General features: G+C 40.6%; 1 protein-coding gene and 1 pseudogene across 1 annotated transcript; both read right to left on the reverse strand.

Annotated features, from left to right (window-relative positions):
• Window positions 1-38,591: 38,591 nt before the first annotated feature.
• Window positions 38,592-113,644, reverse strand: CTF18 (P-loop containing nucleoside triphosphate hydrolases superfamily protein). The gene is made up of 25 exons (XM_087676171.1): window positions 113,387-113,644; window positions 113,155-113,250; window positions 112,720-113,037; window positions 72,953-73,014; window positions 72,726-72,860; window positions 72,382-72,606; window positions 72,212-72,298; window positions 67,514-67,615; window positions 67,328-67,399; window positions 67,117-67,227; window positions 66,394-66,455; window positions 66,263-66,307; window positions 66,074-66,147; window positions 65,779-65,846; window positions 65,599-65,667; window positions 65,418-65,524; window positions 64,989-65,070; window positions 64,798-64,876; window positions 64,608-64,695; window positions 64,374-64,527; window positions 64,089-64,277; window positions 63,911-63,970; window positions 39,825-40,081; window positions 39,631-39,736; window positions 38,592-39,541 (listed from the first exon to the last, which is right to left on the reverse strand). The coding sequence occupies exons 1-25, from the start codon at window positions 113,511-113,513 to the stop codon at window positions 39,491-39,493; spliced, it is 2,826 nt and encodes a 941-aa protein (XP_087532297.1). The 5' UTR covers window positions 113,514-113,644; the 3' UTR covers window positions 38,592-39,490.
• LOC148037239 (peroxisomal 2,4-dienoyl-CoA reductase [(3E)-enoyl-CoA-producing] pseudogene) lies at window positions 52,127-52,945 on the reverse strand (annotated as a pseudogene).
• Window positions 113,645-144,179: the final 30,535 nt, after the last annotated feature.

Raw genomic sequence — 144,179 nt, forward strand, 5'->3', positions numbered from 1 at the left:
TATGATCAAGAATAGCAACAACTCGGCCCGCCCCTAAACAGACAAGCCACGCTCAAGGAGCAACGGAAAAAATTGGTGGAAGAAGCTAGAAGGCAGCTGTAGGCCAAGCCAGTCGTGCGGCCATCCGCATCCCTCCCACCATGCCCCGATGACCTCCCAACGCAATTCCATGCGGAGCTGGTGATCTGGGAACGGCAAGAAATCGAAAAGGACCCTTATTCCTTCAGTTTCCTTATGCCTAATAACCTGAGAAGGGTCCTACCGATCAAAGTAATGGAGGAGGTGATCACGGCTAGCAGTCAACTAGGTCAAAAATGGTTGGACGACAGGGCAAAGACCCCCACTTTGTGGGGCACGGAGGAAGCAGATTTTTGGCAAGACAAAGTGTTCGAGGTGCCACACACTGTAAGGGGCTACAACTGCCAACCCCTCTGGAGAAGGCGAATATGCGATATCAACATGCTCGCCTGGATGGCATTTTGCAACACCCTACCCTATGAGAGGAACGACCCCACATTCATGGTGTATCCTCGTAGGGTAGGCGTGGATTTTGTCGCCACACTCCATGGGCGGCATGACTTCCCCATCATCTACAATTCCAATGCCACCTCCTTCGAGAATGCCCTCCTTTTTTATTTAGGAAGCCTAACCGAATCCATGACGCACTTTCTCGCAGAATTCTCCTCTTGTTCCGATCCCGCTTTTATAACTACATGTAATTACCTTAGGCTTCTTAAGCTATTACTCAAGCAAGATCCGGCACCACAGGAGAATGGCTTGCCCCCCCTCTCTTTTGATCCCAATGCTATTGATAGATGCGCTCTGGCACACTTAATGATGAGAACTAGCCTACTCCCCTCCTTTTGCCTAGCTCTCCTAGAGGACATGAGTGACAGCCAATTTACTAGGTGTAATCACCCCTTCCTCTCCACCACCTCTCTCCACGTCCGCATGAACCTAAAAGGGTACATGCAAAGCCACCAATTTTTGCGCAAATCCATCTGCCCTCCTTCCCCCCCTCATTTAGATGAAGAGGATTAGGCCTGGCTATCATTCATTCCACTACCAAAAAAAAAAAAAAAAAACTGACTGGTCAACATCACCCACTGGTAGCACTTACCACCACATAAAGCACGATCATTGCACCTAGGGATTCTTAAGTTATGCATGTCCGGTGGCTTTGGTCGGCCGGCTCCACTCCCAATACCCTAGCCATTTTTGCTCCCCCACTTCACGCTTAGGGCACATCAAGGGCAAGACACACCTAGGGAGGTAACACTCACCTATGGTTAGACTTGTCACCCTAAGCCACTGGCACCGCACCCCCCTTGGCACAAATGGGGTCCTCAAGTGTGGGACATCACCCAGGCTCGCCTACGGTTAGACCCACCTCCCCATTCCACTAGCACGAGCACAATGCACTAACACGCTAAGATAAACACTCCCCTTAGGAACAGCACCGCACCTTCTCCTTCCAAACATCAGAGAGTATCAAACCACCAACTTCAGAGGCCCCATCAACCACGCAATACCCGTTTGGCTCCTCCAACAAACAATGTCACAGCTCCTACAAGCACCTAAGTCTCCAAGTGGCCCTCACCATTGCACCACTTGGCCAATTGCCTGCCAACCTACAACAATATAGAATTGCCATGGGACTGGCACCCGTCTAGGAGGGGGGTAATGTTAACCCCAAATCGAGATGGCCCGAGGTTGATATGGCAGAAAAATGAATAAAAAAAGTAAATAAACATGAAAAAAGAGCAAAGGCATGCAGGCGACCTCCAAAACCAAGCCAAGGCAAAAAAGCACAATTTTAAATGAAGGGTGCCTCAAAAAACTCGAAAAACTCTTGTAAAAGAGCACCAGGCTCCCTCCTATGCCAATTGTAAAATACTAAACGGGTGTAGGCTAGAGGCATAAGGTTAGAAGAGAGACATGGAAAAAAAGACCTTGCCACAAGGGCCGGTCATGTAAAATAGGAATGGGTGCCCACGGGATTTTAGGGTTTGTATACATAAAGTTCAAAAAGTGAATGAGAGCTCATTCTTTTGGTGTGTGGCAACAAGAGTCTTCTTCTTCTTCTCTCCTTCTCATCTTCTTGCTTGTGTGTGCTCTTGAGAGAGGGAGTGTGAGAGTGTGAGGAAGTGAGTGTGCGAGAGTGAGAGATCAAGAGGGTGAAGCTCTTCACCATCTCCTCTTCTCTTCTTCTCTTCTCTTCTCTCTTCTTGCACGCATGGCTATGGAGGATGGAGCTTGGAGGTGGAGGAGGCTTGAGGATGCTTGAGCTTGCATCTAGGATCGTGGAGCTATCGGTGTGTGTGAGAGAGAAGGCAACTCATATCGGCATCAAGGTAAGCTCACTACACTCATAGGATCGACGGCGCGTCGGCTAGGTGAGAGATAGCCATTAGAGCTCGCTTGGAATGCTTGAAGCAATAAGAGGTCCGTGGGTCTTGGCGGTAGAGCGAGAGCTCCCACACCATCTGAGACCCTAAGTTTAGTCATCCACAGCTGAGTGGATTGATCCATCCGACTCAAATGTTCGAGTGGTCACTCAAATGACTCAGATATTCAAGCCAGGTCAGATCGTCCAAGGCCTGCAGTCCCTATATTTGACTAGTGCCCAAAAACTTGCCAAATGATAAAAATAATCTATTTAATTACTTAATTCCACTATTTAAACCACCCAAGATTGCATATTAATGTAACAATCAACAATGAGAATTCAGAGTATACGTGGAAGAGCTGGAAGTGTGACAAACAAGAATTGTTGGTGCAACAACCTGTGGACTTGTCGCTCCCTATCTCTCTCTCACTAGCTCTCTCTCAATCTCATTGAATGCAAATGAGCTCTCTCTCCCCCCTTTTTCACCTTTTGTTTTCTCTCTTTCTCCCTTTACACTTTGTTTTCTTCCTGGACATGAAAAAACTATTTAATAATGGTAAATCATATGTAAAGCAAAGTAATCATGAATTGATGATAATCAATAGTCCTATGCATGATGATGAACTCAATGATCTCTTACTTGGGAATTATGGCATTTCTTAGAGCTATTGACTTAGCTAGAATTGATAAGTTACATTTTCAAAACATTAAACTCTTATATGTGCCAAGATGGCAAACAAAGTGTCTCTAGCTAGCATTGATATAAGTTGCATATTGACCACATGAAGGTTCTATATCAACAAATTGACCACATGAAGGTTCTATATCAACAAATTGTTAGATAGTCTCTGAGTCTCTCTTTCACATTGTTCCCACTATAATAACGTTGGTATGTCTCCCCATGTTTCCATGTTTCTTGGTTATCTAGAGATTTATCTTTCCTTCTTTTTTTCTTATTTCCCAAACCTTAATGTCTCAATTCTGATCAAAATGTACAACTTCTACTCTAACCAATGCATAGAAAGCTTCCTAAACCTAAATCATCCACAAAAGAAATTGAATAGAGGCAAAAAAGATCATAGCAAGCGGTGATTTGGTGTTCAAGAAGTAGTTCACTATGAGCCTATCCCAAGAGCCATTGATACCCTCAAGGAGGAGGAAGCATCATATTTGGATGATGAGGAAAAAGTTTACCAATCTACAATCATGCTACCAAAAAAATGTAATCCTATCCCCACCGTAGTTGAGGAAAATGTAGATGGACCAAGGAGATCTCTGAGAATAGCAGAGCAAAGAAAGGCTTTTGCTCACATAGTCAATATGGCCTTGATGGGACTAAGATTATGAGAGAAGTAAAGGAGAAACAAACTTAAAAGAAGCACTTTCCAATCCAACATAGAGTAGTTATGCAAGTTGAGTATGACAACATAATGAAGAATAATACTTGGGAGTGGATCAACCAGAAAAAGAGGAAGATTATTGGCACCAAGTGGGTCTAGAAAGTAAAGTACAAGGCTGCTAATAGCTTAGAAAAGTACAATGCTAGATTAGTTGACTAGGGACTTTCACAAATTGAAGGATTTGATTTTCAAGACTCGTTCTTTCCAATTGCTAGAATGATTTGTATTCGCATAGTGCTTGTAGTAGCCACTCATAAGAAATGGCCAGTTTACAAAATGGATGTTAAATCAATGTTCTTGAATGGAGACCTCAAGGAGGAGATATATGTTGCTCAATCACCAAGGTTTGAGGTCCCCCATTCTGAGAAAAAAGTTTGTAAGTTGAAGAAGGCATTATATGGGTTGAAACAAGTCCCCCAAAGCATCGTACCAGTGGATAGATAAATTTCTTTCAGGCTTGAACTTCAAAAGATTGCCTCAAATGCTAACTTTTATGTTTACAGGGATAGTGAAAAGTCTATAGTGATTATCCTATCTATGGACAACCTTCTTATTAGATTTTTGACTATGAAGATATGATTCATCATACTCAAAAGGCTTTGAGCTTTGAGTTTGAAATGACAGACTTGGGCTTATTGCACTATTGTTTGGGGATTGAAGTCTAGCCTGACAATATCATCATTTCTCAAAAAAAGTATGCATGGGAGATCTTAAAAGCATTCGGCATGACCGAGTCTAAGGAGATAGCTACATCTATGGAGGTCAATATGAAGTTATCCATTAAGGATACATCAATACTAGCAAACATTGGAAAGGTACAAGAGATTGGTTGACAGCCTCATCTACTTGTGTAACAGTAGGCCTGATATCAATTTTGCTATTGGTCTTTTGAGAAAGTTCTCAAACAGAAAGTCGTTGGAAAGTTGGGATGTGGGTGCTCAAATACTTGAAGGAAACTCTATTAAATCAATAAGAAGCAACCAAGTGTGGCATTGTCTTCTACCAAAGCAAGTTAAGGAGGATCCTATAGCATTTGGGAGTACAAGATGAAGATCTAACAATGCAAAGATGTGACAATCAAAGTTGCATCGCCATTGCCAAAAATCCAATTTTTCATGCATGCACCAAACACATTGAGATCTAGTATTACTATGTGTGGTGGTGGCTTGATTGAGGATGGGATAGTAGAGTTGGTGGTCTACTATCCAACAAAGGAGAATGGATTAGATATCTTTGCCACAGCTCTTACAAAGGATCTCCTTTGAGTTCTTCTTTAGAGACTTGGTTGGGCTGATGATGTACTCCCCACCCGTGGGTGGATGGACATTGGACATTAAGGGGGGTGTTAGATATGCTCAATGCCCCACCCTCATAAGGTGCCACCAATGATCTATGGTTCTCTAAGTTGTAAGGCCTCCATTATAAGGAGAAGCTATGTGTAAACACAAATATTTGTTTCTTTTATGTCAAATGAGGTCTATCTAATGGGGTGGCAAAAGAGTAACATTTGTGGATCTAGTCTTTGGCTTGGATAGGGTAGTTACGCTGGTAGCAACTCAATAAAGGAAATATTTCCTAGAATATTCCCTAGCCGACTAAGGAAGGTTCATAATATGGTCAAACAAGCCAACCAAACTACTTCCCAAGCTATAAAAGGAAGACCCCTCCAAAGCCATTGTTAATTCACCTAGTTAGAGTTCTTCCAGCTACCCTTCAATTGTTCACATATCATTTGTCTAGATCGCCATCTAAGCCTGACAGTGGTAATGCGAGGGCGGATAGATCCACCTTTGTATTAGTTCATTTGAAATTAAAGTAGGTCTCGATTCTTCTCATATTTGTGTTCTCTACTCCTTGCTCAGATTCTATCTGTTGTGCTGCATAATTTCTATCGTAGGTTCTAGCTCTCACACTCTAAAACATCTGATGAGGAGGAGACAATTAGGAAATGATCTATGAGTAGGTTAGATAGTCTAGGAAAGATATGAAGAAGATGGAGGAGAAAGCAATACAATCTGTCAAAGAGCTCCTAATAAAAAAATAATAGGAAGAAATAAGGAAAGAAAAGCACAAATAGAAGATTGGTAAATGCTCACAAAGTGTCAAAGCAACAACACTACAAAATCTCATAACAACCATAGAAGGACTACAAATTGAGTTCATAGACTTGGCCAAGGCAAAGACCATGGAAGGGACTGTTGAGAAGACCAAACAAGAGCAAGCTCACAAAGAGAAGCTTGCTAAAACTCAGGATCAAATTGCAGAAGTAAGCATAAAAGGAAGTCTTGAAGCCTTGCAGATGGAGGAAACACCAGAACAAAAAGAGGCTTATGAAGCTATGATTGAGGAGTTGAGAGCACAATTGCATAAGGTCATGGATTTTTATCTCCCATTTGAGTAATTTTTTACTTTAAAGTGGATGAAGGGAATAGGGCCACTACCTCCACACAATGCGAGTAATCATCTAGGTAGCTAAAAACATAATAGAAAAATGGGAAAGACAACTTGATGAAGGACCCTTTAAGGAATCTTATCAAGCCACGTGAATCAAAAGTAGACACCTTGCCATGAAACCATGGGAAGCCTAGCTAGGACAACCGGAATGGAGATATCCCATCTTAGAAAATGACAAGATGGCTTGGCAGGCCTTTGTTTATTCAAGCAACATCGTGAAGGTAAACCCACTCCATTGCCCCTTCCCTCATTGACATGGCAAAGAATACAATGAAGAGAACATGGTAACTTTTCCAAAATTCCCAATGTAAGATCCAATGACAAGAAAAAGACCTACCTATTCCAACCCCTTGACCTCATCTTATCTTTTCTGTTTTTGTGAGAAGATTAACTAAGTGCACCGATCCTTCTTTTATTACCACTTGCAACTATCTCTACTTTTGCATTACATTACCCTAGTAGCCCATCATGCCATGTGAGGAGTGACTTCCACCACTATTTTTTTATGTGAATAAAGGAATTGATTGAGTTGGGATTATATGGCTTCATTTTAGAGATGCACTATTATCCCCTTATTTGTATTGAGCTACTAGATGATATGGTGTTCAATCAGTTTGTATTTTGTACACATCCCTTCTACCTTGAGTCACACTTGCACTTGCACAATTCACTAAAAGAATATATGGTTAGAATGGGATGCCTCCAACATATACTCAAGCTAGTTCTTGTGACTAGCATGACAACTTGTCAAAATTATTCAACCCAAAAAAAAAGAGAGAAAAAGAAAAGAAGCATAATGACACACTCACAGCACCTAGGGGTCCATCCCCTAGCCCATGCCACCACACCACAACCCCAAGGCACATGGCACATCAAGGATAGAACAACTCAAGCTATGCTCAATAGACCTATCAACTTGAGTGTAGCACTACACCCAATCCTACACCAACTACGTCCTCCAGAGTGGGACAATGCTTCAAGTATACTTGAAACTCAATGCATCTCCTAGTTGCATAGCACATACACTCCACATGACACTGGATAGGTAAACACACACCTCAAGGAGCACAAAACAACATGACAATTACACAGAGCACTTAAAGACCCATCAACAATCGATGGCCCATACTTTCTTCTTCCTACAAACTCCTCCACCTACAATAACCAGTGCCCTACTTATCTCTGCTCTAACCAAGACTTACTATCACCATCTAAGCATCCCCTCCATCAAGACCATTGTATCAATTGCCCTAGCACAATCCACCAATCGCACTCAGCTCTGGTTGGAGTGAGTACCATGGGATGACTGAAGAGGGACAAATGTTAACCACCGCTTGAAGAAATAATGACATGAAGGGAAAGAAGAACATGAAAGCCATAAAGATTTTGTGAAATTTTTAGGCCTTAGAAAAAAAAATCATTTGTTGTAAATGATGGCCAAGCTCTCTCTCGAGTAAATTGTAATTAATTCTAGTAGCACTTAGCATAGCAACATGGAATCAAGTGCATGCATAGAGCAAAGACTTGTCTTTGCCCCAAAAAGTGGGTTAGATACCCAACGGGGATGGGAAAATCCTAACCCTAATAATTTGTATAAAAAGGTTGAAAGAGAACGGGAAAGGCTATTCATGTATGTGCTCATTTCAATGGGTTAGAAACAAAAAATTCCATGGAAAGTGGCTACCCAAAGAGTTTGTAGAAGTTTACCATGCTTGAGATAGTTGATTTAGGGAAGGTGATGTACAAGGTTGCACCATGAATAGGATGTTTGGTGGTTGGATCTACATGGAGCTAACTTCAACACGGCTCAAGGGAAAGGGATAGATGGAGGTTTATATCATTTTGGGATCCAAATGGATGCATTATCCTTATAGTATCCCTCGGCCTCTAAGAGAGGATGTGCCACCCAACAACAAGCCATTTGCCTTGTTTCTTCTAGAAGCACAAAGGATGTAGAGGAGCTAATAGCTCATTTTTGGGACTTTCTACAAGTACCTTGGCCAATCTTGAGATCACATTATTGGCCTCAAACCCAATTAGATCCCAAATGATTAATCACTTGCATGAGATGGACCACGGTGATTAGGAGCTAAGAGATGAAGAAATGGTGCACCCAAAATTATTTAAGCTAAGTTACATGTAGCATGAGTCACTTGTTGAAGATCTATTACAACAGAGCCTCTTGAAGTCATGGCACCTCCATGTGATTATATGGTTCCTTGGGATTTTGATGAACTTGAGGAGGGAGTTGAGGTTGAATCTCAAGAGATACTACCAATCAGTGTCTTCACACCTAATTCCCAAGAATGCTTTAAGATTCAAAAAGTGCTAAAGTATCTAGTTGACTTAAAACGAGTAGAAGCACAAAGAGAAGTCCTAGATGAGCCCAGTAGAAAGTATCATGAGGAGTAGAAGAGGGAAGAGACTATGATTTTTTATGTCAATGTCTATCAAGAAGCCAAACTTAGAAATCCCTTAGCACTCAATACAATGTAAGAGCTCATCAAATTGGGAGACAATCTAGCGAGGAAATGGTTTTAAGAAAACAAAGAGAGTATCTTGCTGAGAAACCACAAAAGTCATGGAAGTTGCAATCAGAATGAGACATTCTATCCTCAAAGAAAATGAACTGGCCTACTCTACCTTTTGCTACTCCAATTAGAGGGAAAATGTGCTTCATTTTCCCTATCCAATAAGGCATGGGAGAGAGACTATGATGTTAAGTAGCATGGTATATATGATTTTTCCAAAATTCTTAATGTAAATGTTTCACAAGAGAGTAAGTTTATATCTTCCAAATATAACATTTGCGATTGTCTTTCAATAGGTTTCTTAAAACATTCACAAACTAGCCAATTCCTACATTTATTGTTACTTGTAAATTATCTCAACCTTATCAGCAACCTCTACAATAGCCACTACCAACTCCCTATGAGAATGGCCTATCGCCTCTGTTCTTTGATATCAACATAGGGATTCATTGTATTGCTATGGAAGAAGGTTTTATAGATACATGGGGATTGTGACAATCATCCCTTTAGGGACTTGGGATGGATAGAGTTAATTTGGACTCAACATCAAAGAGAAGAAATAGATTTTTTAGTCTCTTTCAAATGCTCAATGAGATTTGCTCCACAATACAAGTTGTGAGGGACCTACACTATGCCAAGGTTATATTTGCATTTGAAGGAAAAGGCTATGATTTTGCCAAAAATTCCAAGACTTTAAGGGGCCCTTTGTCTAAAGTGTTTTTATTGATGGTCTACCTAGAAGAAGCACTTTTCGTGTCCTAAGGTGGCTACATGGAAGAAGGGGATTGGAGGACGTGGAAAGACACACCTTCAAACAAGTGTGTGGCATTTTTTGGAGGCCCTAAATGGCTTTACACGGCTAAACATCTCCCTATGAAAGCTAATGGCATGTAAATTGGCCCTTAGAAGCTAATTGTCCAAGATTCTCCCTATCTCTCTCCTTTGTTTGATGTGCAACAGAGAGGAAGATACATCAATTCCTTTGTTTTGGGAGTGCTCCTAAGTCAAACAAGTGTAGAGGAGAGTCAAAAGATGGTTGAAAAGATTCCAAACTTCAAGATGCATTTGATGTGAAGACAACATGATTTGGAAATAAGGAAGGGATTGATGAATAAAACATGAAGCTTATCAATCAAGGGCCTCAACACTTGGGTTCATTTGCAAGTCTTACAAACAATGTTTGTAAGGAGTTCACTAAAGCTAGTTATTAGGTAGTTGCCTTGATGCATTGTTTTGATAGAATCTCTTAGATCTCTTTTACATTAATGATAATATATTACTTATATCATTACAAAGAAAAAAGTGTAGTGAAATGCCTTTGTATAAGTATACAACTCCATTTAGCATGGAAAGAACAACTAGAACTAGAAGTTAGTGGACATCTCAAGCAAGTTAGTTGTCGTTAATACAAATTTATTTTACATGAGATAAAGAACTCTCCACATGAACACATATATCACCTTCTCTCATGCAACTTACGATAGGTAAGCTTGCCAAACTAATCATCGTCAAGTTTATGCGAGCAAGATGAAGCTATGGTGATGAGAGCATAGATGAGAATGAAACTAGGGAAAACTATGAGAGCTAATGGTTTGTTATAGGAGGAGGTGATGTGAGGAAGGTTTTGATGGTGACAACACGAGTTCAATAAAGCCTTTAATGGTCATGAAGAAGTTGAAAGATGAGTCAATCGGCACCAAAGAATAAAATACGTTGTGGCTTGAAGCAAACTTGAAACTAATCTCTAACTTTCTTATTGAATTTCTCAAGAAGAACATGGAAGATAAACATGTGGAACACAAAAAAAGGTAGTGCTAGACATTGAGAATGTAGGTTCTAATGTTCTTCACTTCAATACTCAAGCAGTGCTAGTTTTCTTCATCAAAAATTTCTTAACAGTGATGGACGTAGCAGCATGCTTCAACACAATTCTCAAAGGTGAAGGTGGAATGGATCACAATATACTACAAAAGATTCTCAATAGTGATTTATTTTTGGAGCCTTGATCCAATTTATATTATGCCATGGCAACTAGTTGACATGGGAAGAGACACACATTGAGGAGAATGTCTAGGGTGGGGTTAAGATCCCAAATCTCCTTGCAAAGTCATGGAACTTATTAATAGAAATTGCAAAGAGTTTGGGAAACCATTTGTATACCCCTCCTTTGGCTATCCCCTTCAAAAGTAGATTTTGCCTTTATGGGATAATAGGGAAGAAGAACCTAATCACTTAGATGTGGATGTGCCATGCGTGGGAGAACTTAGACCCAAATAGAGCAAGTTTGCAAGGCCTTGTTACACTATGGAATGTGGAGCCATTACTATAGAGGATCTCAATTAGCAAACAACAAGTAAACAAAGCTATAGATGTAGAACTTCAAAAGATTATCAATGTTCATGGGTGGCAAATGGTTAGAAGTCTCAAGGGTAAAGGCCATTCCTCAAAGTAAGAAATCTAATGCCTAGAAGAACTATGCATAGACCTCCATACATGAGCAAATTTGGAGTAAATTTGCAATTTCTAAGCACAATAGAGGGAAGGAAATGCCTTCATGCAACTCAACATGATACCATTGGAACAATTGGATCTTGAAAACCTTGAAGTGGACACCAAAATATAAATGGCATCTAATTTTGAGGGTAGTAGGATACTTGGAGCTAGGAACCAAGGTTGGTTTGTAGCCAAAATCAATCCAAAAGGGCTAGATAATCAAAGTAATATATTGGTTAGCAATGATTCTCTACCCATGGACTTCTGGTGATAAGGTTATGAAAAGCTACAAAATATTGCTAATAATAATACTAATGCAATGCTAGTCTGAGATGAAAACTAATAATGTAAAATGAATGCATGGTTATATAAAAAACCTTATTTTGGCAATGGTTGTTTAAAGTAGATTTAGATGATGCCTTAATGTAGAAACACAAATTGAATAGCCAAACTGAATTTATACATAAGTATTATATATGAATTTTTACGAGAACGGTGAGAAGATAATCATGATGCATGACCAGGGTTATGACCAGGGTTAAAGCTTGAAGAAATCCTAAACTAAATATACATATCTAATCATAGAAGATTATTGGTTATGACCAGGGTTAAAGCTTGTAGAAAACTTGAACTAAATATACAGATCTAATCATATAAGATTATTGGTTGTATTAGTCAGTTGGGGTATTGAATCCTTAGACTTGATTAATTTTTATGGTTTAAATGCCTCTATGGAAAGGAAGAATCTATGGGCTTAATTCATGAAGCATCCATTGAAAGAAAGGACTCATGGATAGATACTTCAACATCATCTAGGATTAATGCATCATCATTTTTCTCATGTTTCTCAAGAGAATAACAAGTATTAGGAGTATGCCTCATCTTTCTCATGGCTCTCAAGAGAAGAACAATAGGCTTGGGAGCATGCTATTGAGGAACTACGCTTAATAGATATGAAAGACTACCTATGAATTGAAAATCCTTCACTGACCTTAATTTCTTGAGCCACACTAGCTATCAAGCCAAATTGGATAGGTAGTATAGCATTTGCCATCATAGCTAGCTTCCCATAGTGTTTTCTTTGGAAGTTTCCTTCATTAAGTTGTTGAATCATGTTTCAACCCTCTTAGATTTGATTTCATTCTAGGAAAGGAGATATGTGAGAAACAACAAATATCTCATTTGCAAACTAGAGGCATATGAAGATAGCCTTTAATTATATGGTAAGGGGAACCACTACAAACTTGAGGCATATCAAGTAGATGGCCTTTAACTATATGATAAGGGGAGCCACTGGGAAACGTGCAGTATATATTTAAGGTTACAAAAACAATTCTTAGGAAATGTTTATCAAAACAATGCATTATGCACTTGTTTACATGGAGAATGGCTCTAATGCATCAAAAAGAGACTAAATCATGTGGGCTAAAAGAATATTGCAACATTTGTTGACCACGTTAGAGGCAAAAGATTAAATGTAGAGGGAAGTTTGTTGGTAAATATAACTTAGATAATCATGAATGTTTCTATTATATAACAAAAGAGGCTAGTCCTTGATTTACAACACATGTCACAACAACATTAAATGCAAAAGGCTTAAGGAAAGCCTATTTATACTCTTCAAACAAATAGGATAGTTGGACCATCAAACATGAGGAAATACCAAATATCAATAGAAACACTTCAAATATGTATATAGCAATATAGAACCTCTTGATTCCAAAGCCATTCAGCTTCTATTACCTTTATTCAATAGCATAGCTAGTGAATTTGATAATGAACACTTTCCAAAAGGACTTTTAGAAGAAGAATTGCATCTAACTTTAGAAAACTAGGGAAGAATATATATCTTGGATATGATGGACTGGTTGTGGAATGGATGTTGCATTTCTAAGAAATAAAAATCATATTTTATCAATGGTTAATAAGTTTTGTGATGAAGATAACCTACTAGATTCATGGAAGAGACGTATTATTGGTTTGACCTTCAAGCAACAATAGTGCATGGCATTGAATCATTGAACACCAACTTTCTTAATTGGAACCCTATATAAAATGTCAACAAAAGTGCTAGCCTTGACTCCATTTATGTATATTTACATAAACAAACACCACTTTGTCTTTCTAAAAGGAAGGTTTCTTTTAGATGATGTGCTCAATGTTATTATGGCCTCAAAATAAGCAAGAAAATCTAGATAGAAATATATCTTCATTCAACTCGACATAGAGAAAGCTTTTGATAAAATCAAGCAACCACATCTATGGAGAAAGTCATATTAAACATGGGAATTGATGAAAGGATTGCAAACATTCTTGTTTTTTTGGTCGAACAATCCCAAGCTTACATTTATTTGAATGGCTCACTATTCAAACCAACTAGAATTGATAGAGGGGCGAGGCAAGGATCTCTTAAGCCCTTTTCTTTTCACACGAGCAACTCATTTCCTCTTTTATATGATGGAAAGTATAATATCTAGTGGCAAACAGGAAGGAGTGAAGGCAAACATATTCCCTGCCAATAATTTGTAGATGACCTTATGATGATGCTAATACTAGAAAGAGAAAACTTAGAGAATGTTTTGGAGGCATGTGAAAGAGCTCCTAGATTCAACATAAACTATGAAAAATAAAATTTGATCAATGTGACAAAAGGAGGATCTAATAAGTTTAAGTTGGAAAGGAAATATCACTAGAATAGGTTAAGCATTCAAGTACCTCAAATCCCCGATGAGCATAGAACTCAAGGAGTCATGTAAGACAAGATGGGTATTGAATGGGTCCAAGAAGAAGACTAATCATTGCAATCAAACTACACTGTCCCTTCATATAAATTTGAAAAGTCAAGCTCACCAACTTAAAAAGGAGTTAGACATTCATTGTGTTTTGATTACCAATATCAACCCCAAAAATCATAACCTATCCCCTTGATCTATTGGAATTCCAACTTGTAGGAGAATTTTAGGGTTAAGTTCAATAGAGCTAGATATTTTGCCCTAGAGTTATGAAAAGTAGTCCATGGTAGTTTACAACTTTTCAATTTGCATGAAAGAAAGTGATGAACTTAGAGCACAACTCTCACATAAATGTTGGAGAAGTCCCCCAAATATACTAGCTAGATGACTATATGTGAAGTCATTGTGTCAACTAAGGATTGGAAGTGGAGTTATATGCTCTCTTTATCCCAAAATTATTAGTAAAAAATACATTCTTTCTTTCCCTTATGTAGTCCAACCATCAACTCACCCAACATTCCCCTTTAAGTTACTCGAAGTCTTTCAAATACTACTTCTTAACCCTTACTTTGAACTATAACTCCTAAGTTTATATCAAACCCATTATACTCAGCATTTAAATCTATGAAAAAATTTATCCAAAAACTCTTAGTTCACCATTAACCTCTATTAATACTACAACAAAACCACTGATATACACTAATCATTACTTCGATCTTGAATAGGATTTTACAAGAGAAATACTTTTAGATAGATTCCATTAGTCACAAATTTTTAAAAACAAACTCTAAACATAAAATAAACTATAGTGTATTTTCATTTACTTCACTAATTCTTTCATTATCAAGACTTATTATTTTTTCTTTATTACTGCTAAAAAATATATTCATAATAATTATTTTTTAGTAAAAAATTTAAACTCTCTTAACCAAATATTTTTAATAACGAATTCAGCCCATCCCATTTGGAATCAACAAATTTCCTCATTTACTCTTAATATTGACTAATTACTTGCTAAATATACTCAAAAACTACCATTTTCAACCCTAAAAATTAGATATCTCTAATTTTAAACATCCATTAAAGCTAAGAATTGACAAGGAGATCCATCATACTACTATAATTCAACTATTTTTTGGGTTTCATCTTTAATAATTTATTAATATTTTTAATTTTTCCTAATTATAGCCAAAACTGTCATTTTTATCACTAAAATGCTTATATCTCTTAACAAGTTCATCTTCAAAAAGTAAAACTTCATCCCTAGGTTTATCTTACTATTTTTTCACTATGTTTTAAATCATTTTCCATTAATACTACCCATAATTCTTAATATCCCTTACTTATGACCTAAAAATATAAATTTAGCATTTTTGCATCATTTCTTACTATTTTAATCCATTCAATGCAAGCATTCAACTTTCTTTCATCCATTTGAAACTCAAAAATCATAAATTCAATGAATTTAACACCAAATCATTCAAACTATGCATTTTGCATTTAATCTTAATAGAACTTGGCATACTCGATTAATGAGAGAAAGAAAGAACTTGAGCCGTATTTGATGATGTTGATACTTGCTCCTCCTTTCCCTTCATGCTCAAAAATTTTCAAATCTCTTAATCTCTTATGTCTTTCTCTAATATCTCCTAATTTTCTCTTAATCTTGCTAAAAATTATCTCTCCATACACCCAAGAATGCTCTTCAAGAACAAAATGATGAGGAAGGAGATGAGAATAGGGATTGTCTGAAACATATAATGTTGAAATTGAAGCCTAATGTTGAAATTGAAGCCAGATGCTGTAGCAAATTCATTAACATCCTCGTGCAACATGGAACCCTTTTTTTTGCTCTCTTTCCTTGCTTCTTTCTCAAACCCCCCCCCCCCCCCAACTTCCCACGGCATCCTCCTCCAACTTCTTGAATATCCTATTTTCAAATTTAAGGTTTTGCCACTTGAATCGGATCTTTTTGGCATCCTTCTACATCTCTTGACTTATTTTTGACCCCGCTCAATTCGAATGCTATGTATGCATACTAAATTATACTTGCACTTTTCCCGTCTGTAAAATGTCTACGCTTTTTACTAAAAATATTTCTCTGCATCCGCTTTCTATCACTTACTATTTTTCCCACTCCCCAAAATTTTTGTCTAAAATATCTCAACTCTCTACTTCTAACTCCACCTCAACATGATCATATACGGCTTTACGATCTTACTTGTATTAAATATTTTTTTAAAAGATCACATAATACAGAGCCAAAGACCTTCGGTTTGTATGAAAAATAGTGTAAAAATAGCTTAAAATAAGTACTTATCATTCCTCCCTCACTAGCTTTAGTTAGCTCCCGCAAACTAACACAACAAGAACTGTTGCTTTCTAAATGTAGTATTGCTTTAACGGTGGCATCATCCATGAAAGCTTCAAAGCCAATGAGCCAATAATTGTGATGTGAGAGAAATAAACACTCGCCCCATCCAATCCACGAGTGTCCCTACAAGCACAGCTACAAAAGCTGCAAAAGCACATAGAAAATGCTAGTAGACACTAAAAAAATAGAAAAGTCGTCTAATGCTCGGGATATAAAGTAAACAATCAAAGTAAAGAGAGCATTAAAAGAGTTTGAAACATGTGCAAACTAGCAATCCCCTTACTCACTCTCCCCACTGAAGTGCATAATGTAATTTCATCAACGGCATGTAGTATACCAACTAAGAAGTGTTTTACTGCCACTAAGCAACAATAATCCACTACTTTCCTACTAGAAATATTGCTTCTAAAATAGCATCACTTAGAAGTTCCATACCTAACAAAGAACCCCAAACAATGCAAATTAATATTACAATACCAAATAGGACCCTATGGTTTAGCTACTAACCCTCCATGTTCTACTAGACTAGAACAACCAGTCAATGGTCCCTAACTCCTAACTGTCCTTTGTTTGGGTTTTTTTTCTGTTCTTTCTATCTTTTAGTTTTTTTCTCTCTTTTTTTTCGAAGTCAAAAGAGTATATATATTTATTCTCCGTCAAAAAGGTCTTATCCTAAAGAGATGCAAGGCATCAGACAACACAAGGCACTCATCCAAGGAAATCCCTACAGCCTACTAGGACCTCAGAAGCAATGGTTATCTTTTTTTTGGGTTTTTTGGTGTCTTTTTTTCTTGCTTTGGAAGAATAAATGGAAAGACTCTTTCAAACTTGATTTATTTTAATTTAGTTTAAGTCTGTGTTTATAAACGAAACAACTAGAAGGCTAAAAATTCATCACTTAATTGAACTTTCAAACACTTCAGCTCAATAGCTTCGCTTGAGGAATCTAAGCTAGCACATAATATTAGTCACTTTGCCTGGGCAAATGATAGACAAAGATAACCACCAGTGCAGCATATTTCATCCACAGTACTACTAGTCAAAATTTTGTGGAGAGAATATTATTGCCTAGCTATCCAACATCACTAAAAGGAGTGATAAAGAAAAGGAAATAAAATCTATTAGATTCCTGATCAATCACCACATACAATAAAATTCACTAAGTCATGCACACACACCACCCCCCTAGATCACTTCTTAGTGCTAATATCCCATCCCATACAGGTGTAACTCACTTATATACTTAATCTTGTAGGTGTTTATGTATATTTAGTTTGGTTTCTTTCCATGAATTATCTATTTTGAAATCTTAAACTAGTCTAGACAATTGAGACATAGTTTTTTTTTTCAAAAGAACATAGATAGGATTAGGTGAAGTAAGGAAACAACTTGTTCATAAAGATGACATTGCAACTCTAAAGTATAGTTGAAATAAGCATGTAGCGGCTGTAAAATTATAATAATTATCAAATCTACACAAAACTCAACCACTAACCACAAAACCATTAGCAAGTTAAAGCAATAAAGAGTGAAACTCCCTTAGAAAATCAATCACGTAGCCAAGGCATATCCCAACTGTGCATGCAACTAACTACCTAACTACATGGATACTAACTAAACTACAACCTAACTACATGGATACTAACTAAACTAAAGTACGCTAAAACCTAAAATGAAAAAACAAAAACAAATATTGCTATTTTTTCAAAAGGGTTTGTAACTTTGTTTTACTTTTTTTTTGTACGTTTTTTTTAATAAGATAAAATAAACACAAAGAAACTAAAAAAACAAAAAGTCTAAACCTAAATTCGTGCACTCTCTAAGATCCTTTAAAACAAATAATAAACCTAACCCAAAATCATCGATACTATCAAAATCAAACCTATTAACTAAACTATTATCTATAGGATGCTCTTGAATGGCCTCCAATACAGGCACATCAAATGTCATAGATTTGCTATCGGGTGCATCACTAGAATTCTCCATTATCTCATGGAGCGGATCATCAACATAAGGCATAGGTGCTATAGGTAAACATCCCAAAGAGCAGCCTGACGTCGTATCCATGTATTGACAAATGTGGTCCCAATGGAGACAACTATCATCTAATGCAAGAAATAAATATAATAGAGGCGGATGGTAGACAACAACTTGATATTTGGCAAACTCTTGCTACTCTCTATCCATCCAATAGCGTTGACAAATACCACACTTAGGGGTAAAAACACTAGCATAATCATGACGTTGATAAGTGTAACTGATAGCTTCCTACATGACTGTGATACCATAGCATCAAAAATACATCCAACTTTGCCAACTCAGTAACTAAGCATGTACATAAAGATACCTCTGACATGGTCGATAACTCAATTGGGAGTGATACTATAAACAAAATATAGTCACAAAATATACATCACAACACATCTCACCCCGTGGAGTATATAAAAACATGTCATGTGTTTGAAATCAAGGAATACTATAAGGTCCCACATGTATAGGATCAGAACTGTTAGCATCAAAGCAAAGGTCTGAGTGCATCCATCCACAGAATCTAAATACTTGCATCCCATGAAAAAAAAAATCCACCTGTACAAAACAAAACAAAATACCAAAATGAGCGAGAAAATACAATTGAATGATTTTATCTACACCATCTGACCCAAACTTCCCAATAAAGTCACAAAAGGTTTCGAGTGAAAACCATTAACGCAATAGGGTTCATGTATTGCCTCCAACTCTTGAATATCCACCACTGAAGCATTATCATGAACCTCTCTAGCTTGAAATGAACCTAACCATCATATGCGAAGTTTCCTTATAAATCTATAGTAACAACTATCATACAATAAAACTAAATCATTCTTTTGAAAGTCTTTAAGCTTCAAGCCTCTATCATGCCAGGTTTTTCGTCGTTTATAATGTGCTTATATATGTTGTAAAGCAAACATATGATCCTTTTCAAGCTTAACTAACTTACACAAGTCATTAGTAAGAGATCCTCCCTCTCTAAGATGATTAGATAATGCAACACACAAAGTAGGAACTTCCAATTGTTGAGATATTTGCAATCACGCCTACTTTAGTCCCTTTGTATAGGACAGCTAGGCTAGGAAGATGCAGTCCATTCTATGAAGAGAGACAGAATCCCATATGCACAGTGGATGTTAAGTGCTACCAAAGAACTCTATATAATGATGTACTTGAACTATCACTTTCACATGATGATAATGCAATAGTACTTGTCTCTTATGTCAAGTGTCTGTGTCATTGTTGTCCATACACAAGATTGTGTTTATGAGTTCAAGTCTTAATCTTGAAACCTAATTCACTTGTGTAACAGTTGTCTACATTGTCATGTCAACATGAGTTGTGTCTTTATCTTCCATCCTCCATAGCTACCGCCTTTGTCATGCTCTAGATCCCACATCTTTAACATGGTATCAGAGCGCAGCTGAGCATGGCTTATCTCTCCTCTACTCTCTCTCAGCTTATCTTAACCTCAAGTCAACTCAAGTCCAACTCATGGTTCCATTTCTCACCTCCATCTCTACTTGATCTTCCTTGGCAACCATAGCCATCCTGCACCGTGCCTGCTTCAAGTTCTTGGATCTCTCTCCAAAGGTCTATCTCAACTTACTCTCTTCTGGACATTTTTTCTTTGACTCCCAAGGCTTCTCTGTATCACTTAAGAGCTCGACATTGGCCACTCCATAACTCAGCATTGACAATTTTCTCAATCTCTGCCCTGTGTCTGCCATAGCCAAACTGGACCTGCAGTACTTGGAGCCTCCATATCTTTCTCTACAGTCCTTATCTCTTCATGTTTTCTTCTGAGAATATCTTATGCACTCCTAGCCGCAACTGCCTAGCACGAAAAGCACCAACATTGTGCATTGTACGTCTCGTCATTGTTGGTCTCCCCAAATTGGCGCAGATTTTCGCAGATACCTAAACGACCTGTTGTAGCTCGGCATAGGGGCAGCCATTTAAGGGGCTTTTATGGGGCTTTAGTAGATCATATAGTGGGCCAACTCCAGCTAAGAGGGCTCTTAAAAATTTTACTTCTACAAGCTACTACAATGAAAAAAATACAGTCGGGTCCAGGAACCCTAAACTCAGGCAGCCATAGCTTTGAGCTTCAAGCTCAAAAATCCATCAGCTTCTCTCTCCTCAGGACTCAACAAAGCTTTTTCCGCTCTGATCTGATCAACTTTCCCATCAAATCATCAAGGAGGAGAGATCTTGAACATTTGGAAGAATTGAAGACCAAGCCACCATAGCCACTTTAATTCAAGCTTCTTCTTTCACTTCAAACTCTTGCTTCTTCTCAATCAACTGAAGCATTTGTTACTCAAATCTATTGTCCCAGCATCAAATCGAGGAGGGGAAGAATCTGGAAAGATTGAAGAAGGATCGACAACCCTGAACAAAGAAGATTCAAGCTCAACATCAACATAGACATAGTCTCCGTATAGTGTGTTTTCACACTGTCATTACCTGTGTCTCTTGACACATTGTAATCTATTCTTCCACTGATAAATCTCAAAATTTTGAAGTTGATTTGCTACTGTTCCCGTAAGTCTAACATGGGCAAAGACTCTCCAACTACTCGGTTCAAAGGAGTCGAGTTTCACACCTGGTAGACCCGCATCAAACTCATCCTGATGAAGAAAGGCCTCTGGGCCATTACCACTGGAAAAGAAAATAAGCCTCGTGATGTGGATCTTAATGTAACTTGGCAAAAGAATGATGATAAGGCCCAGGCCATTATCAAAATGGAGCGAGACGACAGCTATATCCACCATGTGGATAACTGTGAGACCTCACAGGATACATGGAAGAGACTTGACACCTTGTTCGGTGCACAAACTAAATCATCAAAGTATGGTCTCCAGATTGAGTTTATCAGGCTTGAAATGAAGTCCAGCACATCACTTGCTTACACACCTAAATTACATGGAAGGACTTCTAACCCAACTTGCAAGAATCAACATTAAAATGGAAGAAGATGTTTGCATCGGTGTTCTACTTAAGAGTTTGCCTCCTAAATATAATAATGTATCAACAACTTTAATCAGCATGCCAAATCGTGAATTTGTTGATATCCAGGCATCACTGTTAGAAGAGGAAAAGAAGATAAAAACTAAGGAAGAACCAAGTACCTCTAGAGATGAGCATGCATTATATGTTGGCAACAGGTACAAAGGCAAGAAGGATCAGCTCTTCTGTAACTTCTGGAAAAGGACCGGACACACCGAGAAGTTCTGCCATGCAAGAAAGAGGTCCCAAAAGGCCTATCTAGTTGTAGTCAAAGAAGAAGAAGAAAATGGAGCAAAGGAAGAAGAAGAAGAAGACCACTAGGAGAAGGACAAACCTCATCAGTCCTTCTATTCAGATAGACTTTTTTAGTTTTGTGTTTCCTAGCCCTAATGTCTCAAACATAAACTTGTAAAACTCCTCATGTAGCCTAGTACTACAGCCTCTGTACACTTTTGTGAGGCCCCTGTTATAGCCTCTAGATGTCCACCATGTTTGTGATACCCACACTTAGCCTTTTCTACGATAGCCTTTGGTGTTTTGCCATGTTTATGGTGTGCCCACACTTCGCAGGTGTTGCTTTTACTAAAGCCTCTACACACTTTGTACTTTTGGTTGTGATTGAGGAGGGGTGTTGAGATATTTGCAATCACACCTACTTTAGTCCCTTTGTATAGGATAGCTAGGCTAGGAAGATGCAGTCCATTCTATGAAGAGAGACAGAATCCCATATGCACAGTGGATATTAAGTGCTACCAAAGAACTCTATATAATGATGTACTTGAACTATCACTTTCACATGATGATAATGCAATAGTACTTGTCTCTTATCTCAAGTGTCTGTGTCATTGTTGTCCATACACAAGATTGTGTTTATGAGTTCAAGTCTCAATCTTGAAACCTAATTCACTTGTGTAACAATTGTCTACATTGTCATGTCAACATGAGTTGTGTCTTTATCTTCCATCCTCCATAGCTACCGCCTTTGTCATGCTCTAGATCCCGCATCTTTAACACCAATTCATTAGGAAATACAGTTTCAGTCCCATAAATCAAACTAAAAGATGTGTTATTAGTTGTTATCTTATAAGTGGTTCGATACATCCAGAGTGCCTCTGGCAAGCACTCATCCCAATCACATCTAATCTCAGCTATATTGTTTTGGTTAAGATTTTCATCACAATACGATTAGTAACCTCTACAACACCGTCGGCTCGAGGATAATAGGGGGTAGACTTTCGATGTTTAATTTTATAGAGATCCATCAAATCCAAAATTAAATTATTCAAAAATTGAGATCCACGATTACTAACTAACTTTAATGGACAGCCAAAGCGAGTAATAATATTCTCATAAAGAAATAGAGCAACATCATTGCCTCGATTAGTCTTAAGTGCTTTAGCTTCCACCCATTTAGTTACATAATTAGTACATACCAAAATATATCTATTAGAATGATATCATGTAAGTGGATCAATTGGGCCAAAAAAATATATACCCCACTTCTCAAAAGGTACAAGGACTAATATGAGGTTAATGGCATCACAGAACATTCAGGCAGTCTCCCAGTACGTTGACATTTATCACATTTCCTACAATGTTCATATGCATCCTTGTGTAATGTAGACCACCGAAAACCAGCAAAACCACTTTCCTTGCTATTAAATCTCCCACAAAATGGCCACCACAAGGCCCATCATGTAATGCAATTAAGATCGCAGTACCTCATCTTCAGGAACACGTCTTCGATAAATTCTCTCATGAGGAAAATACTTATATAGATAGCCTAGCATCAAAACGTAAGATCATGATTGCAATAAAATACAATGTCATTCATGCTTAGTTGCAGTAAGCGGGTATTTAGCTATACTAAGAAAATCTACAATATTTGCATACCACAGTATTGTTATAGAAACTTCAAACAATCGAGCATCAGATAGATCATCATCTATATCCTTCTTTGTATCATTAGTAATTAACTGAGACATATGGTCTGCAAGAACATGTGATCAACCAATACGAGTAACTACTCCAAGATCAATTTCCTGAAAAAGCAACAATCATCTCGTAATTCGGCCACTAAGTTCGGGTTTATTTAATAAGTACTTCAATGCTTCATGATCCACGTAGAAGATAAACTTGTTGTCTAATAAATAACGTTGAACTTTAGTAATTGTAAACACCATCGAGAAGCACTCTTTCTCAATTGTGGTATAATTTTTCTCCACATCACTTAAATTACGAATAGCATAATGAATTGGATTATCAATACTCTTATAGTCCGCTTGGCATAGAACAACTCCCACTATATCCATAGAAGCATTAGCATGAATATGAAACTCTTTACTCCAATTAGGTGAAACCAAAATTGGTCCTTCCACTAACTTAATCTTTACTTTCTCAAATGTGGCTTAACATACTGAGTCCCAATCATAAGATTGATTCTTCTTGAGTAAGGTAGTTAAAGTTGTAGCTACTATTGCAAACGACTCAATAAACCGTTGATAAAAATTTAGATGACCAATAAACCCTTGTAATTACATCGAGTTTTGTAGTACAAGTAAATCAGCAAATTTATGTACTTTTTCCATATCCATTGCAATGCCATCACTCGAAACTACATGGCCTAATAATATGCCCCATGCACTCCAAAAACACACTTCTCTGGATTCAAAAGAGACTTTTGTACTCTCACAATGTTGGAACAACTCTTCCTAATGATCAACCATGTTTTCTTCATCATCGTCTATAAAGAAGTCATCTAAGAAGACTTCCATCCATTTAATCACAAAATCTTGAAAATTTGACATCGTTGCTCTCCAAAAAGTAGATGGCGCATTACACAAACCAAATGGCATTCCCTTATAGACAAAAGTGCCCCGCTATGTAGTGCAAGTAGTTTTGGGCTGATCTTCGAGGTTAATGAGAATTTGATTATATCCACTAACCCATCCAAAAAAGAGTATAATTGATGGCTTGCCATTGGATGTAACAATTGGTTAGAAAAGGGCAAAGGAAAATGGTCTTTACGAGTGTGCTTATTCAGTGCACAATAATCCATACATATGTGAATTTTACTAGAATTTTTCTTAGAAACAATGACTATAGGTGAAACCTAGTCATCACTATACACGACAAAATAGATAAAACCCACATCTAACAATTTAGTAATTTCAACATGCACTTTGTCTGCATAGTTAGGATTTGTGCTTCATCAATGTTGGCGTATAGGTCTAACACCAGGTTCAATATCAATATAATGTTGACACAATTCAAGATTCATGCCAAACCTACATAGCTCCAGGTGAACACATGAGAGTATTTCTTAAGAACATTATGTAATCTCTCCAAAGCAACACCTTGCAATTGACGACCCAATAATAGAAATTTATTGGGCGCCACTTCAAAACGTGTTGTTTCAATTTCACAATTACATACATGAGCTGTCTTAACCTTGTTAGACTTAATCACTAGTACTGAGCTGTCTTAACCTTGTTAGACTTAATCACTGGTACCTCAATAGATCTCATCATGGGTATATTACATAGCCTATCATCCACTCATGTACATTCCCATCATTAATCTCAAATGCTAGATCTTGAGATGGAGCTTTGCAAGACGTTTGATACACAACTAATGCCTTGGAAGACTCCTCCAATTGTGAAAACTCACTGATCTCAACCATGTAATGATCGAATACATCTTGCCTCCCCATTGACGCTTGCCGATCCTTTAAACCATACATTGTCCTTATGTAATTATTCATACTTTGGTCATGCAAATTGTGATGATAACATCGTAAAATCTGATTATGACACTAAAGACATTGCCGATCATATAAGTCCACCTCCATTTCTTTCGTTGCAATTTAAGTATCAATAAGTGAAGATTTTCATTTGCTTCTCCTTATATACAACAACGTAAATAGTGAATAATCCTCTTAAGCTCTATGAAATTTATTGGAGCCATTGGTTCGTGCCATGAAAGATGTAGTTCAACCCCATTACTATAAATCGTAAAGTCCATAATCTTTTTGGCAAGATGTGGTAAAATCATTTTCGTACCCCACTCTTCACTTGTACATATAAACTTCCCATCCCCAATTTTACGAGCATTCCCATTTTGGGATGATATAATTCATGATAGAGCCAACAGACATCTATAGCCCCTTGCCCCCTATGAGTAGGTATCATGACTCTTCCATTTTTGTATGTTGAGTTTGCCTCTAATTGCAAAGCACTAATCATTGCATCCCTCTTAGCTAATTGGTCCATCAATTGAAATTGTACTTGTTCCATGTTTCACTTCTTTTGTAACACTTGCTTGGCAAAATTCTCAGAAGCATTTTGAAGGTGCTATTGTAGCCTAAGATTTCTAGAATGTTTGTTGGCATGCGAGTAATTAGTAGTTGGTAGTTGCCCTCCTAAGAATTTTGGCACAAGGTGATCTTATGCAAGTCCTTCTAAGGTGAGGCCGAGAATCCAAGGGATGTAGTATACAAAGTTTGATGAGCCTCTAGGTATTCCTTATGCAATGTTCCTTCTTCTTTGTAATCTCACTAGCTAGCAAGTTCTTCTTCCTATGATACATGCATGAGTTTACACCCTGAAGTACAAGTGTGCTACATGTGGTCCTAAAGCACTAGGATAAAAATTTTATTGGAAATCGTAAGTGTCTCTTTCTTTGTTCTTAGAATATAAGAGAAAATGGATACCCCCTTACTTTTCCTTGACCTAAGAACTCCAATTGTGGCTTATACAAAATTCTAGGCCTTTATTCATCTTATCTAAGGTTCTTGAATGGAAAGCAAGTGTGCCCAATTGGATCTCTTGATAGCAAGGTGGTTTCAATTCAGATCATTTGCAGCTCTTACTTATTGGATACTCTTAGAATGGTATAGTAAGTTCACCATCAAAAAAAGTATGGCCAATTCTCCTATTGATTACCACCATGATTATCAAGGAATTGTTTTCTCATCAACTTAGGTGCTCTCAATACCATTGTTTGGAAGTCCTCATTAGTTTTTCATTAAATTTGGACTACTCTAGAATCAATGCCTAAAATTGATGATTTTAGTGCACCGAGGGTAGTAAGAGCCTATTGTTTGTATAATGTGTTGTGTCTGAATTGATTGTGCTTTCATGTATTAGAGAGTGTGTTAGTTGCTCCTATCAAGTGCAATGAGTCCTACAATGAGGGATGATAGGGATTAATGTGGCTTTACTCTAACACCCACATTGAGAGGTGTAGAGACAAGTAGAAACCCCCTTGCAGCTTCTCCCCACAAATGGTTGAGCATGTGAGATGATTCTCTCCCTTATGTGATTCTCAACAAGGTTCCTTTCTATGGATAGAGTGATGGGACCTTTTGTTGAGATATCGAGCTCCACTCATGATATGCCAGGGTGACCGTTGTGCATTTATGTCACCGACTTGTCAGTTGTGCAGATGCGGTTGGTACACCGCCCATGAATAATAGCTACATGATAGCTATCCTTATCTACTCTAGTTCGTGGCTCAGTTAGTATGACACCTTAGTTAGTTGAGTTTGGTTTGAGACCCATATATAGGGTTCTTCTATTTCTTTATATGAGAGTTCTTTTTGGCTTACACAACTAAGAAGAGGAAAACTGTTTTCAGCCTCCACCTCTGTGTGTATTCCCCCATTGTGCAAGCAAGAAAGCTACAAGTGAGTCTCCTTCCTTCTCTCCCACAATCTTGACATGGTATCAGAGCCTTGTTCGTGGTAAGGAGCTCAAGAAAGCAAGCCAAGCTCGCGGTGTTCTGGTAAGAGGAGCAGTGTTGCTTTCATTTTCTGTTTTGGGAGCAGATCTCTGCAGGTAGCACAGCCGAAAATTGCAAGAGTGCATTGTCTCAGGTTGAGACGCCCTTCACGGTGAAGCAAGAGGGCAGTGTATACTGCGGGAGTGGGCTTTAGCCCTTGGCGACCCTGTTTTTTTGATTTGAGGCCATTTCGGGGCCTGTTTTGGAGGCGGAAGTTTTCTGCACACACTCAGGAAAAGGCCCAGTTTTATGCTGTGCAGCCACTGTTCTACAGGTCGGTGAAAAGTTACTGTAGAAATTGCACCGTATGCCTGTGCGCAGAGACATTGGGAGTTACAGAATCATCCTTGATGCCTGTTGATGCAAAATCGTCACTAGAAAGTGACTATGTGGTTAAATATCACTTTCGTCAGTTTTGCAGATTTGCCCTTGTGAGGCTGAAGCTGTGTTCTCTGCAGTGATAGAATTTTTTGCAGTATTCTGTAATGGCGTCTGATTCTCTTTCACAGATTGTAACTGAAAAGCTTGACAAGAACAACTTCCAAGCATGGAAGTTTAGAATGACGAATTTCCTTATGGGAAAAGAATATTGGGAATTTGTTGCAGGAAATGAAGAAGAACCAGTTCTTCCTGATGTTCCCAATCAACAGCAAATGCAGGCATTCAAAGCATGGCATGAGAGAGCCAGGAAAGTTATGTACTGGCTGTCTATCAGTATTTCAGACTCTATGATTGTGCATATTCAGGATGCAAGTACGCCAAAGGAGGCATGGGATACTTTGTCAAAAATGTATAGCACAAATACGCAAGCCAGAAAAATGTAGCTCAAGCAAGAGTTGCATAATGTGCAAAGAGAAAGTATGAGCATCAATGACTACCACATGAAGGTGAAGAAGATTGCAGATGCACTTGCTTCCATTGGGTCGCCAGTGGAAGATGATGATTTAGTTTCTGTGACCTTGAATGGTCTAGGAAAGGATTATGCACAGTTTCGGACATCCATTTCAGTTCGTGAAAGATTTCCTGATTTTGAGGAGTTGATTGCTCTTCTAATTTCTGAGGAGCAGAGAAATGGTGGTGCATCTTCTTCAGGAGGAACTTCAAAAGAAGCTGTCTTCTACTCAAATGCTGGAAGAGGTAGAGGCAGAGGTAGAGGAGGCCGATTTGGAGGCCGTGGTAGGAATCAGAATATGCAGCAAACTCAAGAAAACCAGTCCTATGGAGGAGGACATGGTAACTCTAGAGGCAGGGGGAGCCAAAGAGGTCGTGGTGGATAGCAAAGAGGCCAAAATGCAAACAGTAATGTTGAATGCTACTACTGTGGTAAAATGGGTCATATGGCTAAAGACTGCTATAAAAAGCAGAATGACATCATGAATGGAAAACTGCAACAAGGAAATTATGCATCTTCTAGTAGACAGGGTGATGACAGAAATGAACATTTGTTTATGGTGCAACACATGAACAATTCTGTGACAAGTGCAGAAGAAAGCAACGAAGTGTGGTATGTTGACTCAGGTGCATCAAACCACATGACAGGTCATGCAGAATGGATGGAGGATGCAAGGAAAATGGAAAAACCAGGATTTGTGGAGACTGGTGATGATACTGCGCATCCTATTGTGCAGATTGGAAAAATTCCTTTGTCTATGCAGGATGGAAAAAAGAAATACCTGTCAGATGTATTTCATGTCCCGAATATCACCAAGAATCTGGTTTCTGTTGGTCAAATGGTTGAGCAGGGTTTGCAGGTCAGATTTAATCCTCATGGATGCTTTGTTGAGGATATGAAAAATAAAGGCCGCTTGATAGCAAAAGGAAAGAAGAAGGGCAGAATGTTTACGTTGGATGTAGACATGCCTGAATTGAGTGCAGCAATGTTTGCATATGGGACCGGTGTAGTTGCAGATATTGATATCTGGCATAAACGCATTGGTCATGTTAATGTGCAGCGACTTAAATCAATGCAAGCCCAAAATATTGTTGCAGGATTGCCAAAATTCAAGGTTGCAGAAATGCATAAGATATGTGAAGCCTATCAGTTTGGAAAACAAGCAAGGAAACCATTTCCTAGACATGTTCAAGAGAGTAAGAAGCCATTGGAATTAATCCACTCTGATGTGTGGACTACTAAAGCTGCATCTCTTGGAGGCTGTCATTATTTTGTCAGTTTTATTGATGACTATAGCAGAAAAGTTTGGGTGTATTTTATGAAAAAGAAAAGTGAAGTTTTTGGGCATTTCAAAACTCTTAAAGCTATGGTTGAAAAAGAAACAGGCCTGCAAATAAAATGCCTAAGGTCAGATGGAGGGGGAGAGTACCTCTCAAATGAGTTTGCAAGGTTCTTGCAGGAGCATGGCATAAAGCAGCAATATTCATGCAGTCATACCCCACAACAAAATGGAATTGCAGAAAGGAAAAATAGGCATATTGGAGAGGTATCTCGTGCCATGCTCAATGAAAAAGACCTGCCAGATTTTTATTGGGCTGAAGCAGTTGCTACAGCAGTCTATATAATGAACAGGACTCCCACTGCAGCAATACATGGGATGACTCCAGAGGAGAGGTATACTGGTAGGAAACCAGATATTTCTCATTTGAAAATTTTTTGTTGCATTGCCTATGTACATGTGCCAGATGAGTTGAGATCCAAGTTGGATCCAAAAGCTGAGAAGTGCATCTTTATTGGTTACTCTCTGTAGCAAAAAGGGTATAGATGCTATAACCCTTCTACTCGTAAGTTTACAGTGAGCAGAGATGTTGTTTTTGATGAGATGAGTAGCTGGTATAAACCAGTAAATGTGATTGATGATGTAGATGCACAAAATGGTAATACTGCACAGAATTCACAGCAGCAGTCACAAAATATTAGTGGACCTGGAGCGTCCTCTACCAGTGGTTCACATTCTTCGCCATGGACAGGCAGATTGAGATCAGGAGAATCTTCTCAAAGCAATACAGATAGTGGTATTCAGGTATCACGAAAAGGAAAAGAAAAGATAGATCAGCCCATGTTTGATGTGAATGCAGGTCACTCTTATGTGGATGTGAATCTAGTGGCTCAGAACAGAGCATTGATGATGAATTGGGTATTCCTTCTATTGTTACACCTGGAGTAAGGAAGACCAGGGATGTTTTGAGAGCACCTGGGAGTGAACCTACCTTGCACAGGTCTACGAGAGCCAGGTATCCTGTGGATAGGCTGAAATATGATGGATTTACAGCCATTCACTATGCATATATGGTCAAAGTAATACAGGAACCAGAACCCACTTCTTTTAAGCAAGCCATGGGAAAAGAAAAATGGAAGAAAGCCATGGATGAAGAAATGGATGCCTTGGAAGCAAATGCTACATGGGAGTTAGTACCTTTGCCTAAAGGTAAGAATGCAATTGGCTGTAAGTGGGTTTATAAGGTGAAGCACAATGCAGATGGTTCTGTGAACAGATACAAGGCAAGATTAGTAGTCAAGGGGTATGCACAAACATATAGCATTGACTATGAAGAAACATTCAGTCCGGTTACAAGGATGGCAACCGTAAGAGGAGTCATTGCTATGGCTGCATCAAAGGGATGGTCTTTACATCAGATGGATGTAAAGAATACCTTATTGCATGGTGATTTGCAAGAAGAGGTCTATATGGAGCAGCCACCAGGTTATGTGCATGCTGTTCATCCTGAGTTTGTTTGCAGGTTGAAGAAAGCCTTGTATGGCTTGAAGCAAGCACCTAGAGCATGGTCTGACAAGATAGGGCAGTATCTTGTCACTATTGGCTTTCAGATTTCCAAGGCAGATTTCTCACTTTATGTGAGAAAAACAGAGAAAGGTATTATACTACTTGTCATTTATGTTGATGATTTGATTATGACAGGTGACAGTGATGAAGATATCCTTCATGTGAAAATGCTATTGAAGCAAAAGTTTGAGATGAAGGATTTGGGAGAGCTGCGTTATTTCTTGGGCATTGAGGTGATTAGATCACCAATTAGGATACAGCTCTTACAGAGGCAGTATGGATTGGACATGCTGTCCAAATATGGGATGACAGGCTGTAAGCCTATTTCAATTCCTTTGGAGCAGAATGTGAAGCTGAGCGTAGATGCAGGTGAGCTTTTAGAAGACCCTACTATGTACAGACGCATAATAGGAAGCTTGATTTATATGATTATTACCAGGCCAGATTTGAGCTATGTTGTTGGATTGGTAAGTCAGTTTATGCAGGCTCCAAGGAAACCGCATTTGGATGCGACTAGACGCATACTCAGGTATGTGAAGTCCACATTGCAGTATGGACTATTTTATGAGACTGGGATTCAGATACAGTTGCATGGATACACTGATGTTGATTGGACTGGTAGCATTTCTGATAGACATTCTACCAGTGGATATGTGTTCTCTTTTGGGAGTGCTGCAGCCACTTGGAGCAGCAAGAAACAGCCTACAGTTGCCTTGTCGAGCACAAAGGCTGAGTACAGGGGTGCAGCAATGGCTGCATGTGAGGTAGCTTGGTTGCATAAGCTACTTTATGATATGCATCAGCCTACAAATGGGCCAGTTGTCATTTATTGTGACAACATGAGTAGTATACACTTAACCCAGTCTATCATGCTAGAACAAAGCACATTGAGGTGCATTATCACTATGTGCGGGAGAGGGTTTTACTAGGTCTTATTGATCTAGTTTATGTCAGCACAGAGGATCAGGTAGCTGATATATTTACAAATGCATTGGGCGCAGAGAAGCTGCGCAAGTTCAGAGACCTGGTTGGTGTGCAGGAATTGGGATTGAGCTCGAGGGGGAGTGTTGAGATATCGAGCTCCACTCGTGATATGCCAGGGTGACCGTTGTGCATTTATATTACCGACTTGTCAGTTGTGCAGATGCGGTTGGTACACCGCCCATGAATAATAGCTACATGATAGCTATCATTATCTACTCTAGTTCGTGGCTCAGTTAGTATGCCACCTTAGTTAGTTGAGTTTGGTTTGAGACCCATATATAGGGTTCTTCTATTTCTTTGTATGAGAGTTCTTTTTGGCTTACACAACTAAGAAGAGGAAAATTGTTTTCAGCCTCCACCTCTATGTGTATTCCCCCATTGTGCAAGCAAGAAAGCTACAAGTGAGTCTCCTTCCTTCTCTCCCACAATCTTGACACCTTTCTGATGCTTGAAGTCCGATGATGATGCCTAAGTTCAGACTACAATTGTTTCTCCTCTATCGTAAGCTTGAGAGAATGTGTGGGTGATTGTCTATTCATGACATAATGTCAAGAGAATATTGAAGGTTGCAATGCACTCAGTTCAAGGAATGGACATCCGAGAGACCTTGTCACTTCTTAGAGAACTACTCCTCACCTCACCATGAAGTGCAAGGACTATAGCTTCAATCCTTATGGTAGAGGCCAAGAGAATGTGGACATTTTCCAATCATCCAACTATAGGTACCATGATGAACATTATGTGCCCTAACTTAGAGGGTCTAATGTGTGAGTAGTATGTTGTGACTCTCACTATATACCTTTGCATGAGTAGGGTTAGGGGGTTGTGTCACGTGGAAAGCTCAAGGTAGAAGATGATTGTATACTTTGTACTATTGTGTTTGTCCAAGTGTAACCTCCTCACTTCATTATGCCTGAATTGATGTGTCACCCTAGTTCTTCACAATCCACATATCACAAGGTGTTGAGATGCAATTGTTAGTAGTCATGTGTGTCTTGTGTGGTCAGCTCCTATTTATGAGACTCAATCTGAGTTAGATGATGACATTCAAAGCTTTGACATTGTATTTGTCTGTCATTTTATGTGTTTTAGACACTTTAGATGTAGAGCACATTAATGCATTTCTTTTTGGGCATTTTTGGTCATTTTTTATCCTTTTTAGGGTTTTGCCACTTTGCCTATATATAGGCAGCTTGCCCTTCCATTCTCATTATCCATCATTGATCATTCATGATCATCCATCCCTTGTCATTCTCTCATCTCCCTGACACCCACACATTGACATATAGAGTTGTGTGTTGGGGATGACTTTGCAACCTTGTACCTTAGCCATTGTAATCAAATTCTTCCTTCTCTTTCCTACATTCTCTTTTTGTCTCCTTTTCTTTGTGTTCACTTTCATCTTTTCGTTGTGCACTCTCACATGGTATTAGAGCTACACGTAGGAGCTAGAGATCTTTGAAGAGGAGCACTCTATTCAAGGTACTAGCCATTTTTCTTGCGATTGTTGAGGTTGTAGATTTGCATTTTCAAATAAGGTAGCAAATTTTCTCCTCTATGGCACATGGAAACTTTGTGTTTACAACAAGGTGGTATTCTTCTCTACAGGGTGCATTTATTTTTACTAGAAAAACCTTCATTTTTGTTCAATCAAATTTCTCCACATTTGCATTTTGTTGTGTAGGACCTTCTCTTTATTTGCGTAGCATTATTAAGATTTGGTGACTTGATTTTCAAGAGAATAGACCTCTGTACATCTACATTTAGGTTTTTAGGACCTCCTCCTTTGTTGGGTAGTATCCTTTAGGCTAGGCAATCTATTTATCGGGTGGATAGACCTCCATAGCTATTGCATTTCATGCACAAGAGTGTTCCATAGCTTCTTGCCCTCTTAGACAATTGTTTTCTTTGTAGCATGTCTAAATTTTTATCAAGATTTTATGATCAAACCTATCACTATTTGCATTTTGTATTTGGGGTATTTCCTCTTTGCTTAAGCAGTTGCCATACTTACATATGGGCAAAACTCACTTTTTGCTGCATTCTATGTGGGCTATTCCATTTTGATTTGGGTACCATTTTGATGTGTTGGGCAATGTGAGACAAGTGTACTTTTTATCTCCTCTTTGCTGGATTTACTATGTTTACAGTACCTAGCCCTCTCTGTCTAACTATGTGTGTTCCTTTCGGCATCAAATGCTCCCCATCTACCTTTCCTATATCAGAATTCTTCTATACCATGGCTGAACAGACCCCTATTACTCCGAGGACACATCATGTGGCTCGGGATCATTCAAACCAACCACCTTCCTATCTCTTTGTTCTGCTATATTCTTTTAGGGCTTCTAATCCCCGATTGGCATTGATGGCATCTCTTAAGCAAGTGCCAATCCTACCCTCTCCATCTACATTCAACAAGTTGGATGCGATGAACTACCCTCTATGGTTGTGCCAAATGGAGTGCCTCCTTGACAATTGCAACCTTTGGGATTTTGTTATTGTCCCTATACCCCAACCTACCATGGATCCTCATGATAATGTGACCGCGGATTCAACAACTTTATGCGATCTATTAAATGCTAGAGCCCACTCTTTTCTCTTATTGAGTTGTAGAGATTTGGAGGATATTGGCACCTCTCTTTTGGATCTCGACATTTGGGCATCAATTCTCTCTTTAGTTGAAGCTATGCCAACTTTCTATTGCACATTCCCCTACGCTAAGGGATCACATCCACATTATGGAGGAGATTTAGGATGAGCTTACATCCCTTGGTATAAACATTTCTTTAGAGGATCTAGTTGTGATACTTCTCTTACATCTTTAATCATCAACATATGATGTGTTCTACACTAGCCTTCTCACTTCTCAAAGCCAAGGGACTCTTGCTTGGGAGGAGCTAGTCCCATTCTGGCTTTATCTTCAAGTATAGGAGAAGCCAAGCAGAACAAATAAAAGAGAATGAAGTTGGAGTCTTCTGACTCTAATACAGATTTTGTGGGGAAGTGTAGAGGATATCCCACCTGTCCTCATTGTGGGAAGACCTCGCATCACAAGGAGAAGTGCTAGAGGATATACCCTTACCTTCGTTTGGGAGTGAAGGGTGGATCTACATCAAAGTCTTTGTCTACCTCTTCTTTGTCGCCCACTATTATCACTGAGTCCATATTTCTACGCATTTGTCAAGTGGAGGAGCCTTCTTCAACTATCTTGTCTTCTAAGAAGCCTCATTGACCATGGTGCCTCGAGTCACGTGACTCCTTGAGGTAATTTGGTGCAAGATCTTCGTCCCCATTAGAGGGTCTCATCATTGCTACTGACATTTTCAATGCCTATTAGTGGTGTTGGCACCTTGTCTCTATTGTCTAACTACATCTAACTATCCATTGAGTTTTTGAGGCCCTACATGTTTCAAACTTAGGCTTCCCTCTTCTCTTAGTTTATGGCCTTGTTAGACTTGGGATGTCATCTTCATCAAATCACCCATCTTTGTTGAGGATTTTTCTCTAGCAGTTACCATCATTATCTACTTTACTCTTAGTGAGTTACCATGTGGAGGGTGGGAGTTGCCTAGCATTATGTGAAGACCAAGTGTTATGTGCCTAGTTGATGGTTCTGCGGTCATCCGAATTGAGATAGGGTCATCTATGCTCATCAAACTACTTTTGGGTGGTTGAAGTGTCATGTGTTTATTTGTTTGAGAGCTTGGTGGAGGGTGATCCATGACTATGGCTTCATGACTTGAAGCTCCAAGGTTTGGTGATGTACCTTTCCTTAACCAAAGTTTGTATCACACAAGTTTATTCTTAAGTCTTTCTCTTTGAATTGCACCAAGAGCAAATGTTCCTTTGTATATCTCCCCACGAACGTGTAGTTTAATCAATCTCAAAAGCTCATTGGTAAAGCCTAATAAAAATTGTCAAGTCCAATTGTGCTCCTCTTAAGCTAGGTAAAATGGTTGGTTTTGATCTTGGCTTCCTGCACAATTCCTTGGTCTTGCTATTCTATTGAGTGTATCCTTGCAATAATGTAATCTATTCCATATGATGTCCTTAGTTGGATACTAAAGGCAAGTCAAATGAACACCTATGTATGACCATTTATAACATATTTGAAAGCCTCATCAATTCAAAATCATGAGTCTCCACTTTTAGATGGTATGATCAATGAAGATGATAACATGTAACTGATGTCATGCACATGAGTTGAGCTGACATGTACTCTTGCTATTCCAAAACAATGCTTGATTTGATTCAAATGATGTGAACAATACTTAATTTCATTCCCAAAAAAATGCTTGATTCAAACAATGTGAAGCATGCTCAAATGATGCCAAAGCTATGCTATTGCAAAACAGCATTTGATTAGAGTCAGGAGCGTGCTTGCTAGCTTTCATAAGAACCAATATAGGACACATAATTTGGACGCTACCTTTATATGTGACGGCTAAATTTTAGTATGATTGACAAAAGTGGCCTACATATAGAACCGTGGAGTGGCTAGTTGACAACAAATTAATTTGCAATCTCATATGTATTCGGAACAATACTTCAGCATGGATGTTCAATCACCATCATCTGTCACCACCCATCATCGTCAACAATTTGATCGTTCAGGGCATTCAACTCAAATCATCTTCGACCACAGAAGCATTCATTTGAAGGCAATTTACCAGGAAGCTGCATTGCTTGTTTGAGCCTGAAGATTTAGTGTCATCAATCTTGCCACTTGACTCGTTCATCAAGGTGCAAAAACATATTCCATTCATTTATCTGACCCATGAGATCAAATGCATGGCAGTCGATCGTGAGGTGGAGATGCCGTCCAATCCAAGAGATGAAATGGCAGCCAAATTTTGGGGTGGCTATCTACGGCCGATTGGTGAGCTAGTGGTCGATAGGAATCACCATGCAGGCAAGGCTAACAAGACCATGGTAAGGTGGCACGTGATGACTAAAGATGGCGAGGGGCTTGGAGCAGCCAGGGGGAGGGGGAGTGGGAGTGGGAGTGGGAGTGGGAGTGGGAGTGGCTGCTGCCCAGCTTGCAGTCCACATTGTCTATTGGCGCCCACTGTGGCTGCCATGGTAAGGCCGCCATCATCTCTTGAACCTCTGCTAAATCAAGCTGTTGGACAGGGGATATTATATTGTTGCCCTGTTTCGTCTTCATCACCATGAGCAACGACACCTTCATCAGTTTCTCCAGCCAGTATGTGCTGCCCACGTAGCCTGTTGGCACCTGTGGCTATTCGCCATCTGCAGCATCGACATCTGTAATATCTTCCTTGGCTGCCCGTGCTATGCTATCCACGAAGATTTGAAGGCATTTTGAGCTCCTCTGCATCATCTTCATCACCCTCAACATCAACGTTAGCATCAGCAAACAAAGCTCCTACTATTTGCACTGATTTCTGGCGCTTTATACGGTTGCCATCACCATCATCCACGTGGTCTTCATCTTCCACACCTGGTTTAACAATCGGGGTACTATGCTTTCTGGATTGGAGACGCCTGTTGGGATTAAAAGCGCACGATGCTCGACCTCTTACTCATCATCATCAACATCAACAATCAATTTGCCATGGTCTTTGTGCTTTGAAATTGTCGCTATGATTGTAAAATCGCTTTTTGTGACGATCATTAGAATGATTCATGGTATTCACTCACAAAGCAATCTTAGCTCGAATGATATCAATAATACTACCACATCAAGCTTTGTTTGGGTAGCGTATAATGTATAATAATTGAGCATTTGTATTTCCTTAAGCTTAACATATTTCTCATTCTATGTGTTACATAGATTCAACTAGTGTCTAGTAGATCAATATTTTAATGCATGCAAAATGGCTTGTTTGGGTTGTTTCCAACAAGCTAGATGTAATCCAGCTTCAACATAATTTCAAGTCATGCTCGCCCATGGAATTGAATGAAAGCTCTTGTTATAAAATGTAAAAGAGATGCAAATCTATATGCGACCTTGTAAGTGCCAAGGAAGCCTAATAATATTGACGAAGGAATCTGCCAAAGCACAATATTGAAATTGCATGATCAAGCCAATTAAGTCCCCTTCAATATATGTTGATACATAGTTAATCGTAATGCTCAGGGGGGTTTAATGAAGTCATGTACAATCAATTCTGAAGAGTCTAATTATGTAAGTAAGCATGATTGCAACATAACTTGCCAATGAATCAACCTGCACCATCATAGTGTCTAATAAGTCTATTTATTACTGCATTGTACCTGAGTCATGCAAATTCGCTGTGGTGTTTTACAAAGCCACTAAAGTGGTGAAGAATTTTTAAGGGCATCCGGAAAGATCAATCTGACTCTTTTTCACACGTTTTGGATATTGTCTACTTTTCCATTGAACAAGGCCACCTTTGCACATTGATATTATGTGACAGAAATTTGCGTTTTCAAAAAAGAAAAAAAAGATTACCCACATAGACACGCAAGTTGTAAATTTTAATAAATCTATGAATTCCAACCTAAACACACTTCTCAGTTAGGTTCACAGGCCAATTATCACTTGCATATAGAAATGGCCATGCTCAAAACATATCTCAAATGAAATCACTGATTTTTTATTTTCCACCTAAGTCCTGTTAATTGCTGCAAGGTTCTTATCAACAAAATGCAATCTCTATAGTTAAGGTAAAATTCTGGATGTCCATTATGTTGTTGAGAACAATTAAATTCCACGTACAGCATTCATATCCCAACATTCCATAAGTGCAATCATAATCATATCTTCTGTCATTGTTTTCCTTACCTCTTTCACCAGAAAAGAAAGCAAAAACATGAATTAGAGCATATAATTGCATAAATAAGAACATCCATCTTTCAATATGGGATTTTCCAGATCTGGTTATTTCCATTTGGATGAACCTCCACACGCAAACTGTTAGCAATGTCACAAACAGGCATTATTCGCAAAACATATGTACAGGAGGAGAGCACCTCTGTTTTGTTTTACATAAATAGGGTCTTAAATTTGGCTTGCCTGGATGGGAAAGAAGCGGCATGGCTGGTAGTGACCTTCCAAACTCAGCACTCTCAAGTATTTGAGGGAACTGTTAGGAATCTCTTATCCACGTGGAGAGCATCTTCACTTTCACATTTAGTTTGATTTGCATTTGCCACACTATTGGTCCTTGTTAGCACCTTAACCTCTTGCCTAAATGATTGAGATTTAAAATCAGCAGTGGTGAGGAGCTACCATTTTCAAAGATAGGTGCACTGCACCCTACATCAATCTATATCAACCGCTTGGGCAAACTATTGGCAATATTGCACAGAGCAAATTTTCCACTTACATGTACAGGAGAGCACTTTGTTCTTCTTAACAAGAGAGATGGACAGGATCTTAACTTTTGCTACCTGACATGGCTAAATGGCCAATTAAGAAGGATGCCTGGTAGTACATTCGAAACTCGGCCCTTGAGTGAAGTCTTTATCCTCATGGGAACTCGGGAGCATTCTTTCTTCCACATTCAGATTGATTTGCATTTGTCATATCATTGAAGGCCAGCCATTGAAACCACTGTTACAGTGCCTTGCCATGGTCACAAAAGATTAAAGAAAATCTCGAACCAGCATTGGCCTCCTTATAGCATTGGTAAATCCCTGCAAACAGACATTTACAAGAATTGCACATTGTATACCTGCATAAGTTGTAGTCAGACCAACGATGCATTTCCAAGGAAGAAGCCTACCTCATTAAACTTGAAAAGCAGAGGGCGAGAATCTCTGTGAGCCAATACATCCTTGGAATTGGAATCCTTCTCTGCCTTGCAACTAGATTCAGATTGTCCTTTGAACCTGATGTCACAGTAGCAATGCTTATTAGTTTCATTATCATGTTATTTAACAATAACAGAAGGCATTAAAACTGACTGATTCAACTCACCAGGAGAAGAAATTCACTGCGGGCTTTCGAGGCACTGCTATGCTAACATTCTCTTTTGCCTTGATATTCTCAACAGGTTGGGCATTCGAAGTACATGCTACAGCACATGTTTCTGCATCTAGTCTCCTACCAGAAGAGCCCTTGTTGCCCTCCCCTACAGCTTCCTTCGAGATTGAAAGTCCCTGCAGCTCTGATGTTAGTGCCACAGCCCTGGCTGCACGTGCAACAGTTTCCCGCCTTATTGTCTCAAGCTCAACCTGAAAATGTTAAAATGTTAGTATCTTCTGCACTGAAGAATTTCATTTCTCCCTCGCTTCTTCCCCCCTCCTCCTGTGGACCCCATATTATCACTCAGATTAGCAGCTCAAGCTTCCACATGAAGACATCAACAGGAGCATTTGGTCAGATCATCACATATTTACACCTTTTTTGCTATTCTTGCTGGAGGCATCCAAGTCTTTCGATGGACAGATATTCCAAATTCTGCCACCAACTAGAAGCCAATTCCTTCCTGGCAGCAGCACAACAAACTCAAGACCCAAACTGCAACAACGCAGCAACACCATGCATTCTATATGAAAATTGCTTCACAAGATGCCACTGAGCGAGCACCCATGAAGCTTGGACTCGCATCTCTTTGCGGAAGACAAATGTTCTAACCACTTGGATTAATTGATTTTCAAGAGGGACACTTTTTTTTTTCCCTGGAATGTTTGTTTCATTTTTAAGTGTTTCAGTACACAGACAGTTGTTTCTAGGTGAGAAATAAAAACAACACAAAACTGTTCTAGATGATTTTGAGGAAGGTCTTCCAGATCAAAGGAGTCTTGAACAGATGGTAAGAACATCTAAACTATGTCAGGGAAAGAGAATCAGCCTAATGAAAAATATAATGGTTTCATGCAGTTTAGACCTAGTCCAAGTGATAGAGAGAAATCTGCCAATGGATAAGAAAGCAAGCCAAAGATTCACTTCCTGCCAAAATTCCTGCTTGGAGACCAGATTTTTCAAAAAACTTGACTACATGTTTAGCAAGGCCTCTAGCTAGAGATGACCATAGTAGCTGATAAATTATCTGTTAACTATTCAGACATCTTTGAAGAGAAATTGATACAGTACTCTTTTTTTGCCCATAGAAGTCCCAAGTAAAGTGTGCTGCAAACTCCTAACTTTACCGCATAATTAAAGGGTAGTTTACGAGCATTATGAATGAATGAGGATTTATTGAGAAAGAATCAGGGTTTGTTGTACATGGTGTATGTTGATGTGAAGTGTCACATAAGTGCTTACTAATAGCTGAAGAACTAATGGCCTGTGTATGATCATCTACTCATACATGAATGTTTTGAGTATGTTGTTAAAGAGTTTGATATGCCAACCAGTTGACAAAGCAAAAAAGTGGATCATGAGCATGGCAAGGCACAATCCTCCTGGTGTCATCCTCTAGTTCACATTCATAAGCATGTGAAAACTTTAGAGCTGGCAACTCTAAGGAACAAGTTGAGTTGCATTCATACAAGTACCATTGACAACCACCTCCCTAGCTCCAAGGAGTTCATATGCACAACAGATCAGTCTGACGTGAGGCAAATCACCATGCCAAGCGAGACCTCCCCAATCCCCCAAGGCGATGACATCCTTAGGCTGTACTCTTTGATGAGACAACACTGCAATTGTGCTATATGCCTGGGTCTCATAGGCAACTTTGGACTTTTGCAAACATTAACATATTTTCATGCTTTCTTTCCCTCGGGCACAACCATGACAAAGCCTCCTACTTACTATTGAGCTAAAAATGCATTAGCCTGACTTAAACAGCCCCAAAACACACTTAATTAGAGAAGAAACCTTCTTATTTTAAAAAGAAGCGCGATCCTCGAGAGTTACTGTGTCTCACATGTAAAACCCTAATTTGGGTGCTCCAAACTTTCTATAAATAGGTATGCAACCCACCACTCTCCCTTAATCTCATTTTTATAGGTTTCAAAAACCATCTCTCTCCTGCCCACACCCTATTCATGGAGGACATTGCGATTAGAGCTTCGCCCAACCATCCACTACCATTTGGCACCCAATTCCAACCTTCACCACCTATTTGCAACTGTCACTTGGTACCTTGGAGTTGTCACTTGCAACTTGTCTGTTGCATGTGATGCTGATGTCAACATCTGGTGTTGCCGCCTTGATCTTCTCTCTCTCTTGCATTGCCATCTGCATTAGATTCAACCTTCCTTGGCTGCGTTTGCTAGTGTTCAACACTCAAAGGTTGCCTTAGTTGCAATTCGGGATCCATTCAGAGCACGACACACACTACAGCTCAAAACCTTTGCCTTGCTCCCAAAGATACGAGAGTTCAAGGTTCAATATTCATTGCATAGTGTGTTTGCTGCACGAGCATTGTATATTCATTATTCGTTCACTTTATTATTCATTGTGTTCTCTGTCTTTGAGTTGCCCTAAACCTAACCCTAACTGTGTTCTGTGTTTATCAATCTGTGCTTTATCATATGATTGGCTTTGTGTTTTTTGCATTTAGAGCATTTCCTCACAGGGTATTAGAGCTAAGTATTCTTTGAGAAACCTTGGCCTTTGATCAGAAAGCTCATTCACAAAAGCAGGAATAACAAAAGGATCATATGACTTTAAACACATTCATGACACCGCTCCAATCTCCACAGCAATACATAAACAAAAACAATCAAGAGCGGGCCTCTCAGCTTGCTATTGTCCGATCTGACATAGGCGCAGAACCATTGGACTACCATGGAGTCCACAAATCATAACAAATTTCTACGGCTAAGTATGATCTCATCATTATGCATAGGGCTCAACAAGAGATTGAAGGTCAGCCTAAGTTTCTCCTTTAGATTCGATGCACAAAACTAACGATCTTGCAAGACCTTTCGAATCTCCACTACAGACCGGCCATCTGCAAGTGAAACCTAGCTCAAATTACACATCACTTCCACATACTTCTTTTCTCCAATGCCAAGTACAAACCCTATTATTTCTGATTCTATGCCAACTGATTCTCTGTATTTTTTGTTGGATCGAGGAATACTCATCAAGCAAGGACTCTTTAAAACAAACTTTAGTTTGCGAGTAATGAGAACGACATGTATTTCTTTATGAACTCAAAACTAGGTAAGAGCCTAAAAGAAGAACTTGTGAGTATTCCGTTCCTTCCTTTTCCTTCAAATGATTTTATTTCTCATGGTCAATATGGAGTAAGTGCATCTTCATCTAATGTATTTAATGGACAAAAGGAACCAAGCATGTTTTCCACAACATCCATCACAAATCCATTTGGGCTCTTACCCATCCCTCCCTCATCTTCCGCTACACCTTTCTTTTTGCTTCCATTAAGTGCACTACATTATCCACTACACACCACACCGGGAGGATCTACACATTTAGGCACACCCTTTAGGACCTCTACATACCCGTTTCAGGGTGGTGTACCTCTGACAGAGTCTCAACCTCCCACACACATACTCTCGGGTTATCCCTCTAAGAGTGCATCCCGAACATACTCAAGTATGGATTGTTTGGTATCGCAATTTGCCTCTATGGCATTACCTAGTGGATCATTCGATCATTATATTGTGCCCTAGCTAACATTTGAACAAGGCTATCGTGTCACAATGCCTCCACCTCCACCTACAGTATCATATGGACCTATGTTTGTTTCGGTACCTCCGTAGCAATCAGCACTCATTCAATATCCGCAACCTATTTCTACCTATCCATCTTTACCCCTTCCTCCTTATCCACCACCACCATCTTATCCCATCTATTCATCTTCGCAGACACCTCATGGTTCTAGCTCCTCATCTGCTAAGCATGCATTTAATGACAAAACTCACTTCAACGGGTCAAACATACCACTTGGTCAAATTTGATAAGGCATGTCTTAGACTCTCAGAACCTATGGAATTTAGTGAAAGGATTGGTGTTTCATATGAGATCATCCACTTGTGGAAGACTCATAATGCCTCTACTATTATCAAGCTTATGCACGGCTTATTACCTAAGTTTCATTCTCATCTTCAACATTCTAACTTAGCATCCAAGCATTGGGCACACTCGACTGACCGCTATGAGGCTTAAGATAGAACCCATTGCATGAATTTAGATCATGAGCTTTAGAATCTCAAAATCACAAACAAGGATGACTTGAAAATCAAGTTGACTGAGTATCGATATCTTCTCGCTGAATTCTCAACCACTGAGGCTCCTAAGTCCTCAAATGATCACGTTACCTTGCTCTTTAACAAGCTTCCAAGAAAATATTTCCACTCTGTAGCAAGTGATTTCACAACCTTATAGATGCCCACATTTTGAGTTTGAATGTCAGCTATTGCGTTACACACAGTTGATCGATCAATTTCATAGCACATCCTCGATAGAGGGGGATCTTGTTGCCGCCCCTTTCCAAGGAGGGCCATAGAGCAAGGGCAAACAAAACTCAAATCAAAATCAAAATCACAACAAGACTAGTGAATCCTAAGGAAATACTCAATCTACACTTAGACCTGGATGGCAAAATATACCTAAAAGGAAGAGGTATTATCAAAGATTGTCAAAAGGATGGCCATTATGATGACGAGTGTTGATCTAAGGCAAGAGATACACAACCAAAATCCAACAATCAAGCCCCCGTACCCCAGTTGGTTAACCCCCAACAGGTAAAGCAGAGTGGTGGCAATCCTCAGTAGGAGCAATGGCGAGGCCAAACCCACACTGCCACTAGTCAGTCATCACAGTCGGCGAACTACTCAACTCCAAAGGTTTTGTCTAATTGGTTTGAAGAGGCCCACGTCGTCTCTTTAGAGACATCAGATGTGAGTCTCGTTTACATCTATGAGTTGCCTCCTAATGAGGTGCTTGCAAAGATTCACTCGTCATAGCCGAGCACTTCAGCACTTGTTTGGCTTTTGGACACTGGAGCTATCCATTGCATGCCTCCTAAAGTGGGCATTTTCATTTCCTGAGCCCCTATAACCGGAAGTATCTGCATAGAAAATAACTCCTCAGTAGGATTTAGAACCAAGGTCACATCAATTTTCCATTGATCTGCGTCCAAATCTCACTTCGCTATAATGTCTATCGTGTCCTAGTGAACTTATTGTCTGTTTGGCAGCTTTGCTAGTTGAGACGAGCAGTTTTCTTCAATGCAACCATGGTCAAGATCCTAGACTCTCAGACTGGTTGAGTGATTGCTCGCATCAAGACACAACCTAATGGCCTTTACCACATGACTCATTTTCTTACAGAGTCGACTGCCGATGATTCGAAGTTTTATCGCTTCCAAGCTTTGGCTACTACACGGGAGCCCAGGGACTCTGAGCGTCTTTGGCATTTTCACTTAGGACATCTAGGTTACAGCTCTCTTTATGAGCTATCGCGTTAGGGGATGGTTGACGGCCTTCCACACCTAAAACTATCTCGAGAGGTTTGTAAAGCATGTCAACTAGGTAAATCACATCATACAACCTTTTCTCAATAATCTATCACTCGTGTTGCCAAACCCCTCAGACTCATTTATGTAGATCTTTGTGGTCCCATATCTACTGCTGCCTTGAATGGTGTGTTGTACTTCTTTTTTATAGTGGATGATTTCTCTAGATACATGTGGGTGTACTTCCTAAAGCACAAGTCCGATACTTTCACTTAATTCAGTACTTGAGTACTGTTGGTTCATAATTGGACTTGTCATCCTATAGGTACAATAAGAAGTAATTCTGGTGGCGAGTTTGTCTTTCTACAAGATTAAGACATTGGACACAATCCTGAATATGATGCACACTATGCTCTTCGCAATAAAGCTCCTTGAGCACCTTTGGGTCGAGGCTGTTAGCACTTCAGTATACATCCTCAACCGATGTTCGACTACAACGGTCCCTAAAAAGACTCTGTACGAGGCATTTTTTGGCTCTCGATCTATGATCTGTCACTTCAAAGTTTTTGATAGTTGTCCTTATACACACACTCCTAATGACAAGATAGAAAAGCTCACCCCTGGAACATATCTCTTGATCTTTGTGGCCTATTCTTCCGAAGTGAAAGCCTATCGTTTGTTCGATCCTTGAACGAACAAGGTAACCCTTAGGAGGGATGTTGTTTTTTATAAGAGGAATATCGTGCAGTCTTTTGCAAAGGATCTCTTCGTCCTCACCTTTGCTCACATCATTTGAGATCATGCTTATTGAGGTGGAACCACTACCCACTCCTGACCTTTCAACAAATACTTCAGCTCTCCGACCTTCTCCGCAAGGCCCGTTACCTTGTTGGTACCAATAGACCACACGAGATTCAAAGATCCTTCCACCAAATCATACTCCGGAGAGCCCTAGAAGGTCTCCTTGCCTTGCTCCTCAAGCTTCATATGCATCATTGTTTACAACTAATAACATTGCATATTCTGAGCTAGTCAGTTAGCAAGAGGCTCTCTAGGACCCTTTGTGGCATGAGGCTATGGAGACAAAACTGGATAGTGTTAATCAAAATGAGACTTAGACATTGGTGGATCGTCCTTGTCACAAACCGTGGGCATCAAGACAAAGTGGATTTTAAAACCAAGCTAAAGGCTAATGGTACTTTAAACAAATACAAGGCTCACCTTGTAGTGCAAAGTTTCAAGCAAAAGCACAACACTGACTATGAAGAAACCTTCGCACCTACCACTCGATTGACATCCTTTCATCTGTTGATTGCACTTGCCACTCACCACGGTTGGCAAATCTATTAGATGGAAATCAAAAGTGTCTTTCTGAACGATTATTTGGAGGAAGTCCATGTGGAAAAACCTCCCAGCTTTTCTTCCACCAACCAAACTGACAAGGTATTTCGAGTGCGGAAAGCTCTTTATAGGCTGAAGCAAGCATCGAGATCTTGGTACCACAAGAGAAACAAGTTCTAACAGACTCATGGATACCATTCTATTCCATATGATCCAAATCTTTACGTATGTACCACTAGCGCAGGAGTCAACTATATCTTGTTATATATTGATGATATATTACTCACTAGCTCAAATTTTGCAGCTCTAGCAAAAATTAAGGCATGGCTTTGCGCTACATTTGAGATAATCGACTTAGGCTTCTTGTCTTATTTCTTGGGAATGGAGATTGTTAGATCCGAGGGAAGTATCTTTCTGTCACAACAGAAGTACACTCTACAACTAGTGAAATAGTATTGCACTAATCAAACAGAGCCAGTGACAATGCCTCTAGATCCCACTATCCATGTATATAAGGATACCTCAAGTCAACCTTTTGAACATACCTATTGTTCTATTATAGGAAGACTACTCTGGTTGATTCATACTCGGCCAAAGCTTGCATTCTCAATTAGTATGCTTAGTTAGTATTTTAATGCACCTCGCATATCTCATTGGACTACTAATCTTCATGTGTTAAGATATTTACGGTGTACCTATAATTATGGACTAACAGTCATACTTTATGTTTGCAAGGATACACTAATTCTGATTGGGCAGGATATCTTAATAACCGACGATCCCATGGTGGCTACCATCTGGCGCCTAATTCCAACCTTCACTACATTTCTGCAGCTATCACCTATAGTTTATTTACTGCATTTGATGCCAATCTCAACATCTAGTGCTGCCGCCAATAGTCTAGAGTTGTCGACCTAATCTTCTATCTTCTCTACAAGCTGTGTTTACAGTTTCTAACTACCACCCGAATCTTCTCTCTCCCCCACAAGCTGTGTTTGCACCTAGCAACAATCGCCCAATTTTTCTCTCTCCTCAAGTACTTGCGTTTTTAGTATTTCTCTCTCCTACACTGCCACTTGCATCAAATCCAACCTTCCTTGGCCACGTTTCTTGGTATTCGACACCTGAAGGCTACCTTTGCTGCAATTCAAAATCCGTTTGGAATACGACATGCTCTACAACTCATAACCTCTACCTTGATCTCAGAGATACGAGAGTTCGAGGTTCAGTCGCAAATGTAATAAGGTTGGGGGTTCATTTAGGTCTTCAAAGGTAGATTTACCTTTGCAAATTTCAAAAGCCGTTTCTCTACTGCCCACAACAATTTTGATGATTAGATGTAATAAGGTTGGGGTTTCATTTAGATCTTCAATGGTAGATTTAGCTCATCTATCAAAATATTTTATTACATAGAATATAGAAAGTTAGGTACAATTGGTCTAAGAGGTGGTGATATCATGATATTTCGAGTGTTGAGTTAAGTCAAGGTTGGGGGTCTCCAGTGATAGATCAACCTTTATTAGAAACATCTAAGCTATTAGATGCAAACACAACTTGTGGAGGAGAGAGAAGATCAGGGCGGCAACTAGAAATTGTAAACACAGCTTGTGGAGGAGAGAGACAATCAAGGTGACAGCTCCAGACTATTGGCAACAGCATTAGATATTGACGTCAGCATCAAATGCAGTAGATAAACTGCAAGCGATAGCTGTAGAAAGGTGGTGAAGGTTGGAATCAAGTGCCAGTGAAACCGGTCTATGACTCACATAAAGCAGTAGTTCCTTCAATTAACACCTGGTCTTTACACACACACACACACAAGCACAGACCTCACTCCCTCGCTTAACATCAAATTGGCCTCGAAGACCGGCGCCCCTCTCGGTATTTCTTTATCAAATAACAGATAGAAATTTACAAAAATGATAATGTTCCAAAATACGTAACCTGTGAATAGTTGGTTTTCATCTCTTTTGAGTAAATCCCAACTGTATAAGAACAGTACAGCATGTCCAAATCAACATCCCTTTTAAGAAAGCATTTTCTGTGACCAAAACTCAATGATTCCTGTGCAAAATTGTAGTCTACAGATCTCTGAATTCACTGTTCTTACTATCCAACATGTCCAGAATTCACTATTCTTACTGTCCAACACACTATTCTTACTGTCCAACATGTGCAAAATTCATTGTTCTTACTATTCAGCATGTGACCAAAACTCAATGATTCGTGTGCGAAATTACAGTCTGCAGATCTCTGAATTCACTGTTCTTATTGTCCGGCATGTCCTTCATTTTCTACGACCATGTACTCAATGACTCCTGCAGAATTTCAAAGAAAACACAAAATTGTACCTTTGATGGAATCAGCCCATCATGTGAAGCATTTCCTCTGAGAATAGAGAGAGAGTTGATTAGAGGGAGCAAGCTCTACCTTCGCACTTGAGTCAGAGACGTAGAAGTACTCTCCATGGCTGATTTTCTTGCAGCAATCTGCCCTCAGCTCCTCAAAACTTCATTCTCTCATCTACCCATCATGTCTATTACGTTTTTTTTTAATGCTCTCTCTCTCTCTCTCTTTTGGGAATTTGTGCCACAAGGCATACATGTAACAATTTTTCCGTTTAAACCTTCTGGTCTAAAATTCTCCATGATCGGTGCAAAATTTGACCTCGACACAGACCAGAGAATTAATCCTCGTGCAAAAACGAAGATAATGACGTGAATTGATTCTGGGGTCCAAAAATAGTAACTCTCTAAATTTTAGAGACGGTGACCCCTACATTCCTCAAGTTGTTCTGAGCAACTTTTATCATTGTGACTACATCAAAAAGTGTAATGTGGCTCAGTTACAATGACTTTTATTCCGTGAGCATTCTCACATGTGCATCTTTTGTCTTGGCCAAGCTCATTGTCCTGCACCATCTTCAGTGGCTAAGCACACAGTCCCAAACCACTAGCATTCTATTCTTCAGTGCCCATTCAATATGGAACCGGTCCTAAGGCTCAGACAAACCATTGGTCCAATTTGTCCCAATGGCTGCCTCTTCTGGCCATGCAAAGATCCCGGCTTATTCCAAGAGAACTCTAGGGATAAGAAGCAACATCAACAAAAGAAAAGAAAAATAAAATATTTATATAAGTAAATAAGAAAAGCAATTGTAAAAAGTATCACCACCTGGTGACAACCAGATGGTAGCAAATGGCTGGGGGAAACTCTGACCGAGATATCCCATCCACTTGCTATAGAGCCATTTGATCACCAACCTTATTACATTTTATCACCAAAATTATTATAGAGCCATTTTTTGCATTTAGAGCATTTCTTCACATTTACATATCTTGCCACTACAAAAATGATCCTTGGTTGCATAAAAGATTAAAAACACATTCTTTCCTTGCCACATCCTTAAAAATCCAAAAAATGTAATAGTAAATAATTTCTAATATACACATTCCTTAATTAGAACTCATTGAATTTTGTAGAAAAAAACAAAGAATATTATCAAAACTACGAGTCTTAAAATATAAGTACACCAAGTGTAGAAAGCAAAATTACAACAAGAATTTAATGGAACAATAGCTCTTGAGACTTAGAAAATGAATAGAGAGAAATGTGTGATAGTAGTGAATAGAAGATGCAAAGAAATGGCCATTATGCCCACAAACCTTGAAAAGTTGACACAAGGGAAAATTCAAGTTCTTATGTTGGACTGAGAAAGGATCATTTATGGCTGATATGCAAATATTTTGTCAAAAATGACAATGTTACGAACACATTCGTCACATGTGCAGAACTAGAAAGATACCAACAATGGTTGCCCAAGACCCTTGATCAAGCATTTATACTATGCATGGATACGCCTTAGTATCATAGGTACCAAATTATTAGAGGGCATCACAAGGTCAGACACTTATCATTGGATCCATGAAGTATGACTTGGGCTTTGGGATGGCTCCGATGCCTAATCAGCTACAGCAATTAAGTTAGATTATCCGCATTAGGATCACTTCTAACAAAGGCTGATCTACCATTGGAGACCTCATAAACCCCCAACCTTGCTTTAACTCAACACTCGAAATATCATGATATCACCACCTCTTAGACCAATTGTATCTAACTTTCTATATTTTATGCAATAACATATCCTGATAGATGAGCTAAATATACAGCTGAAGACCTAAATGAAACCCCAACCTTATTACATCTGATCACCAAAATTACTATCCTACTACCACCTCTTAGAGCCATTCATATCTACCTAACTTTCTACATTTGACCATACAACATGCTCCCCCAAACCATCCACAATTACTAATTGTTTCTATATCCACTTTGGCCATGGTTTGACAGCACTGCCTCCTTAAATATACTACCACTTTAATGACTTGAGTCTTGAACCTACATATCTTGCCAAATTCCTTTGACATCACAATAGGCCACCATTTTCTAGATCTCAACCATTGCTTCTTTCATGTATTCGCATAGATCCACAACCAACACACCACATGGTAACATGTCCTAAAATGATAGATATTATGTCACTTCATGACCACTGCAACCAATGCTACTAGTGCCCATCCGCACGCCCAAGGACGTTGTCGCACAGAATTCACGCGAGGGTTCGTGAAAGTCGCTCGCCGCAGGGACGCTTTGAGATGGGAGAATTCAACATAGCATAATTAACCAGAAGACTTTAATTTCAAGTTGAATGAGAAAACAAATTCTTGAATTAAGTTATAGGCAAGATACATATTCAACAAACTTTCGGATATGATCAAATTCAAACTGAAAAAGAAGAGAAGAAGATGGAATGTCAAATTTTGAGAAAAGATTTTCGATAAAGCGAGGAGCATGGAGCTTGAATTCAAAAGTCACTTCAAGGAACTCGATGACAATCTTCAAAAGTAGGCGAGAAGCTTAAAGCTCAACTCAAGCCAATCTTCATAGTGACTCGCGATGACGAAACTTTGATGTAGGCAAGGGACTTAAAGCTTGTCCTCAAGCCTTCTCTCCAAAATTCAATGGCAGTCTTCAAAGAAGGCGAGGGATACAAGCTCAACCTCTAGCCTTACATTGTGCTTTTAGCTTTTCTCAACAAAGCTTTCGGCTTCTTATGCCATAAGCCTTCTTAAAAGCTATGTTTAATTCATTGCAAAAAGCTGCCGCTTTGTTTTCTTCATCATAAACCAATCCTGGCAGCATGTTTGCCACCACATTAGTGCTACTATGGCACCCGAGCTCGCATTAGCTGTTGATTATGATTATGATTTCCTTAGTCCCCATAAGGTACCACCTTCTCGATGAGTAATTAATCTGCGACCCAGACTACCATCTTAGCTCTGATACCACTCTTAGAATATGCCGTCATCTACCTGTTGCCACCTTCAAACACTTCATCTTATTTTCGATTCTTCGCTTAATTCTAATTCAATTTGATGTGTCTTCAATCACGGCCATCCTGCTTATCAATGCCACCATAGCAAGCTTGTTGAAATGCAAACTCTGCCCCCGTCTCTAAATAATCAGAAAATGCTTGGCGGAGCCTATTGTAGACCCCAAATCATCGAGTGCCCCATTCCCCCCCTCCGACTCCATAGCCAGCTTCATCTGGAGTCACTTCTCCATTCCAAGTGTTCCCTTTATTGGACCAGGTGCAATGCAATTCACACGAATACCATAATCCGTTCCCCATTCAAGGGCAAGTGATCTCATCAAACTGTCAATAACTTTGCTGCTGACACATGAATCTGATACCACTGTGCAGAATAATGCAATGTTGCGCTTATATTCAATATCAATCCAGATTCACCAGCAGCCTTCCCTGTGCCTCCAGCTTTAAGATGATGCAGAACAGCCTGGCACATTGTAAATGTGCCTACAGTATCTATATCTAACACAATTCGAAAGCCATTAGAAGAGAGATCTTCTGCAGCCAACAAGAAAGTTCCCTGCTGCATTATTTACAAGAATGTCCAATCTCCGAAATCTCTTAACAGTTGAATCAACAACACAAATTGCATCCTCTTTCTTCTGTACATCACCTTGAAAACCAGCAGCCAGCCTCTGAAGCTAAAACAACTGCTGTAATTGCAATATCCCACTTTTTCCCCCCCAATTGCTTTTTGACATTGCATAGGAATCTGATAAGCCAGCTTCAAACCCACCAGTGGTAGAGTCAATAATTAGAACTGCAGTCAGCCTGTGAGGTGCCGATAATCATATTCTTTATGAAATCATGATGACCTGGTGCATCAATAACAGTACAATAGTACTTCATGGTTTCAAATTTCCATAGAGCAATGTCAATAGTAATACCATGCTCCCTTTCTGTTTTCAGTTTGTCAAGAACCCAAGCATATTTGAAAGATCGTTTGTTCATTTCTGCTGCCTCCTTTTCAAACCTCTTAATCACACCCTTGTCAATACCACTATTATTGCATCGATTTGTCAGTCGTTCATTTGCAGAAGTAGCATCTGTCTCTATTTCGTCAAAAGTCCAGCCTTATCACCCTCATAAAAAGCTTTCATAATCAAGTACATACCACCCAATAGCTTATTTTTTTAAGATAAGCTAATAGCCAAGATTGTTGCACTAAGGGTTGTCAGATTTAATCAGGTTTTAAGTTCCTTTGAACGAACTAAACGCAAGGCACTTTTGTAGACCGGACATTCTGGTTACAAAGCATATGCAACATGTTGATGTTTGTCCAAGGATCATCCATGGATATAAAACACTCTTCTATTACACGAAGCACAACAGCAAAATTGCAGTGGTAATCCACAACCTCAGAAAGACCAGTCTCTCTCCTCACATCTCAATAGATACCAAGAGAGGCCATTGTCCAAGGTATGTGTAATCCCGATAAGCTTTGTCAATACCGAATGTATCTTTTTACAATGTGGCAAGTTGTTTTCCGTGCAAGATACATGATATCGATGCTCACATTGAACACACAACAACATACTTTTTGTAGAGCTTGTTTTATCCTGGCTAGTATTGCAGAAAGAACATTGACACTTTGGCCAAAACCAGTTTCCTTTCAAGATATCTTGTATCTGTAAGCAAGATGTGTAATAGGTAGAGGGACAGTGGTCACATCATAACAAGTCTCCTCCATCTTCACAAAGAATGCAAGTGTCAGAAGTAGCAATACTCCACTTAAATGTTCATGATATGAGCGGATAACTTTTAGCTTTTGTAGGCTGCTAAATGTTGAACCAATTTCGCATATGAAGACACATCATCTGCACTGGCAACATCCGAATTGCAAGTCACATGGAGAAGGTCCAAAGCGAAGGATCAACATTACGACCTTTTCCTTTAGCCCTTGAGTCTTCAAAATAGAAACCTTCATATGAACGCATTGTGCCCTAACAAGAATATGCTTTGGAAGAGAATTTTGTGCCCAATCATTCATGCGATTTGCAAATTAAAACCATGTAATGTAATCATTCAAACGATGCTTCCACACAAAAATTTATGAATGCACTGAAGAAAAAGTGCCTAGCCTAACTACATGTGCTCGTGCGTCATGCAAACAGAAAGACACACGACAGAAAATAAATTCCTAATGATGCTGGCTAATGTGTTCAAATTCTTGGCGCAAAACTCCGTCCTCAAGTTTGCAGGGGTGGACGCGCAGCGTCATGACAACATAACACTTTCCCCCTTATGAATAATTGTTGTCCTCAACAATATCCTCAAGCCTGATAAGAGAGGAAAACGACTCTTCAATGAATGTTCCGACTCCCAAGTAGGCTCTGTCTCTAAGTGGTTTTTCCACATTACCAAATACTTAGGATAGACAGTCCAACATGATTGTTTACTTCTAGGGTCAAGAACTGATTCAGATTCGAGTGGAGTATATTGAGCAATGTCCTCAAACCGCAACTTTCAAATGACAAACTTGAAACACAAGGTGAACTCAAATTTCGAAAGGTAAATCCAGCTCATAGAATACACTACTTATCTTTTTGGTAATCTAAAAAGGACCAAAATACCTTGAAGATAATTTATAACACTTAGTCATCGAATCAAAGTCCTTTGGGACTTTAAGGTAAACCACATGCCCTCCTAGAGCTCTAGAGGAGTACAATGTTGGTTAACATAAAACATGACATGATCATGGATTGTTTTAATGCTTTCCCTCGCAATCGTCAACATCTCCTACATATCGTACAGAAAGTCAACTATGAATCACATTTTTATTCCCTTGAGCTCTATGGCAATCAATGATTTCACCTCATAACTGTTTAGAAGCATAAACAGTCCTTTTGGTCTATCCATCCATTTTAGGATGCTCTAAGGACGACATGGATAAGTGAGTTTTCAATTTTTGAAACCTATTTGCCCAAAACAACCAATAAACTTAGGATTCCGATCACTAACTATTTCATCAATAAAACCATAAAGTCTATGAAGATGTTCGACAAAGAGACTAGCCAACCTGTGGCATTTCATGGTCGTATTTAAAGGAATGAATTGAGCCATTTTCATCAATCAATCAACCACAACCCAAATCGCATCATAACCTCAATTTATACGTAGCAATCCTGCTACAAAATCCATAGAAATGCTACTACACTTTCTATTGGCTATTTATAAAGGATATAATATTCTCGCATGTTTGTACTGCTCATCTTTATTAAGCTAACATTGCGAGCATTCATGAACATAAGACTTGACCATAGTCTTCATATGCAACCAATAAAAGTAGTGAGTAACCAATGGGATGTCCAAGACTCACTGCATCATGACTATAAAATTTCCTAGCAAATATCCTGATCATCGAGCACACACAATTTGCCTTGTTTAGAAAGTAATCCATTACAAATGGAATACTTTTCTGTCATTTTTCTCTCAATAGCTAGCTTTCAAGCATCCAAACCACCAAAGCTTCCCAGGCTACTAGATCCCTCCTGTTCTAATTGCTAGATCTTATCAAAGTGAAGATCATTTTGGCAACACCCCTTGAGAGAAAGATAGAAATCAATCGAGATTTCAAAGAAGGATAAGGCATTAACTTCCAAAATTCAACTAAGAGCATTGGAAAGTATATTAGTTGTATCCTTTCTATAGTAAATCTCGAAGTCAAACTCTTACATAAGCTCCATCAATTTTGCCTTGTGGCCACGAAGATTAGCCTAATCACAAATGTATTTTAATAAATGGCAATCACTCCAAATAATAAACTAGACACTATATAAATAATGGCGCCATACTTTAAGCACATGAATGACCACCAACAATTCCTTCTCTTGGGTGGTGTAATGAGTTTGAGTGTCGATGAACTTACTGCTCTTAAATATGATAGGTCAACCATCCGGATAAAGAACAACACCTAAAGCATAATCACTTGCATTTGTATGAACCTCAAAAGGCTTATTCGGATTGATAATCTATAGCATTAGTGCATCGGCAACCAACCATTTCAATGTTTAAAAACATCGAGCTTACTAGCCCAAAGAACTAACGAACTAATGTGTTTTTTTCTTGCTTTGAATACCCTTAAATAAATATATCAAGGGTTCAACAATATAAGCATAGTCCTTTATGAACTTTTAAAAAAATCGAGTAAAATCTATTAAAAATTTTACCTACCTTATGGTTCTCGAAATAGGTCAATCAAGCACTAAAATCTTTTCAAGATTAATCCAAATGTCATCCATCTAGATGACATAATCAAGATATAACAACTCCATGCCAAAAAATCTGCACTTAGATAGTTTTACAAATAATTGCTCTCATCTTAAGAGATGTAACATAATACAAAAATGATTTGCATGTTTCTCTAATGACTTGCTATAAATGATAGCATCGACGAAAACAACTATCCACTTTCTAGGATACATACTAAATAAAACATTTATCATATATTGAAAAGTCGTAAAAGCATTGGTCAATCCAAAAAATAGAACCAAAAATTGATAATGTCTATATTGCGTTCGACACAATTTCCAAGACATCCTCTAAAGCTATATATATTTCATGGTAACTAGACCTAAGATCAATTCTAGCAAAATATCACACATAGCAAAGTCGATCTATAAGGTTATCCATCCTAAGTATAGGATACTTATTCTTGATAGTCACCTTATTGAGGTCTTTGTAATCGATACAAAAGTGCATCGTGCCATCCTTCTTTTTAGCAAGATGATCAAACACTCCCCATAGGGATTTGCTTGGCTAAATAAAACCCTTAGCTAGGTAATCTTGAAGTTGCCTAGCTATCTTATTTGTCAAGCTAAGCCTATAAGGGTGAGAGCCTCCTATGTGCTACCCGTCACGGCTGACGCTGCAACCTGACCCGCCTGTCGTCCTATGTGTACCAATCTGCCCGTCAACAAGAAACAACACAATCACATCATCATGTAGCCATCCCTAACTTGTGCCCCTTTGACCATTGTCATTTGCTCGGTTGGCTCCAAACATTCTCAATCTACATGTGTTGCGCCAGTCAACAGACACTTACTCTAGGCCACGTCATCCTCCTCCTACCTCAACCATACACCCTACCTATTGCTAGGATAAGGTTTGAAATTATATTTACCTAATTTGAATTAAAACCTTAACTGTTAGGGACAGTTCACATGTAATTTTGGAATTTTCAATTCCGATCAAAATTCTCATAATTTCTTCATCAGATGTTGAGGCTTTTCACGTTCAAGTGCTCAACCATCAAATTGAAATCTCCATCAATATGTTGAAGACCACTTAAGTGCTCGTCTTCCACATTAGTCCAAAAATGACCCACAAAGCATCCAATGCTTGGCAATGCCATTGCAAGCAATCGACACTAATCATGATGTCCTCGACATTAACATCGAGTAGGGATTTTACACCATTAAATTTCGTTAAAAAATAAAAATAATTTAAACATTGCTTTTGAAAATGTTTTTAAAAATTTTAAAAATTAGGTGATCGGAATTAAACAATGGCCATGTATATGCATGCATTAAGGCCCTTCCATCACTTATTAAACAATTGTGTGGGATCCTCTACCCAAATTTTAATCCAGAACAAGTTGTATTGTATTTCTTTTATTTTCTTTCCTTCGAACCGCTTTCTGTATGACCTCTGAGATGATCCCAAAAGCTATATCCATGTATTTGACCTCTGGTTATGTACCCAGTGCCTTTGAGCCATGCGGGCTTTTGATCAACCTCTTAGTCATGCACACGCACCTTTAAACCATGTCTTACTTGGAGTCCCTGAGTTTCTCGGTAGACCATGTCATGATCTTTCTCATGTTGCACCTCTCTCACTTATGTATCTCCTTTTCCAAAATCATTGTATGGGATTTCATACCCACCACCCACAACAAGTGCTCCCTATGCATGCGCCTCTTGCTAACAGTGTCCCATACCACCCTAAACTAGATAAGGTGTATGTCTCAAGTGTGAACCATCACAATTCCGTGGGCAAAGGAGGTTTTGTGCATATAAACAAATCTCACGTCCAATTGCAAGTTGACCCTCTGATACCAATGAAATGTCCCCATAGGATCCAACTTACACATGAGACACTACACAAACCATATTCACAAATTGGATATCGAATTCACCTCCCAACCATAGAGCCAAATAAACTCACCTCCATCTTGGGAGCTAGAAGCACTCTGGGTCACAACCACATCCCAAGGGTTGATGTCCCGTACCACCAGCCTACACCATCCCCATGTATGGATGTGTCAGCCAACGAGCCAAGAGTCCAAGAGTGGTGATCACACTGATATGCACAATAGGGCCTTGAGTCCTATGAATAGGACTTAGTTTTCTTAAACCCAAAGTGCCCATAGTACATTTGCACTAAGTCACTTCATAACTGCTCTAACCAATGCTACTAGTGCCCATCCAAATGTGCAAGGACACAGCATAAAGATTGGAAAATTATAAGGTGTCATGCACAACAAGTCTTCTAGTATCTCACCCATAGCAAGATGCCTTCCAACACCTCACTCACCATAAGAAGTGGGTATCCTTGCTCAACAAAAAATGAGTTATTATAACTCACTTTCGGGACCGATTGCAAAGATGCATACAAGCAACACCATCAATTCTCCAATACATATATGCCCACTTAAGTCTATCATATCACAAACCATTGACCAAAACCCACTATCTCCACCATTAAACCCCCACTTGAGTACTTTCTCATTCTTCACCTAAGGCATGATAGTTAGGGTCATTCGAATATCCAAATATTAAGATACATGATCATAAGAACCAATAGATATAGACATGGCTCACATGCACGAGAGACACTTATTCCCCTTATAGGCATATATGCTCAATTGAGCTATGTAGAGGTTTTTCATCTTTCCCTGTGGATACAACTATAAGATATGATTGACCACACATTAGCTAAGCTATCTAGCTCAACCCTAGTTGGGAGCTTAGTAATTACAAAAAGAGACACTGGAACATGCACTAAGTTAAGTTGGATTTTAGAAGACACCTACAAGGCTATTATCATCAATACACATGATATACGAGGCTTTACTATTGCTTTGTGGATTACATAAAGCGTTTGATATTGCCTAATGACTTTATGTATCTCCACAAGGCTTTTGATCTTACTCTCAAGCCTAGTTGTAGCAATCACAAGGCATTAAAGCCAAATATGACTCAAAGCATCAATATTCATGTAAGTTAGTTGTCAAGAGTGAGGTCCCATGGAGGCCTATATAAGGGATAACATCATTGCCACTTGCAGTACAATGAGGAGGTCCATCTCTCATCTATTGTATTTGGCCGCTACACAATAAAATTTCAATCTTAATTGTTCAATCAATTGTCGACTAGGGACTTGTCACCTCATTGGTTTGAAATGTAAGCCCCATCTTTCTTTATGCACGTGGCATTGTCCTCACATCAAGTTCAATCATCGATTTTAAAAGACACTTGAACAAATTTGAAGTAATTAGCACACTAATTGAACCTAATGGCAAGCAAAAGGAGCAATCTATATTTCAGTTGGTGTCATTTCGATAGAAAGTGCTTCAACACAATATCTATACAAGAACAAATATTTGAGAGGAAGCTTATCCTCCATCTTCTTAAAGCCTTTGCCCCCACCATGATTGTCTTGAAAAGATATTGAATCTTACTACAAAATCCTTGATCTAAGTCTAAGGGATTAATTGATAGATTGTGGCTTTAGAAAGTTAATCTATAGAACTTTTAGTAGAACTTGGTTGGCCTTTTTTTAAATTCAATCACTCACTATTATTTTGACGATCATGATCTCCTCAAGCTCAATGCGATTCAATATAGTGCAGCAAACAATGGAGGTCAACAAAGTTCAATTGTTGCGAGTTTGTACATACACTCTTGTTTGGACTCAATGCTTTTCAAGTCATCATATCGCATACTTCTACTTTTTTCGTTCCTCTAGTTTGGCTCAATGAAAGCAAATACTTTTAAGGCCATGGTGGCATGAGAATACTTATCCAACCACAACTTGAGAGTGGGTTGGGCATCATTGATGAAGAGCTTCAAATTGAGACCTTGTTGGCAAATTGCAGTTTGTTGTTCTAGTCTAGACAGCCAAACCTAAAAAATGCTTTTGCAAGAGGAAATGGGAGTCAAAGAATGATAGCCTAGGTTGGGAGGAGAGTGAACAGCCTTCCTAAGCTAGATCTTTTCTCCAACCCCTTAAAAGTCTATGGCCCACTCCTCCTTTACACCCTTTAAGTATTGGCGGCATCTTTGCAAGTGAGCAGCTAGGTACAAGCATGTAGTGATTCGAAAGCATGAGATGCATTTTCAGCGATTTCAATCCAAGTTGGAGAGAGATTTTCTATCCGTTAGACTTAACAAAGCCACCCACTTTTGAGCTAAATACCATTAGCTTTCATTAAACAGCCCCAAAACTCAAGTTAATTAATGAATTTTAACCTCTTTTTTAACCAGGAGCAGTTCAAGAGAGTTTTAATGTCCCACATTTATCCACATTTATGTAAACCCTAATTTGGGAGGCCCCAAACTTTCTATAAATAGAACTCAATCTAATCTCATCTTTGCAAGTTTTAGGTGCTGGAGCTGCCCACACCCGTTTGTGGAGGACGTCTCAACCGAAGCTGCTCAACATTGTCTACACCAATTTGGCATCTACTTTAGAGTTCAGACTTTAGCTTTCAGCCTTCAGGCTGTGAATAGTGACAACGCAGGTTGAATACACTGCACTGCTCAAAGGCTGAGAGAGAGATCTTCTCCAGTGGTCAAAAATTTTGGGGCAGCTGTGTTGCCCACAATTTGTGGACTTTGTGGGGGATTTCGAGTTATTTCCAATCACAGAAGGTGATTTCCAAGCTGCGTGAACTCAGGACCAGTAAATAGGCAAAAGCAACCTGAAATTAACGTTTTTTAAATTTAAAAATCCAATAAAGGAAACGTCAAGTCTGAAATGTGTTTTTCATATGTCTACAAACGTCTGAAATATTTTTCGGATGCGTCTAAAAACAACTATGGTCAAAAGACTGGCCACTTTGACGGCAAATGTGATTTAAAGGCAAGAGGCACAACACCAAAAGCTAAGACTTAGACCCTCGCCCCTCAGTCGGACAACCCCCATCAAGGGAGGCAAGGTAGTGGCAACCCTCAGCAGGGATAGTGGCGAGGCCAAACCCACACTGCTACCGATCACCCATCACAATCTACATCATTCTCAATGCCAAAGGGCATGTCTGACTAGTCTATAAAGGCCCATATCGTCTCCTTAGAGACATTTGAGGATGCCAGTCTCATCCACATCTGTGAGTTGCCTCCCAACAAGGTGACTGCAAAGGCCCACTCATCACAAGTGAGTACTTCAACTATTCCTTGGATTGTGGACAGTGGAGCTTCTCATCATATGACCCCCATCTCAAACATTTTAATCTCCTAGGCCCCTACAATCAAGATAGTCTACATTGGGAACAACTCATCGGTCAAGATTTAGGCCCACGGTCACATCAATTTTGCCATTGACCAAGGCTCGGATCTCACTACATTGAATGACGTACACTATGTCCCCCAACTTGGAGTGAACTCGTTATCCATTCAACAACTTTGTCGGTTGGGACGACGCACAATTTTCTTTGCGGCAATTACAGTTGAGGTCCTTGGCTCTCAAACTGGTTTAAGGATTGCTTGCAATGAGGCACAGCCTAGTGGCAAAGCTGCCCAACATTGTTTACACCCATTTGGTGTCTGTTTCTAGCCTCCCCCATGCAATTTCCACTCTCATGTACTGCCACCAACTAACATCCACTCCCCAAGAGGCTGCATTTCAGCCTGGTGGCCTACTCCCTAGCTGTGTTTGTTGCCTTTGCTTCCTGGCAACGATCACTTTCTTGGCTGCATTTGGCCCTGGCCCCTAGCTATTGCCATTTAACACTTTTTCATCGTCTGATGGCTGTGTTTTGACCATTTAGGTGCCGCCTAGGCTGTCGCCACCTCCAGAACCCTGCATTTGCTCGTTGATGATGGGGTGGAGGATGATGATGAAGATGATTGGCAACCAACTTTGGCTTATCTTCAGCTGTTGTACATGATTTTACAGCAACAACCCCACAACCATAGAGCACCTTGTGAACCCCAATCAATCTCCTCCCCCCTAAGTATACTATCCTCCTATACTGAAAAGGAAAATACTCTATCCACTAGTAGCTACCACCACAAGAAGAATGTCTCCTCTGATAAAAAGTGCAATCCAAGTCTAAGAGGCATTTGTATTAGTCCTCCATTCCAAGGTTACCACCTCCCTCATGCTCTCTGTCATGTTTCTAGCCCCTCTAATGTTCTGAAGCCTTGTCTCAGTTACTAGGCTGGTAGATCCAAAAAGACAAACCACTCCCCACTATAAAGCTACCTACGAAGAAAACCTTCCCCAAGATAAGTACATCCTCTCTCCAATGGTGTGGCCTCTCTCTATCTTGAATTGCTAGTTGAAGAGAAGAGGCTGCCTCATTGTCTCTTCAAGGTGGCTGGAGCAATTTGGTAAAGTTTCTAGCCCATTTTCTATGTTTCTTATGGGGAATCCCTAAAAACTTGTGCAAGCAATCAGGAGCCTGCAACCTTGTTTTCTCACTTTAGCAATGTAATTATTCAAGGCTGCTTCTATCTCTGCCAGCTTGCCCATTCTTGCAATGTATCCTTGCATCTCAGCCCATTCTGTGCAAAGTTCAAACATACTCAACTCTTAATTTCAGCCCATGCTTACTCTGTTCAGTCCTATTCCAGTTCCAGCAGACATCCACAATTTAGAAATGATGCATATTGCCTTTTTCATATGCCATACCACACCCCTAAACCCCATCCTCTAGGTTTGCCATTCCCAACCCTATCATCCTCCCCTTTCCCATTCCCATCCCCCATCCAATGTTTCTATGAAATTCATTTTCAGACATAGGCTGGGTTTAGGCAAAGAGTCACATGACCCACACACATGTCATGATGCTAGCCACCACATAGATTATATCACTAGGAGCAGACCACTGCAAGGGAATGACCTGAAACTTCATGATGCTGGCCACCACATAGATTATCTCACTAGGAGCAGACCACTACAATATTGTGGTGGACACCACTGCCATGGCCCTGTTAGTGCCACCAATGGGACTTCAACCTGCCCCACAAGTGACAAAGCTCTGAGCTGCAACCATTAGGCTAGCACAGCAGGGACCCCAGACCATTGTATAGGCTTTGTCTGGGGTAATACTCCTTCCTTTTTCATTTCTGCTCCAGCACATAGAGCACGCTCTCTTTTTTACTTTACTGCACAATATGATTAGCATCCAAGGAAAACATGAGAGAATATTTCCAGATTATTGTCTTTAAGCATGGAATAGCAGGATTACTTTGCCGAAAATACCTTGAGGTTTGAGTAAACCTTATTAAAACCCTCTCACCTCTTTCCTACAACTACCTTCCTCAATTAACACATCAAACGATGAGTGTTAATCTCCATTTTTCTAATATGCAGCCTACTGTTTATGTTCACACAGTTCAGCCAAATCTTTGCAAGGTTGGGTGGAAAAGAAGGAATTGAACCCTCTTCCAAAAGGCTTATGAAAGTTTTTTGGTTGAAGTCAAGGCATAAATATGGCACACCTTTTGATGTGATGCCATTTCTGGCTGCTTATTAGTTACCCTCAAAATACCCCATTCTGGTAGAGCTTGGTAGAGCTTGAAGTATGGCACACTTGACAACTTCCTCATGTTCAAACATGCAAAGTGCTAGTTTTTTTTCCAAGGGCACATGTAAAGTAAAAATAATGGATCCTTTGCCATTTCTCAAGTCACATTATATTGTGAACATGTATAAACACCAAATTCACAAAACACTTGATGAAACTATTACCTCATGACTTAGAACCTGCCGTAGAGTCAGTGAGAGAAGACGATGCCCTGATTTGAAGTCCTAATTGTACAACAGCTTATCAAAACTTTGGCAATTTAACGTTATTCAGCACAAAATTTTGATGGCATGTGGAAAATAATGCAAGATTTTTAAGTTCAACATGGGAACAACTTTTTACCTTGAAGTTCACTAGCTTGTGGATCGGAGGCTCCAAGACCAGACCCTGAAACTCCATGTGATTATCAAATCTGTCTCCTGACATATAGCTAGCCTTTGAAGGCCTATAATTGACGCCATATCCAATCATTGTATCCACAAGCTGTGCAATCTCTTCTTTTTCACTTTGTGACAAGAGTTGGGGTGCAACCTGCAAAGATAAAAGTAGCAGCATTGTTTTATAGAGGTTCTATAATGGAACATTTGTTTTGAGACATGCAGTTTTTCCCATATGCCACACACATACAGGCCGTAAAGTTTGGGGTGATAAAATGTATAATAAAGGGGATATCAAATCATCTGTAAGGCAACCAGCAGTGATGCTTTGATACGTCATTGGCTGCATACTCCTCATCCATGACTTTAGGAGCTCTAGTTTGGCAGAATGTTCCACATGGTACCTGTAAAACCCAGTCTAGCCTAAGGTCTGTACATGTGACAAACATCATCCCAAGATCTAGATAGAGAAAAATGCTCATACCGTTGAAAGGTCTTTGGCCATTCAAGTTGGGGTTTTTCTGGTTGTGCTATCAAATGCCGAATCCCAATGGCATATGCAGGCAGATAAGCTGCAATTATGGCTAGTAAGCTCAAAAGCATTTATACAGCCACTCCCTCAGCAAAATTTTAATGTCAAGTGGCATCTGTTTAACATAATCAAGATTCAATACCATTCAGAGCAAAGAACTGATTGCGTAGAGCGTGATGGCTTGTAATTTCTGAGTTTCCAAGAAGCTCCAAGCACTCAACCTGAGTATACAAAGATGATATACAAAGGCCCAAAGCCCACAGACTAACGTTAATGCCCCACTCGTTACGCACATGCTTGACAGGGAGATGAAGCAAAGGAATGGAAACGTGCCGTTTTCTGTAGAGAAGAATCATGATACCGCAAGTGCTGTAAATTGTCATGCATTCCTTCACTCAAAAGCTGATAGTCACCACTACAAAAGCAAACAAAAGGCAAACGTAACCAACATTTTCTATACAAGGTGAAATCTGATATAAAAGAGAGACTCGCCAAAGCTCGGACAACAGCAAGACAATGAAAAGTTTAATGTCGAAGTCCTTCCAGTATAGTGCAAAAAGTCTAATCAACGCAGACATTGCAACTTTTATTAAATCTTGTAGGCAGCTTTACAAATACATGTTTGCCTCTGTACACTTTCATGTTTTCACCGCACTCCCAGAATAAGCAAAAACAAAAGTCAATGTAACACGGTACCTGACTCAAACTTCATATTTTGAAATGGATTCATAAATTTAAATAAGCAGGCTATGTGATACTCACTGGTTTGCGATGAGTTCATGTATACGCAGGAACTCTCTGTGTTCTTGGCCACAACTTTCAGTGCTTACCCTAATGCTTTTGTGCTTTGGCTTCCGCTTTTGAAAGATCTGAGACGAATGACAGTGTTGAGAAAACAAGAAGTCAAAGTTATAAGGACAGAACAATAGCAGCCAACACACACCTCTCCCCATATGTCAAAAGCATTACTAGTCATGTCCTTTCTTCCCACTACCTGGGTACTCATATCTAACTGCAGCAGCAGCAGGCAGAAATGGTTTCAGCCTGAAAACAAATCTAACCACAGAGACAGCAGTGATATCAACAAACTGCAAAACTTCTCAGAGAGAACCAAAGTCAAGACCATGTTCAAATTCTCCTTCTTCCTCTTCAAAAACTGCAGTGTGTTCAGACATGACCGAATGTCGCATTCTGTTCACGGAAATGAAGAGCCAAGGACAAAAAATACTTTATTAAGAAAAAACATATTTAGCTAGAATAGCGAATACAAAGGGCACGAAAAGCCACTTTCCTTTTTCAAAAGACTAAGAAAACAAGCCTCTTTCCTTGATCATATATGCCCATAAAATTCAGAATGAGCAAGAAAATTAGATGGCATGGCAAAATCAACAAGTTTTGAAGGTACTTGAAAAATGTACCCGTATGCTCAGCAAGGGCAGTAAGTGCACGGGCACTGACTATGTAACCCTCCAAGTTGCAGATATACTTCAACCTAGAAATTAGACAAAGAAGCTTCAGAGTTAGCAAGCACCTTCAAATTATTCAAAACTCAGGAGATTATCATAGCAGCAACTTCTGTTAAGCAATCAATTGAGCCTCTATGTAACCTTGTGACAACCCGATTGGCATTTGGCTGGACAAAGACATGCACTCTGCAAGGAACAAAAAAGGATAAATTCTTTAAGAGATGCCCCACATTCGCATATAAGTAAGTTGCAACCCACATTGAAACAAATACCGAGCCATCTGTCGCAATTGTCGCAATGCAGGGGCATATGGATCATTGCAGATGCAGATTACCTGTTACAGCATAAATTACAGACGTCAATATAAACCTAGCAGCCCTTGTTTGACAGATTACACAAGGAAATGGCATTTCTTTCTTTGAAAGAAACACAATGTGTAACTAGAGCGTCAGTTAGCAAGCAACAAGGAAAAGGTAAAGCTTGTTAGCACACCATGAAAGGCCCCCTAGGCATTACACTAAAATATCCTTTGCCACAAAAATCTTATATAAGCTGTGTTCCAGAAAAATGACATCAACCAGTTTTGGTACCAAGACACGATCCAAAGAGATATTTCGGGTTTTGATACCAGTTTTGTTAGCCTCAGCACTTTTCATGAAAGGGTACACCTTAGAGAGCTCCAAAGAGATATTTCGGGTTTTTACTCAGAAATCCTAAGAGCACCATTTCGAAAGTTCTCAGCCACCCACACAATGACTGTAGTCTCAGAACTTTCTACAAGTTCCTACTTGTGTTCAAGCCTTGACAAGTCTTTTACATTGCCTTGTGGTCCTACTGTTGATCAGCAAAGTGCAGACTAGTCCTTGACCACTTTAAGGGCTGCATGCAGTGTTTTTAAAGATGGTTGGGAGATCTTTAAGATTTAGTGCAGTTTCGTGTACCACACATGAGAAAACTTCTTTTCGAGAGAGGGTTCAGAAAGTCTGATATCTTACAGGCCTTAACAATCTGCCAGTTTTAGACCCCTTTTTCTTTGAATGCTTTTCTTCTTGAATAGCATCAGTATGATTCTCTTTGTCCAAAATCCCTTTTTTCTCCGAAAATGCCTTCAAGAGAATATAATAGCAGTGAAGTCAATGAGAAATGATTTATTACACAAACAAAATAATAACAGCCCAAAACACAGAAGTTCATTGGAAAGCATACTATCTTTAAAAGAGCATCAATTGCCCCTTTTCCATCTGCACCATTGAGAGCTCCATCTATTTCATCGATCACCTGCACAAAGGCCAGGGACTTGACTTGGAAGGTGCAATAATCATGGCCAAACTTGCAATTTGAAGAGCTAAATATTCCTTGATTCTAACAAACGGGCTGTTCCAGGTTACTTACCACACAATTGGGCCTCATATCACCCATAACAGACTTCATTTGGACTGCATCCAATATTTTTGCTTGTAATGTTGTGGCCACTCGATCATCACTAGCATTTATCTATGTTGCCTCAACTTTAGAAACAATGTTACTTGTTACCAAGAACTGAAAATAGAATTGTGCTCATATACACATTCATAAATATAGATAGCTATTGAGCAAACATTCATATGCAGTCAATGCACACGTACATAATACACACACACACACACACACACATGTACAGATATACTTGTCAAAAATAACACGTATGCTCTGCTACCATGTCAAAATAAGTGAGCGCGCAAAGAGATAGTAGGGTTTGCAAGGAGTAACACAGTGTGTGTACAGCAAACATTGAGAGAGAAGAGAAACTCGTAAACACAAGAACACGGTGATGATGCACTGAATCATGCTATGAGAAGAAAAGTTAATACAATGGAACCGAAGCTCCAAAGATAATTACACTGTCCTATCTGAATTAGGCGGCGACACCTGTGGGAAATCTAGATAGTGAAGGGAGCGAAACGCAATCCTCTAGGTAGTGGGCTATCAAAGTAATCACTCGAAGGTGAAGGACAGTTGTTGTCGAGGGGGAACGAACCATAATCCTCTAATACCATCGAAGATGTGAAAGATGATCACCAGCTATCGAGGGAGCAAACTGCAGTCCTCTGATGCTGACGAGTGACCTCGGTAGCAAAACGCAAATCCCAGAGTGTTGGAGCTGTCAAACACAAGGAGAGCAGCCCAAATACTAATGCTAGGTGGATAATGATGACGCCAAATGAAGGAGGATGAGCCACAGATTGCAAAAACGCAGGTTCCAGTAGCCTCTACGACAAACAAGTGACGCCAGATGATAGAGGAGCCTGTCAAAAGTGGAGCAGCGGTGGAAGCATAAACATGTGCTGAAATAAACTGATGAAACACGAGACAAAAAGAAAAGAAAAGAAAGAACACGATACAGATGAGAACTCAGATGTATGCACGGAAAATGGAATCCATATATCTGAACACGAGACAGTCACATACAACAGTGAGTCACTGGCTACGTGGGCACTGGCTCTGGCTTTGGCTCCTCTCTCCACAGAGTCTGCAGATGGTGAAGATAATGATGATGACTGAGGAGGAGTACTGAGTATAAATAGGCTGAAAAAGTGGGGAGCAATAATGCTGGTCGGACAGCATTAATGCTGGCCGACTGGTGCATAAAAATGCCCCAATGGCATAAAATGCCACACCAGAAAAAACCTAAAATACCGAATAAAAATGCCCAGCCCAGATCAAGCTCAGACTCACACATGAGCTGACAAATACTCTGCTAACACCCTCTCTCAGATCATGGGTGATCTGATACAATACAATAGTACAATGAAAAGGGATCAGAAACTATACAACATAGAACCACCAAGTAGAACCATGGATATCCAAGCAGTGGATGATCAAGCCACCACCAAGGTGCCTCGGAGAGAACCTGATGTCGATGTCGATCGTACCAAACACCTGAAAATAGAGAAGATCATAGCATGTCTCTGTGTCCATCACCAATGTCTCGCAGTAGCATACAAGACCATCCTGTCAAAAATGCCCCTGAACATAGGTGACCATGAATTCCCCGCCTTTGGCCAAACCGCCAAAGTGTCCCCTCATGTGAGCTCCAGACGAAAGCCTCCCGCTCTCTGTCAGATAACCAGCTCATCATGAACCTGGATGTCAATCCCAGCTCCAGGATTTGATTCCGCCAGACTGAAGTCGATGCGTTAGGGACATCCCTCTCTGGAACCTGTGCACCTGTATAAAAGTATAGATGAGGCGCGGCTGCCCCATCTGAACACCTGCTCACACTCCCTCTCTGGCACAAGAGAGTCGTGAGGGATGACCTCATCACCACCACTAGAAAGCAGCCGAGGAAGGGGCCACCAAGCCCTTCCCGCAATCCGAAGAAGAGGATCCCTTTCGCGCCTTGGACTTCACCTTGGTCGGAGGATCTGAGTCGGAGTCTGATGAAGGAGAGGACTCATCAGTAGAGTCAACAGCCCGCTTCTTCTTCTGCTCCTCCTTCTTGGAAGCCGCTAACTTCTTGTAGTCCTTCCGCAAATGTCCCTTCTTGCCACAATGGTAACACTGGGCCTTCGACTTCTTCTTCCCGTCACCCCTCTCTGAAGCTACATAAGCCTCGCCTCCATAATGTGCCGGAAGCCGCCCCTGTAATCTCAAGGATGTCTCATGCTCAAGAAGCATCGAGGTCATATGTGTAAAACTGACAGGAGTCGATGATGTCTGCGCCTGCAAAGCATTGGCCACTCCATCAAACTCCGGGGGGAGCTTGTAGAGAACCGTCCCGACGAGATGCGCCTCGGGAAGAGCAGATTGCATGTGCCGAAGCTGGTCCTGTACCTGCGTAACACGAAGAAGAAAAGACTGAATAGTATCTTTCGGCTCAAACTTCATCTGCTGGAGCTGGCCATAAAGTGACTGCCCGCATGGTGGAAGGTGCCTCATACATCTGCTGCAACTTCTGCCATACTTCAGGAGATGTCCTACAGGAGGTAACCGCCGGTAAGACCGCTTTAGAAATACATCGAAGCAACGCCAAGTAAGCACGGGCATCGTCCGAGTCCCATGTGAGCACCGCTTCCTCATGATTGTCCTCATCAAAGTCTTCAGGAAGAGGAAAAGGACGGAGAGGTCGAGCAATAGCTCCACAGACGATGTACCATAACCGCTTCTGCACAAACCAAGCTTTCATGACAGCACTCCATGTGAGATAATCAGGTCCATGTAACTTATCATCAGTGGAAGTGCACGGAGGAGTCATAAGGAAGGTAGAGAGGAAACGCAGCCAAAACACAAGCACAGACTGCAGAAAATGAGAGTTCACATGCAATATAACCCAAAATCGGATTAATAGAAGAAAAATCTGCTGCAGAAAGTCAAAAAGTCAGTCAAAAACTGCCAAAAACAGCAAAAACGGCCTGAAGTAATAGTCACCCAGCCACGAGAGACGCTGAATCAGCAAAACGCAGGCTGTAAACTGGTGAAAAACAGGTAGAAAACTATCGCCAGCAACTGCAGATGAAAAACGCAGGCAGTAGAGGGTGCGTAGGCAGCAGGCGATGGCAAAACTGCAAAAAACGCAGGCTGAAAACAGCCCCAAAACAGGTCGCCTGGCTGCTACAGCAGTCGCCTGATCAGCAGGGATACAAAACAGTCCTGAAATCAGCAATAAAACACAGCAGAAACACACATCCTGAAAACTGATACCATGTCAAAAGTGGAGCAGCGGTGGAAGCATAAACATGTGCTGAAATAAACTGCTGAAACACGAGACAAAAAGAAAAGAAAAGAAAGAACACGATACAGATGAGAACTCAGATGTATGCACGGGAAATGGAATCCATATATCTGAACACGAGACATTCGCATACAACAATGAGTCACTGGCTGCGTGGGCACTGGCTCTGGCTCTGGCTCCTCTCTCCACAGAGTCTACAGATGGTGAAGAAGATGATGATGACTGAGGAGGAGTACAGAGTATAAATAGGCTGAAAAAGTGGGGAGCAATAATGCTGGTCGGACAGCATTAATGCTGGCCGACTGGCGCATAAAAATGCCCCAATGGCATAAAATGCCACACCAAAAAAAACCTAAAATACCGAATAAAAATGCCCAGCCCAGATCAAGCTCAAACTCACACATGAGCTGACAAATACTCTACTAATAGAGCCAGGCTGCAAAAACGCAAGTCCCAACAGCCCTATGACAAATGAGTGATGCCAAGCGATGGAGGAGAAGCAAGGCTGCAAAACGCAAGTCCCAATAGCCCTTGTGATAGAGGAGTGACACCAAATGATGGAGGAGAAGTCAAGCTGCAAAAACGCAAGTCCCAATAGCCCCTATGATAGGCGAGTGATGAAATCACTGACGCTCAATGATATAGACTGTCGCTTGAGGCTAGGATGCTGACACCAAGCTGGAGATGATGACGCCAGGCAAAAAGAAGATCCCCGGACTGAAAAATGCAGGTGAAGGTGAAACCTAAAGGAGAAGGGTGCTGATGCCAAGTAGAGGATGGTGACGCTAGGTGAAAGATGCTCCAAACGCAAGGTGTGATGCTAAAACAGGGCGCCTAAAGCAGAAGGGGAAGGGTGAAGCAAGCCACGAGCTACAAACCACAATGTCCTCCTGAAGGGGTGTGAGGGCAATGGAAGCGGCTAGTGAGAGAAGGGAAGTGGTGATGGTGACAAAAGAGGGTGGTGAAAAATGACTGAAGAGAGTGGTGGTGTGGTGAAGAATGAATGAAGTGACTAGCTATTTATAGGCATAAGCTATCTAGGGTGGCACAGCACTGTGTGGACGCCCATTGAAAAAGTGGCCAAAATGTGGACACCAGCCCCTTTTGGGGTTGTCAGTGCAAAACCCAAATGAAGTGTGTAACCTGAAGAAGTGGTTTCTCAACGGTATTTACAAATGCATGCACATGCATTCATGTATACATGCATGCATATATACACCCATATGTATGTTCATAGAACATGCATCCATAGTACTAGATTTGAAGGTTTAATGTATGTTGCACACATGCATATATGCATACCAGTACATAAAAATAGAGATGGTCATCTATCAGATGCATGCCTGGATGTGTGACTGGTGGAAACATCAACAGTGTACCTCTACAACTCGATATCCACAATGCTTTGCAGCCACATGTGCAAGTGTTGTTTTACCAAGTCCAGGAGGTCCACATAGAAGAAGAATCTGTACATTGATAAGTCAATTTTGAACATAGAAATATACAAAAGCAAAATATCCTAGGATCTGCAGTACAGGTGTAGGAATACCTTCTCCTCAGGTCGATCCATGACTTGATCTGTTTTCCTTTTTGACATGTCTTCTTCAACCTTAGGTACACTTGAAGCTTTTGAAGAAGAATGTATAGAATGCAAAGACTGCCGGTTGTGATGTGCAGACACATGGTGTTTCAGGGCAGAAAATACATCAACAGATGTGGATGTCTTCTTTCCACCAAAGACACAAGTGTCCCATTCCTTTAACCATCGTAAAACCTTTCACAGAGAACATGGGAAGGTAAGTGAAATAATGAAATAGCACATACATTAATCTATTTTAAATCAATTCTGGGAACCTTAAAAACAGCTAAGATAATATCAGCAAATATTATTACCTCTCTGTTTGTCTGCTCATCACTCAAAAGCTCAGTGAAGGATTTTGGAGCATACTTTTCCACCCAAAGTTGTTCGTGTGTAGTCATATTCACGGGATCCTCCTCATTCAGGTCTTGCTCTGTAACCCTGCATGCCTGGAAAAAAAAATGCAACCTAACTTGCTACCTCCAATGTGCATGTGCATGACAAAAAACATATTTTTTCCTTCATAAGCATCAGCACACACCTTTTGTATGGCCTCCTGTTCAACTCGTTGAAGAAGCAATTCAAAGGGTTCAGACAACAGTCCTGAAAAGAACCGGTGACTTCAATAATGGAACAATTCCATGAACGTTCAAAAACGACAAACAAGAAAATTAGTGGAGAAATATTGGCTAACGCTACAGTGCAGCAGGATTTTCATGTGTATATTTTAGCAAGCTACCGTTGAAAGTGAAATGACCAGAGATTTTTTGCAGTTCAAGATTTCATTAAATCAGTATTAGACAATCTCTTGAGACAGCAAAAGTCAAAAGGATTCCACTTCTCGGGTGAAAGTGAAATTGTATTTGGCAACACGAATCCTGTTTCCCATTTCACACTACATGACCAGACGTGCATGGAAAATGAGTTTATTGCTTTAAAATACAGCAGAGAGCATAACTATCTACTTAGGGCCCTCTTATCAATAGTATTCAGAAAAGCTGCACGTGATACTTGTGATGCATAGAAAGGTGACAAACTTTTGCTGCTTAATAATATGAAATGCTGGGTACAACCACTCATCTAAAGAGTAATATAAGGTTGAAAATGACCAGATTCATCTCTGATCAACGTTCAAATTGAAGTGAGCCAAAAGACTGACAGTCATTTTGTAATTAAATGAAGTAATAGAAGCAATGGAATTCAGTCTAGAATAAAATGGAATCTCCATCACTCACAACTCTGCCAAGAGATTCCACAGCTCGTTCTCCATACTTTCAGAGTCACAGAGAGACTTGGATCCTTCACCCTGCTAAAGAGGCTTATCTTCAAGGACATCATATAAAAAAGTGTTGCATAATTATACATCAGTGCATGCAGCTGCAATATATGGGCTGCCACTTTGGAGCCAAGAATCAATGAAACAACTATGGAAGTCAAAAAACTACAGACTCTGATATTGTCCAAGCTGTTAAAAGGAAATACGATTATGTATAAGCAGAATTTGTGAGGCCCAGACCATCACCTATTTCTGGTGGCAATAACATCATTTGATCTCTTCTCATGTCCGTCTCCTGGTTGTAAGCCGCAGTCTGAGTCAAGTAAGGATGGTTGGACTTTGAGATTGGTCCGTTTTTTTCCGGAGAAAAGAAAATTCTATTAAGACCTCGGAGAAAATCCCCGGGATGTAAAATATAAAGTATAAGGAACTATGTAAACAGTATCTACAAACATGGCAAATACAATGGTTGCGTGAGCAACCAATCTGGTAGGGTACAATGCCAAACCATCAAAGGGGTAGCATGGAAAAAGGTGCCTGAGTCCCACATCAATAGAAGGCCTCTCTCCTACTCCTCCTCATCCTCTCATAGCTGACTTGCATCCTCTCCCATCTCCTGGAGAGTTGGATGATCTCTGTCCAAACCCTCGAAAGACTCACTATAATGGATACATAATGAAGGTTTTTAGCATAGCTCCATCTCACAGTCCAAATGTACAAGGTTATAAAACTAGCAATCAGCTCCCATATGTAACAGTGTCCCTAGTTCCACTATGCCTATAAGTAATCTAAAGTAGGGATCCTCTTAGATCTTGTCCATCTCATAGCTACATGTTGGGCCTTTGTCTATGACCCAAGCTACATCCCCCCAAGTCACAACCATGCTCTTTTTTGTGCCGTGGAATATCATCCTAAGGGCTCTACTTCGTACCTCCTAAGCTCTCAAACACTCCCATAGGCAGTATCTTTGTGTCACCTCTAGCTCACCGCATCTTATGCATGCAACATGCTATTGGATCCATGTTGTATCCAAGCCAATTGCCAACTACTTGGCTCCTATGAGCTAATATCCATAAGAAGAGGAATATTTTCCTAGGCCTAAAGCTCTCATCTAGCCTCCTCGAAAAGTCTTATAAGAAATTATCTGAGATGCCTTATCTATGTTGATAGGAAGTGGCTGATGGCTATGCTTTGATCCTACTAATTTGAATCCTATTCTCCAACCAAGTAGTGTAGGTATAGAAGGCCATGTCACATGGCCTATCAAGGAATGGATCCCTCCACACTATGGAGATATGCTAGGGTTTGCTAAAGAAAACACAAGTGTACAACCATGACCAAAGCATGGAGAACTAAAACGCAAAAACGTAAAAACACAAACAAAGAAGGAGAACTCTAAAGAGAATGAATGACTGTTGTAAATGAAGGAAAGATTGTACAAGATGCTCAATGGGAGAGCTGTCCAACAGCCAATGACTCTCGAGGAAGTGGGCTGAGGGAGGTGTCGATGTGTGTGGTCCACCACAAAGTAGAAGGGGAACACCATTCCACCCCTTGGCAACATGGGAACGTGTTCCACACCAAAAAAATGCCAAAGGAACAACGGAACGCCTGTGAAGAAGGAACAACTGGGGAATGTGGGGGAACGTGGGGGAACATGAAGGGAACATGGATATTGCTGTTCCCCAAAGGGAAACATTGGAAAAGTGACGTGCTGTTGGGATTGTCGAAAGTCACGAATGAGGTGTCTGGACTGTGACGAGTGGCATGCAAACTGTCAGACTATCGAAAGCAGGGCACTGTGTGCTGCGATTTGCAAGCAACCATTCCAGCCTCTAGGTAAGAGAAAATTGCCCAACGGACTGCAGTCTCGTCTCATCTCCATCTCTCTCTTTTTTTTTTCATAATGGATGTTATATTTATAAAGAACTAAACGACAAAAGAGTTAAGAGTGCCGACAAAAGAGTTATATTTCGCAAAGACGCAGAGGAAATTGCCATATGCTAGGAAAGTAAGTCCTCCCGAGGGAGTAAGTCAGAGTGCCGAATGAGATCTATCTGCCAATGCAAGAGACCTTGAAGCCTGGCAATATGTCCCTGAACATTAGAGGCTGAATCAAAAAGAAAAGCATTCCGAATGGTCCAATTGTGCCAACAGCCCCAGTATCTAAGAAAGTGAAACAAGATCTTCATATGCGACTGTGCCGGTGTGGGGTATTTAGGCCGCACAAAAACCCAATCAAAAGGGCTTAGCGAGAAACCAACCACTGCTCGCCAAACCGTTGACAAGAGTGACCAGATTTTCTTAGCGAGAGGGCAAGAAATAAATTGATGACGGGCCGATTCCACACTGGTGGTGCAAAAGAAACAATTGCCGTTGGAGATTCGATGCTTGGAAAGGGCTGAAGCAAGAGGAAGACCACCAATCATCACCCTCCAAAGAAAGACCTTGCATTTGAAAGGTGTCTTGTTCAACCAACCTTCCATCACAGTTACCTTCCACCGTGACTGAGATTTACGCAATCCCCATACAGTATTAGCTTTAGTAACCAACCATTGATGATCTTTAATCAGAAGATGATATACCTGGTTAGCTGAGGCCTTTTCCAAATTCAGCCAGCCTGCAAGGTCCCAGTCCTGCCAGGGACGATCCGAAGCAAGGGCAAGAAAGGGTTGTCTACTCTGGAACACTAGCAAAAGCTGTCCCCATAAATCACGGTATCCACCAGGGATCCTGAAAAGCCTCTTGGTTGTACGAAACGATATCAACACATTGCAACTGGCAAGGGTGGCATTTGCAACTGAAGTCAAGCCCAAACGTGCCATGCGGTTAAATTTTGGTCTGAGCTCATGTTTGCCTTCCCAAGAAAGTAATCGCGAGGCTACCAACAATTCCAGTTGAAAAGAGTTAGTAGCTAAGCGGTCCTCCGTTGGATGCCACTAAGCCTTCTGGAGAACCAATTTCCAGGAACATACCAAATGAGCAAGCAGGGATGAAGAAGGACTAGAAAACCGAGAGTCTGCATTAAGAACATGCCACCAGGAGCTCCAAATTTGGGTATTACCATGCACAAGCCCGTGATCCTCAAGAAAATAACGGGCTATAAAGACCCACGGGTGATGATCCAAGCACATGGCGCGAAAAAGAGACCAACGGAGTGCCAACATGTGAGTTTCAGCATCCAAAATAGCCCCACCACCCATGCGTTTGGGGGTACATGCATGCGACCAAGAAATCCATGAAATGTTTGCATGCAAGGAGTCCTTACATAACATGAAACGAATGTACTGAGTAAGAGCATTCAATGTAGTAGTAGTCCAAGGCAGCAATGGCAAGAAATATGTGAGCATTTGCAACATAATTGTCTGAGCCACTTTAAGGTGAACATGAAAGGACCAAGCCTGTGACTTCCAATACAGAAACTTAGCTGCCAGTTTCTATGAAATCCACTCTAGTAATTGCTTTGGCCGAACATCAACACCCAAAGGATACCCAAGATGCCTGACAATGGAACCACGGGAAACAACCATTCCCTGCCAGTCCAATGACTACAAATCTGACTCCGTGCAACTGAGAATGGCTGATTTCAAAGCATTGATATGAAGACCAAAAGCATGACCAAAGAGAGTCTAAACATCTAATGCTTTGCGAAGATTATCCTTGTCCGCACGCAAAATCATAAAGCTGTCATCAGCCAAGGATTGACTAATGAAGTGCTGTCCAGAAGGAAGAGACAATCCAGCAACTGAGTAGAAGCTGCCATATGAGATAACATCGAAAGAACCGGATGAGTCACAAGGGCAAAAAAGAGAGGACTCAAAGGGCAACCCTGTCTCACAGAGCGTGCAAGGACAAATGGCTCGGTAACACTACCATTCAGCATAACTCGCGAAGAAGCCGCAGCACTAATGGTGTAGATCAAATGAGACATCCGAGTACCAAAGCCCATAGTAGACATAAGTTCTGCAATGAAAGACCAGTATAAATAATCAAAAGCCTTTTCCAAGTCCAATTGAATCAATACCACCTCCTCATTAGAGTCCCTTGCATAGTCAATAGCCATTTGCACATTTAAGACATTATACAGAATGTTTCGGCCCTTAATGAAACCATATTGAAGAGGATGCACAATGGCAGGAAGATGCTTATGGAGCCGATTCGCCATCACTTTGGAAAAGATTTTATACATCGAACCCATCAAAGAAATTGGTCGCCAATGTTTCAACATAGACGGCGAAGGAACTTTTGGAAGCAATTTGATAAGACCTTCGTTCCATGAGGAAGGCATGAACCCCGTTTCCCAAACCTGCTAAAACATAGCCGTCAATGGTTTCACCAGTTGGGTAGCAAAAACCTCAAAGAATTCATTGGTGAGACCATCCCAACCGGGACTTTTATCCTTGGGCAAGTGTAACAAAACATCCATAACCTCCGCCTCACGAATATATATCTCCAAAGTAGTTTGCATGTCATGTGGAACCTGACTGCGGACCAAATCATAGAAAATTGAGCGGACATGAGTAATTCGGTCAGAAGGTGAAGTAGTAGAACCAAGAAGGTCCAAAAAATAATTCCTACACATATTCACAATAGTCCGAGGATCAATGACCATTTGACCTTCTGCATCCTGGAGTCTAGTCATATTCTCTCGAGCAGGAGATGCATGGAGTGCTCGAAAGAACTTATGAATCTAACAAGCACTATCTTGCAAATTCTCAGTCAAATTTTGCAATTTGGTCTGCTGATAAGATTTCAATTGAAACTCTTTAATAAGATCAGCCAAACGCATAGCCAATGGCAGCAGAAATACATCATCTGGAGTCTCCACCAGTAGAGAACGAACCAAAGCCAGTAATTCCTCCGCTGCTTGTCGACGCCGCCGACAAAGAGAGGCATGATGGATCCCATACTGCCGAACAACCCGCTGCACATTAGAGAGCAATCGTTCAAAAGAAGCATTGCCCTCAGAGGAGAAGTCCAATAAAAATCTATCAATCAATTGCTGCATATAACCCTGAAAGATTGAATGCTTCAAATAAGACGAGTTGAGACGCAAAGGGAGTCTATCCAAAAATTGTTTAAAAGGTGCAATGGGTTGTACAAGCATCTCAAGCTGTAGAGGAAAATGGTCCGACAAGGCATATTGCTGCAACACTTTCATTTCCAGCATCTCAGGAAGAAAAGCATCATCCTGCATAATGTACATGCAGTCCAACCACGACCATGTAGTTGTATACTACGCAGAATGCAAAGTAAACCCTGTAGAAGAAAGGTGTAGCCACCAAAGATCTTGCTTAAGTATGGCAAGAGCAAACGCATTCCACACACGGCTTTCCGGAGCGTCCATCACCGAATGCTCTGATGTGGACTGTGAAGAATCAACACACATATTAAAATCCCCCATCAAAAACCCCCGTCTGCCAAGTGACAAGGAGGTCTGCAAAGTATTCCAAAGATCCCGGTGGGATAAAGGGTCATTTGGAGCATAGAGCCCAAGTAACCATAAGATCTCTCCTTCAAATAAAACTTCAATCACCACAAAACGACCATGTACATCATTTTTAATAAGAACAGGCTGATATTTCTCATGTACAATCATAAGCACACCAGAATAATGCATGGCATGTGTCCCTGCATAAAACAAGCGAAACCCATGGCAATCCAAAAACTTTTCCTGCTTCACCGTGACTCTTGTGCTCAACAGCACACAAGACATCCCACTAATTCTCATGCAATACACTCCACATGGCATGTTGCTTATTGCGAGAACAAATGCCTCGCACATTCCACGTGGCTATCTTCATGTGTATTCAAAAAAGAAAATCACGAACGAGGCAAAGCTTGCCTCGATTTAACCTTTTCTGCTAGAATGTCAAGGGCTCCCTCATCCAAAAAATCAGCTAACACGGCAAAAGAGTTCTGGTGGCCAAATTTAGAGCTAGACGGTGTATCCACTATCTTGGGAATGGAACGGGAATAACGACGATCCCATGGGGTAATCACGTTACCTCTAGCATCAAAAGTCAACTTAGCAAGTGGGCCCTTCGGACCGTCCGTATATACTTTCCTAGTGGGCTGATTGCGAGGAGCAAAAGAAACCATAGCATGAGTAGTGTACTCTGAAGACAACATGTCTTTCCTACGCATATAAGTACGCAAGGAATCTTGTGAAGTATTAGGCATAGTATCCGTCATGCCAGCATCAAACCTTTTACCTTTTTTGGCACGTACATCTACCCAGTCGCTGTCACGGGAATCCAAACCCGAAACATGTTGTTTACCTTTATCCAAAACTTTAGGTGGCTGGGTTGCATCCTGAGACGGAGCATCAAGCACCATATCTTCCATGGGAGGCAAAACATGCTCAGTATCTGAAGTCGGTTGCTTTGCTTGGCATTCAGCCATAAAATGCTCCAATTTTCCACACGAAAAACAATGCCCTGCAAAGTCACCCCATTTCAAACGAAAGTGCAAAGGATGCATGCCAAAGCAATTAAGACGTAACCAAGCAGGCCTTTTCCGAGCAGTGTCCCATAACATACACAAACAGTTACGATTCATGGCCCTTAGGCTCGGGGGAACCAAAACAGTGCCCACAACGGCCATGGCATCCTTTAACAGTGGCCAATAGACAGCCGGGTAGTTTTCCACTTCAACCCACACCGGGCATTCGCGTTGAAGCAAGCACTGAAAATCTGCCATTGGGCGCCATGGCACAACATGGACCAAACGGCGATCAAAGAACAATGGCAGTTTAGTCAACAGATCGGCACGATGCTTCTCGGATTTCAACAGCACCTCATAAATGCCTCGGGGCCCAACAAAAATCTCTTCAACACACTCCCCTTGTAGTAGACTTTGCACCCACTGGCGAATATAGGAAAGCAATGGGATCCTACCAGTGAAGAAAAGTATAACAACACGTTCATAAAACACTGAGAATGAGCACAAGACATTTTTCGGGTCCACAGTGGCTTCCAGAACATCTTCAGTTTCAGAGTCAGTAAACGCTTCATGATTATGTTGAGCATAATCGCCAAGCAGAGTGTTGGCAAACTCCAACAAATGCTCCCAATCAACATCCTGAGAATCCACAGAATCAGAAGCAACCTGAGCATAAGAACATTCCTGATGATCCATTGTATCTTCCGAAGTATGCTTGGTGCGCTTGCCCGCAAGCTAGAAGTCAGGACTAGGTGGCATCTCCTCTGTGCAAGGAACCATATTCTCTGGTTCCTCTATTTCAGAATCCGGACCAAGGGCTGCCACCGTTTGGTCAATAAAGGCCATATCCAGACCAACAATGTTGTATCACCACTTTTAAAAAACAAGAGATCTGAAGCTATTTGCAAAGCGCTCTCTCTCTCTCTGCTGCCACAGTCTGCCCGAAAGCAAAGTAGGATGCCACGAACAAACCTTGTACAAGTCAGATGCAGAGCCACGATCCGCAAGTAAGACGACCTTCAAGCAGGGTGCGCTGAAGACTGCCCGGACAGCAGGTCTGTTTCTGCCTAGGGCAAAGCTGTCCCTTCTCCCAACGTGGCGTCTGTGTCTCAGGAACAAATCTAGGCGCCACATGAACAGGTTGCAAGTGTGCACGGGCAGAGGTCACGGAAGGCAGGTACAGATGACAGGTTGCAGGCGTGGAAGGACAGAGCTCGCAGGACGACAGGGGCAGAGCTCGCGGAAGGCAGAAATGGCGCAGGCGAACACACAAAAGCAGGGACCTGCAGTACCTGGTTCTGTCTACGCCCAGGAAAATAGGCCGGAGTGCAATGGCAGTATGGCAAAACGAGACGGGGGCCGCCGTCAAGCGTGGCGCAGTCCACAGACAGTAGCGGAACAGGAACAGGGGCGAGGCGGCTTCCGATCACGCTCCATCGCCTCTCTCTCTCTCTCTCTCAAAACAAGCTTCAGTAGAAAGTTGAAACTCTTCCCTCTCTCTTTGTTTGGCTACAACCTGAAATACAAACGCTCTCTCTTTCTAGACTCTCACACAGCACCTCTCTCTATAACAGCTCTTACTGCTCAGCCTTTTGAACCACCTTATGGTGAAAGACTGCTATTTTGCCATAGTGACCTATCTGGCTGCCTCCCAGCTGCCTACAATCATATCTTGCTGCTGCACATTGTTTTCCTGCTGCAAAATAAAGTTTCTAGGAGCCCAATATGAGCTTTAGTCATCCATGTTGCTGCCATTCATCACTTCTTCTCTAATTGCTATCCCAAAGGTCCATGCTGCTGGTGCTGCCCCAAAATGCAGCATCCCTAGCCTGCCACATCATCAGATCTGTCAGTTGCTGCATCAACCAGCTACTATTCACGTCATCATTTTTGCTCTAGAGTGTTGCCTTTTCAGCTTGCCATGTCATCATTTTTGCTCCAGAGATGTGCTTTTGGTCCACTGCTGTGCAATTTTCTTACATACAAATGTAGACTGGTATGTAGAGTGCTGGCTGCCTGCTCACACATGGGATCTGTACGAGTGACAGCACACTCTACCTTCCTGTTTGTGGCCTCTTCTACTCAGTGTTCACCTTTGCACAACCTGGACCACCTCTCAAGGTGTCCTTGACCCTTGTGCTCTATCCTTTGCTTTGAGCTTTCACCCCTGGTTCAGCTTCTTCAGCTATTGGAATTGGTCTTTATGCTCTATCTTGATTCATTGCATCTTATACCTCCCTTGTGCAGAGGTCCTTGTAACTATTTTGCCATTTCCATTCCATTTATTTGAACATTCATTTTTTTTGGGGTTCATGTTCTCTGTGCACTTTATTAGCCCTCTTATCTACACACTATACCCTGAATCCTGATATGGTCCCATTGCCCTTTCTTGTTCCTTGTTCCGGGTTATGTTCTTTGTGCACTTTATTAGCCCTCTTATCTACACCCTATACCCCGATTCGGTCCCATTCCTCATTATAATGTGGAATGTGTGTATGGAATGTAAGGGGACTGTATACAAGGCTGCTGCAATTGAGAAGGGCCCCTGCACAAGTGCCTGATGATGGCAAGGCAATGAGGGTGCCAATGATTTGATGACGAGGAATGCAGGCTGGAAGTAGATCTGCAGCAAACGCAACAGAGATGGGATCAATTGGGACCACTTGGATGGGAACAGATGACCAGATGATAACAGTGACCGCATAAACAGCATGTATATAGGCAGCCCGTTGTGAGCTGACTGATAGGTGAGAAAATGCAGTCCTAGATGCTGATGACAAGCTGAAAACCCTAACTGAGGCCCTGGAGAATAGGAAGCAGATGGGCAGCCTGCTAGAGACAAAAATGCAGCCCTGAGTGAGCTGCCCAGGCTGTCAAATGTCCTCCACCTGCCTCAAAAATGGGTTGTCAAACATCAAAATGGGCCAACTGTCAAATGTCCTCCACCTGCCTCAAAAATGGGTTGTCAAACATCAAAATGGGCCAACTGTCAAATGTCCTCCACCTGCCTCAAAAATGGGTTGTCAAACTTCAAAATGGGCCAACTGGCAGCAAGAATGCTAAAAGGGAAAAGGGAGAACGCTGTCTGAGAGGAATGGCTGACTAACAAAGGAGAAGAGCCACAGAAGAGCAAAGCTGCTACAAAAAAACAAAAGTGAGCAGCATACATGCTGGGCGAGCAGACCTATACAGGTACCCAAGAAGCTGGCTGAGAGGGACATGAGAAGGATGAAAAAGATGATGGGTCACAACATAAACAGTGCTGGAATTATTGGGATCTTATCGGCATAGGCCTCATCTCAGCTTTCCAGGAGATTATGGCATTAGGATTATGCCAAAGAGACTTTCTGAGGAACAGATTCATCTCATTCCCAAGAATTGGAGACAGATTGGAGATTACACAGTGAAGGCTGATCATTTTGCTTGGAACTGCCTACAAGATCCTTGTGAAGGCGACCAATCTTAGATTGGCCCCATTGATGCTAGACGTTACCCACCCCACCCAAACTGGTTTGTGAGGACATAGAAGTTTATTTCGATGGGCATGAGAGTAACTTTAGGGCCTTTGAAGTGGCCCATGGAGATTATTTGCAAAATTGGAGGTGCCTTAATTGATTGATAAGTCCTATGGATTTTGGGTATGTGACACTAGGCAATTGGAAGGCAACCACACAAGGATTTCACTTGGTTTCCTTGTGGGATAGTGTAGTGAGATATCTTGGATGCCGTGAGGTGTTGACACCTTCTTTGGAGCATGAGATAGAAGCTCCTTTAATGGAGCTTAGTGAAACTTTTCATTAGTAAGGAGTGGTGATCGTTACAAGTTCTTCTTGTGATCATGTGGTACATCACTTCTTGTTGGGCATTCTCATTCATGCGTTGGCCAAGTGAAGCGCGTTATCAAGAACCTTAACATAACAAGAGAAAATGGGAGCTTAGCTAAAGTGAAGGTGAATTAAGATGGCATCATATAGCTTGGATCTAGAGGAGGCTTGGTGATTATAGACCTAGATAGCTAGAGCAAAGCCTTATTCGCTAAGAGGGGCCTTCCTCTATAGGCGAAGAGCCTTGGAACACGATTTTGATAGGAAAGCTTTAGTCTATCCAACTACACATGGAGGACTGGTAGTCCAACATTCCTTGCATTTTTCAAGAGATCAAGGCCAAACTTAGGAAGGAGCTTTAAGGTTAGATTTGTAGCTACTATTTTAGAGCATAGAGATCTATTTTTCTGGCATGTATCAACTACCACCAACTACTACAGCTAAAGAGAATTAGTGTTAGTCTCTTCTCTTCAATCACTATTTGCAATTAGAGTCGAGCTACACTCTTGGTGGACAAAGGACTTACCTATCTTCAGGACGGTTCCCTTTACATGTTGTCTCCGTGAGAGACTGGTTTGCATTTCAAGAGCTATCACAAGATATTCAAAGGCAAAGACTATAGGGTCTTAAGAGAGCAAGATCTATGATCGAGGCCATGACAGTGGGAGTACCTTTGTATTAGCAAATAGATACAAACACTTCTGAGGCCGTGACAATGGGAGTACTTGGATCGGTCACATATCCTTCTAGTTGTAATTGCAACTAACAGAGACATGGCATTTACTTTTAGGGTTGAGGAGGATGGCTGCATCCAACCAGTGGACTTGGACCAAATAGAGTTCATAGGATGCTCAAGACAGAGGAACAAAGTAGTGGCACACTGCAAGAGGAAGTGGCAAATTGACCAAGATCCAACCACTTGCTTGTTAGATGGATGGAGATATTGGGTTTATTAAAGGACTTGGGAGGCCTCTCCAAAGATATAGTGGGATTTTTTAGAGTGGTTGTGTATTAAGCTAAAAAACAATACATTACACATTAAACCTTCATTAGCTCAATAAAACCACCCCAAAACACAAAGATTACCAAAGTTTCTATCTCCCATAAGCCAAAGCCCTATTTTTGGGAGGATCCACACTATAAATGGAAGACTGCCCAGCCACTTGTCCTCATCCCTTGTTTTGTAGGCTGCCCCAGTTCTTCCTAGCCTCCATCCGTTAGATGCCTCATTGTTGCTGCCCTAGTCATCTCCAACTATCACCCTTCGACATTCCCTTTAGAGTTCTCCTTCTTCTCAGTTTATCTTTTTGCATTTTTGTGTTTGTGTTTGAGTCCTTTGCATTCTAGTTATGGTCATACTCGATGTTTTCTTTTTCAAACCTAGCACAATGTTCCAATCGTTTGTGTTTGAGTTCTCTATGTTCCAATCATGGTCATACACAATGTTTTCTTTTGAAAACCTAGCATATCTCCAATGCTATTATAAAGAGTCTAACTAAGGCTATTGTGGATTGCTTGGTTTGTCATTGATTACACTTTATGTCACATTGTCGTTGTGAAGATATGTTAGGGTTTGCACTTAGAAAACACAGCATGTACTACACCCAAAACACAAAGACTCAAACAGAGACCAGCAAAACTCAAACCCCAAACACAAAACACAAAACGCAAAAACTCAAAACTCAAACACAAAGACAAACACAGAGAGAAGAAACTTTGAAGTAAATGAATGTTGTTAAATAAATGTAAGAGTGTACAGAATGCCCAAGGGCAAAGCAATGTAGTATCGAAGAGTGACGTCCACTGAAGACGGATCTTGAGTGTTGTAACCACCAATTGGAGATGAGAGAGTACTAAATAATGAAGGGCAACAAGCTGGTCACCAAAACATAGCAAGGAGAGCCTAGAATCTAGTAAACGCGACAATGTACCACCAAAGAAAGACTGAAAACTAATCATTTGAGACAAAGCATTGTCAAGCGACAAACAAGAGAGGTGTTTGCTGATGTAGATAGCCTGTTGGACAAAAAAAACGCAAATATTGCAATAGTCACCCGGTGAGAGAGATGGTAACAGCCTGTCACCCGACGCCAGATGCTGAAAATGCAAGCTGATCAGGTGCAATGATGACTTAGCAAATGGAGACCTCCAAACAGGAGAGCGATGGCTGAAAACAAGCCGCCTAGGGCTGGATAGTGATGGGCTGCAATCGGTGATGGCTGATGGCTACTCAACAAATGGTAGGTGGCTAATGGCTGAAATCTGCACGGTAGAGTGAGAAACCTACACAAAAGGATAAGCCTGAATGTTGGGCAACCCAGGGTGCCCCAAAAATTGGGGTTTTGGGGGACCACCAAAACTCTCTCAAACCATGTACCAAATTTGTGTTTTTCATTGATTAAGCATGTTTTGGGGCTGTTTAAAAATGCTAATCAACTATAGAGCGTGTTTTAGCTCAACACCCCCTCTCAAGCCCAAAACTAAGCCTAAAAGGAAATGTTGGCAATGTTTACCCCAAGGCATCCCACCCCAAAGCAACCAAGGCATCAGACAAAGGGTGCATGTCGACTGGCCAATGGCCTACCAAGACTACAAAGGTGATCGTTATCTTACCAAGGGAGTCTAAGTAGTCACCCCAAAGAGGACAAGACATTAGACAAAGGGTGCTTGTCGACTATCTAGTGGCCTACCAAACCCTACAAAGGCAAATGGAACCACATTGAACTTTCAATTTTTAATGGTAGAAAGTTAATTTCAGGGGCTGATTAAGGATCAATGACCTAAAAGAGGAAAGCAAGGATAGTATACCCAACACATCACAAAACAGTATAAGCATACCCAACCACTCAAGGATATCAATGATGAGGAAAAGGTGATGAAGTATCATGGGAAGAAGGATGGTGATGTAATCTACCAGTTGAAGCAGCTTAGGATCCGTCGAGTGGTACGTTTCACAATGGGATGCATGATATGCTAGAAGTTGAAGAATGCTCATGCAACAAGTGTCACTTGGATAGTGTCCCTCATGGGAAAATTATTCACTTGCCCAAGCACCCTAGTACAAAGATGATGAAATCATGCAATGCAAAGGGAAAGATAGAACAAGGGGAAGGCTGATGTCGAAGATAAGTGTTAAAATCTGTAGAATACCAAGAAGTGTAGAAACTTTCTCTCAACCTGGATGTCAATGCGAAAGAAAGAAGAGGAGCCTGAGGATGTTAGTCTTCATGTGGTGCTGAGAACCATGTGGATGAAAATTATGAAGCATCCCTACTGGAAGAGCAAGGATAGAAGACACCGCCATGTTAGCATCAAGAGAGATGCTACATAATCTACCATGGGAGAGGAAGCCTCTATGCTCGTAGAAGAGCAAAACTCTAAGTAGATGGAAAATTAAAAGAAAATGTGAGCATATGTTTCCAGCACAAGGACTAGTGCAAGCCTATATATTAGCTGTTGGAGCTTAGTTGTGGATGTGCAGAAGTTCGAGGAGTGAGCGTGAGAGTGTGATTGCTGGTGAGAGAGAGAGAACGGTAAAAGTACAATTCGATATGAATGCACCAATAATGTATTGGTACACAAAGAATAAAATGTATTTATACTTAGGGCACGTAAGGGTGCATTCACATGTAGAGCTAAATAATGTGTGTACTTTACACGAAGGTTAAACGGGCCTTTATCCCAACAACAACCTCCCACTTAAAGGTCCGAAGTGAACCTCTAATCAACACCCACTAGTCGTATGCAATGCTCATGCTGAGCTTTGCTTAGACTTTTAGTGAGGACATCTACAGGGTTGTCCTGTGTTTTGATCTTGATCAATGTGATTAGACCATCTTCCAAAATCTATCTGATAAAGTGATATCGCACATCTATATGCTTTGTGCATGAATGATACATGGCATTCTTAGCCAGATACAAAGCACTCTGGCTATCACATCCCAAAACTATAGTACCCATAGATATGCCAAGATCCTCTACAAGTCTGCTCAACCATATAGCTTCCTTAGAAGCTTCAGTAGTTGATATGTATTCAGCTTCAGTGGTACTCAATGCAACGATGTTCTGCAACCTAGAACACTAAGAAACAACCCCACCAACAACTGTAAAGACATATCCGCTGGTGGACCTACGAGTGTCCAAGTCACCTGCCATGTTTGCATCACAAAAACCCTGCAAACTAAGTGCACCCTGCCCATATCAAATACACTTTCTTTGTATACCCTTTAGGTATCGAAGAATACACTTGACAACCTCCCAATGTGTTTTCCCAGGATTTGACATAAACATGCTAACAACTCCCACTGCATAAGCAATGTCTGGATGAGTAGCAACCATAGCATACATAAGAGAGCCACAAGTTGATGCATGAGAGACTCCCTTCGTAGCATTTGCTTCCACGTCATCTTTTGGATTGTTGGCTTTACTAAGCTTAAGATGAGGAGGTAAGGGTACCCCAAAAGGCTTAGCTTCAACCATGTTAAATCTGTCTAGTTTTCAATGTACTTTTCTTGAGATAAAAACAATAATTTCTACATTCTATCTCTGCAAATCCTCGTGTCCAAATATGCTCTGCATTCCCTGAATCTTTCATGGAGAAAGTTGATTTCAACTGATTTTTTAGAGCATCCAAGCTAGTCTTTCTTTTCCCGGCTAACAACATATCATCCACATACAAAACAAATATGATGGGGATGCCATTTGTATCCTTTTTCATATACAAACAATGATCTACATGGCTGCATGTAAACTCATGAGATAGCATTAAAGTGTCAAACATTTTGTACCACTACCGTGGTGCTTGCTTCAGCCCATACAAGTTGCGTTTCAGTTTACACACCATCTGTTCTTTTCCAGGAACTACAAAGTCCTTGGGCTGTTTCATGTAAATTTCCTCATCAATGTCACCATGCAAGAAAGTTGTTTTTACATCCATTTGGTACAACTCTAAGTCCAATACAGCAATGAGAGCAAAAAGCACACATAGAGTGGTCATCTTCACAACAGGTGAAAAGACCTCTTGAAAGTCAATCCCTTCATTTGTGCATACCCTTTGGCAACCAATCTTGCCTTGTACTTGGATTTCCCATCAACTGTCTTTACTTTGTACACCCATTTATTTAGAAGAGGCTTCCTTCCCTTGGGCAATGACACAAGATCCCAAGTATCATTTGCATATAGAGATTTAATCTCTTCCTACATAGCTAGCTCCCACTTACTGCTGAATTCGCATGACTTGGTCTCTTTGTATATAAGAGACTCACCCTCATTTATAAACATCACATAATGCAAGGAGGGATCAAACCTATGTGGTTGCCTTCTTACGCGTGTAGCCATTTTCAGCATGCTGTTCATGCTGTACAGCGCCTTCATTTTCATTACCAGCACTTGCAATTTCATAATCAGCAAGTCTATTTTGTTGTCCATGACTTCCTTGTGCTCCTATTTGCTGTCCATCATCACCTGGCTCAAAAATAACCGGCTGATCATTAGTTTCAGCCTGTGGTACAGCACCATAAGGCTCATTTTCTGAAGTAATAGGTGGCTGCAAACTCTGAAATTTAACCTTTTTCATATCTTCATTAGAGACTAAAGTGCCTTTTAGCAATCTTGCCTCATTGGACACAACATTACGGCAGTGAATAATTTCCTTAAACTGAGGTTACCACACTCTGCAGCCAAATTCATCCCCATCACCATAGCCCATGAAAATATAGTCTAGCCATATCAAGCCAAAAGACAAAGAACGCTCCGTAAGGTTTGTCGATGAGGGCCACTTTTCCACCTCAAGGTCTATTCGAAGTGGTTATCTACTACCCGTGGACTGAGAACTGTAATAGTAAGTTACTATTATTAAATCACCCCGGTAGGCCTTGAGGGGTACTTCATGAAATCTATAAATGGGCATATTAGGCTACCTCCAGGTTTTTTTCATTTCTATAACATATGGCTTTGACACAGGATGCAAGAAACCTACAAGCACCGCATCTTTTTCGTTCGTCTTTTTCTCCTTATTGCTTTGCTTTGAATGAGGAAGGAGGGCTTGCATCTTCATATAATTCTTCTTTGGCAAATGCCTTTGGTGGATTTTGGGTCAAGTTTGTTCCTCGGCTCATCTCTAACATGCACAAAAGCATCACAGCCAAATATGCATAAATGCCAAATGGTCATATGAGGCCGATTTGCCAAACCAAAACTCCTCAAGGATGCCATTATTTAAGGACCTGTTTGGCAAGCGGCTGCAAATGTGAACTACGGTTTTGAGTGCCTCCCCAAAATTCATGAGGGAGATTAGCAGTGGATAGCATGCACCGCACTCTTTCACATAAAGTCCTATTATATCTCTCAACCACCCCATTTGAAGAAGGGTTGTAAGGGGTTGTAAGCTCCCTCTTAATTCCATGAAAGTCACAGAAGGACTTGAATTCAGTTGATGTGAACTCACCCCCATTATCAGTTCTCAAGCATTTCAGCTTTTTACATGTTGAGTGGTCATAAATGCATGAAAAGTTTGAAAACAATAAACACTTCACTTTTCTTTTTCAACAGGTATATCCAAATCTTTTTGGAACAATCATCTATAAAGGAAACAAAATATGCAACACCACCCAACGATTTCACGAGCATACTATATACATCAAAATGCACTAAGTCCAAGACATTGGACTTACAAGAGACACCAGAGTAAAATGAATTTTTTATTTACTTTTCAAAGTGACACTCATTACAAAAGTCAAGTTTAGAGCCTTTTCCATCAACCCTCTTCAGAGAGATAAGGACATCAAGTCCTTTCTAGCTCATATGGCCTAATCTCTTATGCCATAACTCCAAGTGACTGCAAATTTCAGCAACTGCAAGAAATTTGCCATTCAAGGCTTAAAAATGCAAACAATACAAACTACCCTTCTTGGTTCCTTTTGCAATCAGCATGGAACCCTTTTTCACTTTCCACAAACCACCACCAACAGTGTAATGTAGCCATGTAAATCAAGCTGACCAACAAATAGTAAACTCTTTTTAATGCCAGACACATATCTAACATCTTTCAACACAAGCTCTTGACCATTGTCTAAAGACAAATGTACAGTGCCAATCCCATCAATGCTGCAAACATGGTTATTTCCAAGATACACCTTTCCATAACTGCCTGCATTGAACATAGCAAAACACTCCAAGCAAGGAGTTACATGGAAAGAGACACCAGAGTCTACAATCCAAGTCTGAGTGACACCATCATCAACTGACAAAAGTGCATCAATCACATCAGCCTTGGTAATCAGCATATCCTACATGTGACATGCAAGGGCATCATAATCAACTGCACATAACACATCACCCTCTATATCTGAAAGCTCCTCTATGACCACACTAGAGGCCACATTGGTCTATTCCTTGCCTTTGTCTTTCTCAAATGCATTTGTCTTATTCTCCTCCTTTTTATCTCATGCATTCTTCTCTCTCTTGTTCCTTCTTGTAATACCTACAATCAGGTTTCTTACGGCCCTTCCGACCACAGTGATAGCAAGTAATGTCACTTTTTTCCTTTCCTTTGCTCTTGCTCCTGTTTCTCTCCTGCATTTGCATTTTTCTTTTCAGCCCTACCTCTTACATTACATACATCGAATTTCTTTATTCAAGATTGAACCCCTCACCCCATCATATGAGAGATTGGGGTTATTGAAACCACCAAGGTCTCCCAAGAATCAAGCAATGTCATGATCAAAAAGATCGCCCTCAACTTATCATCAAAGTCCAAATTTGCATCATTGAGCTGATTTAAAATGTCTATAAATGCACTCAAGTGCTCAGCTGCAGGCTTTGACTCATCCAGTCGCATGTTCACCAACTTGCACATTAAATGCGCCTAATTAACAGGTGTGGTGATCTCATAGGTAGTTTTCAATTTCTCCCATATTGCATACCCTATATCTAAACCCTTAATGCCTGTCAAGATGTCATCAATGACACCCATCTTAATGTAAGCCATAGCTTTTTTGCTGACTCTGGCCCAATCTGCATCAAACATTAATGCGGGTTTATCTTCTTGCAAAGCATCCTCACAATCCTTTAGGAACAATATGCCCTGCATATGGTCTTTCCAAAGGTCAAAGCCATGGCCATCAAAACATTTGATTTCCATCAAACTCTTGGTGACTGAACTGGAAGAAGTGCAGTCATTTTATCACGAATACAAGAGTAAATACCCTTGAAATGCAAAAGCACAGATTGAACCAGCAAAACACACTTCTGTTCTTCCTTAACCAGAAATAAATCTCTATTGTTTGTACATGAACCAACTACCACATGGATAAAAAATGTAGCAATTTACCAAATTCTGCACAAATCCCCAAAATTTCAAGTCCAAAATTGCATAAATGTCAGCCAATCTGACCCAGCTAAGCAAAATTTTACCAATACATAAAAAGCCCCAAATTTATAGAATCCTATGTCAAGAAATTTTACTCAAAAGAGCAAAATTCTGACAAAGATGGCAAAATCCCCAATTTAATTGAGGTCACCACACACAATGTCTGCAATTTCTAACCTGAATATCACTGCCAGGCATAGACGAGGTCAAATCTAGGAAAAGCCCCAAATTTCTGGCTCAATTTTGCACAAAATTGAAAATTGTGCTTTCACGTGTAAATCCTTGTTAAGAAGAAGGGGTAACTTTGAAATTAAAGGAATTTTTTATTCCTTCTTTAAAAAATGACAAGGGAGGGTCCGTTGACCTTGCCCATTCGCATGATGGCTATCATGCTTGCCAGCACTTGAAGTCCCCGTCGTCACGCATACCTAGTCTGTCTACCCGCTCTGTTGCTCCTGCGCTAGGCACATTTGCCAATCGTCTGCGTCAGCAACCGACTGCCCTATCCTACGCTTAGAGCTTGCTGCTATTGCCTGTTGCCCGACACGTCACCTGCTGTGCGTCCGGCCTATCACCGCGCCACAAGTCGCCTAAATTGTTCACTTGGTCCATCACCACACCACAAGTCGCCTGAATTGTTCGCCCGCCACTACCCCACACATTGGTCACCAGGAACTCCAACTATTTGTTGGTCATCAACTATGTCGGCTGATCCCGTCAGATCTCGAGAAGCGTGCACTCTAGGCTCTGATATCAGTTGTTGGAGCTCAGATGTGGATGTGCAAAAGTTCAAGGAGTGAGCATGAGTGTGACTGTTGGTGAGAGAGAGAGGAGTGAAAGTACAATTCGATATGAGTATACCAACAATGTGTTGGTACACAAAGAATAAAATGTATTTATACTTAGGGCACGTAAGGGTCCATTCACATGTACAACTAAATAATGTGCGTGTACTTTACACGGAGGTCAAACGGGCCTTTACCCCAACATTAGCCCTACATTGAAATACAATACTCTGCAAAAGAGATCAAAATCTGCAAGCATAGAGGTGAGTAGTGAGATGCTTTAGAAAACAAAATTGAAAATAAAATAAAGCAAAGCTAAGTGCAATGCAATGAGTATGTAAATATTTGCTTAGAAAGGCTTGCTAAAGAGTACCCAATTTGGAGTAGATTTGCATGTGGGGCTACCTATTGTTGTAGGTGAGATTTTGGAAGAGATTAAATGCTAAACAATAGTTTGTGATAGGGTTTTGACATAGAGAGTGGGTTGAAATGCATCCGGGCAATCCATAGTGCAATCAGAGTTATTTTGGTCAATGTATGAAGCATAGTCCTACATTGTACTGCTATAGCAAGAGTTTTCGGATTGTATAGAGTAGCTAAGCAATCAACTTGACAAGAGTTTCATCTAAGGCATCACCTTAGACACAAAGTTTGTAATCCGAGAGAGTTATTATAGTTTACAAAATTTATCAAAGAGGAATATACATTGTGTTTTGGGATCTTTTGATTCTTCCATCTAATTTGTCTAGCTCTTGAAACCCGATGGTTTATAGCCTAACACTTTTCCTCCCCTAACAACGTGCTGATTTACGATGGCTCAGACAACTCCATCTTCAAATCCTTTGATGTTTTCTCAAGCTACTCTTGCAAAATCAAGGCACTGTTGAAACACTATGATCTTGATTTTGGAGGATAATGCTCCATCTACTAACCTTTCTTTTAGAGATCATTCATAAAGGCCCAATCTTCTTCTCTCATCTTCTTTTACAAGGTGCATCTTAGTTGAAGCACTTTATTGACGAGATGAATTATCTCTCAGTTGAGAAAAGACTATCCACTCAAGAAACATCCGAAGTTCAAATTCTTCACAATTAAGCTAGAGGCAAGTCTGCACAATCCATTTTTGTGAGTCTAACTATGTCTATGTTCCTCCTTAAGTCGTGCAAGGATCGATTGTAAGTCACCCAAGAGATCCAATTTGGTAGTAATATGGATTGGAAGAAAACTCTATGGTCAAAGATGCTTCACAAGGTAATTCTTTATCTTCTGTTTCATTTGAGTATGAGTTTGGCTCTTCACATTCACCTCCATATTTCTCACCCTTTCCCTCCCACACTCACTTTCCAGTTAGATTCTTTTCCATTCCACCTAGACCTCTATTTTAGACCTACCATAGGTTATCCTGTCTTCGCTCACGTTGTCTTTAATATGCATTTAGGTTTTAGGCCATCATTAGATACTCAGAGGTGTACCAATTTGCACCCTAGTGCTTTGTTGCTAGAAATGCCACCTCTTTGTCTTTTGGTCCAATTGTGTGGGGAATTTTCACTTGCTCAAATGCATGTATCCACTTCTTGTGTTGATAAGCCATCTCCATCATTAAAGGACTTAGGGAGTGGAAAGGAATCACCTACACATTTAGGCCTTGTCCAAACCTCCCTGATTGATCCTAAACATGGACCATGTTTCGATGTTGATGCTCATTCTTCTTCTTTGAAGGAAAAAGGGAGTGGTAAGGTCCAACCCTCACAAAGACCCTTCTAATATTACTTGCCTTTAAAAAATAGGTTTTGTACCTCTTGCCATAAACCAAGCCATGTAGATAGCAATTGTCACTGAAAGGCCGAGGATACCATGCACAACTAAGGGTATTCTAGAATCTACCCAAACTAAAATTGACTCTAATACCAATTCCCTAACCAACCTCAGTCCCCTTTGGTAGTGGTAGTGCCACTCCAAGGCAGTTGAGAGGGGCTCTTCCTAGGGAGGTCGTGCAGTTTCTCCACCCCCCCAGTATTCATGTTCATCAATGGGACTGGCCATTGATGTGGTGGATCTTGGATCTCCCCTTAAGTTAGTGCCTTATGGCATCTCTAACTTATTTGGTCATTACCTCCCCTTAGGTCATCCTTAGGAACCTTAAGCTAGTTAGACTACGTTTCCTTTAGGCTTGGCCATACTTTTACTTTTCAAGTTTTTTGTTGCACACCTAGTCACCTACCTTTGATTCACTTTTGTTGCATCTAACACTCACTTAGGTTTCTCTTTCCCTTAGCACAATATCCAAAGCATCTCAATATGAAACATCTAGTATACATATTCTTTTATCTTGATCCTTTCATACTAGGTTATATAGTTGAGTTCACAATTAACATTGCAAGCTCTTTACCAATTCTAACTAAGCTGAATGTTTGTTTTTCGGCTCTTGTTGCAATGAATATTGCCTCCATCAGCATAGAGATGGGAATAGTATCTTTTCTCTCAAGATCAAGTCTTGGATATCTTTTTTTCTCTTAGCATCCATCTTTCTTTCCTTTTTGTTGAGGTGTTTTAATGATTTTCTACACTACTAGTTTGTTAAGGCCTTTCTTTCCATTTCATTGAAGTGTTTTAATGATTTTCTACACTACTAGTTTGCTTATTTTCATGTCAGGTGGATTGCTACCTTAGTGTTGTGCCTTCGCATTCTTGAGTGGCATTAGGAGCCATCTCCTAAGGTCAAGTTTTAGGTATTCCTATGACACTTGGTTGGCATTGAAGCCATCTCCCAAGATTAAGTATGGGCATAGCTCAACTACCTTGGTGGTTGACTCTTCCTTTGCTCTTCCAATTGGGGAGTATTAGGCCTTTTTTCTTCATCTGTTCGATCCATCTGCATGGTGGATTACTATTTTGGCGATTCTCAACTCACATTGGAGCCATCTCTCAAGATTGAGATTCGAGCTTGCCTATGGCACTTGATTAGCATAGGAGCTCTCTCTTGAAATTGAGAATAGGCATGCTTCACGTACCATATGGCTGATTTTGCTTTTGGTTGTTCTGGCTAAGGTGTGTCAAGTCTATCTTCATCATCAAATTATAGCTTCGTTCTCAGTACCACACAAAGATTGACATCAAGTTCCTCTTTCTCCTTCGACATCAACATCCATGGTTGAGGTTGCACCTATCCTTTGCATTGCATGATCAATATCATCATCTTTGTAAAAGGGTACTTGGGCAAGTAAATAGTGTTCCCATGAGGGACGCTATCCAAGTGGCACCTTATTGCATGTCCTTTCTCATCATGTAGCATTACTCTTTGCATCTCATTGCACAAAGCAAGCTTGATAGATCTTGAGTTGTCTCCACCAATATTTCTTTTATCACCATGTCTCTATATCTCTTCACCATCTTCTTACTTCGTCCCCAACACCCTAGATAGGTGGTTGGTTAGACTTTTATTTTGTGATGTTTGATTTGACCATCCCTCTTATTTTCCTCCCATGGCATAGTTACTCTCCAACAAAAAGGAGAGGATAACAAAGAGTTCAAAGTGGTTTCATCGCCTTTGCAAGTCTTGATAGGTTATTGGGCAACCAACGAGCATCTTTGTCTAATGCCTTGGTCTCCCTAGGGTGATCCTTTGGACTCGTGAGGTAAGATAACCATCACCTCTATAGTCATGGTAGATCCTTGGGCAATCAATGTGCACCCTTGGTTGGATGCCGTGGTTGCTTTGGGGTGGAACACCTTGGGATATTATGGGCTGAGCTATGCTTCGAATCTCTTTTTGGTTCTAGTTTTGGGCTTGAGAGGGGATGTTAAAGTTCAAAAAGATGTATTACAGCTCAAATCTTCATTAGCTCATTAAAACAATTCAAAAACTCAAAAGATTACCAAAGTTTCTATGTCTCATAAGCAAAACCCCTATTTTGGGAGCATCCACATCTATAAATAGAACAATATCTAACCACTTGTCTTCATCCCTTGTTTTATAGGTTATCCCAATTTTTGCCAACCTACATCCATTAGACACCTCATTCAACTTGTTGCCTAGTCCTCTATAGCTATCACCCTTCGGCCTGCTAACTCCTATACATTGCATTCTACCCTAGCTTGTTGATGCCATCATCATCTATAGCAAGTCTTTTTTGTGTCTTCAACACTTTTCTTCATCAGCCTCTACTACGAGTGGTGGTCAGAGCACTCCAGATCCCTCTTTGGTGGACCATAGTAGCAATGGAATAGGAATGGAACCGTAAGGGGAACAACTTATACTGTGTACATGATTTATATATTTCAAACTATTCATTTATATATTTCATAAAAGCTCTTTGAAAAACACATGTACAATTTGCAAAACATTAAATTTTTTGTCATAGATGAAAGATTGGTTACATTGAAATGGCACATAAGATCCAAAATAGATGATAATCTAAGATTACACTACATAAAAGAGTTAAGAAGCATCAAGTAACAACTATAGTTGGACAAAATATGGCAACTTGCAATTGGAAAGTCTCTCAAAGTAACCATCAGATCATACAAGGCTGCCACTAGCAAGAAGACTATCCAAAACACTATCATCCACATTGCCTAAGAAAGCTATATCATTATCAAAATCACCATTTGCAAGTTCCAAAGCATCCTAATCATCGGCCATATCCGTAGGCAAGGGTGTCTCCCCATCCTCATCTTCCAAGGACTCTTCTTCATCGAGAGCTATAAACTTTTCTGGCTTGAGGAAAGCCACATCTACAAGCAAGCACAAGTTTGCACTCGCAAATATCAAGTCATTCACTCATTTTGTCCCAAACCTATTCCTCTTTTTAGATGCAATATGCCCAAATACACTCCATACTTGGTTAATGGGAGAGAATCTTGCACCTTGAGACAAGATTCACACTACCAATGTTTGAAGCTCAAGTGTACGTGCCCCATAATCTTCCCACCACAAGGCAACCCCAATCTTAAACCGATCTATTTGTGCATCAACAGACCCAAACCTTCCCAACTTGTTTCTATAAAAAGCCAGCTGATCTTTCACCAATCTTGTCTCAGTATCAATGGAAACCAACCTAGAAAGCACTATGTCCCAACCCTGCATTACCTTGTCATCCTTCACTTGACCACGCCCTTGGAACTCTGGATCCAATACATATGTTGTTGCATGGCACATGCATAGGTAATGCCTCACATAAATCTCAAACTTCTTGATACTTTGCATCATCCAAAGCAAACTCTGTGTCCAATATATATACTATTGCATACATAGGTGAGTGATAGGCATTCCATCTTGCCTCACATAAATCTCAAACTTCTTGATATTTTGCATCATCCAAAGCAAGCTGTCCTAGCTTCTCAATCATGAGATCTACCCCCTCATAAACCTTTCCAATGCATGGCTCTCGTCCATCTACAATTCACATCAAGCGCATGATTGGCTTCATAACAATATTAATGCTTGTCAATTCATTCCAAAATGCATGATCTTGTATGATGTTCTGCACTACTATACCAGCCCTTGATCTAGAAGTATCCCATCCACTCATTACTTACCACCAATTGCTTCAAGGGTAAGCTTACCTTCTCAAGTCTCTTTAGCACAAGAAAGTTATAGCCAATGCGCATCTCAAAGTACTTTAAGAGATCTTTTTTAGGTGATCTCTTGCAAAACTCACTAAAAATGAATTGATGGCTTTGGATAAACTAATTATATCCTTGCCCTTTTGGATGGAGGGATCAATCCATGACAAGCTATCAATGTCTTTCAACAAATTGCTCAAATAATGAGCAAAGCATGTGCTGAATGTGATATGTGGGTCTCTCTCCTCAAGTTGCATACCTACTACCCTATTTGTTGCCTCACCATCAACAATAAACTGGATTACATTTTCAGTCCCAACTTTTCCAATACCTTCAACCGATTCCTCCACAAGCTTATCTACACTTTTTCTTGTACTTGAGACATCATGTGAGAAAATGAATTGCATCTTTCCTTGGGAATAAGCAACCATTCCATGCATGGACCATTTTTTTAGTATCACTCCACCCATCCACTATCAAAGAGATACCATTCTTCACCAAACTTTCTTGCACAGTTGCCAAAGCACATTCAATTGCATCCTTTTCCTTTTGCAACAAAGTGGTACACAATGTCTCATATGATGGAGGCTTATAGGTTGGACCATACTTAGCAATCTCTTGGACCATCTCAAGGAAGTAGGGAGATCTTATAGCATTGAATACAACATGATCGTGGTAGAGAAACCTTGCCACAATTCAAGGTTTGTTGCTTGCTACATTTTCCATGATGGGATTGTGAGAATGCAAAAGTTCCAAGTCCCTCATATGCCCACTAAAAAAAGAGGCATCAATTGCTTGTTTTTTCCTTGCACATGCTTTGTCTTCTTCGCTTGGGTACTTTGCCAAGAGTTGCCTTCACATTTCGAGATGCGGTATTTGGGCAGAAATCTATTTGGGCTCCGATGTCAACATGAAATAAGTGTTGCTACATGCGATCGGATCCTCCTGTTTTCAAATGCTCACACTTTTTGTATTTCCATCTCTTTGCACCTCCCTTTGATGCACAATAGTCCACTTTCTCAACCTCGTCCCACCAACTAGGATGAGATCACTTATTGGCCGAATGCTTTGATCCCGAGGAAGCCATGACTTCTAAAAATTAAGGAATCGAAAGCATTAGTCAACCCCATGAGACTCAACCTGTTTTGAGAGAGAGAGAGAAAGAGACAATGCTGTAAAAACAAAGCTTATATATATATATATATATATATATATATATATATATATATATATATATATATATATATATATATATATATATATATATATAGAGAGAGAGAGAGAGAGAGAGCTGTAATTAGTAAAAGAAAATGTTAATAGCTGCAAACAATAAAATTTGAGTCTCTAAGCTTGTTGAGAGACACAGAGAGAATGCTGTAAAAACAGAGCTAAGATATATATATATAGAGAGAGAGAGAGAGAGAGCTATAATTAGTTAGGCAAAGGCCCAAACAAAGAGAGAGAGAGAGAGAGAGGAAAGAATTTCAACGTTCTACAACAGCCTATTTTGAGACCCAAGGGGGAGACAAAGACAGAGAGAAGAGATTGCAATCTGGTTGACAGTTTTCTCTTACCTAGAGGCTGAAACAATTGCTCGCAAGTCGTAGCACACAATGCCCTACTCTCAATCCGAGAGCTTCCATACCACTCATGGTAGTCTAGACACCTTGTGCATGACTTTTGACAATCCCGACAGCACCTATCACTTTTCCAATGTTCCCCTTTGGGAAACGGCAACATCCATGTTCCCGTTCACATTCCCCTCTCCCTTTGCAAGCGTTTCCCGGCAGTGTTCCCCCATTCCTTTGGCATTTTTTTTGGTGTGGAACACATTCTCACATTCCCAAGGGGGTGGAACAGCATTCCCCAGCTACTATACCACCAATTGCACCTAGCCATCTTGGAGCTTCCGCCTAGAGCTGTTCTAGATATTGCCCACTACAAGAGCTGTCGTCAACTATCCTAGCCTGCTACCATCCTCATGACCATCTTCTGCCTACATTTCCACTCAATAGGCTATGTTTTTGCTACCATGGAGATCAACTACTTACATCATCAACAAGCTATCATCTAACTATTCATGGAGCTACTGTTATCTACTATTGAAAAACTCCCACAATACAATTTTTTAAGAATTTGAAAAAAATGGACCCTATCTAGCATCCCTAACAAGGGAATGAGATAGGGGACGATTGCTAAGGACCAAATAAGGAACAACCTCCACCCCATTTTGGAATCCCCTTCTACAAATCCATTCAAGACAACACCCCTGCATCTCAAGGGCCTAGGACAATTGTCCCCTATTACTATGATTTCTTCACATGATGTTAGAGCCAACTACACTTGATTGACACAAAATCCTTAATCCAAAAAGCTTGGCATTCAACAACATGCTTAGAGAACTCCCAAAATGTCTCAACCGACATCCCCAAAGCAATCCCTCTCGAACCCTATTCCTTTGTACCTGTAAGGAATTGGTACCCTTGAATCTCTATATAGGGCTAGACAAGAGAATCCTAGTTTCTCCTTCAAGAACATTTTACCTCCTATCAAATGATTAATACATGAAACTCTTGTTACAAAGGCACCAAACACTCAAGGAAGAAGCAGGTCCAAGCCATCTTTTCACTCAATTTCATCTCGTAATACACCTTCATTACCTCTAGGATACCATCTTAACGACCAAGTCTGCAACCTAAAGGGAGATGCACAATAGTAAAAGCCACAAGCTAGTGAAAATTCAAAAATCCTAGCTCAAAGGGGGCACACCAACATGGGCACAATGGGATTTCCAATGGCTACACTCCCATACCAATAAACGCAAGGTACATACGATTTACATTTTGCTAGTCCCCTTCTATTACTCCTATTGAAAACAAGCTAGGGATAGAAGTTACCATGGAGACCCAAACCCATATCAATGTGTGAAGATGAGAAGAGGTGGGTCTAGATTTAGAAGTGCAGGTATATCTTCTTGAACACATGCTTATTCTAATGTTTTTCCAGCCGCTGCTGCCAAAGCAATCACAGTTCTAACTGTAGCCATCTTTGCTACAGGGCTGAAAGTCTCCTCATAATCAAGACCATACTACTGCGCATACCCTTTTGCAACCAGCTTGGCCTTATATCTTTCCAATGATCCATCTGATTTACATTTTACCTTATGCACCCACTTGCATCCAATAGGTGTTTTGCCCTCAGGCAACTGTACCAAATTCCATGTACAATTTTCAGCAAAAGCTGAATATTCCTCATCCATAGCAGCACACCAATTCTCATCTAAAACTGCCTCATCAAACTTACTTGGTTCTCTAAAACCTGTTACTTTTGTCATATAAGCATAATGACGGGCTGAATATCCAGTGTAAGTATACCTGTCAACAGGTCGTCTGACCCTCTCTGATCTCCTGAGCTGTGGCTCACTGTGAGCTTGCCTCTCATGAATCACACTCAAAAAATCGATCCATCCTACCCTCTACAATAATTATTCCATCTTCCATTGTTGCATTAACTCATTCAACTATTTCAAATCACACTCACACCACCTTGTGGAATACTATTCTTTTAGGCACATATTTCATATGTTCAATCTCTAGCCCTCATCCAAGTCATGGAGGTGCAATAATGGTCAAAGTTCCACTCCCAAACCACGCACCTACAAGAGCTCCCACACAAGGGTATCATCCCATGTGTATCAAGCCCCAACCCCCACATCACCCATATGACCACAAATCTTGCACAAAAGCAATTGCCTAGTGGGCCATGTACCTTCTGTCAAGCAAATCCACCTTGCACTAGATCTTCCACTAGACCACCTGTAGTGCATACAAGGAGTACCCTTATTGCCACATATAGTACTTAGCTAGTCATCCTTTCATGCTTTCCCACCCACACACCCGTCACCTCCACTCTACTACTATAGCAAAGAATGTGTTTAATGATAAGACTTGCTTCAATAGATTGAGTTTCACGAGATGGTCTAATCCTATATAGCATGTATCAGATTCCCAAGATCTATGGAACCTTGTTCAAGAGCAAGAAACCCAACCTAACCCATGATGGTCTCTACATGAGATAGTAAGCTTCCAAAAGAGTTGTAATGCCATAGCCATAGTCAAGCTCATGCAAAGTCTAATGTCCAATCTCCACTAATAGCTTTAATGTTGCTCCTAAGAGAGAGAGACATTTTGACAATTGTTGTGCGGCTCATGATCATACCTGTCATAGTAACCTTGTGCATGAGCTCCAAGAGTTCAAAGTAATTAAGATGACATGGCAAACAAGTTGACTCAATATCATGATTACTTGCCAAATTCATACCATTGTACCTCCCAAGTCAAATGATGACCAAGTCACTTTGTTCTTGCTTCAACTTTATGCCACAAACTATTAGTTCTATGAATTTGAGTGTCAAATATTGCAATTCGCAAAATTATTTAACCAGGTTCATAAGAAGTCCCCTTTGCCATCTTTAGAAGGGGCCCTATTACCCACCTCTCAAAAGGGCAAGCAAGGGAGTGGTAAGAACAACAAGACCCAACAAACTAGTGAGAAACTATATATTCCAAATCAAAACTAAAAATGGGTTGAAATTTTATTCATAAGGATAACAAGATTTACCAACATTGCCATAAGGCCGGCCATTTCAATGAGCATCTTTCAAAGGCCAAGGCAACCATCCAAATCCCAAGCCTCTACTTCTCTAAGACCTTGAATCCACCAAGAGCAGGCAATGCTCCACCTCCTCAACAACAAAGAAATGCTCTATGACCTACGACTCATCCCCCGCTCCTATAAGGTGGTCGAAATGATCAATGAAGATCCAACACTTGTCACATAGCAACCAAACCACCCCCATAGCCAACTGCATTCTTGACAACAAAAGGGTTGTCTAATTGGTCCGCCATTCCTATGGGCTTTAATCCTCATGTGCTTCATGCTTCCATTAAGGATGGGCAAGGTTTGTCCTTGATCTCTATTCTTGAGCACCTATCTATCTCTAGTGCACATTTAGAAGAATATCCCATGAGACCCTCCAATCTAGAGGATCACGAAGCATAGTGTCTTCCTTGGTTCAAGTATCTATGACATTTACAAAAATGTTTCCCCTTCCACCTACGAACCTATCCATTCCCATAGGCCTCACTCAAGCATGTATTCTCTCTTCTACTTTACTTGTCTCACATCTTAAGCTTGCCTACCTTCTGGCAATGAAATCTTTCCTTGACCTTTCACCAAAGCACCAAAAGCATCTTTATTTTAGTTAAGGTATGCATGTCCTAAGGCCTTGTACAATACTTATGCTCGTGGCTTATATTTCAATCAAGGACTAAGAGATACAAGGACCTATAAGTTTTGATCAAGACACAATTTACCTCATATTGATTATTAATATGCATGGGCTTTTTTCCTAAAGGCCAAGTTAGAGGCATTCCAACACTTTGTGGATTAGAGGAGCATGGTAAAAAGGTAGTCTAGTTTATTTTCCGTGAGTACCCTTGATATTGTTCTTCGCATGGCATTCTGATGGAGATTGAAAAGAAATTCTAGAGAAATGCAATTGTTCAACAATAGGATAAACACAATTGATCAAGGTTCAAATGAAGATGAGAATGTGGAAAGATAAAGAAGATATCAAAGGGCCTCAAACCTTTAGAAATCAAGGACGAGGGCAAGGTGAGTAGATGGGACCGAAGAATCAAGAATAGCTTTAAGAGTATGCCAATATGTAGCATCAACAAGCCATCGTGTAAGTTAATGATGTAGGCAAGAGTGGAGGGAGCAAAGTCATCCTCTCAACAATGGGATGTTGAAGATGACTTTGGGCAACAAAGATATTGGATATGCTAGTTGGATAGCAATTGCACAAACAACAAGTGATGGCATGGCAATCATGTCAATAGTTGACCTCCAAGGCTGCAAAAAATGCAACTTGTTGAGTGGAAACACAAGCAATAGATCATCCTGATGATGATAACATGGTAGGCGGTAGGTTAGGACAACCAATAACAACTCTTGCAATGGGTGGCAACTAGAACAACATATGGTAGCTCTTGAACAACTAGATGGTAGCTACCGGTGGGCAAGGTGGCACCTCTTGAGCTGATAGGCAGTATCTCCTCTACGTGGTGACAATGTTTGATGCAAGTGTGGTAGTTGGAGGATAAAGATGGATGGCAATTGAAGCCCATGACATGTTCACAACACTTGATGCAAGCATGGTAGCTAGAGAGTGAATATGGCTGATGGCTAAAAAAAAAGAGGGGTGTGAGATGTGGATGGATGTCCACATGTCCTTTTATAGGGGTTTTGGGCATTTGTCTTATTGAAATAAACTAATGCCGTTTTCATGAATAAATATTTTTGGGACTATCTTTTATGGAGTAAAATAAGCCCAAAATGCACAATAGTTTTGTTTTAATGGGGACCTTTAATTTTAGTGGTTCAATATCCTTTTTCACATCCAATAAGGTGCCCAAGTTAGGAGAGAGAGTCTCAATCCACTCACTTTCATTCAAGAGCTACCACCCTGAAGAGTCCCAAGAATTAGACTAAGGGTAATAGAATGGGTTGCCCAAGGGCATACTAGGCTCTCAAAGGCAATGGGATATCTTCTTTTGTATAGCCCAAGTAAATGGGTCTCATGGGTTTTAAAACAAAAGGAAAAATTATAGTTAGTGTAATCCCAAGAACAGTCATATAGCAAGTGTGTTGACATCGAGCTTTTAAAAAGGTATAGAAGAGAATGGGTGCCATTATGACTATTAGATGTCAGTGTTGCACATGGTTATCCAAAGTCTCCCACTCTTTGATGAGGTAAAGGGGAGAATGCTTACATGATGCAAGGGTATTCATTTGGAGGGAGTCTACTAAAGGTTTCATCTCTTTCAAACGCCTTATTTCACATAAACACAATGCAATGCATTGTGTAATGCAAAATGGGATGCATAAATGCAACAATGCCACTAAAGCAATGCCCTTGCAAGGAATCGTTAACATACTCAAGCGCTCTTTTACAAGAACAATTATCTTGATATAATCAAAAGATGATGCAAATACATGAAGGAATAGATACAACAATCAATTCCATGCAAGTATCAATAGAAAAAAGTTGTCTCCTCTCACTGTTGAATAGTGGAATGAGAAGTAAGCATCACCCTTTCTGTTAGAGAGATCATAGCCAGGGCTGCACCAGGGCTGCACAGTCGGACTGTGCAGTCGGACTGCCACGTGGCAGTCCGACTGCCTGCAGCCCAGTCGGCTGCATTTAATGCAGCCGACCTGTCCTATTCTTTGGGCAGATTTCGGCTATTTATACCTGAGGTCTCCAGCAGTCTTCCCATTCATTCTCTGTCGCAGATTACAGACCGGTGCCGTGCAGATCTCTGTCTCTGTTCGCAGATTTCAGACAGCAGACAGTGCAGACTGCAGCAGACTTCGAGGTGGACAGCAGGTCGCATCGTCGAGGTGGAGACACGCAGTCCAGCGCACTGCGCCCGTGTATATCTTTGTATTCAGCATTCTTTATACAGCAGATCTTCAGTGTACACTGTCTCTTTCTCTCCCTTCTCTCTCTGCGTTCTCTCACTCTCAGTCCTACGCTTCCGCACCGCTGCACTCTGACATGGTATCAGAGCAGTGTTTGAGGGCTGACTGAGCGCAGAATCAACCTGAAGAGGAGTTTCCATCGCGACACAAATTTGCGTTTTTTGCGTTTAAGGGCAGACAGGAGGGCTGCGCCTTGGAACAAGGCTGAAACGAGTGTGGGCGCACAGGAAAGGAGTACAGGTGGTGGATTTGCTGCTGTTTACTGCTGTTTGTCGCGGAGAAAGTTTGAGTTTTCAACCTAAAAGTGCAGGTTTTGCTTTTTCATCGCCTCCGGCGGGTGAAGGAGCTTCGGGACGCTGAAGAGCCTTAGCAGGCTGAGTCTACTCAGTCAGAGGGGGCTGCTTTTGCGTTTGAGAAGGCATTGCAGGTGAAGATGTCTACAGAGATGGACTTGGAGTTCCAGGCGATTATGGACCGGAAGGTGCCTGTCCTACCGGCTCTTCCTACAGATCAGAAGCTCGACGGCGACAACTACCGCATCTGGCGCGTTATGATGTTGGCCATTCTGGAGTCCTATGATTTGGCGGAGTTGGTACAGGAAGATATTGACCGGCCCTCGGTAAGAGATGAGTCCAAACTCTCTTCCGATGCTCGTGCGGAGTTGGCCAGGGCCCAGTCTCATTGGGACAAACTGAATGCCAGGATTCGATCCTTTCTCTTTCTATCATGCACTACAGCCGTGATCGCTCACATCGAGCACTTGACGGTGGCTCGTGAGATATGGCTGGAGCTTGATCAAATGTACAATCGGATGACCCTAATGAAGAGGGTTTCTTTGGAGGTACAGATGCGGACCTTGTCCGTCAATAAGTCTTCTTCGCTAAGGGAACACATTAATAAGCTAAGGCAGCTACAGATGCAGGTTCAGAATGCGGGGAAGCCGATCTCCTCCGAAGACATGGCGATTACACTCTTGTCCCAGTTGCCGCCACGATTCGGTACATTTTACTCTGCCCTTATTGCTTCAGGGCGAGAGTCTACTCTTCGGTGGGAGGAGTTGGTTCCTATGGTCTTGGACCAAGAGGAACAGTTAAAGGGACAGAATGCTTCCAAGACGGAGGCGTTGACAGGTCAAGCCTCTCAGAAGAAGGGGAAGGACCAAAAGAAGAAGAAGGGGGATAACAAGTCCAAGAAGGACAAGGAGAAGGACAAGGACAAAGACTCCACATGCCATATTTGTGGAAAGACTGGCCATTGGAAGAAGGATTGCCCTGACAAAGACTCGAAGGACACCAAGAAGAAGGACACCAAGGATTCTGGAGCGGTGGCTGCACCCTCATCAGCTGCATTTCTACATTTAGTTGTCATTGAGGACGCTTCACCGAATGCTTCTGATGCTGCGATGGCGGCTTCCCAATCTCGAGAGTGGATTATTGATAGTGGTGCCTCACGGCACATGACTCCTTCATCGGATGGTGTTGCCCAGCTGCGACCTTCGCGTGGGCAGGTTCTCATTGGAGACAGCTCTTCAGTTTCTATTGCAGGTCGGGGTAAGATGCAGCTTATTCCGGATGGACGAGGTGGCACCCATACCTCAGAGGTTTTGCATGTACCAGGATTGGGGTACCATCTCCTTTCAGTCCATAAGATTTGTTCCCTTGGTCTTCTGGTGGAGTTTGACAGTTCTACAGTGCGAGTCCTTGATCGTGAATCGAGGAAGGTTCTATCATCGGGATATGAGGAGAACGGCATTTACAAACTGAAGTCTTCCACTGCCCTCTCTACTCTTCTTCTTTCCTCACAGTCACAGTCTGAATTATGGCATGCTAGGTTTGGTCACCTGAACTATGACTATCTTCGGAAGGCGTCACGGGGACAGCTTGTTCGAGGGTTGCCGGATATAGTGGTGAGCCAGCAGCCATGTGTCTCCTGCATAAAGGGGAAGCAGCATAGGGATGCCATTCCCCATACCGCTTCGCGGCGGTCTACTTCACCGATGGAGTTAGTATCTACGGATCTATGTGGCCCTATGAGAAATGAGTCCCTGCGTGGAAGCTCGTACTTCATGCTGATCGTGGATGACTATAGCAGGATGACATGGGCCTACTTTTTGGCACTAAAATCAGAAGCTTTCTCGCATTTCAAGGATTGGCTTCTCTTTGAGGAGAACCGATCAGGCCGGAAGTTGAAGACCTTGCGATCCGACAAGGGAGGTGAATTTGTCTCTAATGAATTTGCTCGGTTTTGTGCAGATAGAGGAATTCACCAGGAGTTTGACAATACGAATACTCCACAAGAAAATGGTATTCTCGAACGGAAGAACCGTAGTGTGATCGAGATGGCGCGCACCATGATGGAGCACCGACAGACCCCCCAGGTTCTGTGGGCCGAGGCTGTGGCTACTGCAGTCCACATCCTTAACCGATCTCCTACTTCGGCCGTGGAAGGGATGACTCCATTTGAGGCGTATTTTGGTACGAAGCCAGATGTTTCTTACTTTCGGGTCTTTGGGTGTGATGCCTATGTTCACATTTCCAAAGCTCACCGTGACAAATTCGAAGCGGCTTCCCGCAAACAGGTATTTGTTGGCTACAGCTCCCAGTCCCAAGGCTACCGACTGTATGATCCCGTCAAACGGGATGTATATACTAGCCGTGATGTGCGGTTTGTGGAGGTTCCGGCTTCTTCAACGGGTGAGGAGCATCCCGTTCTTGGAGATCCAGGGGAGAGTTTGGCTCCTTCTACAGTTCCACTGGAGCCTGTGCCGTTTGATTATGATTCTGTTTCTGACACAGAGTCTACAGTTCCACCGGATCCTTCTGAGGAGTTACCACCGGTGGACATTCCAGAGTCTTCTACTGATGGAGAACGACGAGGGGAGGTTCGGCCTCCTCCTCGCTGGGCCCGTGACACACTCCGTTATTCAGGGATCGAGGGGGTTCCTGAGGAGTGGGGACCGCAGGATGGTCCGCGGCGGTCACGGAGGCACCAGGCGCATTCTTCGGAGCTTGTGTGCTCCAATTATTGTTTGATGTCCCGAGTTATGCAGGATCGAGAGCCCACCTCCGTGAAGGAGGCTTTACAGTCCGCCCCATGGAAGAAAGCTATGGAAGCTGAGTTGGAGGCTATTGAGAGGAATGGCACTTGGTCACTTGTGCCACGCCCCCCGAAGAAGAAGGTGATTGGAGTCAAGTGGGTCTTTAAGACCAAATATCTCAGTGATGGTACTTTGGATAAGCACAAGGCTCGCCTTGTTGCTAAGGGTTTTGCCCAGCGCCCAGGGATTGACTGTCATGACACCTTTGCCCCTACAGCTCGTATGGCAACCATTAGAGCTGTTCTTGCTTTGGCTGGCCATAGGAGATGGCCTGTTTATCAGCTGGATGTGAAGTCGGCCTTCCTGAATGGTGATTTGAAGGAGGAGATCTACGTTGAGCAGCCTCCTGGCTTTGGTTCTTCAGATGGGAAAGTCTACAGGTTGAAGAAGGCCCTGTATGGTCTCAAGCAGGCCCCGCGAGCTTGGAACGAGAAGATTGATTCGTTCCTCCAGACTCAGTTGGGATATCGGCGGTCCAAGGCCGATCCGCAGCTGTATGTTCACACTTCCGAGGATGGTTGTGTGCTGTTTGTATTATATGTTGATGATTTGATTGTCACAGGTGATGATGCACAGCAGGTCCAGGAGACAAAGTCAGCTTTACATCGGACGTTCGAGATGACGGATTTGGGGCTACTCCATTTCTTTTTAGGACATGAGATTTTTCAGTCTCAGAGGGGGATCTTTCTCTCTCAACAGAGATATGTACAGGAACTCTTGGTGTCTTTTGAGATGGAAGATTGTCGGGCCCTCTCTACTCCTATGGATCCGAACTGGAAGGCCACTTCCCATTCAGCTTCTCCTTTGGCGGATGCTTCCCGCTATCGACAGTTGATAGGGTCTTTGATTTGGCTTCTCAACACCAGGGTTGATCTATGTTTTGCTGTTGGGCTCTTGGCAGGGTTCATGAGTGAACCTAAGACGGTGCATTGGCAAGCTGCTCAGAGGATACTTCGGTATCTGAGGGGGACGTCTGATTTGGGGATTCATTACCCCGCAGGGACAGATGGGTCAGATCTTGTACTTGCAGGTTGGAGCGACTCGGATTGGGCCGGTGACGTGGACCACAGGCGGTCTACAACAGGTTACTGCTTTACTTTGGGTGCAGGAGTTATTTCATGGAGTAGCAAGAAGCAGCCCACGGTAGCCCTTTCGTCTACTGAGGCGGAATATCGGGCCGCATCTTCCACCACATGCGAGGTTGTGTGGCTTCGTAGATTGTTGGAGGAGCTTGGGTGCCCCCAGACTCGTCCTACATTGCTGCGATGTGACAATGAGAGTTGCATTGCCTTGGCAAGGAACCCTGTTTTTCATGCCCGGACGAAGCACATTGAGATCCAGTACCACTTCATCCGAGAAAAGCTTCTGGATGAGACCATCACTGTGGAGTATTGCAAGACGGAGGATAATCTTGCGGATTTGTTTACGAAGGCTCTTCCTCAGGCTCTACTTCGGCAACATTCCAGATCCCTCAGGCTTCTGCCTTGCCCAGGCTCTGAGAGGGGGTGTTAGAGAGATCATAGCCAGGGCTGCACCAGGGCTGCACAGTCGGACTGTGCAGTCGGACTGCCACGTGGCAGTCCGACTGCCTGCAGCCCAGTCGGCTGCATTTAATGCAGCCGACCTGTCCTATTCTTTGGGCAGATTTCGGCTATTTATACCTGAGGTCTCCAGCAGTCTTCCCATTCATTCTCTGTCGCAGATTACAGACCGGTGCCGTGCAGATCTCTGTCTCTGTTCGCAGATTTCAGACAGCAGACAGTGCAAACTGCAGCAGACTTCGAGGTGGACAGCAGGTCGCATCGTCGAGGTGGAGACACGCAGTCCAGCGCACTGCGCCCATGTATATCTTTGTATTCAGCATTCTTTATACAGCAGATCTTCAGTGTACACTGTCTCTTTCTCTCCCTTCTCTCTCTGCGTTCTCTCACTCTCAGTCCTACGCTTCCGCACCGCTGCACTCTGACACTTTCATCCCACCATGTCAATGCCAAAGGAGAAAGGAGAAGCAATCAACCAAGTAGAGGGATGTACTTGTCTCAGTTGGAAACTCGTGAAATGAATGAGCTTCATGGTATCCCAAGGAAGGCTATAACTTGACCTTCGGAGGAGAAGCCTCGTGCTTATCTAAGAGGGTGAAACTCAACCAAAGAGGAAACTGATATGGGAGTACCAAATTGTTCAAGCATTCGTCTCAAATCCAATAGCCTTGCCCAATGAAAAAGTGTACTATACCCGCACTAATCCATGTGGACAAGCTCAAGAGTAGTGCAAGGCACCTTTTGCAAGATGAGGTCTCTATGTTGCTTGCCTTGTATGCAACTTAGACAAAGTGCTGAAAGCCTCCCCCCAAAATCTATTAATCCCTCAACCAAACGCACATACTTTAACTATCATAATGTCTCATACTGCAAGTGGCTACTTCAAGCATGCCTACAAGATGCCTGATCTAGAAACTAGTGGGTAACCTTTAGTGGTTGACTAAACCCATTAAGAACCAACCATCTATCGTCTTAACTCGTCATGAATTATAGTGATTGATGATTGGAGAATCCAAGTCTACCTTACAAGGGAAACGCAATCATAACATAAACAAATCTAGTCAAGCTCACAGGTGGTGTTGTATCCTTGGGGCCAACTCGTGCATTGCCTAATAAACTAATCCACATGTCAACACAAAGCTAGAAGGCAAGACGATTTCAAGAGAGGATGCACTACTTTTGATAATGTACTCACACTCCAAGCTATCACGCAAAGAAGGAAAGGGCACATGGAAAGAGAGTCTATTATTGCTTTCCACAAAGCCTTCGACACTGTATTGGAAGCTCAGCTTATGACTTGTGAGAGGTTGCCAAACATCAAAGCACCAAAGGAGATACAATGGTGGCTTTATGCTTTGCATGTGTTAGTGTCAAACAAGGTGGGTGCACCAAGGATGTTGATAAATAGAGTAACCAGCACCACCAAGGTGCAACACAAACACTTGTTGTCACCCATTCTCTATATCAATGTGAGATATCTAAGTACATAGGCAAATTGAGCAGCATTGGTGCAAGCCTTGTTGGGGTTCCTAATACCTATACCGCTATGCGCAAATGACATTGTGCCTATCACAAACTTCCCTTAAGATATACAATAGATGAGATGACAACGTACATATCATGAATCCAAAAGCCAAACTATGTTAGCTTCAGTTTTTCGGTTTCAATTTACCATACTTTAATTTTCCAATTCCTTGACAATATGTTCCATACACATTATGTCCTCTTTACAAGTCCTATAGGTCATTTTCTCTTTTTGTAGACATTAGAATAGCTTCTTTCTCTTCCCTCTATCCCTCACTTTCCCCCTCTTGCTCCCTCAATGTGTTTTAAAGGAGATGTTTGGTATTATTAACATACCATGATTGCTCCTTCTGTAGGTGCTACAAATGTCCTGCCGTATACTGGTCTGCTTTTCGTTCTTTTGTATGTTTGCATAAACACGTTCACCTAGGGTATTTGTAATAGGAATAAAATCTCCTTGAATATCAGCCAATCTCCTTTTAGGTAGCTTCACTCCTGCACTTGAAAACTCAGAAGAACTGGGCTGACAGCTTGTCACATTGCTTGAGCTTGGAGGAGCCACATTGTGTGGTGGTGGTGCTGCCCAATCATTGTCAAACAATTCATTATCAATCCCCATCGCATTTTCTTCGTGGCCCTTGCCCCGCTTATGCACTGGAAATCAATTCAATTCCGCCAGTAGTCATTTTCAGAGAATCATGGCGTGCCATCTGAAAATAACTTAAAAGCACGCAAAGGGGATAAAAATCAGCGAAGAAACATGGTTCATACAAGCTTGATTTGTAGCCCTGTGCTCCTCGTTAGCAGCCACTTCGCTAGACCAGGATCTTTTTCGGGAAACATCAGCTGCAGGCTCATTGTGATGGTCTGCATTGACACATGGAATAAGTCACATACAGCAACAGTAATAATCTAGACGACTACTTAGCCTCGTCTAAGACTAATACTTTGCAACAGACGCATGCGGAAGAAGAACATCGCAGGGTTGAAGGACGTTGAATGCCTGTTTTTGGTGCAGGAAATCGCTCTTCTTCCGCATACGTCATAGCTTCCATTTCATCGTCGTAGTCGAAAGGTGGGGGCACCTGCTGAGCCATCCATTCGAGCTCGTCGAAATCAGGAGCATCCATGTCTGCGGCGTGGACTGATCAGAGAGTTCTTACTGTGCAGAAGATGGAGATGGCGAGAGGCTCGTCACGGGAATGAAGCTAGGCTTGCCTTGTCGCGAAAAGTTCGCGCGGGAAATTCTGGAGTCATTACATCGTCGTAATACCGCTGACGTGGCACACACATACTTAATATGAGTCGACCACGTTATTTCATCCTTGAATACATAGAGTCAGGCCACACCTAGGTAGACTGGCATCGATGACGTGGCATACACATACTTAATATGAGTCAATCACATTATTTCATCCTTCAATACATAGAGTCAGAGGCCACACTTAGGTAAACTTACCTCGATGTAGTCAATATAGTTAGCCATGAAGGTGTGATTTCGGTGCTTTTACTCTAGCCCACAATTCAGGAACCTGTCTCGATCCATAAAGTATGACTAAAATTAGAGAGACTATCGTTCATTATAACAACTTGACAGCCAAGTGGTAGAGGGAGGGAGAGAGCGAGCAAGCCAACATTGATGCTGATTTCACAGGTGTTCAAGATGCTAATGGTCTTTGTTCCCTATGCAGCATGCCAAAAATGTATGTTTCATCATTGTTACTTGCGTTTGAAAGTAAAGGTGACCATAATTTTGGTAAGTAAGAGAGGAAAAGGGCATGCCACACAACAAAAACTTGACTTATTTGATATTTGAAATGGTTGGCAGGTCTACATGTGGCTGCACTTTTCGAGTCAAGCCGCACCTAGGTAAATTAACGTGGGCATGGTCGATAGAGTCAAGTAATACATGGCATAGCCATGCAACTTTAACTGCGGTACATTATTCCTAGAACCTATGCCACTTGAGTTTGCTAAGCACACTTGACTACCATGTGGGGGGTCAAGTAGGGAAAAGTCCCACCCTTTCTAAAATTGTGGCTCCTCATTCCTCCTCTTGCCTCCTTCTACCAAAGCTTCATGACATAGAGAAATATAGAGAGACAATGTGTATGCGCGCACATACAAGAGAGACAAAGAGACTGTGTGTATGTGTGCACGCGCGCACGTGCAAGAGAGTGTGAGACCCTACAGTGAGTTGAAATGACAATATTATCCGTAAGTCTACGCGAGCAATCATCATGATCTGCACGATCAGATTGATGCAATTGATTGACTCGTCTCGTATAGCTAGCTCCACGTCTACTGCACAACTTTCCATTGTAGTATAAGCTATTGCTATTTATCATCGGCATTGCGGCCTCCATTGCCCGTCCATCACAAGCTGCTGAGAATGGAAATTCTAAGGTACATCTAATGTCGCAAAGTAATCAGGTGCGCCCTCTCGGCCATAGGCAATTTTTGGAGGATAGGCAAAGAACTAGTAGTGATGGCAATGAGCTAATCATGCCTCAACTACCGAAATATTTCACTGAACCAGTGCTATTTTTTATCTAAGAGGTTATAGTGACCTTGCAAGCTATCGATTGAGAGCCATTCATGCTCCTCAAAGTACCGTACATCTTCCCACGCTCTGATCCCACACAAGTATAGCATTTTGCTAGCTTTGGATCTCGATGTAGGAGAGCCATAGAAGGGCCAACAACATGTAGATAGAGCCAGATATTGTGCACATTAGGAAGGAGTCACCTAACTTGCTATTCAGGGGAACCCACTAAGCATTAGTGACCATATCCTACCAGAACCTAACCAATGCCTAAGAGACTTTAGAGTTTGGAATTTTGATACCTAAGTGTGAGCAAGCAATGATGTCTTATCAATCCACTCCAAGACAAGTTGAGCCGTTCATGTAGATAGACTCTAGCCAATGCTTCAATATCACCATCCATGGTTGTTCCTAATACATCTTTTTGATAAGACCAAATTACATTATCCTCACTTTGTTATCTAAGGTTTCTAGTCTAACTCCACCATCATCCTTGTGTGTAATTGGAATTTCCCAACCAATTTGTGAGGACTTTCTACCATCACTCCTAGACCAAATAAACTATTGAAAAAGCTTCTCAATTTGCATCCATTATGACTTAACAAAAATAAAGAGAGATATTGCATACACTAATGATATTAGAATGCTTTCTATAACTATGAGTTTTCCTACCAAAGTCATGGGGATGGAAAACCATTTGCTAATCTTGTTCTTAAGTTTAACAACAGACCACTAAAATCTCAACTTTTTACTAATACCAATGCCAATTGGGTCCCCAAGGTATCAAATAATCTCTCCAAGCTTGATGACCCAAAATCCATAAGTTAGACCCACTGATGAGGTTCTCCCCACCATAAAAGAAACGTGAGCTCTGTTTAAGACTAATTGATCCTCAAATCCAATGATTCATCAAAGTTGAAAGAGACCCACAATAGTGAATTAATAGAATCTTTCTTAGTTGCAAAATAGGGAGTCATTGTTGTGTTACAAAGAAGTCCACCTTGGATTAGATTGCTCGATACTATACATATGCATTTTACATGCAAATAGATGTATTTATAATCGACACATAGGATCATGGTTAAATAAAACAACTAAGTATCTCAAGCATTTCCCTTTCATTCGTTTTGCTCAACTTATAAGCAAAAACCCAATACCACATTACCCTATACACTACTTCATCCCTCTTGACTTCTACCCTAACTCCCTCCAATGTGAATTTGAGCCTAGTAGGATTCTAATTGAATTATACCAAAGTTCGTTGAGATTATCTTTAGTGCTCATCTCTCCACATCAATTACTTCTACAAGTAAGATCCTTGATAATCTCCTTTATACTATGCTACATAGCATAGGTGCTTTTGTACGTTTTCCTCTATACATGCAGTTTTTGCATTAAATATAGTCAATGGCCATGGCTAGCAACAATTGTTGTATTCCATATGTTGGCCATTGAGGACGAGTTGGATGGAACCAATCATTTGTTATGGGCTTATATGACGTGTCATGTATTGGTTGCAAAGGGACTTTGGAACACTAAATATGGAATTGAAAGATGTCATTGTGGTTTTTTAGAAGCTGTAAGTGCAGTTGAAGCAATATAAACATGTTTTGTCAAGGACATTACAAATTGCAATCTTGTTCAAGTTAAGGCTACAACACCACACACCTACTCATAAGTAGATTCTTTGGGATGGTAGAGGTATAGAGGCTCATACTTTGATTGCATTGTTTGTTAAACATACCACAATCCCACGTATTCACTCATGTAAGACAACTAAGGATGCTTAGGATACTCTTGCATATTTGTATCAAGGAAGAAACTAGACTTGTGTTGTTTTTCTACATAAGCAATTAGAGAGTGAATTTTAGATGAAGGTGACTCCATGGATAGTTTTTTGACAAAGATCAAAGTTCTCATGGAGAAGCAATTAATCGCTGCAAATGAGATTTTGCTTTAACAGTTTGCTTCTGCACGTTGTTCTCAATGATCTTCTTGATTCTTATCAAAGTTTTTGCATTTGTTCTTTATACGATAATGAAAAGCAATCCAATTGCTTTGTCATTTAATGAGTTGCTTTCGATTTTGCTAGAAGAAGAATAATATAGGCAAAGCAGGTCTATTATCCATGTTGTATGCCTTGCTTTTATAGCTAGTCAAAAGGAGAAAGATAAAGCTTCCTCGTTTACTAGTAAGCAAAAAATTGCAAATACTACTCAGACCAAGAACGTTGATAAGGATGAGCAAGAAAAGGAGAGTCAATATATTTGCAAGTCTTGTAAGACTAAAGATAATGTTATTGTCCTAATTTGGTTACAAAAGTGGCTAAGAAGAGTGAGGCTAGTATGGTTGTTTACAAATGCCTCTCCTTCTAACTTAGAATCAACAAATGTTGTGTAAGATATAGAATGGATATTCACTGTGCAATGTAGTTATGACTCTTCTTTACATGATTTTTGCATGTTTGTTGTGAATTTAGATATATAGTACTTTGACAGTGGTGCCATGAAGCATATTACTTCTCTATGTGGTGTGCTCATTTCTCTTGAGCCTACCCCTAAGGGTAGTATTACGAATGTGTCAATAACTCCTCGTATATTGTCAAAGGAGTTGGAAAAATCGTGTTGACTATTGCTAATGCCAATACTTTTACACTTATGGATGCTTTGTATGTACCATAGATAAAAAAGAATTTGTTGTCAATTTTTGCCCTTGCTAAGATTAGATTGATTGTGAAATTTGTTGATAACAGATGTATGGTTCATGATCTCTCTTGTGGTGATATGATTATTACATCTAGTTCACTGTCATTGGTTGCATAAGCTCAATAACTATGGAAAATGGGTAGAAAACATGGCATGTGCAGTTGTAGATTTGCAAGCAGTTTCAAATGTAAAACTTTGGAATGCACATTTTTGTCACTTGAGTTTTGCTAATTTGTTGCACCTACTACTGAAATTTGATCTGGTGTCTTCCTTACCCACTCTTGACACACTTAGAAAACACATATGTGAAGGTTTCATATTGGGTAAGATGCAACACACATCATTTCTAAATGATGGTTTTGTGGGAGTTATTCGCACAAATGATAGGTCATACATAATGATGTTTTTGGTCACTTGAGTTTTGCTCATTTGTTGCACCTACTACTGAAACATGATTTGGTGTCTTCCTTACCTGCTCTTGAGACACCTAGAAAACATATTTGTGAAGGTTTCATATTGGGTAATATGTAGCACGCATCATTTCCAAAAAATGGTTTTGTGGGAGCTATTCGCAAACGATAGAAAATGACAATTTTTGAGTGCTTTTAGCAAGTAACTAGTGAGTATTAAGACTATATTAGGGAATTTGTTGATGCCAACTAGAGGATGAGTTGAATTCATTATGGAAAATATTTGGTTAAGAGGGTTTAAGTTTTTGAGTTCAAAAATAATATTTATTAATATTTTTATTTATTGAGTAGTAATAAAGAAAATTTAATAAGTCTTGGTAATGAAGGAATTAGTGAAATAAATGAAAAGAGACTATATTTTATTTTATGTTTTAGAGTTTGTCGTTAAAATTTTTTGGCTAATGGAATTCATCTAAATGTATTTCTTTTGTAAAATGCTATTCAAGATTAAAGTAATGATTAGTGTATATCAATGGTTTTATTAAAGTATTAATAGAGATTAATGGTGAACTAAGAGTTTTTAGATAATTTTTTTCACTGATTTAAATGGAGTAAAATGGATTTGATATGTTAGGAGTTGTAGTTCAAAGTAAGGTTTAAGAAGTAGTATTTGAAAGATTGCAAGTAACTTAAAGGGGACTATTGGGTGAGTTGATAGTTGGACTACATAAGGGAAAGATAGAATGTCTTTTTTTTTGACAATTTAGGGATAAAGAGAGTGTATAATTCCGCTTCCAATCCTTAGTTGACACAATGGTTTCGCATATAGTCATCTTGCCCGTATATTGGGGTCTTCTTGGGGGCCGTCATTTTTTGTGTGTTTGCCAAGAGGGGCAAGCATGTTAATTAAGGAGAAGAGAGGGTGGCTTTGGCTATTTTACTAATTTAAGCATAGACTAAAGGGAAAATCAATTTTAAGGCAGTGATGACGTACTAAAAATGAACAAAATGTGGAGGAAAGATCTATAAGATCTTTCGATTACTTGAAACCAAACTTCTTCCAAAGTCCAATATCCCAAAAGGGACCAAATAATAGGCCATCACAAGTACAGCAAGAGCAACATATAAGAAGTCTTCCCTAAGAGATGGGGAGAAGCTATAGAGCTTAGGATTAGAACTTTATACTTATATTGACCTTACTGCAAGACTTAATTAGTCATTTTGAGATTAAGCAAAATAATTATTGACCTAAGTAAGCAAGACTCTAATGAGCCGTTACAACAAAGCTCTCTTACGAGATTTCTTCCCTGAATTGCCACATGATATTCAATGCATTATCATAGATAAGGCAAGGGATACTGAGTTAGTGGATGGGGGTAAACACTTTGGACCTCAATTGTGGGTTTATGTCGAGCAATTATGCACTTGGAATTGGATGTTTCAAGATGAATCAAAGGGGATTGTCTTGTTAGCATCACATTTTTAGTTGATGAAAATTGACTTAGTACCATTAGTGTGAACCACCATTACGACTAGTTTTCTAAAGAATCGTATAAGTCTTTTAGGAGAATAGACTAGGCTCAAATATCTCAGTGGGTACTAATAACGAAGGGAGTCAACGTAACATTTGATACAAAGGAAGTGCATGAAGTGGCTGAAATTTTAGGTTTAGTAGAAAAGCTTAGTGATGATATGCCCTATAGGGTTGAGGATAAGGAGTATCTAACATTCTTTAAAAGTTGAGTTCACACAAACAAGGTCTCTTACACGAGAGAGTGATGGGAGGATGTGCATGGTAGAGAAAATTGTCACACACCAGAGCGAATGAGTGAAAGCTAGAAGTTAGCATAGGAAGAGAGAGCCATAAAAAGTTTGGAAAAAAAAGCTAAGAAAATAGTGGAGTAGTTAGAACAATTGAATGTCACGCTATAAAATACTTTGCAAGGTGGGTTGAATTTGTCACTAGAAATTGGAAAAGTCACTGGAGAGTTGTCTTTTGTTGGAACTGAATTAGATTATGACTAGGAGAGGCAAGCATGAAGCTCTGAGGGAACAAGTGGTACCAATAAGGGTAGCTTGAAGAAGGGGTCAAGTGCTAGTGAGAATAAAGAAGAAGACACAAAAGGAGAGGGATGCAACGGTGATGATTTTGTCGATTTTGATAACTTTCCCACTGAAACGATAGGATATAGGACAAATGAAGACTTCATTGATTGTACGATAGAGGACCATAGTATATATAGCCTTTCAAAAGATTGGGGTCTTAGTAGATTATTTACTCACCCAAAAGAGCAGGTTCTAATCTTCGAGGATCTAAAAGAAGTGCTAAGAGTATTATATATGGCTGTGAGAGCGCATGTGCAACTTACAAATTTCACATAATATTCTGGTCGTTTGGGATGACGATCCTGATATGCATGTCCAATTGTTTTTAAGTGACATGTATAGCGAATGAGATAATTGATGATGATCAGAAACTTCACATATTCCTAGTAACTTTGAAGGATGACGTAGCCTTGTGGTATGGTAACTTTCCTATTGCCACAAGGACGACTTATACAGTGTTAAGAGATACATTCTTAATTAAGTTTAGGTGGCAAGGATTTCATGACCGTTTAGGATTAGAGTTTGATTATTTAGCACAAAACCTAGGAGAAATTGTGGAACATTACATTGAGAATATGGAAACATTAATTCGAAGGATGGGACAAAATGCTTCTTCAGAGGATATGCAAAAACGAAAATGCATTGAGAGACTGCAAGAAACTATTATGGAACATGTAAGCCTTAAACGACCAACTACTTTCATCGATGCAAAGATAGAAACACGATGGTGGGAGGAAGTGTGCAGTTGAGGATGAAGGGGTTATACAATAACCTTGGATTGGTTTCCTCACATATGTCACCCTCCATGGTGGCTAGTACACCATATGTAGGAGCTCCAATAGCTCCTCAAGTAGTGTATATGATGAGTGCAAGTGTGACACCATCATCAACGCCATATTCAAAATTAAACCCATATTTGGTGCCCCCAATATACCCACCACCATCAACAGTTACTACATCAACAGGACGGAGTCTAGATGAGTTTAAGGTGGCTAAGCTATTAGCCAAATCTTTGGGAGATATGAAGAAATAGATTTTAGGTGAACCACAATGTTAAGGGAGTCTATAATGTTAGCCAGTCGACTAGTGCGACAAGATGAATTCAAGCATCTAGTCAATGGAATCCCACCCTATTAAGGTCCAACACCTAGTGTGGAAAATGTAATGGTTTCGTGCATTTTGCAACAGAATGCCCCACACCAAGTAGAGTGGTTCCTGATCAGCCAAGAAATATGTTTTGCAGGTATTGCTTGAGAGACAATCACTTAGAGGATCAATGCTGGGTTAAGCAAACTCATTTACGATAACAAGTAGCCTAGATGCAAACAAATTATAATTACAAGGATAGTCACAATGTGACTTACCTGATAGGACCTCCTAATATACCATTTATGCTAAGAGGTATGCCGACCCAGGGGACACCTCTAGTGCCTAAAAATCAAGGACAAGGAGTATATTTTGGAAATGAGAGGAGACCTTCATTGCATAGAAATCCTAATTTTAAAAATAATATTAAGCAAAGAACAAGTGTGGTTTGCTGGAGCTGTGAGCAACCTAGCCATGTGGCTAGGTTTTGCCTAAATGAGCACTGAAAATAAAGGATTATGTCCCTTTATGCACCAAATGTGGCTATGAAGGCCATTATGAGAAGGATTGCCCAGGGGAAGGTACATCTTCACAAAGCCAAGATAAGGGTGAGGGCAAGGCAGACTCAGTCACAAACCTAGCAGAAATTGTAGAGGATTTGGAGGAAAGACCACTTAGAAAAAAACACGTCACCTTTAACCCATATGTAATGATTGGGAAAATAACTCGTTCAAAATCAAATCCAATAATTATTTTAGATAAGGTTTGACCGATCCTAATGACACTTCGCTTGAAACTCTAAAATAGGAGAGATCTTTACCAAAACATTCGAAAGATCATTATATAGAAAAAGATGCGACGGATTCACTGCCCGATTTGGAAGATCAGTCCCTACTTTGCCCATTTCTTTAAATTCCCCAAAGATTAAGGAAGGAGTGGCTCCATTTCCTCAAAGACTGAGAGTGTCAAAAATAACTAAAGATAATGACAATAAGAAAGGGAAATGTTTTGATGTATGGGATGAACTGGAAAGTTTACACTTGTCTATTAACTTGAGTCAATTACTAGAAATTGCTCCTACTTGCAGAAGAGAGATATATTACGGATTATTACGATGAAGGGCTAAAAGAAGTAATCCTACGATTGTCTCACCAAATATAAAAGTTGCTAATTCGGATAAAAGTGTTTGATCTATGAGAATTGTGGATCTATACTTGGATCCAGGGGCTCCACTTGTAGACATGGAAGTGACGAAGCACATGATATTTGGGGCTCAGTTGGATGGCAGAGTAGCAACGAATTTAATGACAAAAGAAATGATGCTTCAATTAGGGTTGAATGACAAGAAGGATATTACAAGTATTGTTCTACGTTTAGTTGATTAGCGGAAAGTGATGCCCTTAGGTCTCTTATGTCAAATTTTGATTGTGATTGCGGGGTTGGACTTTAACATTAACTTTTTGGTAGTGCAACCTATGGGAGGAGCTACTTCTTACCCAATTCTTTTGGGCATACCTTGGTTGTTGCAGCCTCGGTACAACTAAAGTTGGCACAAAGGTATTATAACAATAGGACCCAGGTGCGATCGGGTACAATTGAGAGTTGTGCCCAATGAGTCTTTGCATGAACCCATGGAGGAGAGCATGGATATGAACCAATTTGATGCCTCTAGAACAGAGGATGAATTAAATGAGAGCTTGAAGACTGAGCAAAATTATGTTTGGTTATATAGGGATCTGCCTTATAGAGCCTCGTTAGATGGGGATAAGACAATAATCAATATGGTGCACCAAATGAATGTTTCAAAACCCTTGTGAATGGGGGAACATTTTGTGCACTATCCTTCGAAAGATGACAGTGATACTGATATAGCTAATTGGTTGACAACTTCTGATAGTGCTTTATCTGATTTATTAGAAGTTTCAGTGGATGAGAAAAATGTGGAAGAAGAATGGGAGACTTCTAGTCTTGATGATGTAAGCTTAAAAAGGGAGTGCACAAGGTCAACTATTAAGGGAATACAAGAGCATGATCATTCCCAAGATTTCTTCTTTGAGTTTAATTCTCAAGTCATTACACAATAAGAAGAACCAGAGGACAAAATAGAGGAGATAAGTGATGAAATAGATACAAAGAATTTATAACAGTATTGGAGATTAATGAAATGGTAACGGAGAATCCACCTATTACCTTTGCTCCTATGCAGATGGATGAGATTCCATTTGGGTTTGATCAACTACATTCGTCTATTCAATGGACCTAGTTCCATTATTGGAGAGAGAGAATACGAGAACCCTATAGTAATAGGAGTTCTAGGTCTTTCCAATCTCTATCTTGTAAAGAAGATAACAATGATTCTTTGAATGGTAGAATTGTTTCGTGTTACATTACAATGTTAGATTGGGAAGAGAAATGGGAGGATGAGTTTAGTTGTGACCATAAAGTAGTGGATATTCCTCAATAAATTTCATCTTATTCAATGGATGTGTTAGAGGATCAAATTTTATGTGATAAAGATGAGGTTGTAGAGGATAGTGATCTCATTCAACCACTGTTGAGTAAAATCACTCAACTACAAATAGATAAAGCCATTGTAGAGTGTGAAGCATTAAAGAACCAAAAGTTGGCTCAATCCTTACAACTATGTTATAGTGAATGAAAGGGATGCAGGAGATGCAGAGAAGAGCACAAACAATGTAGGTGCTGTCAACAATGTTATGACAGCCTTATTGCACTTTCATATATATATGAATAAAGAATATGGGTGGTCACTATACAGAGGCAGGCCCAAGGGCCTTTTACCCTAACAACCTCCCACTTAAAGGCCAATGTGCCAGGGAGTGAAAAAACAAAAGAAAAGAAAAGAGACAAAGCAAGGAATCATGACATCTCACCCAACGCCCAATCGGAAAGTGAGATGTGCAATAAGTGTATGGAATCTCTGAGTCCAAGACATCCAGGAGGCAAGCAATCATGCAACTCCATACAACGGTGCAAGCCAATATAACTCATGAGTGCAAGGCTGTACAACATCATCATCAGAGTAGCGCATAGCATCAACGTGGCGCATACAAGACAGCGGAGAGCATCCAAACTCTCTAGAGTCAATCACTGAAAGAGGGTCGGCATCTCAGACACAAGTTAGATGGGATCTTAAGACAGTATGCGGCCTCAACAAAGCGGAAGGCTAACATACGACTGTAGAATCAGCCATAAAGTGCACTGAATGCACATCAAGAGGCATGAGAGGCGTCTGCATCTCATAAAAGATAACATGACGACAGTGTAGAACTTGCTAGGCATCCAAATCCCAAAACCTGTAAGCGGTAAAGTCACCATCTCCATAACCAAGGAGAAGACATCTGTGTGACATAGGCTCATGTGGCATACTAACAGTCGTATGGCAACAAAATATCCTCAAGTGATCATAGGAGGGTCTCATACCACTCCATGCCTCATGCGATGTAATACCGTCCAAAGTCAAGCACGGTGTTCTGTTAACCAAGTAGACTGCCATCATAAGCGCCTCAGCCCAAAATCCATAAGACAATCCAACTGTGGTAAGCATAGCAGCAACCTTCGCCTGTAAGGTCAGGCACATGCCATGAGCAATGCCATAATACTAGGGGCATAAGAAATGAATGCCATATTGCTGACAAGAGATTTTTAAGCTGGGAGAGATAGCATAGCTCTCATAATCCATCTGCAAGCACCTAGGCCTGCAACCAGCTGAATCCATAAACCTGTCAAGCATAGTTGCGGCATCCTCAATCCGTACCAAAGGGTAAGCCCAAACATGGTGAGTAGCATGATCTATGAAGGTCACAAAATATGACGCTCTACCAAGTGATTGGGAAGGCATAGGTCAATACACTGCAACATGGACAAGATCTAGAGGAGCATGCTTCACACGATCACCATAAGCCAAAGAGGCTCTGCACGGACCATGAGTACAATGAGGGTAAGTAGCATGGGAAAGCGTAGGCAATAAGCCCATATCATATAAAGCATCCATTTCAGTATGTCGTACATGGCCTAGGCGACAATGCCATAACAATGCATGTGGTATATGCGTAATTGCAACCATAGAATCTCCCACATGAGAGACATGCACTACATAATATACACTACCATATCTAGCACCCCTGCCCAATACCAAGCAACCATGATGGATTTTCCATGAAGTATCCCCAAGAGAGACATAATATATTGCACCATGCAATTGACTGATAGAGATCAGGCTCTTATTGAGCGTAGGTATATGCAAGACATCATAGAGCATAAGAGAAGACCCATTTGGCAAAGCCAAGTGTATATCCCCTGTACCAATAACATGACAATCCTGCTCAAGGCCCAAAGAAATACATCCATCAACCTCCCTGTAAGAAGAGAACCAAGCTCTATGTGGAGTAACATGACAAGATGCCATACTGTCTAAAATCCAATCAAAGGTATAGGCCATATCACTGAGCAAGTAATCTGCAGGGTAACACAATGTGAGGAGTCTAGGCTCAGCTACATCATCATGCGTAACTACATGCACTATACCACTATCAACAGTGGTCTCATCTACTGTATCACTGGCTCTACTCTCATGTCTAGTGCGGCGCAATCTTTTCTGCTCTCTAATCCACTTGAAGCATTTACGCTTCACATGCCCTGTCTTTCCACAATGAAAGCAAACAGAACCTGTAAAACCTGTAGAAGAGGACAACCGCTCTATAATAGCATGAGTAGGGCTGTCCAATACATCCAAGGAGCTCAATGAATCAGGGGAACTCTCATCAGAGAGAACATGATCATCAAGAGGACTATCTGCATGACTAGAAGAGCTGGAAGTCGTCATAGCATACTACAAAGGGGACTCATCCAAACCAGAAGGGGAGAACATAAAGGCATCAACCATGGATACAAAAGCTCCCACACAGACAAGCCTAGCAGACAAATGCATGATATATCCAACCACTGTAGCTCGCAGCCATAAAAGCATAAGCATGCCTTGGAGTCATAAATGCATAAGCATCCCCGAAACATATGAGTATATATAACTTTGCAGTGTCTCATACCACGTATTGACATACATGTCCAGCCAAGAACGGCAAGTGGCAAATAAACTTGCAAGAATCAAGCTCCAATAAAAGCCCAAATATCTATATAAAAGCATCCAGGTAAGAGGCTCTGCAAAATACATAGTAGCAGACCAAGTGCATACACGGGTGGCCATAAAGATCAACTGCTCCCTAACATACACGGGCAATAGCAGCCCGAATAGCATAGATGCCATACAATAGAGAAGCAAGATGGCCATAACTGTAAATCCCAAGCACTATCCAAGTCCACGGATCAGTAAGTATCCTGCATATCAAATGCAAATGAGCAATCACAGCTCAATAGGCAACTGCCAAAACAAGGGAGCAGTTCACTGCTCAATACCTGTAAGTGCATCCAAGTAATAGCTAAGATCCATAATCGAAGCATAAAATCCCATATAGCATCCAAGGTCGTAACGGAAAAAGCCAAGTCAATGTCCAACTGCTCAAGGGAATACTCAAATGAATGTCGAGATGAGCTCAAACAACTGCCATCCACAGCCAAAGCATAAAGCATTCACCAAGACATCATAACCCGTACTGGGTAGCCTAGGCATAAATCATATCATAGATGAAATGCCAGCTGCAAAGAAGTGACAGTCAAACCCAAATTGAGCTCTAATCTTAGCTCAAAAGCATTCTGGAGCATAAACAAGACATGTGGCATAATCCAAATACATCATGACATTATATCGAGTAGCCGGGAGCACCCCATGACCAATAGACATTACCCAACTGTAGCATAAATAACTTCAGCCCTGAAGTTTCCAGCAGCAAATAGCAGTCCAAAACTAAGCAAAATAATGCTCAAACCAAGCTCAAATCAAGTGCCAACTCATAGGCATACATTCCCTAACATGTAGGCACCAACCGGGCATAATCGAGCATCAAATGACCATGTAGCATGAGCATAAAATATAATGACAGGGGGCTGCCCTGTTTTGAGCTGCCTATGGACTATGTAAAACATTCAATGGTTGAGCAAGATCAGCTCCAAAACCATCTCACATGATAGGCATACATTCCCACATCATTCGGGGAGCATTCGGGACCAACCGGGCAACCAATATCAATGCCAATGTGGCCCAAACATAAAATGCTAATGTAGCACTGCTGTAAATTGTATGTGAACAGACTGAAGCAAATCAGCCCACAAATCAATGCCAAGTGCCGGGGTCAAATGCCAAGTGCCAAGGGGTCCAATGGACCAAGATCAAGTGCCAATGAGTAGCCAAGTGGGCAGGGGAGCTGGAGAATGATCACGTGCTATCTAGGGCGTGCCAAAAAATGGAGCAAACTATCTTGAAGGGGGCTGATCACGTTTTTTATGAAGGGGGGACTCAAGGGAGCCACCAAGGGACTCAATAGGTGCCAATAGAGGCCCAAACAAAGCCTCAACAATCCAGGCAAGGCGGCGTCATGATGTTATGAGGACACAGTGTGAAAAAGTATGGAATGCATCATCATCCGAGTTCTTTATTGATCTAGAGAGTCAATGTGATCTGAGCCATTAGTACTAGTGTGAGTTGCATAGATTATCCAAAAATACTAGATTTTTGGATAATTTTAGCCTACTTTTGATATTATTTATTGTAAAAATCAGAAAAATTTAGAAAAAAGCTTCTAGATTAGGATAACATGCAAAAAGCTAGTTGCTTTTTTAGCCAATTTGGGGATTCTCACAAGAAGGATAGATTGACGAAATCGCGCGTGTTGCAATCGTTGTAAACAGGTTGAAAACTACAGATTGAACTGAAAGAAGAAGGAGTGAGCTAGGAGATCCGTGATCAGGTGTCTTGGAGTTTTACCTCCCTTTCGGAGCCAACGGAGCCATCGGATTTGGGTTTCGAGCAGCAGAGAAGGAGCTGTAATTTTTATGCATGTTTTGTTCTACGAAGAAGCTCCAAGAGATCTAATGCCTAGAGATTACTTCTGAGGTTCCAGGTTCTTTCAATACATATTGATTCAATTCATTGTGATTTGTTTTTGTAGTGTTTACCACTTGGGTATTCTCTATCTTCTCTTCCATCTCCTATCTCTACTTCCTTCTACTTCTGATCCCCGGTGGATTCGACCTTTCGACAAAAACCCCTCCGATAGTGGGAAGCTTCAAGCTTCAAGGGGGAAGCTCATCAATGGCTGCCCCAACCTGTAAACCCTACTGTACCTGTGTGGACTGAAGTGAATGAGAGAGAGCAAGATCTCATACCTTGTGTAGATGCCGGGAAGAGCTTGCAAAGGAGTGGCTCTAATACCAGTTGAAAGGGATGCAAGAGATGTGGGAGAGAAGAGCACACACAATGTAGGTGCTGTCAACAATGTTATGACAACCTTATTGAACTCTAACCATGAATGAGATAATAATAGCATTACACAAATGATCCATACTTCTTATATGAAATCCACATCTAATAGTGCAACTAGGAGTTTAAGAATCTGCATTCAAAAGGTTGGGATTACAAACCTAGACCTAGAAGATGATGAGATAATACCTCTTGCCTATCTTAGGATCAAGCTTATTGCAAAAAGAAAGCATGTTTTACACTTTCATCAATGAAGAAGCATGTTTTACAAACCTAGACCTAGAAGACAATGAGATAATACCTCTTGCCTATCTTAGGATCAAGCTTATTGCAAAAAGAAAGCATGTTTTACACTTTCATCAATGAAGAAGCATACTTTAATATTTTAACTTACGAAGCATGGACTGAAACATGCCAACTAGAACTTACACTAATCAATGCAATCCTCAAGATCTATGGAGGAAGACCATACTCTCTCCTAGGAAAGTATAGAATCTTCATAATTATCGAAACCAAAAGTCTAGCCACCTTATTGCATGCATTCTTAAACAATGAGGATGCATGAAAGAAAATACTTATTGGTAGAGCATTCAATCAAGCAACAAAAGGTGAGATTGATTATATAATGCAACGAATACATCTAAAGCTCCCGAATGAAAAGGCAAGGAGAAAATCCCTGACTCAAAAGAGAGACTTGCTAGTGAGAGAAGCAAGGAAACACTTGAGGAGTTGCTTTGAGTGCACAATGAAGAAAGAGAACCTATCAACACAATCATTCTTCAAATGAAATATGTGAGGAGCAATACCAAGGACACAAGATGGACCTATAAAACTCAAGAAAACCACAAAAAGATCTGAACCTCATAGGCAAAGACATTGATGGAGAGCTAGTACACAACAATGGGTTCCTGAATCCCTCCTACTTGCTCAAGGATACTATGCTAAAAATCATTAATTGTGGCTACCCAAAGCACCTGCAAAACCACCTTTGACACTCCACGCACAAGTTCCTTCTCAACAAAAGACAAACAAACCTAAACATGAAAGGAAGCTTTAAATAAAAAAACCACCAAAGAGAAGGCATCATTGATAGCAATCCCTAAGGACAAGGTATCCATAATTGGACATGATAAAGCCATAGAGTTGACAACTAAGTAATAACAATTATTGACATCCATAGTTAACATGCCTAGTGAAGAAGAGATAGTTGAAAATCTCAATTCTTCAAAACAAGAGACAATTGAATCGCCACAACCTAGCAATATCACTTAGCATGACCTAGGGAAGCCACACAAGGAGATAAAAGAAAAAGAGATCCCTAATGAGCTATCCAATAACATAGTTGCCAAACTAAATGAGGGAATAGAATCTCTTAAGTTTGCACTCAAGGAGATAAAAGAAAAAGAGATCCCTAATGAGCTATCCAATAACATAGTTGCCAAACTAAATGAGGGAATAGAATCTCTTAAGTTTGCACTCATCATCCAAGAGAAAGAAAAGGAAGCTAAAGAAACAACAATAACAAGCAAGCAACTATATAAGCCACAAAAAAGGAGTCCACAAAGCCAGTAGCCTTGAAACACAACCAATCTATAGACATCTCCATTCTTGCTTCTCCTGAAATTGCTAAGCCAGTGAATGCTTTCAAAGGTTCCAAGGATTCCAAGTAACAATTGCTTCCAATTGTTGCAAATGAAACTCGATCCATTAATAACAAAGCACATGATCTCCAATTGAGTGTGGAAACAAAACACTCACAACCATTAGTTGTGACTACACCTGTCAAATTCGATAAGAAACAATGCATTCTAGCCACAAAACCTCTGGATAAATAGAAGAATCTCAAAATAACAAGGAATCCTACACTTCTTTAGCTTGCCCATCTTGTCCTAAACCTCTCACCATATTAAAGCCCAAAGACATGGTTAGAACACTAGTTGCTTGCACACATATATGTCCATGACAACATGGATACATTGCTTGGAGAACATGAGGAATACCTAGCATATCTATTGACATGGGAGGAGTAAGAACACCTTGGGGAGCACTGTGATGGGCTTTTAGACAATCTTCTATGGCACATCTCAATTGAGGAAGCCAAAGAGAACCACAACTTAACTATTACATTCAATGAAGTACTTTATTAGCATGATGTATCCGAGATTGAGGAGTTCAAATAAGAAGCTGAGGGACAAAGCCAATTCAAGAAATGTTGGTTTAATAATTGAGTTCTTGCTAAACTTGAAGGCAAGCTAATGACTATCTTAGAGGAGTGATGCGAGCCATATGGAGATCTCAAAGAGACATGATCTATGTATCTCCTACTTCCTTTTGCATATTGGCTAATGTCCATGGTATTCTACAATTGCTAGTAAGGTTTCCATGACTTCAATGCTTGCATTGCACTAGAGTATAATCCTAAGTTCTACAATTGGCTTCTAATATCTTGGAGTGACATGGATTCATGGTTCTAGACATATATATAAATTCAATATGTTTTTCCATGATTATATGTAGATCCAACAATTTTATTTGTTTATGTATTCTTTAACTAAAGAACCTTACACCCTACAAGCAATGATCTCAAGTAGAGATAACCACAATCAAGGTTAACATAACTAGACTCAAGTAATGGTACTTTTTCTAATAGAGTCCTATTAATGGATTTTGAAGCACATCAACTACCTGTACAATCATATTATTATCAAGTGAATGTAGGATAGTCAAGTGATTATGTAGGCAAGTTAAATCTTCAAAGCCACCGAGGACTATCATCCCCTAGAAGAATCATCAAAAGTGCCTTCAAGCAATGAAGACCTACCTAGAATATATCACTTGAAGAGACTGTTATGACCCATCTACAAGAATCACGCTCCATATACACGTGTGCCCCCATAGGCATTCTCTTAGCTACCCTCTCTACCCATAAGCAAGGCATAATCCCAATGAGAAGAGAAGTTTTGATCAATGATGAGAGCTCCTTCATCAATCAAGCCATAATTTCAGAAATACCTTGTCTCGAGTCCCATAAACCACTCCATCATTACTTCTTCAATATCGATCAGATCATCCCTCCTTAAGAGTTTCCTCAAGTCTCTTTATCTTGCCATTGTATTCTTCTCATTGAGGCTAGATAGAAACTCCTTTTGTACTGCATTGTATTTCAAAAGAAATAAAAGAAAAATATGTAGCCACAAACACAATGCTACACCTAGGGATCCTTAAATTAGGTATGCCTAGTGGTCTTGGTCAATTGGCTCCATCCCTAATCCCCTAGCCCCACTTCCTATTGTAGACCTATCTCCTTGAGTCGCTAACACAAGTTCTTCCAATCTCTCATGCTTACGACAACAATATAGGAAGCATGACCTTAGCAAGTATTCCTCAATGTTGTAGTCCTACTTAGCATTGTAGTCTCTATTTATTTAGAAGAAACCTCCATCATCACACTTACATTTGTGAATCCCATGGATCTCATAGTACTATGAGATTCTTCTCCTGATGCCCTATTGACTACTTTATTCCTCAGCAATGACAACGCTTCCCATCACCTATTTATCAATTGGTGCATGCTTCATAAATGATTGACAAATGAAGCCATTATGTTGTCTTCTATATGTGTAATAGCAATGGTTCCCATCACCTATTTATGAGTTGGTGCATACTTCATCGATGATTGACAATGTTGTCTTCTAACTATGTAATAGCATGTGTAAGCATGTGAACTCATATAATAGTCACACCATAATCTATACATGGATTGGGTCCTCAAATGTTAGACAACACTCTAGATACCCTATTGACTACTTTATTCCTCAGCAAAAACAATGCTTCCCATCACCTATCTATTAATTGGTGCTTGCTTCATCAACGATCGACAAATGGAAGCCATTATGTTGTCTTCTAACTATGCAATAGCCTATATAAGCATGTGCACTCACCTAATAGTCACACTATACATGGAGTGGGTTCTCAAGTGTGGGACAACACTCTAACTTTGCCTCAAGTTTGATCCATCTTCCAATCCATACATATGTCATGTGCATGCTAACAAACTAGCACTCCTGTAAGGAGAGAGAAATGGAGGTTTTCCCATGCAATTATAAGTGAACCTTAGAGCTTGCAATTTCTATCTCACACAAACATCCTCTAATGTGCCAAGTTTCAACCAGTCCAATTGATTCCAAATAGCCTTCCACCAATAGATCCTACTTCCATGAACTACATCTAATCCACATTACCACTTTATGCTTGGCATCCAACATGCAACATAACTCCAATTCCCACAATGATCTTCTAACAACTTCAACATCCAAATCAAGCTCCATCAACAACCACCACTCCCCTCCCAATGATTCCAAAAATGTCCCCAACATTCTTTGTCTTTAGTGCAATCTAAAGCATACTACTTTGATAAAGAATTCCATGGGTTTGGCACTCATCTAGGAGGGGTTAATGTTAACCATAAGACAAAAGACAAAACACCAACAAATCAAATAAGCAAAGATAGGAAAAGTTAGAAAATGTAAAGCGAACTTCAAATCAAGCAAATGGAACTAGGCATATAATAAATTTTTATCAGAGCCCATAGTCATATAATTAATTGTAATATTAACTTGAAAGCTGGTCGTAGCACCCATGCAAGTTGTAATAGTTTCCATTGGATAGAAGGACATGTAAGTTGGCAAAGGGCACTAGCTTTCATTTACTTTTGTGATGATTGATGTAATCTAATATGTATACATAAACTAGGAAAGACCAACCAAGGGCCAAATATAGAGATAGGTGCCAACTTAAATGGAAGCTTAAACTCCAAATCCCACGTATAAAAAATGAAAAGTGAATGGATAAGCTCATTCTTATGGGGTGTAAACTTGAGAGCATGCTTTTTCTTCTTACTTCTATTATATCTACTTGTGCTCCATCTTGAGAGTGAGGGAGAGTCATAGTGATTCTAATCATTGATTAACCTTCTGTAGAGTTTATTGCAAATCTGAAAGCTCCTTCTCGTGGTTGGACACACTTGGTGGACATCATTAAGTCCATTCGACATTTCACATCTCAAGTGAGGTATAAACTATGAGATGGGTGCTTGTAAGCACTAATGCTGCATTTCTCACTCATTGCTTACTAATGTTAATCTGAAATCTAAATGTTAAGTTTGAGATATGAATGCCATTTAGCATTTTAGCATGGTCATTAAAAGTGCTTATCTCATTAAGTGACAGGGGCAAGCTATGTGCAAAATTATAGACATATAGACCATGTCATTGCTTCTCTTTAAATGCTATCTTGCTCATTTTTTAATCAAATTTTAAATCACTTTTAGACTATTATTTGATTTCAACATCTTGCTGCCATTGCCATGTGCAATCAGTAAGACCTTCCTATCATGTCCTATGTTGATGTAAAACCTCAAATCCACAAGTTTTATGGGAGAGATTTCCATCCATGGTGGCAAGTATTGGTGAAATACAAAATGATGTAGAGGGGTTACTCGCCCTTCATAAAAGGGACCAAGGCTGTTGACCCATCCAACCCTATAGATGTAGAAGATGATGAAAGATCCCAAACTATAATAATGTTGCACCTGGATGAATCCTTAATCCGCCACATTGATCAACTTGCAACTGCAAAGGAGAAGTGGGATGAACTCGAGAGATTATATGGTGCAAGCGGAAAGAACACCAAAATCTTCCTCAAAGTAGAGTTCTTTAGCTTGGAATACAAGCAAGGAGAAGACTTGGAAAAGTTCATTTCCCACATGAAGGGGCTAATGGCCCAATTAGCTTCGTTCCAAGCTCAAGTTGCTGAAGAAGATGCCATTGCAATACTTTTAAAGATTGTAAGGAAAGTCTTATTAACTCTTGTAGCTACTCTAACAAATGTATTAAATCCTACACTTGAAGGTGTCATTTGGTCTTGTCTAGATGAGGAGAAAAGAAATCAAAAGGAAGGTAGCACTAGTTTCGCATCTACCTCAACAACCCATGATCAACTCTTAGTTCATAGTGTTTTCACAAAATGTTTCTTTTGCAATAAGAACCAAGTATCATTTTTGATAATAGTATCATACTCAGATTGCATAGCGCCCATCTAATTTTTTGAATTTTGTGTCTTTTCAAAAGTCAACCCATTCTTATTACACAAACTACATTATTATATTCAAATTGCATAGCAACCATCTAAGTTTTTGAATTTTATACATCTTCAGAAGTCATAGGATCATCCTCATTACACAAATTAGAAACAACCAATGTGTAACAATCAAATGCTTGAGAGGCACTATGAGAGCCCAAACAAGGACCACTAGCCAACATTGCATCCAACATATTGTCAATTAATGTTTGCACCAAACAGTTTGGCATAACTATTAAATCTCTACTCTCTCATCAAGAACTGCATCATTTACATCTGTATCAAAAATAGGATAATATGCATTATCATAGCAAACTAGCATAGGGTGAAAAATTGCCTCATTTGGCACTACATGTGATTGCACACTATTGAAATGAGGTAACAAAGTATCACAAATACCATGTAAGTATAGATTTGTCTCTTTTGTATATGAAAGTAAAGGTTGAATAGCATCTTCCATAAAGACAACATCACAATTGACCAAGATACGCTTACTTCATAGATGGTATAACTTATAACCTTTACTTTCATTACTATACGCAACAAAAATACATTTTACAACCTTGTCATCCAACTTCTTGCATTGTTGCACTAGTAACAAAGCATAAGCCAAGTAATCAAAAATGTGTAAGTGAGCCACAAATGGGCTTTCACCATGCTAAGGCTCATAAAGAGTGATAGACTACAAAGCCTAAGTGGAACACATGTTAAGTACATAGGCTGCCCATAAAATAGCTTCAAACCAAAAACTACGTGGCAAAGCTTGAATCTTAGTCATGTGTCACACCATCTCCATGAATGGCCTATAGTGATTGTTACAAACAAGATTTTGCTGGACAATTCACCTGTGCATATTGTTCTCAATTGTCTTCATAATTCTTATCAAAGTTTTGCATATGCCCTTTATTGATGATGAAAGGCAATCTGAATGATTTATCATTTGATGAGTTGGTTTCTATTTTGCTCTAAAAAGAATAATCTAGACAAAACATGCTCATTATGTGTGTTGCAAACTAAAGCCTTTGTAAAGAAGTTAGAAAGGTAAAGGTAAAGCTTCCTCTTCTGCTAGTAAGCTGAAATATGCAAATGCTACTTAAATAAATAAGGTTGATGTATATAACCTAAGTAAAGGCAAGTCTATTTTGATATATATGGAGATCAAATGCTAAAGTTGGGCATTTTGAAAGTCATTGTTGGTAAAATGTTGCATGAATACTTGTAGTTGGCCTGTAATGTGCATAATAAACTAAGTTGTTGGAATAAAGGACATGTCTGTGACTCGAGGGAGAATGAATGTGCACCCAATTTTTTAACGATGTCTACTTTATGCTACTCATTCTTTACAATATGTTTAACTTAGGAAACATAGGCCTTTGGCCAAGAGAGATGAAGAAAAAAGACTAGAGAAAATTTGAAGCCTTTACAAAATGAGGAGAGGAAATCAAAAAGTTTTAAGAACTGTCTCAGACTTTTCCCAAGGTTGTTTAAGTTATATATATGATAAGGAAGCTTCAACAGTCAAGAAGAATGTCATGGATAGTGAAATTATAAAAATGTAAGTGAAGGAAATCTTGCAAAGATAAGGGCACGTTACAATAGAAAAGGAGCTTCATCAATTCAAATGGATTTTAATAAAAAGATGAGTAGAACATTGTTTGGAGGGAGAACTTTGCTTGCCATGTCTACTCAGAGACTATGAGCACCAAAAGTGTTCCACTTTCATGTGTGTGTGTGTGTGTGTGTGTGTGTGTGTGTGAACAATGTACATGCATCTCACAAAAAAATGTACGCACAATCATCAAATTGGTTTGCATGTTTTCTCTATACACTATATGCCTACATACATGCACTATGAAAGACAATAGCATGTCTAACTTAGGAGAGACATACAAGTACACAATTTGTATAACACCCCCACCCTCTATGCATGGGAACCCCCCTATAATTTCCATTGAAATTAAAGGAAAATTTTTATCCCTCTCCCCTTGTCATCAATGAATAGGTGGCAAGGGGAAGGAATAAGTTGATGACGATGGGGAGGGAGAAGAGGTAGATGACGTGAAGGAAGGAGACAACGTGGGAACGTGGACGACGGAGAAGACGATGATGAGGATGATGATGACGTCGACGAGGGGGAGGCCACGGGCCTACCACCCCTCCAAGCCACCTCAACTAGTCCGCTGCAATGCCACCCTGCACTATTGCCCTCCCCCCCCCCATCGTACACAATTTGTATAACGCCCCCACCCTCTATGCATGGGAAACCCCCCCTATAATTTCCATTGAAATTAAAAGAAAAAATTTTATCCCTCCCCCCTGTCATCACTGAATAGGTGGTGGGGGGAAGGAATAAGTTGATGACGATGGGGAGGGAGGAGAGGTAGATGACGTGAAGGAAGAAGGAGGCAACGTGGCGACGTGGACGACAGAGAAGACGATGATGAGGATGATGATGACGTCGACGAGGGGGAGGCCACGGGCCTACCACCCCTCCAAGCCACCTCAACTAGTCCGCTACAATGCCACCTTGCACTACCGCCACCACTCCACCCCCCCCCCCCCCACCCCCCCCATTGTTAAAACAGACAGGAGACACTACTTCTCTCCCCCCCTTGCTGCCGGACTAAGAGAGAGAGAGAGAGAGAGAGAGAAGAGAGAGAAGAAGAACAAGAACAAGAACAAGAAGAGAGAGAGAGAGAGAGAGAGAGAGAGGGAGGGAGGGAGAGAGCCATTTTGGAGGATCTCCATCTTTTCCCCTCCTTAGAGGGTAATCACACGCAATTACCCTTATCCTCATCTCCACGAGCTTCTTCCCCTCCCATCGCGATAGAAGGAAGTCACCCAGCACACCATCTCTCCGACAAGAGAAAGAGAGAGAGAGATTTATAAGTTGAAATGATGGCCCAAAAATGAAGGGAGACACACACCAACGGTAATCTCGGATCCAACAATGGAGCCACCGGCCAGGGCATTTCTACGAATACAAATACAATGTTGAGTATGGATAGTTCATATCCGACTATCTAGGTACTAATTGCCATCTCCGCTATTCATTGAGACATAGGTTATATCGCCTTGGCATGCACATGAGTTCATTTTAATAAGTAACTCGAAAATATTTTTCAATAGTTAATGAGCTCGTAGGGGATTTTAGGATAATTCTTTCCGTAACCATAGATGACATTGTGTAGATTTATGCATATGATGCATTGAGTTCACACGAACCCTTGTATCCAGATACAATCATTGCATCCCGTGCTACGTGACAAAATCATATGTAGCATAAAGAGCATATAAAGTTACTTAAGGGTTATGTACATAGACGGTGCACGCATGGGAAAGATTATATGAAACATACATCGATGGTACACAAATTGATCTTGCATTAAAGTCTTGCTAACATCATGTCATTGGGATCTCAAAGTTGTGCATAGCTAGTACAAAACAACAATCATTAGGATTAAAAGTACGACGCCTTGAGATCCATTTGATAGCGACTATGTTTATCAATCCTATTTGGGGTTGGTGGGCTAGATGCAAACAACATCTCTAGGCCAAAGGCAATGGAAGAACTAAAGGGATTAGAAAACATTGGGATCAAGTACATACCAATATTTCTAAACTTGTTGGGGAAAAAGGTTGGATTGTTGAACAATGTAAGTGCTCAATAGAATTTACATTATTGCATAGTTGTATGAGGCCTTGGCATGTGTCATAGCTGAAGTGTTAAGTAAATTTTGCGTAGAATCACTTAGATCCCAAGGGAGAGAGAAAATGTGTGATGGGAACGTTATCGTGACTATTCTTGCAATGTTTGGAAAAGAATACCATTGTTTTCGTTGGTTGATCAAACAACACTCTAAATGCTTTTACGATCAACTGATTGTTGGATTATGGTTTAGATGACTATTCCAAGTGCTTGTGATTGTTGGAAAATCCATGGCAGGAGTCTGTGATGACAAGTGCCATGGGGATAAAGGGATGTCTTCTTGGAAAATGATATTAGGGATGATTGCCTTGATTGTGTTTGATTCTTAATTGGATTAATTAAGGAAATGAAATTTTTGTGCGGGTCGATCATCTCCAAGGTCAACCGTGTTTCAACCCAAGAGGGCACTACTCGATTCACGGGCCGAAGGTTGAGTGGTGAAAAGGCCAACCACGAAAGTTGTGTCTCACTCCTAGGTCTCTTGGGCCCCTTGCCTAGTCCGGAATGGAGTTGAAGACTGCCGTGAGCCCAACGTCTATGGCGTTGGAATATCCTATTCTAGATAAATGATGAAAATTATGGTGCCATGTGATTTGGATCAGATACTTCTGTTGGACAGAAAGGATACATAATTTCTCTTGTATGGGCAGGAGACAAAGATTAATGTGAAGATAAGTTGTGGAATTTGTTTGAACTTCTTTGTCAAAGGATTGCTTGCTCTGTATTTGTGTTTGTGCCATAAATTACACGCACAAACCCTGTTCCCTAAAAAGGCTTAATTAAGGAAGCTGATTTTAAATGTTCCACATAAATGTTATAGAGCCTAATTAGAAAACTAAAGCTATCAAGAGAAGCAGGTGGGCGGAACCCTCAACGGGTTTGTCCTACGACAGGGTGGTCCCAGAGATTTGGGAGGCTTCTTACAAGGTTTTACCCATCATTTCGACCTTTAGGCATTGCTAGGTTAGAATCTGATTCATGTCGTTTTAGGGGACTGGAATGGGACTATGCCCTATGGGCAGAGAGGTTGAGTGGTGCATCCCTCTCATTTTCCATTCTCTTTGAACCAAATGCAGCATGGGTCTGCTTCAGCTCGGGTATCTCTGCGTAAAGTAGGATGTCCAAGACCTGATGCTAGAATGTTATCAAGAGTCCTTGACCACTAGGAACCCGGATTTCAGATTGATCCTAATGGGTTTGACTGCAAACGTTCTGTTGCGAGGCGAAGTCGAGAAACCTTGGGTGACAAACCCCGTAACATTCCATGGGAGTGCCGGGCGGCATTGCTTAGATTCATCTCTCAATGGACCGCTGAAAACGTGCTTGGACAGCCGATAGGTGGGCACGTTACAATGTGTATCAGAGCAAAACTTCGTAATGATACATGATTGATTTATATATGGTTCGTAGACATATCCGAAATAGAATAACCTAAGTGGTATGGCTTGATTGTCAGGCACCTTTTGCACCCACAAATGCTGATGTGCAAGAGAAGAAAGTAATTCTCAAGCAAATTAAGGCACCCGAGTTTGATGGACAAGGAATAGACATCGCAGCCGAGGCGGAGATATGGATTGAGTCAATGGATGATTATTTCTCTACTTCAGGAACCACTTTTTCCAATCAAGCAATGATAGGCAAACTTAAGTTAGTTGGCCAGGCTCGGATATGGTGGAAGAAATGGCGCAAAGATCAAGGTGTTCCTGAAGCCATTGTCACTTGGGTTGAGCTAAAAGATGCTGTACACGGATGATACCTTCTGCCAGCCTACTAAACTTTGAGAATGAATGAATTCTTCAAAGATAAAGCAACTCGAATTAACCTTGGAAGCCTACTACTCAAAGTTTGTAACCCTACTAAAATACGCACCACCTATGGATATTGTGTAGCAAGTATCCAAGTTTTGCCATGGCCTGAACAGTCCTCTGAACTATCGTCTTGAAGCAATGCGTCCAACAGATTTGCAAGATGCATTACTTTGAACGAAGCCAATCATCCAAGAACTTGGATCGGCCAATTGTGACAAAAATGATCCCCAAGATTAGGGCAAGAGATGCCACACATACGGAGAGATAGGGCACATCCATAGGAGATGTCCCTACCGTCAATGCTTCCACTGCAATGAGCTAGGGCATGTCCACAACCAGATTGCCCTGACTTAAGTCCGAAAAATATCGAGCCCCCAAGAAAATAAAGCTACCCAGGCGCAGTCTATGGATATATAGAGGAGTTAGATGAAGGCAAATACCTGGAACCCACTACACCTCTTCAGGATGATTAGAAATCCTAGGGATTTTATCGACATGTAATACAACTTGTATTGGAATAAACCTTACTCTTGTAACTATAGTTAACCTAAGTAATATAAGTTGCATGTATTTTGAGCTTAGAACCTACCATTGATCAGAGATACTCTAGCAAGGAATGATAGTTATAACTTGCAATGAATTTCTCTTAAGTGTTCTTCTCGACTAATATAGATTGGGTCTTGCCATAATGTTGAAGCTTGGGAGTATTCATTGGTATTACAAGCAAAGCCGATCGTCCATGGATCTCAGCTCAGATCTAAAAAGAGAATAATTTGGAAATAGATTTTCCAAGATAAAGGACTACTTTGGTTCGCTAAAAGGATCCTAGAGCAATTTGGTCTAAATAAGAAAATCCTGCCAAAGACAACCAAGAATCTTGTGACCCCAAGTGATAAAGCTTCACATTGTTTCTATTGCAGGGAGCTAGGTCATTTCAAAAGGGAATGTCCAAAGCACCCTAAACACCGATGCTCCCGGTACCACAACATTGGACATATCCACGTAAATTATCCTAAAAAGACCCAAAGAGAACTTAAACTTATAAGAAATGAAGTTGTATGAGCTTCACATCTAGATTGATAGTGATCCAGAACTTACCACGAAATTATCCGATACTTAGGAACAACCTAGAAGATATCCATGAGATGTAGCTACAATAAACTCTTCTTTTGTAATCCAGGTTTGGATATATCAAATACAATAAGTTGTTGTTGTAAAAGATCATACGTTTATGAGTGAGCAACGAATGTGTGATGGGTCCTCCCCACAGGTCCTAGAACGAAATCCCCAGCTCTTCTAAGATGAGGAAATCTCGAGTTCTCTAAGGGGGAGAGGATGTAACACCCCTGCCCTCTACGCATGGGAACCCCCCTATAATTTCCATTGAAATTAAAGGAAATTTTTTTATCCCTCCCCCTTGTCATTGCCGAACAGGTGGTGGTTGGGGGGAAGGAAGAAGTGGATGACGGTGGGGAGGGAGAAGAGGCAGATGATATGGAGGAAGAAGGAGGCAATGTGGCGACGTGGATGACGGAGAAGACAATGATGATGACGATGATGACATCAACGAGGGGGAGGCCACGGGCCTACCACCTCTCCAAGCCACCTCAACCAGTCTGCTGTAGCGCCATCCTATACTACCACCACCACTCCACTTTGCCTCCCCAAATAATACACCACCCTCCTTCCTATATAACCCCCCATCATAAAAAAAAAATAGGCGACACTACTTCTCTCTCCCCTTGCTTCCAAACAAAGAGAGAGAGAGAGAGAGAGAGAGAGAGAGAGAGAGAGAGAGAGAGAGAGAGAGAGAGAGAGAGAGAGAGAGAGAGAGAGAGAGAGAGAGGTGAGAAGAGAGAGAAGAAGAAGACATAGAGAGAGAAAGAGAGAGAGAGAGAGGGAGGGAGAGAGAGAAACTTTTTGAAGAATCTCCTTCTTTTCCCCTCCTTAGAGGGTGACCACACGCGATTACCCTTATCCTTGTCTCCACGAGCTGATTCCCCTCCCATCGTGACAGAAGGAAGTCGCCTGGTTGGCACACCATCTCTCCAACGAGAGAATGAGAGAGAGAGATTTATAAGCTGAAAGTATGGTCCCAAAATGGAGGGAGACACACACTAGCAATAATCCAGGATCCAACAATGGAGCCATCGACCAAGGCATTTTTTGCAAACCTCCGCTATTCATTGAGACATAGGTTATATCGCATTGGCATCTGCAGGAGTTCATTTTAATAAGTAACCCAAAGTTATTTTTCAATAGTTAGTGAACTCGTATGGGATTTTAGGATAATTCTTTCCGTAAACCATAGATGACCTTGCTTAGATTTATGCATATGACGCATTGAGGTTCGCACAAACCCTTGTATTCAGATACAATCATTGCATCCTAGTGCTACGTGACAAAATCATACGTAGCATAAAGAGCATATAAAGTTACTTAAGGGTTATACACATAGACGGTGCATGCAATGAAAAGATTATATGAATCATACATCGATGGTACACAAATTGATATTGCATTAAAGTCTTGCTAACATCACGAACTATTAGTTCATTGGGATCTCAAAGTTGTGCATAGCTAGTACAAACAACAATCATTAGGATTAAAACTATGATGCCTTGAGATCCGTCCGATAGAGACTATGTTTATCAATCCTATTCGAAGTTGGGCTAGAAGCAAACAACATCTCTAGGCCTCAAAGGCAAGGGAAAAACTCAAGGGATTAGGAAACTCTGGGATCAAGTACAACCAACATTTCTAAACTTGTTGGGAAAAAGGTCAGGTTGTCGATCAATGTAAGTGCTCAATAGAATTTACATTCTTGCATAGTTGTATGAGGCCTTGGCATATGTCATAACCGAAGTCTTAAGTAAATTTTGCATAGAATTGCTTAGATCCCAAGGGGGAGAGCAAATGTGCGATGGGAACGTTATCGCAACTATTCTTGCAATGTTTGGGAAAGAATACCATTGCTTTCATTGGTTGATTGAACAACACTCTAAATGCTTTTACAATCAATTGATTGTTGAAGTTGTGGTTTGGATAATTTTTCCAAGTGCTTGTGATTGTTGGAAAATTCATGGTAGGGGTCTGTGATGCCAAGTTTCCATGGGGATAAAGGAATTTCTTCTTGGAAAATGATATAAGGGCTGATTGCCTTGATTGTGTTTGATCCTTAATTGGATTAATTAAGGAAATGATATTTTTATGCAGGTCAATCATCTTCTGTGTTTCAACCCGAGAGGGCATTGCTTGATTCACGGGCCAAAGTCGAGTGGTGAAAATGTCAACCACCACAGAATTTGTGTCTCACTCTTAGGTCTCTTGGGGTCAGGTGGAGCTCTGGGCACCCCTTGCCTAGTCCGGAATGGAATTGAAGACTGCCGTGAGCCCAATGTCTGTGGCGTTGAAAGATCCTATTCTAGATAAAGGATGGAAATTATGGTGCCATGTGATTTGGACCAGGTACTTCTGTTGGACAGAAAGGATACATAATTTCTCTTGTATGGGCAGGAGACAAATATTAATGTGAAGATAAGTTATGGAATTTGTTTGAACTTCTTTGTCAAAGGATTGCTTGCTCTGTATTTGTGTTTGTGCCATACGTTACGTGCATGAACCCTGTTCCCTAAGAAGGCTTAATTAAGGAAGCTGATTTTAAACGTCCCATATAAATGTGATAGAACCTAATTAGAAAACTAAAGCTATCAAGGGAAGCAGGTGGGCGGAACCCTTGACGGATTTGTCCTATGGCAGGGTGGTCCCAGAGAACTAGGAGGTTTCTCACAAGGTTTTACCCATCATTTTGACCTTTAGGCATTGCTAGGTTAGAACCCGATTCATGTCATTTTAGGGGACTGGAATGGGACTATGCCCTACGGGCAGAGAGGTTG

This window comes from Lygodium microphyllum, chromosome 4 (assembly GCF_053477565.2).
Source record: "Lygodium microphyllum isolate KBCC chromosome 4, Lygodium_microphyllum_v1.1.10, whole genome shotgun sequence".
In the NCBI taxonomy this organism is placed as follows: Eukaryota; Viridiplantae; Streptophyta; class Polypodiopsida; order Schizaeales; family Lygodiaceae; genus Lygodium; species Lygodium microphyllum.

What these genes read in the sequence shown, in the direction of transcription:
- CTF18 (XM_087676171.1), bottom strand. Translation starts at nt 113,513, where the DNA reads ATGGATGCTCCTGATTTCGACGAGCTCGAATGGATGGCTCAGCAGGTG. An exon ending in ATTTCCTGCACCAAAAACAG is followed by an intron (nt 113,251 to 113,386) that starts GCATTCAACGTC and finishes GTGTCAATGCAG; the next exon opens with ACCATCACAATGAGCCTGCA. An exon ending in GGCAGGTTCTAAGTCATGAG is followed by an intron (nt 40,082 to 63,910) that starts GTAATAGTTTCA and finishes TAACATTTTCAG; the next exon opens with GTTGAGCTTGAGACAATAAG.